Below are 144,179 nucleotides of genomic sequence, written 5' to 3'. Positions count from 1 at the left end.
TTTCTTTTACCTTTCCAATGTAAAGTCTCACTTCTTTTTGCTATTGTTAATTTCTGTGAACATGCTGATCAGAAGTACAGCCACGTTTCCAGTGGGAGGGCTATAAAAGTTCAAAATGCTCTTTCTAGATAGATGGGAACAGTGAAAGAAAGATAAAGAAACAAATCTTTTCCAAACTGAAAAATAATATTATTTATAACCCAATGCATTTAGCAAAAACTTTTAAGAAAATTTTTAAACAGTAAAACCTTTAAAGTTATAAATCATGGTTGTTTTTACTTACTTGTACTGTCTTCTGAAAAATAATAAAAAATATTGTGATTCGTTTAAGAAGATTAGTATTTCTTCTCTGTTTCACCTGGGACATACCTGAGGGGAAAACTTACTAGCAGCAATTTTCTTCTTTCACTCCATACTAAATGTATTGAGATTTTAAAGCTGTGTTATATGTCTTTCAATACTGAATATCTCAGCTATGATTTCTATGCGGTGAAGTAAAACTGACAGGCCTAAAATGCAATTAAAGGTTTATGAGCAAACAGCTCCAGAGACCTCTGCCTGCAACCTAAGCTATCTCATCTGTGGATTATACAGGTCCTCTTTAGCAAGCTATTGTTTTCTCCATGTTAGAGCAGAACAGTACATAAAATAAAGCTATAAAATAAAACAAAAGCATTGATCTAATATATTTTCAGAGCACTGCAGAAATAGTCTTTTCAAATACACCACTCTCCAGAAATAGTAATTTAGTGAGACTAGGTATTGCAGCTAAATCCTTCACATATCTCACATCTCACACATATTTACGTGTCACAAGTCAGCTTTCTGCATGCAATGCTCCAGCTGCAATCACTTGAGGCATTGAGAAAGATTTATGTCTGGTATACAGCACTGGTAAACAGGAGAGTGTCTGTCTGAAAGAGCTGAGACCATTCACTGCAGGATCTCTCCAAGTGATCAAAATCAGTTCAGCACATTTTATGCCCCCATGAACATAAAAAGTCTAATAATAAATAACCACATAGCACTCCACATAGGTATGAACATACTACTCTGTTTATCAGAAGCCTGACCTATTTAGGAAAAACACATCTACAAATACACTGAAGGAAAAAACTATGAAGCCTCCAGCTCCAGCATCTTAAGACAGCAGCTGAAGAAAAAAACACATTACTGATGGTACTGATGAGAAAAGGAGAGAACACATGATGGAGTGATTAACAAGTTTGGACTCCATCGTTAAGATAATTGTCTTTTTCTGGGAAACCGCTTGGGTATGATCACATGGGTACATTTTCACATACAGGTAATGATCCAGGTTGTATTTATGATTTATGCTTTACTGCACAAGGTAGAGACAAAACAACCTATTCAAGAACATCTTTAAAAAGTATGACTTAAATTTGTTCAGTGCTGTCCCTTTCCATTGCAAGGCACCTGCACTGCACCTGCCTGTTTCTCACCATAGCACAGCAGGCACAAAAGGATGAATGTTGTTTACCACATTACCTCAGCCTCCTAAAGGAGCACTTTTTTCTGCTAACTGTAAGCCACAGACCTTTTACAACCCTGAGCTCTTTATGCAAGGCTAGATTGAAAGGATACTTGCAGTCATTTTCCTTAAAAAAAATCCCTCAGAATTGCCCACTGAGGGTCATATCTTCTTTCCTGAATTTCCTTGGAAGTTAAGTAATGCCTTTTACTCCTCTCAGAGGGGTTCCCATTTTCCCCTTTTCCATTGCTGGATAAGCACTGCTGTAGCTCCTTGCTCTTGTCAAGGAATGCATAGAAGGGAGACCTGACCTGGGCATCATACCTCAACCCAAACATCTTGGAGCTCCTCAGCATCAGGCGGGAGATGCTCTCTTCTGCCTCGCTCTTTTGGGCAGGTGTGTAAACCCAGGGGATAATCTAGCCCAAAGAAATTAATTATCAGTAACCAAGTCATTGCAGTGTTGTGGTGATCCGCTCTGCTTGTGGTTTCTTTGTGTGTTGTGTTTTGTTGTTTTTTTTTTTCTTCCCCAACCAATCCCTTTGAATAGGCTGGGGAATGAAGGTGTGGGAACTGACTGAGGAATGGAGCTGTGTGGGTTGATCACACAGTATTATTATTTTTTAAAGTAGCATATCGGGTGAACAGCCAAATCATAAAATTTTAAGATGGAAAAAAAACATAATAGGTCCCACCTATTCTATCCATCTGCCAGTACCAGATTGTTATCTGCAGTTTATTTTCCAGCTTGACTTTTCATGGGATAGGTGATTGCTCGCTGCCTCTGAAAATCAGGCCCTACTGGTGTTCAGAGATGGGGCCTCAACCACTTCCCTTAGGAGACATGAGGTAATTGTTCTCAGATATTAGTATGCAAATGCTGCATCCAGAGTTCAAAAGGCCTAGACGCATCATGCTGCAATTTCAGTCATTACAGTTATAATGGTTGCTAATTCTGATCACACACTGTGAGTGAGTACGGTGCAGCCCTGCAGCCTGAGCACCTCCAGCCCCACAGCCAGCACTCAGCAGGGACTTGCTGCACAGCCCGGCAGTTACTCCCCAAATCCATCTTTCCAGTTCCTCCTTTTCTTAAGGACGTTCCCCCACTTACCACCCATCTCTTCGTCCTGCAGTATACAACCCCGCTCCATACTGTGCCTCAGAAGCTCTGGTCCCCTTGTGTCCCCGCTCCCCACAGGCTGTGCCTACCCTTGCACACAGCGAGCAGGGCCCTGTGACTCACGCGGCCTCCTGAGGTAACGCTCGCTGGTGGGAGGTTTCTTTCCCAAACTAACACCCTGCACTTGCAACTCCTCAACAAACTTGTCCTTGCAGCTTAGCCGAGGAGGTTTGCAATCATCCTGGATCCCCCTGGTTTGTGCCAGGTAGTGGGGCAGTTCCCTAGGTTTGCACCCCGATCTCATCACAGCTGCACTTTGCCAGGCACAGAAAAGCACTCCTAGAGCCATAGAAACACTGTGGTGGAAGCACAGTACATCACTTGATTACCATGAAGAATTTAGGGGAAGGTGTCAGTATGTTTATCAAAGCATAATACACCTGTTAGGTGCCCCTGCATGGCTCAGACATGTGTCCTCTGTCCTTGCCACGAAGCAGACGATCACTTCAGGTCTCACAACTGGCTCATGTCGATCTAACCTGAAGCAGCTCTTCAAGGGACAGGAAGTCACCTCCCTCTCCTGCTCCTCTAACCACAGATTCCAACCTTCTCCCTTAAGTTGGAGCCAACAAACCTGAAGCTTCAGGGTGCAGGGATCCAAAAAAAAAAAAAAAAAACCTTATCCATCTCTATTTCAGACTAATTTTTGGATCCATCAGCAAGTGGGGCCAGCCCAGTACAGCAGCAGGCACAGAACAGCAAAGCAAGGGAGTTAAAGCCACCCTTTCAGCAGCAGTCTCAGGTCAGTTTATACAGACTATGAGTAAATTAACCTGCAATCAGGCTCAAGGTATTTCACATGGAAGCTAGGTTGGGACATATGCTTCTGATAAGGCCCCACTTCCAGCCTTGTCTTTCTCCAAGCTGAGGGAAAGCCTGCTCCCCCCTTTCCAGGGCAGGGGGATCTGCTTAAAGCTTCACCTTTGCCTGCAGGTCCCTGTAACTTATAACCTTGATGTCCAACTGAAATATCAGCTTGTAATATTTCTCCCACAGTGTTGTTGGTTGTTACAGTGTGGCTTTTTCTTGACACGTAAAGAGGCTTTAAAAATGCTGATGGCCCTTGGGCGTAGCTGCATGGAGTTATTATCTTGTGAAACCATTTATTAAAGGTGACAGCAAAGCTTAATAGCTGGCTTTGTTCTTTACTTGACTATAAACAAATGGGTTATCCGTATGTAGTGAATTAAATTCTTTCTGCACACCAGAAGAAAGGGGTTTAAGCTTCAGCACAAAACTTTTCATTGTATATGTATTGAAAAATTACATCTGATGGAAACAGAGATGAAAGCAGGTCTCATTACCACTGCTGAGGGAGACCAAGCTTCATGGCAACACAGCATGACAGGGATGAGATGGTGCCTGCATGGATCCCAGGACACCCACAGTGGGTCTTTGTATTCTGCCCCCTTAAATTTGATAGCATCAGGTTGTTCCTCGCCTGTGTGAGCACACAGTCCAGCGTGAGTTACTTTCCTGCACTGAAGCCATGAGCTCAAGTTTCAGGGAGCCAAAGGGTGTTTCTTAGCCTCAAAATTTATTGCAGTCCTCCGGTCCTTTGAATTTTCAGCACTGTCAACCTCGATCTCAGTTTTTATAGCAAAATTAAAGGACAGCTCCATCTGCCATGCTGCCAATCCTCTGCAACTGCTGATGGTGGCAGACGTGACAGGGTCCGATGTGACAGGGTGGTTTCCCCCTTGGCTGGGCTAGCTTGAGCAGAGTTCTACAGAAGTGAATCCTTTTGTAGGGCCATTGGGTAGCCCCAGGATGGGAAAGGGGCTGGGAATATGCAAATATACCTTTTATTGTCTCCCTCTCCCCAGATCTATAGGAAAAGCGAAGAGTATCCATTAACTTTTCACGGTTGTGTGACAGCTGCTGAGCATGCCATGTGTCCCCACGCAGAGCAGCCTTCTCCACTATATGCCTTCTGGCATGCCAGTGATTTCAGCCTGAACATATCAAAATGTTTCACTGGTGCTCTGTAAAATACTGAAAAATATTGGTTTGGCATGAATAACTGGTGAATCATCAGCATTTGTAATTGTTTAGGGGTATGGAAGTAGTCTTAGCTTATTTGTATTCTGGTTTCACATGAGAACATTGATATGAAACAGCAGTAATTGAATCTGATAAGCACCAGTGAGCCTTTCCCGAGGAGAGGAGCTATGATTTAGAGAGAGATACAAGAGTACAGATAGAACTCTAGAAGAATGCATGGAGACTTGCATGTTGCCTCACATCGCTACTCATAGATTTTATAAGCTCCCAAAATGAGTGATCATCAGCTAAGGCAAAGCTAATTACCTCAAACATTATGATTATATCTGCCGTAAGAAGGATAAAATTTAAGGCGTTTCCCATCCCCCCTTTTTAATTAATTGTCTGTCTATTTAAGCTTTCTTTGAAAATATAGGGCTCTTAGAGAGCATAAGAGTGCAGTCTGCAAGTCTCCAGTGACAAATGCTGCTTCTCCTCCTGTCAGTGTTCAGATGCTGGGTTGGTGGGGTGGCTGTATCGAGGAGAAGTAGCATAGTCCACTGGAGATGGGACAGCAGCAGACCTCTGGTGGTGTCCTCCATTCTCTCCCAGCTGTGCTGACTGAGAGTAAGAGAGCCCCTGGAAGGAGACTTTGTTTGCACATTTGAATTTCCATGACTTGGCAAATTCAAAGCTTATAACTGTGTGAGCTAGAGCCAAAGGGCTAGTTTATTCTTAGCCTATGAAAGCCATCTCAGAAGACTGGTGAGCTGACAGCTTCCAGGGAAAGAACAGTTTTTGTGAGTATGGCTGGTGATTTTGTAACCACCCACCTGGAAAAAAAGGCTGGGAGAAGGGAGCAGAGGTAGGAGCTAACAAACAGTGAGAGAAACTGGCAAGACTTGAAGGAGATGGTTCAGTCCACTCCCCCAGAGCTCTTCATGTTCTCCACAAAGGGCTGTGTCTCAGCATCCTCAAGGCACCTTCACCTCCAGGATGTTCTGCAGTCCCATTCATCTCCTGATCTTTCTGCAGTACTCACTGTCATGGCATTCAGGGTGCTTACATCTGTGCAGCACATTGAAGAAATGCTGGATCCATGGCCCAGGAGGTGAGGGTGCAGAGCAGCACCATGCCCCTCTGTCCCTTGAATCCTGCAGTCTCCAGAGGCTGCAACCTGGACAAATGCAGCACTTCTCACCTGTAGGTAGCTATGGAGCTTTCTTCCAGCCTGCCTTAGAAAGCTGTGAAGCACAATAATCTCCTTGCCACACAATGCTGAAGGTCACGTTATTGCCCAAGGTTTTCAAGATGCAGAAGGGAACTTTGAAAAGTGGCATGTGAGGTGTTGTGGTCAGCCCCGAGTGCCCTCACTTCCACAAATGAGGCTTGTATAGGCTCTTTGGGCTTTAATGCTCTCTTCACCACTCCAAAGACAGGCAGAGAGAGGGAGGCTCCTCTGCAAAATGCACAAGATGTGTCACTGATACTGAAATCATTGCTTAAAAAGGCATTCAATCCTCTGCCCACAGCCTGAAATGAGGAAAGCCTAGTGCATATCATTCACTTATGCAGAAACCTGGGATCAGTCAAGAAGCATCTGCCAATGGAAATAGTGACTTTCATAATGAATGATAGTTGCAATAAATAGTCCACCTGTTAATCTCATTTTGCTATCAATTAATTTAAACAATAAATCACTTAAAGTAATTCACTGGAAGAAGAAACTATCTCAACATCTAGAGTGGTGTAAAACTGCAAACTCAGACACAAACAAAAAAACAAGTACAAGACATACATAAAATCTGTAACACCAGATGACAAATATTTATGAAGCCTTCCTAATTCCCTGGAGCCAAGAAGTGTTGCCTATGCAGCAACCTTGTTTGTAAAGGCAAAGGGCAAAAACATATTTTGTGTTACTCTTCAGCAGGCCTGGCAGGCCAACTTTAGGAAGAGAAACTGCATTTCTGGCCCATCCTGTCTCCCCAACCCTAGGCAAGATGTGAGAGGAAAAAAGAATTGCAATGCTGAAATTTTGGAGATTTGCATTCAGATTTTCTCACTTTTAATTTAGAATTCAAGGGAACACTTGGAACATCAAATACTCTGCATCAAATAGGTATTAAGCAGCGTGCGTCGGGGATGACAGTGAAAAGAGATGGCCTGTGGTAAAAAGGGTGGTAATCAAGGTAGCAGCAATGATCCATCAGGATGTAAAATTTGTGGGACAGATCCTTAATTAATTTAATTAGAATGAAAATATATACTTGTTTATGCCAGATCTGCTGTGAAGCTATGAACTATATTACTTTAAACAAAATGCAGTCGTGACTGCCAGCATACTGACTTTTACCCGGAAAGTTTCATTAATCGGATTCTCCTAGAAAAACCTCAGACCAGAACAAACTTTCCGGTGAGGGACGGCTGAATACAGAGCTCCTGATCCAGATGCTGCATGCAATTTTCATGCAGTCTTGAGTTCTGTGATTAAAGTTTCTCACAACTCTGATGTATGTTTATCTTTGGATCTTCCAAAAATGGGTGAATCACTGGATAAGTGCAAATGTTTCACTAGCTTTCACCGAAACTGTAACAGTTTCTTCATCTGCTTCATAGGATACAGAAAATACAAAATATTTTTTAAAGGATGACTCCATTCATTAAATCAGATTCAATTCTGAGGTAATGACTATTATGTAAAAGACAGAAACAAAATGTTAAAAGGAAAGGTATTACTTAACCTTTTCTTAAAAATGAAAAATAAAATTACCAAAAAAGAAAAATGATTCTCTCCTGATTTGTGTTGTTTTGTTTTCCTGGCATGTTGGAAATCTGTTTTTCAGTAACAAACTTTGCCAATCATAGCTTTTGAATATTAAAAATACTCTTGCATTATATATCTTGTTGTTAGGTTTTTCCCATGGAAAAAATACAAGGGTACATCAAAATGAAAACATCTGAGAATGTTCAAAATTTCTCACAGAAATAATCAGCACTTTTCAAATAAATTTATCTTCCAAGTTAACAGTCTCAAGAAAAAAAATATTGCCCAGTATAGTAACTGATAGGGGTAGATTCATCAGAGCTTCCCCGGAAAAAATAAAGTTCTTTAAACTTAAGAGTAATTTCATTTTTCCTTTTCATTTTATTGACATTTCATATTTACATAAAAATTTATCCCAAACCTCACACAAAGTACCCTTTTCCTAGGAACAGTAAGTATGCTGAATAACGAGCCAAATAGCTGAGGAAGAGGAAGCTATAATTTGCCTATTTGTTTTGCAATATGTGGTGCAGTATTACTTATCACCCCTCTCCCTCCTTATTGCCTGTGTTAAGACCAAATCTTATCATTGAAAATTCAAAAGGAGGTGAGAGCAAAAGAGAATATTATACAATTTTGAAGACTGAGGAGGAAAATTCTTCAGCGAAAAAAAAAAAAAAAAAAAAAAGAAAAACATGAAAAAATGTTTTCAGTTATTTCACTTTGATAATTAAACATTTTGTTTAGCTTTACAAGGTTATGTAGGCATATTGTTCTAATTTCTTGTTCCCCTTACAGTTACAGAGTTGTAAACACCAATTTGTATTTAATTTTTGCAACCAACTTCTGATGGGAAGCTGTAGGTTTCAGTCAGTCATGATAGTTTTTTCTGCCTTTGTATTTCCACATTTCCACAGTTTGGTGCAGTAAGACATGGCCATCCACTCAGCCTTTCTCTTACTTTTTTTTTTTTTTTTATAATCTTTCTGGCATTTTATCGAACATCTTCACATGTTGAAACAGTGCTGGGTGACTGAAGGAGCTGAATAACCGGGGAAAGGCAGCAAGAGTGCTTGTCGGAGGAAATTCCTGGCTGGCACAAAGCTGAGCAGAGCTATGTTCTTCCACAGCCACTCAGGACTTGGACCGCCTTGCGCAAAGCTCTGTCAGCAGGGGAGCAAGCACTGCAAACCCAGATAGATAATCCATCTCTAAAATTATTATAATTATCACATTGACACTGCTTGGAAGCCATTAGTATTGGTAACTTTTAATTGCACATCTGTCTGCAGTACCAGATTTCACTTACCTGAACCAATTCTCACTCACCCTTGATGCAGACATGCACGCAAATTTATCTCGTGTTTAGATGTAGCTTGGAAGAAAGTCTGTTTCCAGAGCTCCTTTTACTTACTCTCAATTTACATAGGACTTGCAAATTGAATTTTACCTTGAATGTTTATTTCATATGGCCTTAGAGTGTGGCTGAAAGCTGCAGTTTTGCTTGATTTTAAGTCACAAGCACAGAAGAGGGTCTTTTTTTGTTGTTTGTTTTTAAATAGGCATTTATTTGCATGTTTCCAGACAATATTCTCATTTGTCTTTGGCTCAAATATTGGCCTCAGCTTGCTTAAAACAAAAAGCCCAACCATTTACTGGAAAACCAGCTGTGTGATTATTTAAAATTCAGTCTGAACTTGCTTGATATCTGGTTCCAATTCTTTTTGAAAGCTGGCTCGGGACTCTTACGTTCTCAAACTATGACAGCCCTTTCAGGGAACTTGCTTGGTTCTGCATGCTAAACACAGTGGTTATGCCTGCGTTTAAAAATAAAACTTTTTCTCTGATATAGCCACAGTCTGCCACAGGGTGCAAATGCTGTTCGGGCCCACTGACTTTCTCTCAAATATAAGGTTGTCCACTTCTTTCTCAAACTGCAGACCAAAGAAGAGAGATGTTCTTTTGGTTTGTTGAATGTTCTTGTAGCCATCCCTTTAGTGAAAAATAGCACAAAGGAAAAGATTTTGTCATTTTAGCTGCTTTGATTCAGTGAAGGAAATGCTCAGTGTGAGTAATGCCAGCCTTAATCAGCCTAGCCCTTGTGCACGCTTCAAAATACCTTGAAGTTAAATCAGTGCTGAATTAAGAGCTTTGTGAAGTTCAGTGGCCGAACAAGAAAGGCAGTCTAGCTCTGCCGACATCACCAAGTGTTCCAGCAAGCCCCATGAGACGCGAAACAGGTTTGGAAATCCAGTGTCTCCACAACAGAAGGGCTATGTAGCAGATAAAGTAAATTTAATCTATTGGATTTTGTAGTAGTTACATCATTCCTTCCTCAAATACTTAAATATTCTCCAATATCAAAGCAATTCAATGTAGTCACAATTCCAATCTCAAGATGTAAAAAAGCAAAGATAAACATTCACCAGAAAATTTGTCGAGTTGTTTATTTGAATTTATATCATATCCACAAAAATAGAAACAGTCTTTAGAACCATTCTGTGATACATAGTCTCCAAGCTGAGATTTACAATGCCAATAGTGAAATATCTAACGCGTTTTTTTTTCTTTTCCACACATGTACATTGAGGATGCTGTGAGAAGCAAGCAGGAATTATGCAATTTGCTGCAGAAAGAAAGACGAAAATGTAACTAAACATTTTAATGTCTCTGTAGTTCACCAGCCTACATACAGTTTTTCAGGATGTTTTCAGAGTAAGTTGCTCTAACTTTGTGCAGAAAATATAGTTTGAGGGTGCTCATGCCAACACCTCTGACATCGTGATTTCAATGTAACTATATAAATATAATATACTTTCCTATCTAGAGCTTTATACATATGAAAAATTATGGTACAATAAAAATCTATACACATGGTGCTACCAGTTCAGCAGCTGCTAACTTAAAGGATACATCTAAAAATATGATTGCTCAGCTTCTGAAATACAAAATAAAAGAGCAATCAGAAATGCTTTTTGTTTAAATAGTAATTTACATAAACATTCATCTCTTCATTTTCTCCATTTGCTTAGACCTGGTAAAAAGATTCCCTTTGGTTGTTTTCATCTGTCCTTGGCAAGAACTGTAGATTTGAACAGTCCTTTGTGTTTGTCTTAGGCGATGGTTAATATATTTGTGAAACAGAGTAAATGTTGGCTGGTTTCTATTCCAACTTTTTGTGCTATTGTAATGCTGAATGACAAGTGCCTAGTCTGAAAAGTTCCGCAGAATGGGAATATAAACTTTCACGATTTCTACTTGCTGAAAGATATGACAGTGAAAGACTGGCATTTATAGTGCACCCCAGCGTAAATCGTTTTCTGGATTTATACAGTGGGCTTTTAAACTAAGCATTATATATTCAAAGCCTTTACAAGCAGGTTTAGCTGCTGCTCAGTAACAAAAGGGTGACATGTCTATATCACAAGTTCATTTTATTTCCCAGGAACTTTGTTGAGAGTTCTGGTATAAAGCAGTTTTATGAAGGTATTATAATCAGTTGCTGTAAGATGTGCATTAACCTAAGTCCAACAGTATTGCTACTGCCAACAACTACTTCTCTTTGCTTCCAGAGCAAGAAAGGGTAAAATCTGGGTGCCAATGGATTTGTGATGGTGCCACTGATTTCAGATTTTTCACCCAAGGTGTGGATTGGAGTGTGTGGGGGTGAAGTGCATGGAGCAAAGGGCTGCAAATAACTGCAGGATTGGGGGAAGGAATGGTCTTTGGAGCAAAGTGAAGGTGCTTCATCTGGTGGCCTGGTTCTTGTTATATGAACTACAAAAAGATAGTAAATGGAGTGGAATGTAGCCAATCAAGCTGAAAAAAAGGAAATTAGTGAGTTGCACAAAAGCAAGCAAAGCTAGCACAGTCAGTCCAAAAGAAAAGAAAAAAAAAAAAAAGGAGAGAGAGATACACTGAGAGAAAAAAAAAATGCTTTGAAGTACAGAGGTTTATTACTTGATTTGTAAATAAGACAAACCTCTCTCCACCCAGGTTATGAAAAGTAAAAATTGTCATGTACAGGTAATTGATGGTGACAGCTTTGGCATACACAGTGTAGGAGGTGGTGTTATTGTTTGACATGCCCTACATGTGTAGATAACAAGTTAGGCTCTCATGTTTGCCTACAAATTGTTGCTAAGCACACTTGATGCCCTTTATATTGATACTTCTCTTGTCTCTTGGTTTCATCTCTATTTGCTTTTAAGACAAACAAAAAATGGAATAGCCTACAACCTCCGGCTGCACCTTGCTACATTTCAAGCTAATTTGGATTCAAATCCAGGGGATGCCCGAGGAAATGGATATTGGGTGGATTTAATTTTTTTTTTCCTGGTCTTCTCAGCCCCCAAATTGACATTGCTTTCCAAATTCCCCATCCCTGAAAGAGAATTGGAATCAATCTTGGTTTCACCTCTGTTAACATCACCAAGAAAATCCTGTTTCTCAACTCCCACATCTCACGTACTCAGTGACCTGGTGAAGTGCTGCCTCCTCTAGTTTTTATTTCCCTGTGTTCTGCCTGTGCTTGGTGCCAGCAGGAAGCATTTGTGTCTTGGAGAAAGAAAAAGCTGCCAATGAATGTTGTCTCCGTATAGCACTGCTAGAGACGAGCCCAAAACACTGACCCAGATCTGAAGGTCTCAGTGTCTTTATGCTGGTGGGTTTTTCTGCAACTAAGAATTCCAAGCAAATCACACAAATACAAATGCAAAGAGTTAGACGTGAGAAAAGCAAAGAAAACTCATATTTTACATGCAATGGAGCTTCGCATTTTTCAAGTGTTTTTTGAAAATAAGTATCCAAATGAGACTTGACCTGCCAGGAGGACCATATGATTTGTAGGAATTGGGGAGACTTCTCCCTTGTGCCATGGGATTAATATATGTTCTGCTTGACCACCTCCTCACTGCTTTATGTGGCATGGATTTGATTGATTTAATTAGGAATATAAGGGGATGGGGGGAGGGGAATATTATTATTTCAGCTGAGAAACTGGTACCTTTTGGTAACTTTGCCCAGTCAGAAAACAATCTTCCTTTAATGGCTTTTGGTCCCTGAGATTGACTCTCTTCCTGCAGTTCACCTCAAAGATGTCGGTTAAAAACAAATAGCCCTTTTCCTGGAAGGAGCTGAATGCCCTTTGGAGGTTAGGGAGGATACTCAGTACCAGGCAAGGTCAGGTCCTAAACTTCTGCCTACAAAAGAAGGTCCCAGTGGTGGAGGTAGTATGGGTTCTTCAAATAGATGCTCACAGCCACCTTGCAGAGCCACTGCCCTCTGTGGCTGGGATAAGCTAGCTGAAAGGGAACCCACCGTCTGATTTAACAAAAGCAACTGGAAGCCAGCAAAGTATTAAAACACTCAGAAATTGGAGGAGGGAAGGAACAAGTGATAATGGCCAATGAAAGCTATAAACCAGCTGATTATGGAACAAGACTACTTGGCTCAGAGATGCTTTACTGTTTCCTCCACTTACAGTTGCCTTCCAAAGTGGATTTTCGTACTCCCTAAATGCCCTAGTATTTTGCTCCTTCCCTTTCTTTGCGTGACTCACAGCATTGTCATAAATCACATTATGCCTGTATGATTTAACAAAAAAAAAAAAAGAGAAAAACTTCACAAGAAGGGAAAAATAATCATAATTCTATAATGTTATCTTATATCACAGAAAACTGTGTACATTTTTTCCCCATACAGGACATACTTCAAATAAAATAATTTTAACACCAATAATGATAATGTTCCTTCTTCCCGACAGAAGTAGAATTGTTTTTTCACCCCCGTTTGGTACATAAATATAAGAAAATAGTCTTTGAATATTTACATCCAGGTGTTTCAAATGTTATTTCTTGACATATTTAATTCTCATTTTCTCTCCAGCCGCGGGCATTCTTTCCAAATTTATATACTAATCTGCGACCATCCACACGCTCCAAGATTTCTCTTTTATAATAATATCTGTTAAAAGAAAAGCATAAAAAAGATTTAAGACTAAATTCTTTTAAAGTTCCTGAAGACCACTGTCAAATTGGGAATTCCAAAGCTATCTGAAAAGTCTTTGTTTTCTTTTGATATAAATTACACCTATGATTAATCTCTCTGAAAGTTAGGGAAGAAAAAATCATTGTGCCTTCTTTTTATTATTTTTACTTTACATTATCTTATTAATTTGAATTTCACCTTTTTCAAAGTATAAAGTATTGCTGTATTTATTACACACTCTCATGAGATTTCTTTCTTTTTTTTTTTTTTTTTTAAATCTAAATAAACCAGCACCTGACAACAGACTAGGAAAGAATCTAAGCTTCCATTTTAAAATACATTTTGAACATCCATAGATTATGGGGAATTCTGAAAATGTTAAAGCAAAAGACAAAGAAAATCCTAACAGAGGATTTGTAAACCAATTTTAAGATAATAGGTAGGGGGATGCCTAAGTTATAAACTGCTGAAAACAAAAACAAGAACAAAAAAACAAGCTCTCTGCAATTTAAGCATTCCCAGTTCAGTCATATGTGAACTTCAGCTTACTATAGCCATATTTCCTTCCTATGGTCAACTACTTTTATTGGTTATTTGTGTGGACAGAAAAAGAAAATATATTTATAAAATATATTGTAAATATTATATATCTACTATAGTATACAGAAAAAGGAGGAAAAAGAGAAGACAAAGAAGAATGTAATGTTGTTACAAACTGTAAATTAGTGGGAGAGACTTGGTTGTTGCAAAAACAAATTACAATTCAATTTAAAAAGTCAAACAGCTTCTCCCTTCAGGTAGTTTCTTTACGTGCCCCAGCTTTCTGTGGCATCTTCTCAGCTCACCTCATAGCCCGGCTGAGTTTCTCATAAGTCATGCTGCTGTTGTTTTTCTTCTTCCCCCAGAGCTGAGCCACAGCTTCGGATTTTAAAAATCTGAAGACGCCTTCTGACCGGTCTTCCCACTTGATTAATCCTGGGTTTTTCTCAGGATTGAGAAGAATATCTCGAATAAATTCCCAGAGATGAGTTCCTCGAGGGTCTGAAAGAGGAAGGGGACAGGAGGAAGGATTTTAAGGAGCTCTTCAGGCTATGGTCTTCCTCATGCCATTTAATCACAGCATGTCATCTACAGACAATGACCACGCGGTGGGGACAGGCCATATCTCCTGGAGCACAGGATCACCACCTCAGAGATATACAGGTAGTAACGCTGACAGCCTTTACACTGAGGCTGGAGGTAAATGTCAGCTTTTGGCGGTCTGAGCCCCATGGCAGGCAGGAGGATGGAAGCCCCAGCAACCAGGGGAAGCAAAATACAAACCACCCACCGCTTCCTCCTGCCTTTGCACTGCTTATGCCCTGAAGAGAACACATTTAAGTCTTCCCCTCATCTTGCTTGCCCATTTTGCTGATATTCTTCTACAGCATGGCATGTAACCTGCTATTGTCACGCAGTACGTGAAAAGAGCCAGGATAACTGTAAAGTGGGCACTGAAGCTCCAGGCATTTAAAACAGACAGGGAGAAGGCAAAGGAAATTAAATGCTGTTCCACATCAACAAGTATTTGGTGTCAAGTATCTTACATAGACTTCAAGTAGTAAGAAAGTTTACAGTGGTTAGAGGGATAGTGACAAAACTAGCTAGCCAAAATTGTATGGGAAAACAGCATAATAAAGTTCGACTGCAATAGCAGAAAAGACAAAAAGATTTCCAAATTCAATACGTAGGCCTCCCAGGTTAAGCACAAATCTACCCCACAGTATTGTAGAGATGGCACTAGAAAGCCCACGTCAAAAAGAAGAATTAAATAAATCCAATTAGTGAGACATTGTAGTTTATGAATGAAGAATAACAAACACGGTGACTACATGGACCAGAAAAATAGCAGTCCTTTGGTCTGCCTTCAAACCCATGCAAAGGTTTAGACCAAATTTAGAAAGAGACAACCTCGTCAAAGATTTGACAGTAAACAGAAACTGGTTTACAGGCTAACATGGGTAGAGTTCAGTCAACTAATCCCGTGTTTTTCTTTGGAACGGTAATTGTTTTGTAGAACCAACAAAATGTGGTGGATCTAGTCTATCTGGACATCAACAATATACATGATAGATTGTGATATGAAGCACCACCGAAGAAACTGGAAATGTAGGGGATTAGCTCTACATGGCAAGGTGACCTTCTGTGCATGCCAAGGCTGTCAAGGGGTTCTTCTCAGGGCTGTCTTTGGAACAGTCCTATCTAATCCTTTCATTAGCAACCCTGATAAACAAACAAACGCACAAAACAAAAAGCCTGCATGCAGATAAAAGTTCAGGCGTTCTGAATGGGCAAAGTCACAGAGCAGGGTAAGAAGAGGAGTCACGAGGAGACAGAATCTGGAGACTGCACTGAAACAGAATGAAATTGAATACTGCAACACACAGCAGAGGACCAACATTAACGTGTTCTATTATAAATACAGAAAAACAGGATGCAAGAGACATACACAAGATATTTTCAGCATAAAAATCCCAGTAAAACGCATTAACAGAACTGTGTACAGAAATCACAACTATGTTAATCTGTCTTCAGATTGAGGTTGAATCAAAACTAGCATTAAAAGAGGATGAGGCGAATGGGAAGACTGCCATAACAGAAGAACAGGTGGCAGGAATTGTGGGAGGGGGCATGTGTTTGCTTGTGATGCTGTGCATGAGAAACTCTGGGAGGAGATGCTGAACGGGGTCTCTGGCACTGCTCCATATTTTTTTTACTCCTTTTCACCAGCCCAGCTCAACACAGTGCAGAGGAAACTGAACTCTGGTTGTTTCCCCGTAAGCCCTCACTGATAAAAACATTTTGAACACTGCAACATTACTGTGTCAAAAATAATGTAAGCAAACAGCACCAGCAACAGTCAGATCCTTGAAGGATTCAATCACAGTAACCATCTAACCAGTTCTGCTTTCAAAATGAACTCAGAATGCTTCCTTTTCCCTCCCAAAGGGGATTTACTCTTAATGTGTTTTTTTTCCTTCAATCAAACAACATTTATGACTATGGACATTATAACTATTATAACCATGGACTTACTGTGCTTCTTGGTGTGGGACTTTGGGGTATGATCTTGTGTTTTTTTCACATCTGAAGAATCTGCAGAGAAGGAAAATGAAGCCTATTTGTAAATTTGATTAAAGGTTTTCCATTGACTAGCAGGTTGAAAGAAATAAAACCACAAAAAAGAATGAATATCTCTTTTAAAGATAATCACTTTTCAGAAGGCAATCTAAGGGAGGAGGAAAGGGGGGGAGTGTTGTTTTCTGTACTGTATGGTAATCAGCACACTTCACAAAGAGACCATTGATGAATAAAGAATGAATGCAGAGGTAAACATTTGGCTTTTGAAACCTAAATTAGATTAACAAATACCTCACCCCATGCTATGTGTGAGAGAGAGAAAAATAAGAGGATCACGTCTATAAAAGGAATCCTGAATTGTCCCATTATGTCTCAGTCTTTGCAGAAGCATGTATCTTTGGGGGCTTATTTGTTTCTGACGAGATGATCTAATGCGAAATGTATGCGCCGGTACCAGTGCACAGAACACCCACCTGACTAAAGCATAATGACCTGGCAAAGCACGGGTGTCTGGGGGGGAGAAGGGGGGGAGCGGGTCTGCGCTGGTAGGAGGTTTTGGCAGCTGGACGTGCGTATATTGTTCCGTGGCTCCGAGCCACAGAAACAAGCCATTTCTCATCGATGGTACTTTATCACCTGCAGCCAGCCCGAGGAGGAATCAGATTTCTGGCACAAGTGTTTCTTCAGAAACGAAGAAAAAGAAAAGTTCCGCCTGTTCCTCGCTGTCATCCGCCTGGCACCCCGCACGTTCAACCCTCCCGGCCTTGATCTGCCACAGCCTGACTGCCGTCGCCGCTCACAAAGAGCTTTCACCTGATCCTGTGGGATCATCCCAAGAGGGAGCCCCTCCTGTGTTTGCTTTTCGGCGTGCTTCGTGCCCGAATTCCATAAAGCAAAGCTTAAGGTCCCACGCATGTTTTCCCAGCTTCTATGAATGCACGATTATCATACTTTTCATGGAAACCGGGCATTTGCATGTGCAAATGACTCACAGGAAATATTCATTTGCATAGAAACTTGTCGGATTTGCACAAGCAACTGCAATAACTGCATGTGAAAAGGTAGATGCAAAGCTATTCACACACTCGCTTTATTCATACATAACTGGATACATAAACTGAGCAGGTCAGAGAGGATAAGTCTAACCTCCGCTGTTCTGAGCCTGACATAATTACGGTCCTTGACCCCCTCGCAGCAAATGCGCTCTGAGTCATTTTGCCTTCCCACTCTCAAAGAGCAGGAACCAGCCTGAGCCTCACTCAGCTTGGGGGGAAAAAGTAAAATGAGGCTTATTTCACTGCCTTTCCTCAGATTACGATTCCCCCGATGTTATTAAAAGCCTGTGGGAACTCCCAGTGAGGACAGCAGGACCAGGCTCTTTATTTGCCCTCTTATTTAAATACTTCTCATTTTAAGATCCCACAGTTCACTCGCGAATGTTTGTTATGCTCTGTTTAGCCGGAGATTTATTCTTGGAAATTCAGCTGCCTTCTGCCTTGCTGGTGATTTATTCTGGATTTCAGCTGTGTAAATAGCCTCCTGCTCTGCCTCCGCTCTTACATGGAGACCGGTTTCAAACATGCCATGTTAGGAGGCCGAGGCCTGACAGATGAAAAGAGTTACGATGCAGTTTCAACAAAGCTGTCTTGCAAAACTTGTGACAAAAGGTTGCAGGGTATTTGCATATGATTCAGGAATGAGCCATTTCTTTACGGGATATACAAATTTAGTTTTTACAGGAGGCTGTGCCCTTGGCGTGCCACCCTAGCTTTAGGCTCAAGCAGTCAGCGGGTAAACACTCTGCGCCAGGAGCTTGACAGGTCCCCAGTCCCGCCAGAGAGCTCCGAAATCCTGGCAGCCATCTTATGAGAGTGGGTGGAGGCGATGGAGAAAACAAACAGAGTGGTTTTTTTGGGGGGGTTGATTTTTTTTTTCTTTTTTTCTTTGTAAGGCTTGGTGGTTTTCTTTTTCAGGTTAAGTTTTCTCTCTTTGGTTTTATTTATTGCCAAGTGCATTAGTTTAAACTGTATGTCCCCATGGCAGGCCTGGCTGTGCTGGGAGGCCAGGACACAGCGAACACACAGGCACAGGGGCTGCCCCTGCTGCCTGCATGCAGCCCGCGGTGCCTTGCAGAGGCAGTGCCTGCGAGGCTGCATCCTCAGCTGCACGCTCTCCCTCCTCACCGTCCTGTGATTTCCACTACTTTATCCTCCAGGACTATGTGCTCGAATGCCTCCTAAGAGGGACTTGCCTTTCCTCGCCCTGTTCTCACTCCCCCACGATCTCCGCTTCCCTCTTTTCCTACTGCCTCCCTCACTCACCTCCATCCCCACTGCCTGCCCCAGGACATCGCCTGCAGAGCACCCCGACGCGTGTGCCCTTCCCGCGCTTTCACCGGGCACTACATCAAATGGGTTTGCTCTTTCCCTTGCCCTTTAGCAGGCAGATTGTATCTCCGCTGTGGCCTCGTGGGAGCACTGTGGAGGGATGAAAACAGCACACGGTGTCTGCCCGGGGACAGGCACGAAGCTGTTCTCAGCAGAAACAGGTTGAGCTGGGAGCTATCGGGAAGCCCTTCTGCTGGTGCAGGTGGGTAGGCTGCTCTGTGCCTGCTCTGCTGTGCCCATGGGCTGCCCCTCAACCTGGCTCCGAACCTGGTCACCTACTCGACATGCATCCCCAGCTCCGTAGGCAACTGCAGCCACTCCCGGGGTGAATATGACTTGTATTTGCCCTTATTCAGCTACCCCACGGAAAAGCGTGACTGAGCTGGAACATCTTGTCTCTCTGATACTAACATCTTCCCCTTTGACTCAGTCACTTTAAAAGATATATGGAGGTTGAAGATTGTTTGATCTTCTTTGTCTTGAGAGAGGGAAGACAGAAGCACTTCTTTAAAGCAACTATTGTAATAATGATAGCTAAAAGAGTTGTCAGAATCAGTACTGCTTGGTATAAAATGACTGGAGGCTCAGATTCAATCCTGCAACAGAAGACCACGGAAACTATTATACGTCGGTAGCTCTGGGACAAGCGACAAACAACGATATAATTACAAGTTCCTTACCAGGAGGCTGGTGACTAGGTGTCGTCATGGAGATCTGAGCACGACAGAATGTTTTACTGTCCAATAGCTCTGGGAATTAAAAAGAAGACATTTAAAGTAATATCTTCTGACAACAGTAAAGTTGCCTCAGAAATGCATGAAGTACTGTGATGTTAGTTACCTACTGTGCTACCATAGCCACTGTCATACAGGTAATTCTCTTCTTTCCAGGACACCATTAACGATGGATCTGAAGGTAAAGGACAACAAGGAAAATCACATCTCTAAAAGAACGTCTTTCAGCGTAGGGGTAAATTTGAGCACTGACAGACAGAAGGGTGAAAAATGTAAGAGAAAAAAAAAAAAAAAGAATAGCGAAGGGAACTGAGAAGTGAAGGGGCTAAGTGGGAAATTGTTTCCTTTCACTCAAGTTATGGATAGGGTTTTGCATACTCAGGCAAATATACTTACACAAAGTGCTGACTTTTAATAATAATGCAGCAGGCTTTTCCTTTTCCTGGCTAAGATATCATTTATGCCTGCCCTTGAAGGAATTTTCCTATGCCAGATCAACTGTAATTCTACCCAATCCAGTCCTGAAGTCTCAGCCCCTGGTGATTATGACAGTGCTTTGGTGTCATGGAAATGAAAGTGCTCCCAAATATCTAGTAGAACAGGAGAATGCTTGTAATGACTATTTATTTCTATAATTGTAGAACTCGAAAGTCCCCTCTGAGACAGAGCTTCATGTGTAAGCACATAGTCAGAAACATCAAAGCATAATCCTAGATGTAGGGCCATTTTAATTCAGGCATGTCAAGTCCCCATCCTTAACCTAAAAGCCACCTTTATGATTAAAGAGGAATACTTTTTATTGACCTTCTGGTCAGATGGATCAATATAAACAGAACAGAAGTATTGTCTTTATAACCTGTATAGTGAGCAGGAAATTAGTATTTTTACAGTGCATTTTTGAGGTTAGAAACTTAAAAAAGTTCTTTTTCTTTTAAGTCCAGATTCAGAAAGGATGAAATGTAACGTTCAAATCTGGGGTTTACTTCTTCTTTTCATGTTCATATACATGAAATTAAAAAAAAAAAAAAAAAGAGTTATAGCTAAATCATCATGGTTGGCTGAGTTACCACTTATGACATAGGAATTTAGCAGGCATGCTAAGTAATAGCTGCATGTTTGGGCACCCAGAGCTTGTGTTCCTACAATAGCACACACCCTTTGCTTGTTTGGACACCTGATCTGCCCAATGTTGCCTCTGAAAACAGGCCTTAGCCAGCCGGAACATGGGCAAACAGCTTGTCTTCACGTTTCAGCCTTTTTTAGTACCCAAGTGGCAGGCTTCCCCTCTAAACTGCCAGCCCTGTCCACACCAGTCCACACTGCCCCACCACCAGGCACGGCAGACGGCACAACGAGTCAGTCCTGGGCTTTGACCTTTCCAGGACGTGCAGCAGAGGTACTTTGCTCAGCCCTGTATATCTCTAGTGTGAAGGGAGACTAACATTATACCAGGATCTCATAAATCAGGACTTAAAGGATTACTATATTTTTCTTATATGGAAAGCATCAAGGCTGCTGCATGCACGGCACCCGTACCACATGGGCATAGGCAGGGAGGGGGCTGCAGATTGCAGTGCTTGCTCGCTGCAAGGAGAAGGTGAAGTGTCCCTGACTGGAGAGGCTGGGCTCCTGTGGATTACCTAAATGTATTGGCTGGCAGTATTTGTTGGAGTCCTCACATGCTACAATCTGTATTTGTTCCCCCAGGAGGTATTAAAACACAGCTCATGAACACATCCACACACAATGAGGCTGGGACCAGTGGGACAGGAAGTGTTCAGATATGGACAGGGGTGTTCTCGGAAAGGAACTGGCAAAATAATTGTGCCCAAAGAGCACTGTGCCAAGCTGAAGCTCTTTTCTTGGTGAAGCAAAGTCCTGGCAGGAAACAGATCTATCTATGAACACACCGGAAAAGAGACTGCCATGTGAAAAATTGGTCAAAGACTTGGTCAAACTAAAATACTACCTGAATTTCAGTGTCACTGAAACTCGAAGAAATTGAAATGTAACATTTTTTTTACTCAGAATTGTTTGGTTTGGAAATTTCTTCATGTTTCAAAGCATTAACATCACAACAAATATTTTTTCTCTTTAAACAAACAAACAAACAAACACGACAATACTGTGATAAGAATTGTTTTGAAATCTGCTGAATGAAGCAAATAATGAAGTTATCTATACAGCTGTGTTTGCTGACTACTGCAAACCGTACTAACTCTGAACATTACTATAGACTGCTGATATCGTAGAAGTCTAGAAAAGTGGCCACATGCAAAGATATGGTGATACTATTGAAGCTTCAACAAGTGGACATTGACTGATATTTGTGTTACTTCTTTTATTCTGCATGAAACACTTTCCACTGCAATTAAACCTGTTTTGATTTTACTGAAATGGACAAGTTCCCCTTTTTGCCGCTATACAACAGCTACTCACCTGTTTGTTCTGTCTTGACAATGACATTATGTGGTTGGTACATGTCACTTCCACACTGACCTGCAAGAAAGCATACAGCAGATATGAAAGCTGTATGAGAGGGAGCACGGAAGAATCAAAGATACAGCTCCAAGCACGAACTGCTTCAGTTGAGCCAGAGAGCTAATTTTGGTGTGGGGTACATACCCTTTCCCCTGGTCCTTCTGCCTTATGTCACGTAAAAGTGATATAGTAATAGAGTCAACTAGGTATAAGCAGTATAGCAAACACAGCAAATGAGTTTTGCCAGGTAGGCTTCAGGATAACATAAGAGGCTTCTGAAGATCCCAGAATTCAGACAACTGTACGTGCATCTCTGTCCCCGTGTAGCCTAACATCTATTTACCATTCCATTTTAGGTGCTGAAGGTTGCTGTAGAGCAGCTGCCCTGCTGTCCCAGCTGCCTGAGTGAATTCCTGCAGACTCATGCTGCACAGATGTTCCCCGTTGATATCAAATTCTTGGAAGGGTATGCAGTTGGCATCCAGTTGGTTGGTATCAAGGAGATGCTGCAACCACTCCCAGACCTGAAACTTGGTCCAGTACTGCGGGTGTATTTCGTGCCACTGGGTTCCATAGAAACTGCTGGACACTGGAAAAGAAAACGGGTATTAAACATCTCTGTTAGCATCATGGGATTATGCTGAAGATGGGAAAGGTATACAACTAAATTTCATGCCCTGGAAGTCCATAGATTTAGATTCTTTTTTCAGTCCTTAACACTAGCTCAGTAGCTATTACTGGAAAAATTAATTAAATTTGTTTTTGGTCTCAGTTTTCCAATTTAAAGTGGGAATTATTACTTTACACCTCTCTTGAGAAGTTGAGTGAGTAGGAAAGAATTTAATAATGTTGGCTAAATACACCAGTATTTATTTCTTCAGTGTATGATACCTTGCAGAAGTACTGTCACAAAGGTGTGTTGATCTGTGTGTAGGAAAAGTGTTTTAGTGCATCAAAAAATGAAGAAAAAAACTTCTAAAATCTACATAAGGTACAGTGGAAATTTTGTTTGTACAAGGACTGAATATGAACTGTGTGTTTCAGCCAAAGAACAGTAAAATAACAAGGCACTCTTATATTGTTCCAAAGTACAAATCTATCAGTATGGCTTGCAGCTTCATGGCAGAGCCGGACTTCTAACAAATGCATGTTATCTTTGTAGTCGGGTAAGATGATTTCTGAATATAATTGCAAAACTCATTTTTAATTAAGGGAACAGCCTAATTTTCTTTTTAGGATGTCTGAATCTTTTCTTAGCCTATCTTTCAAACTGCTCAGTTGTATGTCGCTGCATGACAATAATTTATGTGTTCAAATGAAAGAAAAAGTATGTAGGGACAGGATAATTACATAAGATAAGATAAGATGTAAGATATACAAAGGCAGGACTGCCTTGATCTGGCCTCACAGAAGGGTTGGCAAAAGGAGTTCAGTGCAATTTATTCTTTGGGAAACGAGGACAGTAGAGTATGCCAGGCAGAGACAGCAGCATGATAAAATGCTCACAAGAGCAAGAAGGTGCATTTAAGGATGAGGGAATGACAAATTGCAGAGGTGGCTGAATTATGGGAAAAAGAAAGACTGCCGTGGCCTAGCTCTGCAGTAGCCCCACTCCAGGACATCTTCTCTTTGCGGCACTGATCTGTTCCTTCACAGTCTCCTCCAAGAAGATCACTCACATAGCTCTGAGAAATACCGACAACAGAGGGTATGGCTAGAAGACCACAAGCAACAGAACTGGCATGTTTTAGGAAATCACTTCACCTCAGGGAGACCTCGGGACTCTTCGGTTGAGATACAGTGAATAGTGCTAGCTCATGTGTGAACATAAAAACCCTCAGAGTTGCTTAGGTTCCAACATTGGCCAACAAGGTCTGCGTCAGTAGCTTAGAGAGAGTTTGCAAGACTGTTGCTCATCCTGCTGTTGAAGGATTTGGGAAATGAGTGCAGAAATGATTAAGACTCTGATATGTCAGAGAATAAAGATTTGAAGGAGCCAACAAATATTCCCTGAAAAGGAGGTTGATTTTATTCCCATCACTTTCAGAGGCCTCTAGACTCCTAATGTAAGTGGAGGGTCTTTAGTGAGAGGAAGAAGTAGCTTGGTAAAAGGACTGTACAGGCCGGTGTGTTCAGTTTCCTGTGACTCTAAAACACATGTCAATTCTGAGAATTCACTCGGGTCTGGGATTCACTACACACTGAGATCCCTGAACATGAACCCATCACCTTCACAAAATCCAGTGCAAACTGAAACTCAGGACTTTTTCTATGAACCTGTTACAGGCAGGCTGGTACATTTAATAAGCATACACTTACGTATTCCTGGGTATTTAGAAATTACACATTTAAAAAAAAAAAAAAACAACAAGTGTTTCACTGAATGGGAACTTTCATTGTAAGTTTTGTTGTAGCTTCCTGTGGTTCAGAAGGACAACTGCAGTATGTGTTTGCTTGGATTTTAAGGTTTACCTATCGATTGAAAAACACTATTTTGAATGATGAAAATAATTTAAAAATTATGTCAAATACTGTATATTGATCTATATGTCTATGTCTATATTTTCATACTGAGAATATATATCTGTATAGATATATTGAAAAAAAAACAGTAAAATAAATTTCACCCTGAGTCACACCTTGTAAGTTAATTTAGGTGCAAAAGTCATCACTAGCTGTTAGGCATTAGAAGGCATATATGGGATTAAAGAGATGGTTCTGTGCATAACAAAGAAGTTCTCAGATCACAAGCTATCTAGTGCCCTAATGCCAGTCTAATCAGATAGCTATCTAGTAATTTGAGCTGAAAAAGTAAATACTGTAAGGGAGCAAAAAGACTACTCCCCTGCAAAGCCGGAGGGATGATTAGTACTGAAAAGTAATGTTGGTTCAGAGAGGGCATGAGGGGTAAATATAAGAGAAAAAAATCTGGACTGAGGAGAGGGAACTTTTGGCACTTTCATCATCTCTACATTCATCTTTAAAAAAAGGAGCAGTAATGAAATGAACCATTAACTGGTCATATTCAGAAACTTCAGTGTTGCAGGTTCAGCTTTTACAAATAAAGTAACAAATATAAATTTTCCTACCAGAAGTGAAACTCCAGTAAATTAGTATCACTGAAAAATAATACTTGCGCATATTTAAAGGTATAGCAGTCTCTTCCACCCCGATCATCCTCCTGTCCCCTCTATCCTCCCTATCCTCCCCCCCCTAAAAAAAAAGGCATAGCTCAGAGCTGTTGAATTCCTCCTACCATTGCATGTGGAATATCCGTCTGTCCAGGAAGGCTGCTGGTGGAGTAGGTTGCTGCTGGAATTGATACTCATTCTGCCAGCTCCTTCCAAAATCATGATCTGTAAGTGAATCGAACAGCTTGCTTAGTGAGCAGTGTCTAGTCCAAAAGGTAAATGGCAAAAAAAAAATAATCCACTGAAGGTGAAGTGAGCAGGCCAATTCTATTTGTAGAAGATACAATTGAAATCAAGAACATGTTGCCACAACCCCTTTCCAGCTGCCACAAAATCTCCTTATGATAAACATTACCATGTTTGATTTGCATATGCAAGAAGCAAGTTTCTACAGCTGCCCATCCATAAATGAATAATCCGTAATCAGAAATGAAGCCGAATGAAAAGACAGGGCTCCTGACAGAGCAATACAGGAAAACTGCCAAGCTTTGAGAAGTGAAATACAAAGTTGTTTGACTATTTTTTTTTTCACTTAAAGAGAAATTTGGTTTAAATATGGTTTTCTTTTTTTCTTTTTATTTTCTTTTAGGAAATAGAAAAGAGTTTTCAATATTTTTTAATTTTGCAAATTAAACTATACAGTTGACAACAATTAATGTTTAGAAACTCCTTCACACAGAGGGACCAGTATGTCAATCCTACAAGGAGGTAACATTACAAGGAATATCTTCTTGACTGACCCGGTTTATTATCTGATCCATGTCAGCAGTGCCCCTAATCCATTCTCAATGACAGATGTCACATTTCACACATCTCAAACCACCAAAAAATTGTACCGTCAAAGATCTTGTAAAGGAGAAAAATTTGACAAAACCTTTCCTTTCTACTTATGTTGGCTTTAGTAACATGAGTAAAGCTGTCCTTAATTTTGGTTAGACATTTTTGTGCAAAACCATTTATATGGTATTTTAGAAAAATTTCACATTTATCGTACACTGAATCATTTCAGTGAATGTATACAAAATTCCCCAATTGCAGGTATTCTTGACATTTCTTATTAGCTTTCAATGGTTTAAAGTTGCCAAGTTTAAAAATATACATTATAACCATACAGTACCGACATTTTCCAAGAGTTTAGGAAACTAATTTGTTAAATATTATAAAGGTTTCGGATCATTACTTTTATATAAGTACACAGAAAACAAATCATTGTTCAAAAATCTTCTAAATCGAAAGCGACGGAGTCTGTAAAAATGAAACTTTAGACCTTAAGAGAGCGTTTGAATGCAGCTGGACTTAACTTTGGAATTAAAAAGAGGTTGAAATAAAAAATGGACTTGTGAAAGTCAAAGATGGTGGTCTTGGCCTTTTACCCATCAAGGCTGATTTGATCAAGGCTAATTAGAAAACTCCCATTGAGAGCACAGCCAGAACCACACAAGCTCATACCAACAACATTTTTGGTAGAAAAAAAAGAAGTCATTAGGAACAGTTACAGCCTTGGTTTTAAAGAACTGCCTGGAAAAGGTATGGGTTGGCATATTCCTCCATCATTTTCAGTACATTATGCAATTCTTTAAAGTTACAAATACACATTTTAAGGAGAGTCTTTCTCTTTCTCTTCCCCCCACCCCTCTACATATATATATATATATTTAGAAAGAGGGAGAGAGAGGTTGTTGAGAATTACTTAAAAATCCAAAGTCTTAGGAATTACGCCACAGGGAATGGTCCTTTATGGTATAACCTAGTTCAGTGCCTTTTTTATAGCTATACAGAATGGCAAAATCAAGCCGTGGATGTTTTAACAATCGCTTTTCACTCCAGCAAATCTGGAATTCAGTATCCATCAGCTGGGAGAATTTCATTTCTCATAGCAGATATATGGGGGTACAAAATGTCAGCAATGAAGTGATACCCATAGTCACTCTATGGCCAAATAAGTGACGATGGCAATATCAGTCAATCAGCTTATGCGAGTTAGAAGAGAAGATATTTTTTTAGCCCCATGTTAAAGCTACGTGACTTGATATTTTGAGGGAAAAAGTGCTAGGAAGCATTTCAGTTTCTTACACTGATTATAAAGATGATCAGGATAAAACAAGAATGTAGTTTATCTCATATAGTTGATATAGAAAAGCTCTTAAAAAGTAATGTGTGTTTGACAGTCAATATACACCTCTGAGCAGGCATAGTCTGAATGATATATCAAATTATTTCTTTCATTAACTTGTTTTTTAATTATTTAAGATGTAATGATGTTCATTAGATTCTGAGTGACTGAAGTATTAATGTTAAAAAAAAAAAACAACAACTTTATTACAGTATCAAATAGAGAAGAGGTAGAACAGCAGGTATTCTGGGAAAACTATAATACTTGAGGGTCAGCAAAACTCTCTTTGGAACGTAATTTGATAAGTTCTCTTGTTTGAAAAGGAAACTACAGTTGGTAATGAACACTGAATTTCAACCTGCTGATCTAAAGTCACATTTTCAGAAGAGAACACAGATTTACAGGTACTGTGTTATGTCATTTTTGTCCAGTTTCTGCAATTTATGGAATTCTACATAATTTTCATGCCTGATACTTGTGCAAATAAAAACATGTCTGGCAAAATGTATGCTTATGAACTGAAATAATTTCCATGATCAAGCTACTGTGTATCTTTGTTTTCAAAATTCAGTTCAGGTAAACTCTTGTTTTATTTTCTTCCTAATCAGATGAATTTCCAAAGCACAATATCGTATGACACTTCAGCTCAGTGACTAAATCTACGGACAGTTCAATATACCAAAAATTGAGTCTTGCAGTTTCTCCCCTCCATCAGTAACCAGAACCAATGCACTTTAGAGAGCTGAGTAGATACACTCTGAAAGCTTTTTCCCTAGATTCTGATTTCAGTTATGTTCTCTTTAAATCTTACTCCCCCCATCACAGTGTAGCAGGTAATTTCTCGTCACAGTATTCCTAAACAACACTAATAGTATTTTCAGACAATATGTGTGGAATTTGCTTTACAAATTAATCAATCAATAAAACCCTTTTTTGAAAGCTATACAAGTTACTTCAACCAGAATAATTTAATTATCTTCCCACATTACCTGGGGGAAAAATTATTCATGAAAGAAAGAATTCACGATATGATAGTAACCACTGGGACAGGATTCGATTCAGCTTTAACCCAAACTTTCCCAAAGTTATTGGTATTATTCAAGGTACTGGTTGTATTTTTTGTGATTTGAAAATTGTCGGGTCACCTCCCATACCTTAATGCAAGAGTGTTGCTTATTTGGAAATCACTTCTAGCACTTTGTTCAGGATGAATATAATGCCCCACTCATGTAACTTCCATGGCTTTGCTTGGAAGTGTGCATACCAAGCTCAAAAATGTTTTCCCCATGAAAATCAAATAGTGATTTTCTTCATTTCATCCTGTACGTGCCTTTCTTTGATACAAGTTCATGACAGATTTATGCTTATAGCAGTGTCTCATCCCATACTTGGAAAGATTTTGAGTCAGGATATTGGAAGGGGTGTGCTCTTCATTAGTTTAGGGCCAAATCCTCAAATCTCCCTTGTGTACAGACAAACCTGGTTAAAGGGTGTGAAGCCTCAAGGGGAAGGACACATAATATGTTCAGTTTTCTTTTAATCATATGCCATGTATCAAAGTGAACGGTGGAACTAATGAAGCCTGGTTTCCTATGAATGTGTATCTTGTGGTTGGATTCTCTAGTGTCTAGTAAGATGTGAGCACTGATTGAAGTTTTTCCCACGGTTGGGGCATTCATAATATCCCGTTCTCTCAAAGGAGCGAGCTCAAGCTTCACTCCTTCTTTCAGACGGAGTATTAATAGATTTTCCTCCTCTACTTGGCAGTCTGTTTTCATTAATCCTGTAAGAACTTCATATCTTTGAGACTTCTACCCCATATCAAATTTAATTAAAATTGGCGATGGGACTCGAAGATTGTTACAGGCCAAATGCAAAAGCCAACACGCAGACAGAATAACCACAAAAGCCTCATTTCCTCAGGAAACCATGCTAAACAGGGATTCTAGCTGAGATGAGATTTTAGAAAACAACATTTAGATCTTAGGATCTGTCTCTCTACTGACTAAGACGTGGTACATTAAAAATGAAAGCACATATGAAATACTGTGTGCGTATACACAAATACCTATTTATATACACATATTTACACACATACACCCTTGTGTGTATCTGCACACACATTTCCATTCTTTTCTACTGAAGAGGTGCCACCTTTGGCACCCCTTATGTCTTAAAACACTACCAGGAACACTGCACAGTTATGAGAGGAAGCACATAACACTTTACTCAATCAGCGAGGTTAAATATAGCTGTGTGCTGGTGTTCAGCAGCATTCTTTCCAGAGAGAGTCCTGCTAGAGGGCATGAGTACATCCAGAAGAAAAAAAAAAAAAAAAAAAAAAAAAAAAAAAAAAAGATCTTTCGCCTACATTCAATATATCAGATGGTATTCAAAGCCCAAACCCTGAAGGCCTCCCTTAGCTAAAGCTCTTGCTGGAGTCAGGAGGAGCTCTGACCGAGCCACAACCCAGTGACTTGGCAGTAACAGCAGCTCACTTGCTCTGTTCTTCTCGTCTGTCTTGACCGCCTGACCACTCTGAGTAAACGGCGGTAACGGAAAGAGCAAGGAGCCATGGCCTGGCAATGGAGCAAATCCAGAAAAGCATATTTACAAGTCCTTGAACCTTGAACACTGCATAGTGCACTCTATGCAAATTATTTTATTGCACTACAGGTGTGCTCTGAAGGTAAATTACTCTGATCCCCTTTTCCACATTCACCCCCAATGAATCTTAACATCCAGATAATGAATTTCTCCTTTCTTTGAACCCAAATCTTTCAAGAACAGCGTGTATTCAATGACAGGAAAATGCTCAACACTGCCTGAAAGGAGAATGAGCAGTGCAGAGAAAATGAGTGAATCCTAAAGTACTACAACCAGAGTGATTGCTATGACATTGATTTCTACAGTTGCTTACATTACAAGGCTGAACTGAACTAAGGGTCTCATTAATTACAAATATGAGGGGGTGTGGAGCCCATAGGGGAAGGAGGCATACAGCTTTCTGGTTTGTAAATCTACGTACTCTATGCAAAAGGGAAAAAAAAAAAAAGTCTAAGGCAAAACTGACTGAAACTATTAAACTATGACTCCACCCGTAAGCTATGCAAAGTCTAAGAGTGACTTCTAGCTGAGACAAGCTCAGTGCAGCTCCTCCTGGCGTGTCCAAAAGGGTGGATCTCTCTTGGCGCATTTACCTATGGGATCCTTCCCCATTTTTTCCCCTTTTACCATCATGGCTGAACTTCAAATGTAGATTTCACCTGGGCCTATTTGCTTTGAAGTATGTTATGTACACAGTGAAGACACAATCCCTGCTTTTCAGGGCTTGGAGTTTATGGAACAAGTATCTACAGAGTATGTTAAATATTTTAGATCATTACTGCACCTTGGATTACAGTCAAGCACTTAAACAGCAATCTAAAATAAATGATACCGGGTAATAACTGCAGCTGCAGAGGAACAGAATCTGGATTTTAATCTTTTTCTTGAAAACTCAAAAGGCGACAGTGGGCTGAGCTTTCAAGACATCGGAAACAAAGGAGATGCGCAATAAAGCAGGTGGACCTGCTTTGCACATACGGTTACTTCAGAAACACAACTGCATTGTACTTGTAATGTATAAGATCAATTAGCTGCTTTGCATGCCAACCACCTATTTTACATCTCCAGTAGTAGCAAGGGCAGGCACAAACTGAATACATGAATGTTGACAGCGTGTTTGCATGTTACTGTGAGCTTTGGGTCTCCTGTTTTTATCCTCTCCTTTACTGTGCACTACTACCAGGGTACCTGTGTTTAGTTCTGAGATGCTGTGCATATAAATACGGTTAGGGCCTACCCTAAGATTGCCCTGTGGTCTCTGTCTGTTTGCAAAGGTCTCATGTTCATCCTTGGTGTCTATGCCAGACTCCCAGATAAGATACATCTCTGCCAGAGCTCAGTTGCAGATGACCTTTTCTGCAGCTTTTTAGGATCTCTCCAGACCACACAGATTCACACACAAGCATCACATGCTTCCTTGTTTCCATCCCTTTGCTTTAGCACACAAAAGGCTGATTCCCAGCAGGGATCCACTTCACAACAAAAACTCAGCTGAGGACCACTTTGCTGTGATTTGCAAGGTGCCCTTCAGATGACAGCCTATGCAGCTTGTCCAAGCTGACAATAATCTCAAGACTCACCACTAATGTCAATGCAAACATACCCCATGAAAAAATTGTTTCCAAACTATTTGAAAGCTTTGAAGAAAACTCCAGTGAAGAACTACTATGATCACGCTCAGTATTTGTTGTATAACATACTCGGTGTTTGATGCATTTCATTTTCAGTCCATCACAGGCACCCTTAGGCCACAGTAACAAAATGTGTTTACTGAATCACATTGTGAGTGTAAAGTTCAAGGAATCGTTTTTATAAGAAAATTTTCTAGATAATCTCCGAAACTCTTTGTATTCCAGATTCTGGTTTAGGACTTTGGGGCCAAGTTTTTTTCCTTCCTACACCCCTCTGAACTATGCATTCCTACGCTTCTGTATTTCTGGTGTGTACAGCTGTGGTTTATATGCATAAAACCACCTTTGCATGTGCAAAATTGGCTCTTGGTGAGCTTTCAGAGAATACATTGAGACCTTGATCATTTGCTGTTGTGGGCTTTTGGAAAGGAAGAGTTGGGTTTATTCTTTTGTTTTCTTTGAACCTGGTATATTAAATGTATACATAAAGGTAAACTGAAAGACCAGAAAAAGGAAGATGAATAGAAGAGAAGCTTTTAGCATTTACCTATGTTACAGATAGAATCACGATAAACCAAATCAAATAAAGCTTGGTTGGAATCTTTTATTACTAAAGATCTGATTTTCATGATGCACTACAAGGCAACTTTTGTATGAGATATGTGGTGGTTGTTTTAACATGTTCATATGGATGCTTCAAAATCTTGCATATATATTTTAACTAAAGAGAAGGTTGAGTAGGAAAGCTAGGATCTAGATCTATATCTGAGCTACCCCTCCGCTCCGGGGTTTGGGTTTGGTTCTTATCTCTCTTTTACAATGTAATTTAAAGACAAAACCATAGTTCAGTTTCCTTTTTGAGCGAGAACAAAGTTCACTTTATGAATGCAAAAACAAAAATTTACTTGATTATATGCAAAGTCTCACAGGTTATTTTTTCTCTGTCCCCATTTTTTTTCATAATCCACAATCTTAATATGAACTGGCTTCAATTTTCAAGGTACTAGTTAGTATAATGAAAATAAAAGAGAGGATTTCAACACAGGTTTTGTTTGTTTGTTTGTTTTTCTAAATCAGAAGCAAACAGAAGGCCAACTGCAAGCAGAGTCCTCAAGGCACAGATGTGCCTTACACTGCTAACTGCCAAAGGTTGGCACTTTTGCAAATTTTACCCACAGTTATGTTACCTCAGCAGAGGAAAACAGTGAACCGGAACCTGCCTCTTAACAAGGATCCTGTGTTTGGGATCCATGCTTCCTTTTCACATCACAGGCTAGATGTGTCTCTTCATGCCATACCGCTAGTTTTCGAATGAGAAAGAAAATAGCATCATTTATTTTGCTGTCAAAAAGCTCATTCTCTCCTTGCAGAAGATCTGTGCACAGATCTGTACATTATTAGTGGAATTGTGGGTCACACAGCTAAATCAAAAGCAAGACAAGAAAAGGTTTTATTTCTTTCAATAAATGCTCATGTCATTTTTGCACGGACATATTCTTAGAATGCTGGAAACAGGTAATATGTTTGAAAACAACTACCAGAAAAAAAAAAAAGCAAAAAAAAAAAGCAAAAAAAAAAAAGCAGGCTTTTTTTTCTCTCTCTCTCTCTCTCTTTTTTTTTTTTTTTCCCTTTGGAGTTGGTGCTGCAAAACATGGCTTTGACCGGCATATGGCACTCCCTTTATTACTGTCTGCATCACTGCAGCAAGTTCATGATAATTTGGGTCAGCCATTTTCTCCTGAGTATTTAGAAGTCATTTGCAATAGATTCATCAGTCTTGCCTCAGGGATACAGAGTCTTGGAAAACACAATAATGGGAAAAACTGCCTTTGCTCTTTATTCTTCTTTCAGCACTTAATACCACACCTCATGGAACAACTCCACACCTCCTTTCATGTCCTTCCTATCTCTCTGGTACATCCTTCCTCGAACCAGGAGCCAGCTCATCTCCCTAATCTCCTTTTACTAAACACCTTTCTTTTGCTTACAATACACTAAATACACAAATGGCCAAAAAGCACTCTAGATGCCCCTGTAGCTTGACAAACTACCTGCCTATAATTAGGCAAGAACCTCATCAGCTAACAAAATACTACCATCGTGTTCTAACACCTTCTCCTTTTCCCTTGGCTCTGGCTCCCCAACCACTTCCCTCTACCTTCCACGACAGCTTCTCTTTGCGTTGCCTTAAAGACAAAGTGTGTACTGGGAGACCTGCTTTCTATACAGCTAAAATAGCCCGCGTGACTCTTCGGCTATTAGTGAATAATGACAATAATTGTGTTTGTATTCATGTTTGGCTCTCATTAGATGCTGAAATGTTTACAACGTAACAGCTACTCAGACACACAGAGTCTGACATACACTGCTGCAGCAGCCAGGATTTCGTGGAGAAGTACGTTTTAACCTCTATCACAACCATCACTTCTCTTTTGTTAAGGGAGTAGTCTGGTTTTCAGCAGTAACAACCACTAATTTGTCTATTTCTGAAATAAAAAGATCCTTTTTTTATGCATTTTTTTTTTTTTTTTAACGTGGTTGCATACATTGCATTTTTATAAAGAGCAACTGCTTGGAAACTGCAGGTTTCTTTTTTGGGTATGGTTTCTATGTGAGAACTGCACAGAATAAGGAACACGGGTTGGACACCACAAAAGGGAAGGTGCCCTGGGGGTCACTGTGAGCAGCTTCTGGTGTCTGGGAAGGAGGGGTAAGGCAGAGATTTTCCTGGTGGGGAGAGCAGCCCCACAGACACGGGCACAGGCGAGCTCTCGGCATGAGGACTGAGCCTTCATATCCCTAACATGCCAGTACGCTCAGGCCAGGACGCTCAGACAACCCAGCTGAGAGACTGCTACTCATCGGTGTGGTGCCAATCTTGTTCCTAGGACCTTACAGCTATGAACATCTCCTCAGTTAGTCCAGAAGCTGACTCAAAGTAAAGACAGACATCTGCTTTTTTTGTCTCCTGTACCACAAACTACTAGCAGGAGAGGTATCCAGCTGGAGTATTTGGAAATCTTCCCACTCTTGGGAAGAACAGAGATGAAAACTTGAATATAAATTTCATCCCTTTTAGATCTTCATACTTAAAATCTGCTTCTTTCTCATGATTAACACGTAAATTTTCCCGGTGGGCCTACTATTCTTTTACATTAATTGATTAATTTGATTAATGAATGAATAGTGTTTCTTCATTAAATACGTGAGGAGATAGCACAAATCAGCTAGGATTGGGGATATGGAAGTTGAGAGGTAAGTGTTTTATCCTAAACTAGGTCCAATCACAGCTTGCTGGGGGTCTAAGCCACTCAACAGCAGTGTATATACCTTATTGCAACCCACCTAACTGCGATCTGATCGCACTCTTTTGCTGGCATGAGAGCAGAAGGTTGTTTCAAGGAGTAGACATAGCAGAGGCAATACAAGGCTTGCGATGGGAAGGATTATTAGTTGCAGGAGTTAGGGAGGGTTTACGTCGCTGACTATTACCTCCTTTGGCTGGGTCAGGCGTGTTCCCTAGTGCCAAGCCGGGGAATACTGATCCCAGCAGCGTGACGGTATCTCCAGCCAGGATGCCAGCTCCTCTTCCACTCCCCTCCAGACTATGAAGTATCCCAAAGCGGGCAGGTGTTTGCGAAGGAATGTGTCTCCAAACAGGCAGCTATCACAGAAATAGTTCAACAGAGCTCACTGACCCTGTTGCTGAAACCTGCTGTCAGGCAGACCATTACATTGACTGCCATTCAGTCTTGCGTGTTTGTATGCGTTTAGTAAGTGCATTTATTTGCAGCCCAGCCGTGCCCATGTGGTTTCTTCATATGGTGTTTGTTGTGTAAAGAATAAGAGATTGCAAGACCACTGCCCTGGCATCCCACTCCACTGGCTGCACAGAGCTGCCTGCTTCGCCCCTGGATGTAGCCATGGGCTCACTCGCCCCACACAGCCAGGACTTCGAGGAAGCCCTGTGCCTCCTGTGCCTCCCAGAGCCACGTGGCACTGGGACAGTGGCTGACGCACTCATTTATGCTTCATGCCTTCATTAAAAGCAGCCAGAAAATGGGGGAGTGAAGTTTCCTTGCTCTTCAGCCATTTCCTAAAGGTAAAGCAAGGAGAAACAGTGGGAAACATCTCCCTGCTTTTGTAAAAGCCAAGAGCAGCTTTCCCCCCTCTCCTGCCTGTGGTTAGAGGAGCAACACTTTCATGGCGCCTCTCCTCCTCAGCTGGCACAGCGAGCTGCCCATCCCGTTCCCATTGATTTCTCCAGTGGTTGCATTAAACAATACAATGGAGTGTTTATGTGTCAGTGTTGGGAGCAGGTTGTTAAGTAAAACCCACCGTAAATAGAGCCGTTAATTCAGTTGCTGGCATGGCTCTCTGTTATCTTCTCAATACCTCCCAGAGGGTATTAGCCTTACCCTTTCGTTTGAGTTGGCAGCAGAGTTATTTTTTTGCACCTGCTGCTCTACTCCGATAACAACACAGGTCAGCTTTGATTTGTTGGAATATAAACAAAAGAGCAAAGCCAGGCATCTGCCTCAACAGCCTGGGCCGGTTTGACGATAGAGCTTTTCCCATTGGGTTTTGTACAAATGTACTCTTTCAATTCTTACGTGAACTCTCTCCTGCTTCATAAATAGAACTTTGCTACAGAACAGCCTGGTGTCAGGAGGACAGCTCAACACCGTACTTTTCCATCAACTGAAATCTCAACAGGGCAAAGTAATGCTCTTCTGAGGGTGAAGTCAGAACAGGTGTCCCATGAAACACGTAAAGAAAAATAAGCTGAGACACAGAGGTCTGAAAATCAGCAGGAAAAAGCAGCAAATTAGGTATAGATTTTACAAGCAAATTAAGCAGTAGATGACCCTTCTTGAGAGAGGAAGAAAATATGAAGCATTGTGAGGGTTTGCTTTCCCATGTTCACCTATGCACACTCCACCTCTTAACCTGCTCTTTACCAACAAATAAATAAGTAAACTCTACAAGAAGTAGGTTCTCAGCTGGAAAATGGGCCAGTTTTAAGGTCTTCTGAAAAATCAAGCCTACAGGGCTCATGTACTGTAAAAGCATTTATGTTGATGGCAGGAATACTGATAACCATAGAGCAGAAAAGGAAGAGTCCCCAGACAGTGAAAGCAGTAAATAGCACAAAGCACAGAAATGAAGGAAGGAACTAACTTTACCTCTTCATGACAAACAGGAAAATTGAGAAACAGAGCTGAAATGATTTGTTTAAGACACATAGTAAGTCAGTGGACAAGTCAGTCTAACTCATATCTCCAGTTCAAGCCCCATTGTTATCCATTGCATCACGTCTACAGAAAAAATTTCAACATGCAGATGAGTTAGGATGATCGTGGGGTATTTTGAGGGCAAAGAGAAGGTACTAAATAAGAGAAACAATTTTCTGTAAAACAGAGACCTGTTTAGACTGAAGCAAGACTCTTCTATGCATCATGGATATTATGTGCCTAGTAGAGATTTGAATGTTAACTTAGCCAAACAATTAAATCTACACTTGAAGCATTAAATCAAAAAGCTGCCCTTGACCTATGTATGATCCTGAAAAGGAGTTAGAAATTCCTAAGTAGAGCTGGCTGAAATTCAAAATTTCTGTTCTATGGAACTGTGGCTACTTCAATGCTTTTTTTTTTTTCCTTTTTTTTTTTTTTCTTTTTAATCACGGTGAAAGAAAGGAACTTTAAAGTTCCCTGGCAAAAGAGAGGGAGGATCCCCATCCCTATGAGCTGACATGTAAAAACCTATATTCAAGTTGTCCCAGTAACAAAAGTGCAACTCAGCCTGTTATGCAAAATTGTTTGTAGAAGGTAGAAAATGTCAAACACTGAACTGCAATAGTACTGCAGGCAGGCAGCATTGTCACCGGATCTGACGGTCTCAAACACTTGCTGGGATGTGAAGTTTATGATCCTATTTCTCCCCTTTCACCAATTGCTGCTATTCCTTCTCTTCCTCCTTATTTCTTTTATTTATTTTGTTTTCATTTCATTTACTTTCTTTTATTCTCTCTTTTGGTTTTGCCTTCTGTTTAATCAGACTGGCTGACTGGCCAAGGAAACTTGAATACCATCACGAGTCTGTAACCAGTAAGACAATAACAACATCTCCAATTATCTATCTGTGGCACAGGAGTTCCAGGTCTTACTGCAACTATGGGGTTTGTGTGCAGATCTCTAGGATGGAGGCTGGAGGAGTAGGAAACAGGGGAAAAAGCTCTGTTCCCTCTGCTCTTTTTGCTCCCCTCTGCAAGTATGTATCTCATTTAGTCCTCAAGGTAACTGGAACGGGTTCTGCCAACAAAACCAATAAAAATATTTCCGGACTATTTCAAGCAGCTATTTTTTTCAAAAGGAGATTTATTACCATCTGATTTATTCCAACTGTAATGTTTTTCTAGAAAGGGGGAGTTAGTAAAGATCTTTTTTTTTTTTTAAAAAAAAAAAAAAAAAAAAACTGTTTTCAGTGGGATTTTTTTTCTTCCTTTTTTTCATATTTTTAATGATTAAATCTTCGTAAGATTTTTAATATTGAAGATGTGCTATGCCATAAGGCAGGCTGATACCTTGGTTCTAAATTCCCCCAAACCTTGTTAACTTTTCACGTGTGTAGTACCATTGACTATGTTAACACCCTTGAATCTCTGCATCCCTCCAATACATTGATGTTGAATGTAGCAGAACATGTCTGCTGCTAAAGCTGCAGAACTGCTGCTGTGGGGCTCGGGGAAGGGCAACCCTGGGCACAGCAGCTCTCAGGCCATGCACATGCCTCCGCAAGAAAGCCGACTATGGCACAGGGCAAAAACAGCAGGCATGGAAGTCACAGACAGCTCACGCTTGGGCTCTAGGCATGAGGAGCACTTCGCTTGCTGCAGGACAACACACGTTGACCATTTATACCTGCTGACAAAATACACCGTAATACAACTAGCTGTGTATTTTCAAGGATTAAATGAAGTTTTTCAGATTATCACACAAAGTTGGTGGAATATGGGGTAAACATTCAAATTCCTATTTTAAAAAGTAAAGAAAGAAAGCCCACACAGGAGATAAGGGATGTGCATGTGCACGTACTTTGTTCAGTGTGGTTGTGTGACTGCATGCGTATCGGGAGTGGCTACAGACAGACTGAGAAAGATTTACTGGATTGACTATAATTTGACTATCTTCCAAAAACATTTAATCATTTGAGATTTTAAAGGAGGAAGAGAAGTTTCTACCTGTTCTCACAACGTATAACAGCTCCATCAAAAAAAGTCTTAGGGAGGGTAAAGATAACTACAAGTCACTAAATGAAGGAAAAACCTATATCTATTTCACTTTGTACCTCCTGCTTTTGATAAGTCTCTAAGGATATCTCACTTGTCTAATCACCTATTAATTCAGTCTTCTAAAACCTTTTTCATCTTTCTCTATCAGGGCAGCTGCCTGGGAACATTACAAGTGATGTCTGAGTTGTGTGGCAGATCCCACTGCAAAAGAGATGAGAACAGCACCCTTCAATGTGTCAGAATTGAACTCCCTGATAAAGCCCCTTCATAGCCATGCCAATCTATGAGACAGTTGCTTAACCAAGCATACTTTGAAAGTGCATCATCAAGATGCAAGCTTCGTCGCTGTTGTGCAATAATAATTATATGTTTCAGTAAAAATCATTAAGAAAGTAAGGGGGTAATCATTACATTGTGCATTTAGTTTCATTCCTGACCATTGCATCTTGGGCAGTTTTACACAGGATCGTTAATTATATAGCAATATGAATTAGTTACCTGTTCACTGCCAGATGAAAGAAAACCCAGAGTGGTTTTAAAAAACAGAAACATTTTTTTGATGATGGCATCAGTAATTTGGACGATAGAGTGTATTTTAACACATAGAAACTCAATCCTTATGGATCTGTAGGGGCTCAGGAAACTTTTCTGTCTACATCTGATAGTGAGCAGAGTAAATACTAAAGACATTATGTCTGTATCCTTCCTCCCTAATAAGAGGACTATTTTATCCTTTGTATTCACAGATCATGGATGTAGAATGGCTTTCTTTTCACCACTGCAGAGCAATCCTCTTTTATTGTTCTGTCTTCTTGGTCTATAACCAGCAAACAACCAACCCCAGCTAGCTGTTTTTTCTACTAGTTCTCATACTCTTTCCTGTGGAGCACATTTCATAAGATCAGCAAAAGTAGAGGTAATGATAACCATGTGCAATGTCAGCTTTTCGAAAGGGAGCCTTTGAGGGATCTTCCTCATAGAGAGAGACATGCAAAATGCCAAACGCAAGTTGGTTGCTCTACTGGCTACATGACTCCATGTTTACTCATTCTCACCCATCTATAGGCCAATGACCAACAAATGTCCCAAGCATTTTAGGCATTCAGCGACGGATTTGGTTCAAGCTACATCCCTAATAAAGCTCAAACGAACTCTCATACTAAGAAAGACTGGTAACTTCCATAGATAACAAGTTAATCCTTACTTTTCCATATGCTAGCTGTGTGAACAAACCCTTCTTAATTTACCCTTTCTGTTATTAGTGTTACTTACAAATTTCGCCCTTACCAAGTTTGTAATGTATCTTTTTCACAAAGGTTTAGTGAAAAAAGTCCATGGTTCATCTGCGGGCAAAATACGTGCAAGCTGCAGAGTGAGCTGAAGGCAGGGAAAGGAAGAAAGAACAACAGACATTTGTAGTTAGAGATCTTGCAGCATCCTCGAGGCTGGCTGAGCAGCTGAAGCCAGTGGACTTTGCTGAGATTGTGTTGGACTTCCTTGGTGCCCACAAGGCACATCGTACCATTAGGAAGAAAACTCCATGAGTTTATGCTTGAAAGTTTAGCAATAGCTAAGCTGTGAGACTGGAAAGAGACTTGACTTCTCTAAACATCGCCAACTATGCAAGCTACAGAAATTGTTAGCATTTCTGTTCATTTCCTCATGTACAGCAAAGCCTTTATATTCGATTCTACCACATCCTAACATCATGTGTCATTAGCAATGACAACAGACAATTACGTTTGTGACCCTTTTCTTTTTATGTGTTGCTTAAAGCAGGAACGCCTGCCTAGTCCTCGACAAGAAGGACCTAATTCGCAACCGTAAGAAGGCTGATGAGAAAGAGAACACTGCAAGACCATAGAAAATCCTTTAAAGGGTGGTCACGCTACCACCAGAACAAGAAGGGGTCGTTCATCTATCTGTTTCTTAGTCGCAGCACACTGACCAATTTTTAAGCCAGACAGGTCTGTCCCACTGTCTGGGTACCACAGGCTGTTGCTCCAGTTCACAGAGATGGCATTCGTTGTACTGGAGACAGCTCGGGCACTGGTGTGGGAACTGAAGCACACCAACGGCAATAGAAAGCATGTAACCGTGGACTCCGCAAAACAAATCTGGGTAATGCTGCAGTCAGTGGAAAGTTTGCATGGGAGAAGACTGAATGATTTGGTCGTTAGACTAAGCTAGACACATTTATAAAGAGCGTGGAAGGGATGAACAAAGAAGGGTAGATAAGGAACAATTCTGGAAAGGTGTCATGTCTCATGGACAGTTCTCTCAGCTCACAGAAACAATAAAATCTTTAATCCTCTTCTGTAAGAACTGACCGTAAATACTCACTTCAGCAGGTGTAGAAATTAATCCACCCAGGATTTTTTTGTGCAATTTACTGTGGGAGAGGCAGCAGGCTAACACAACAGTCCTGTCTCCACACAGACTCACTTACAGAAATCCTTCATTTTCCTCCCTAATCTCTCTTCATCTGTGTCTCCAGATGATTTTTCCTTTTTAGTTTGATCTCTCTCCATCACAATTTGTTACCTTGCACCTCCCAGACAGAACAAGTACTGATGTTAACAATAAAATTCACTAGGAATGAAAAAGAAAAAATTAAAAAAATGAAGGAAGTTCCGCGGGAGCCAAATGATTTAATTTTGTCTTTGTCCAGCTCTCCAATAGTCTGTTTTCACCACTGCCAAAAACTCAAGATACCCTGAGAATATCTGAAGTAATACAAAATTACTGTGGCAATACCACACCATATTCTCTCGGGTGACAAGAGAATAATAATTTTCCATGTTAAACAGACCACATTCTATTACCTGATCTCACCATGACTGGGATAATAAGAATTGTTGTCACCCTATAAACTGCTGTGAAGGGTTACCTAATTTCTGCTGGGGCAAACAAGCACTAGTCTGCTCTGATACAGGATTCTTTATTACTATGACTTGGGAAGAATATACTGATTTATTGGCCTCAAGGGCTTTACAAATACCAATAGGACTAGCAAAAAATGAAAAAAAAAAAAAAAAAAAAAAAGGAAAAAAAAGCAAGTGAACAACATCAGCACTATTAATGATAATAACATTGCCTCTGCGTGTAGGACCAATGCATGGAGGTGAGAAGGGGGTCTAGAGAATGATGACTCTTCGAAAGCCTCAAACATGCTTTATAAACTCCTGACCCAGAAATCCAGTATGGGGTAGGCATCACCTCTGAGAATAGGTATCACCTTTGGGGGCTGAAACACATATTGACTCACATTCCCTTTCTGGTTGACTTTGCTGTTCCTACAGCCTGTGTCCTATCCTGACACCCAGACTTGACCTTTGGTGTTAAAAAATTAGTGGGAACCACCAAAGGGATTAAAGGATGGAAAAGCTTACAGTGAAACTGGCACTAGTGTTTCCATGAGATGGAAAAGCCTATGGGGCTCTGACTACCATATTTATCAAAAACGAGGCTAAGGGAGAAGTTGTTCACAGCTACACACAGCTACCAACACAAGGAACAGAAAATTGTCACTTAGGGAAACTTCACGTTAGCCATCAAAAGATAACAAAATCAGGTGGCTGAATGCTAAAGCTAGACCACGTCAGACTGAAAATGAGACGAAATATTTTTAGAGGAATGAAATCCTCTAATCTAAGAATCTAAGCAGTTAATTAAAACATTCTGGTGAATTTCCCATCGTTGGACTTCTGGACTTTTTTTTTCAAGACTGGAAGTTTTCTAGAAGATAAACTCTACTTTAAGCCACCTAATTAAACTTGAAAATTCTGGGAAGTCCTATGTTGTTATCACCACAATCACTTCTGGTTTTAAAACCTGTAAGGGTCAGGAATTAAACTGTCATTAATTGTGATATTTGCTGGTGAAACAGCTTAATCCTGTTGTTTTTCTAGTTTTAATTGCAACTGTTTTCTTTGGTTTCCACATCTGCATTAAATATAAAGCCTCTCTGTTTTCCAGCTCTGGTATTTTCTGCAGTGCAAAATAAATGACAGCAAACTGCTTAAATTGCTACCCACAAATTTGCTATCAAAACAGAACTTAAAGGAGTGCATTTTTTTTATTACTCCACTCAAGTTTTCACAAATTACAGGAAATACTGGTATAAGAGGGTATGTTTAACACAGTTCCATGTGACACAGGTACAAATAAAATCATTAAGTGAAACTTTTACCTCAGTGTTAATTTCTATCATTAAGTGATTTCATTTCAAAAAGAATATGAAAAATGATAGTCGGATATACCTTAGAAACAAAGGTGACGTATTATACGTTTAGATGAAGTAATCTAAAATCTCATTACTGATAAAATTCAATAATTCTGTAACTACATACATACAAGAGCATTTGCCTAAAATCTCTCTTGGTGAAAAACAAATGTTTATCACTAAGCCCATCACATATGTTTTACACAATCAGTGTAGATTTTGAGCAACTTTTTCTTTACATGCACTTCTACCATTAAACAGAATTTGAGAAGTCTCTTTCTTGCTGTGTCTATACCTCAAGGGGCCAATTCTGGTTCTATTCAAATAAAATTACCATTGGAAGAGAAACAAATTAAACAAGCAAAGACACTGCAGGCCTCTGCTCACATTGTATTTACCTACTCAGTGCTTGAGCCGGCTTCTCTGGGGTGCTTACACTTAGAAGGGACTAAGAGCAACAGAACCCCACTTGCCACTGAGCTGCCACGAAATTGACTTGAGGTTAAATTGGGCCAAATTATAAATTTCCTTTAGGATTTTTCACTGTCAGTACAATCACCATCACCATCCTCATCACTAAAAGCAACAGAAACACCATCCTTGTAAAGTGTCTCCCTGTTCTGTGCCACCAGCACTCTCAGGGGTATCAAGAAGGTCCACTCCAGTCTCTCACCCCTCACCTTACTGATTAGATGACTTCTCTGGGGACAAAAGCAGCAGATTTGGGACCCAGAATATTGCCAGCTACATCAGAGACTTTGAGTAATTCTGATGAAGCCACTGGCTCAATTTGAGGTCATTGACATTCTGGGTGAGTAAAGGCAGCAGGTCTGGCCCCAATCAAACATAAACACAACAGGCTTATTTAAACATAAGTAAGATGCAAGTTCAAAATAGGAAAACTGAAGTCTTTATTGTAACGTTAAAAAGCGTTTTGATCAAATTAGTTTAGCTGCTGTTCCAAAGTGGGAAGGGAGGGGCTCGGTAGGGTGGGCATGAGTCCAGTAGACACTTCTCTCTTTTCTTTTTTCATGGGTGTTAATTTAAAGGAAGTATATTAAAAAATAATAATAATAATAATAACCCAAACACCTTACCTCATTTAGCTGCAGATTCTGGAGTGGAAATCCTTAACTGAAGCAATGGGAAGACTGTCTAAAGAACAGTAGGTTGGGTAAACACAGGTACCAGGTTATCTCTCCTAAAGACTCCCAGGAGTGAAGATAAATGGATGTGATATTAATTTTAAAACATTTTGCTGAACACTCAGGCAGCCAATAGGGGAATTCCTTAGGTCACTTCCTGTTCATTTGATTGGGTCTGCAACGACAACAACGAAGACGAGGTTGGGAGCATTTGCATAAGGCCAGCTCAGTCCTCAGTATTCAAAGAGAACAGGTCTAACCGGGTTACACGTGTGGCTCCAGAACAAAAGAGAAACCTGGTAATGGATGAGGGATTGATTTCTTTGTAGTTGTTTTTTTAAGACCATCCCTTTTTTTTTTTTTTTTTTTTTTAAATGGAGGTTATTTCAGGTAGATAGGGAGATTATAATTAGAATGAGGAGAAGTGAAGAGCAGGAATGTCCTAAATTAAAATTAGTCTGAAAATAACATGAGAAGATGCATGGTAAGTAATAGCCCTGTGCTGCCAGAGAGGTGGACTGGATGAGCCAATATCATGGGCTTGATTCTTTCTTTTTATACCTCCAGAGCCCTGTGAAATGAATGAGTTTGCACAAGAGGGAGTTCTAGGTCTTCCAGCTTCTCTGGGTATCTAAGAGAATGTAAAAGAAAATGGGGAAAAAATCTTCAGTGTAGGTGTACACAGGGACGAGTATGAAAGAACAGCTACAGGAAGATTAACATGGTAGAAAATCAGCAGATCAATGTTTAGCTTTACACTTCTCTGCTTTTAAACTTCTTAATTCTGATGGGGATTAGGACCAGCGGGGAAGAGCTAAAACCTTTCTTAAGGCATCTACTCCACAGCACATGGAAGTCAGGCAAAATATTTGTTTGCTCTTCCGAGCCACAAGCTGGGTGTTGGATGAGAGGCCTTTCACTATCCAGTCATCAGTTCAACTCCTGAGTTGGGTGAAAAGCACGGAAGCACTGTTTCCTCATGTAATATCTGTGCTTTATGGACAGTTCCTAGAATTGCGAGACCAAATATGTCCTTGACTATGTGCAAGTTACTTCTCCAGATTGCAACCAGGAACCTGAGCAGGAAATGAGGTGCCTAAATGAAAATATGAACTGTCATCTATCGTCAGGTAGCAACATATGAAACTTCTAGGGTTTCATTAATTTGTATGTATAAAGCACAAGAATTGCTGAGCGTTTTTATTCTGTGATTTTTCAGAGGTCTATGTGAAATTAATTTTCCAGTCTCTGTTCACTTTTGGTTCCAGGGCTCATCATAAATCTCCTTCCCGACAGATGTACTCTCAGTGCTAGGTTTACCAAGCACAGGGAATGAATTGTCCTTCAACATCTAGAGATACTATTAATCATTAATCAGGATCCATTGTCAGTTTAGAGGAAACATTACACACGTTATTTATGCTGAACCTGATTTCAAGATAAATTGTGGATCTCAGGCCCAAGGAATGTCACCTTTGTTCCTATCATCCACACTAACACCAACGATACTAAAACACAAGTTGTTTTTGTTCACACAGATCAGGTGTGCATGAGTACGCGTGGTTTGAGAAAATCCCATTGTTTTTCAGCTGGGATATAGTCAAGTTCCATGGCTGCTCACCTTGACTCTCACTTATCAAAGTTGTCCTTGTGGCATAAAGAGGCTGTAAATTTCCATCTTGGAGAGCAGTATCACACCAAGGGCTAAGGATGTCATTGAAAAGAGCTACGCAACTGTTCAGAGTTTTCACAAGTAGGTCAACTATCTGCAAGATTTCTCTACGCATTCATGTCACCGAGTCTGAGTATTTGCATACCAGTTCATCACTTGGGTGAGTATTTAGACGAAAGCTTTCATCATCAAAATAACGTCTTATCATCATATCAGCATGAATGATCAATCCAGAACAGGAGAACAGGAAAAAGCTAAGAACTGAGCAAAGAATGAGAAAGCAATAAAGAGCTCTTCCCTTCCCTGGAAGGACATCTTTAACAAGGAACCCACCTCTAACATCACTTCACTGAGCCAAATGTGGGAGATGAAAGAGTCACACTGAAATACATCTCATCCATATGCTGCAGAAGCACCACAGAAAGCTGTGACCTCAGGATCTCAACATTGCTAGGGACATTGGACTTTTCCTACTGCTGAGAAGGACACCAGCAAAAGTGGAAGAAATTTAGTTCAAATATGGTACTTATACTGGTGTGTCACTTTCTGTTTGTATGGCTGCAAGCCTTTTCTGTCTCAGCTCCCAAGGGCAGAGACAGCTCTGGTTGCTAAGGCCCAGAATACTTCCAGACAGACAAAAAAGCACATTGTACCAACAGGTCTGGGCAAGGTGAGGCTAACTTGGCCGGCATACCAGTATGCATTATTTAGTAGTGTGCTATTTTCAAAGGCAGGGTGCCACACAGGGTGGTGGCTCCTTAAATTTACTGCCCTGCCTGGCCAGCTATGCTGCCCCCATGCTCCCGATTATGCTTATTGACACTTACATGTGGTTCAGCACAGAGAGGATTACGGGTGGCTTTCGGAGACAGGCAGACCTTTCCCTCTGTGTATCCTTCTGCAGCACTACAGCCACAAAATTAGCATGATTTTGGTCCCCACACAATTCTAGGTGGCAGAGGAAACATGAAAATCTCTGTAATTAGGAACTAGGAGGCCATGTTCACAGTATGGCAAAAGTGTCAGTGCAGATTCCCAGAATTAATTTAATTATAACCATCAAGCATTGAGGAAATTATCTAAATCTGTCTAGATTCTTAAATTGGCGTCTGTTCCTGCAGTGTCTGACACCTGATGAAAACAGAGAACAAATGTATGATAATTTCTACTTTTCCATTAATATTAATCTCTGCTTCATTTGTTAAATTCCAGTAGAGTATCAAAAGGAGAGTGTAAGAAGCAGATATTGTAGGTTAGACATGTCAAGCAATCAGAGAATTCAGTGTATGATGTTCCTGTCTTCATTCTGTTGTAGCAAAATCAGAAGTGATTCATAAAGTTATCTGTAAAATAATACACTTTCTGTAAAACATCATTAGAGAATCCACAAGAAGCAAGACAGATGTTATTTTCCAACAGTGTTAGATATTATAGGCAAGAACCACCTTTTGCTAAGGTTGCCCATTACTTAGGCTTGCAAGACCCTGTAATTTTTTCTTCATAGTTTTCCAAATCCTATCTTAACCATTTGGATAAATTGAAAATTTCAATCATGAGGCATTTGCTTTGCAATGAAATTTTGGATAATTTTCATTCTTAATAGTGTACATTTTTCCAATAAATTAAAAAAAAAAAAAAAAAAAAAAAAGAAAGAGAAAAAATGATACCGTTATTTGTATTCATAGTAAAAACTGTTTCTGCTTTTTCTTTAGAACATTTGTGTTTGAACCAATGACTGATCAATTGGCCATTGGGTTAAGGATGTGCTATTTGCCACTACCAATAAAATACATCCAAATTCAGACAGTTTAAAGCTTGTTGTCAAACAGCAGTCCACATAATAGACTCCACAATGTGGACCTGCATTTCCTGCAGCTTTCTTGTGTATTGAGCATTCTCCATTTCTGAGGTTCACAGGGCTTTGCCAGCAGCTAACAAGGGCTATTCCAGTCTGTGTTCACCCTTCTGAAAAGACACATTTTCTGTGAGTCCCACATTAGGCCCAGCAGCTATTCTCAGTTCTGGGGAGCTAAAGGTTTCAGTCCTGTGCTTAGCCACAGGATACCCAATGCTGAGACACCTGCCTGCACTTCACCTTTAATAAATAAATAAATTGAAACCATACACAAGAAACAGAATTAGAAGAACATTATTAACACTGTGACAAGTTAAGCAGTACTGTACTTAAGACACAGACAAAATGGTATTCCTTCGAAGCGAAGCTAACCAATATTATGTATTCAGGGAGTGGCCCTGAGCTGTATTTGCTGCACATGAATCAAACTTGCTCTGAAAACTTGTATTCATTTCCTCATGAGTTTTCTTATAGTGTTCATCCTCATGGTATTTGAGGTATTATAGTAACACATTTATTTATAATGTAAATAAACATTTAATACATGTGCATTAGTGTATTGCATTATATTAATGCATTAGCACTAATATTACAGTATTAGCACCAAAACATTTATCTTTATGCTGCCCTAGCAAAGTGAGAAGGTAATAACTTACTATCCCTATTTTAATAGGGAATCCTAAAAAGACCAAGGTAAAGGTGTTTAATAATTCACAGTATCCATTCTGAGATGCCTAAGAACCATGTATTTATATCACTTAGCATTGTACAGCTATGTAAAGTACTGAAAGCACACTCCCATTCACTTCCATTTCAGATTTTAGCACTCAGCAGTTTTGTAAATCACATTCCCTTTCTCCAAGAAAATAAAGACTTCTTTTTTTTTCCATGAACAAACAGTGACATCAGTCTAGAAAACAGCTCAAGCATTTTGTCTGGATTTTTCCAAACATATTCAACCTACAGCAAAACTCATTACAGCTCCAGTGGTTACCATTTGAATAAATTATAAGTTAAGGCAGTAACAATGAGGAGCTAGGCAATGGTCACAACAGAGTATCAGCTTTGTGTAGGATTCTGTGAAGGTTCGATTTCTAAGCCTATATAGCTCTGTATGCTAATAGCTCTTCAGCTTCCTCACAATCCCCGAGCCATCAGACAGACCCCAACATGCTATAAACTGAAACTGAGGAACTGGAAGTAACTGAGTAACAAAGCTGTTTGGCTTTGGACGTCCTCCTGATGAGAAGTCCTGCAATTCCAAGCATGTCTCAAAAGGAGTATTGGACATTCTGATGAAAACAGGGGTAAAAATGAGGTCCCTCAAGTTCCTCCCCCAGCAAAGCCAGCTGCCAGCCAGGACCACACAAGCACCACTTTTCCAGCTCCTGGGGCAGAGACCCTGTCTTGACCCTTCAGTCTCCTTTCCAGTCAGGGCAGCTTGAGGCATGGACATTTTCTCAAAAACTCCACAGTGGTTTCTGTTATTTTGCCAGTCCAAAGGTAAAGAAGAGGCAAAACTGTGTATCTGTCACTTGAAGGACTTGCAGGAAAAACACACAAGAATTTTTGCAAGGATCACTGCAATTCTGTCCATGGTCTGAGAGAAGGATTCTGGGATGAAGAACACAGAACCTGAACTAAGCAACAGAATGGAGATGGTATAGAAACTAATAAATAAATAATTATAATTATATATATATATATATATATATATATATATATATATATATAAACAAATAACGTGTTAAGCTTTCCATGGAAAAGATAAGGGTAACAAAGAGCTAAAATGAACCAGCAGGGCAAATAGAATGGCTTACACAAACACTGAAGGAAAAATGCAAATCCTAGAGAGAATATAGTCTTATTATTAATTATGTGTTTGTTTCAGCCTCCTCAGTGTGCAGGTCAAACCAACTCAATGTAACAGCGCAGTGGCATCCAGCCACTCCTTTGTGCAACAGCTTCTATTGTTGCTCGCACTGGTGGGAGTAAACTGGTATGAGAAACGGGGAGAGAGACATTAAAATTAATAAATAATGTCTGTGGCAAATAAAGATGTACAGATCTGAGGAGCCCATTAAATCCAGCTCAGCATCTGTTTTGTTCTGCAACTCATTTGAAAGAACAAAGTGAACAATTTGTAAGGAGTCACCTGAACCAATTGATAAGAAACCATTTATAAGACTTAAAAGCCATGTTTTCCACCCATATGAACCAATGCAGACCTCTGTGAGATTTTGACAATATGTATCCAACAGCATTTGTAAATATAGTCCTGTTCATTGCCTGTTCAGGAGTCAATAATCATGTCTTCTCTGTTCATTCATATAAACAGTTTCATTTCTTCAGTGGTGTTTCCTCTTATAGGAAATTATGGACATAGGTAATCACTTATTTATAACAGATGGTTATATGCATCAAAGGGGATGAAGGACTACTGAAGGAGTGTTTTACCATTACAATTTCTAAGTCCAAATAGGGATTATTGTGAGGCTATACCAACTGTGGAATGCTTTGTCAGAGAAAAAGCTTCATAACTTTATGCAATAGTAGGTGTTAAGAAACAACAGGCAGGGCAAAATGACCTAATGGGTCTTTTGTATCTGTTGTGGTTTCAATCTCTTAGCAAACACCTTGATGCTGCTGGGAACAAAACAAATCAAAACCTTTGATTATAAGAACATAAAACTATCTTTCACTGAATGCAAGCACACAGTTATGCACAAAGGAGCACAAATACAGCAAAATAAACTTTTAGTAGGGCTCAAATACTTTTCGTGTTACATTCACAACCCAGACATGGTAAAGCCACAGGGACCAGGAGAGGCAAAGCCATTCTGACGTGTTGTACCTCACTTTTCCAAAGTGTGGTGAATATAGAAGGATGTTTGTGCTAGGATCATTTGTAAATACAAGTCACTGTGTAGTCCTGCAAGAGCCACTGATTTAAGAGAGATTGGAACTGGAGCACAATCAGAGAGCTCAGAAGAGCTCTTAAATTGTGTGGACACCTTGTCACTGAGCTACAGAGAAGAAAAAGGGGGTATAAGCACTGTAGGGTGGCTGGACAAATGTTCAAGTTCATTCCTGCACATAGATGACTGCATCACAGTATTTGACATAAGCGTTTTATATACAGCATTTAATGTCACACCTCTTAGGAAACTTACACACGGTAAGTGGGTCCCAGCTGCAGAATTCTGATTCTAACCCTATTTCTTTTCAGTAGAAAATTTTTTCCAATTTAAGAGCATTAGATTTCGTAAGAAGCTCACTGGGGGCTTTGCAAATCTATGAGAAATCTAGATGGTTTGAGTATTCCCAAACTTAAAAGCTGCTCAGAGGAGAGAATTTAATTTGAGATAACTTCCAGCAGAGATGTTCATGGAGCACGTGTGGTTTCTTTATGCTCTGTGAAAGCAGAAGATTAAACAGTAAGGACAACAGGCTGCCAAAAAAAAAAAAAAAAAAAAAAAAAAAAAAAGTTATGTGTCATAAGGACAGATTGAGGAGCCTATAAAATAATGAAAAGTGATAGCAGCAGTTATGTGAAAATTTAAATTGTTCACAGTGTAATCAGCTACTTTTCAAGGCACTCACCCTTGTAAGCCACATGGGTTGACAAAATGAAATAGTAATGAGGAGTCAAGGACATCCCTATACACAAACACCCATGTGCAGATTTAAAACCCAAGCAGTTCAAGGACAGGGCAGCACAACAAAGGTCCTAACCTGTGGGATGGGGGGGGGGGGGGGGGGGTTCGGGGTGCAGGGTGTCTGACTGTGAGATTATGGATTTGATTAGTTACAAGGAATTTATAGCACAAGTGCTGCTCCCTTGGATTGCTCAACTACGAATACACCCAGCAGAGACCCAGTGCAGCATGAATATGTGGGTGACCAAGTTCTTCAACACAAGCTTCTCACTCTTCATGACATTGAAGAGTAATAATATTCTGGATGAGTGCATTTTCATGCATGTCTGCATGCATGTGGTTGAGCATTACATGACTGAATGACTGAGGAGGGGATAAAGTAAGAATCTTATTATGCATGTGTCTGTCTTGGTGCATAAATGTGAGCTGAGTGCATTCAGATGGGTACATTCATGTATTTGGGAAGGGCTAGTAAAAAGGCCTCCAAGATTTCAACCTTTAGAGACAGGGAGTGTACGCATCTGCCGTAAGGCAAAGTTGGAATAGCTGAACAGAAGTGAATGAAGGGATCTAAGCCCTGCATAGGTACAAAGGACATCAAAAACCTAAGTCTTCATGGTTCAAGTTAGCCTTAGGAATCTTACCTGAACAGATCTTTTGGGGACATTTCAAAGCAGGCAGCTTACCTGCAAGATAACACGATGTGTGAATAGTTCATAAACTATCCTCTAATCTTTGTGATGATGACAGGATTTCCTTCGCCAGCATCAGTCAGGGAATGAGGGTTAAGCCTTGGACACAGCTATAGCAGGCAAACCTTTCCAAACCAGTTTATCCTAACTCCAGTATCTACACAATGCTCAGTGCCCATGAGATGCAAATATCAGGTTTATGATTAACTGTGCTAAAATTCCATGGAACTGCGAGTACTTTTATTTGTTTGTATAATGAAATTGAAACACTGCACCCTTTCCTTACTAAACTTCAACTTTGCTAACAGATAAAAAGAAATGTGAAACTTTCGGTAGATTTATGCGTCGTATCCTTATATGCCCCCAAGAGGTTCCTTCACCTCCCGTAGCTAGACGCACCAGTACGCTACCTGAAAGGGAATATTCATGTTCAATATATGCACAACAAGGGGAAATACTATTCTATTTGACATGGAGAATGGTCTGAGCAAATGTTTTACACCAACTTCAGATAAAATCAGCTGGTTCCCACTACAAAATTTGCCCATGTTAAACCACAGAGTAGATATTTATATATATATGTATGTATTTTTTTTTTTTTTTAATCAGGACATGCATAAGACTTGAGAGGCCTGAATTGTTCTTCTGGCTTCTGCCACAGCCTTTGAGCAATGTCACTCTGGGTCTATCTAGTCTATGCTGCTAAGGGGGTAACTCTTCAAGTGATAGAGGTCTATGAAGATAAACACATTCCTGTCTGTGGGACATTCCAAGGTAGAGGGAATATGCCTAGCGATGAAGACTCTGCAGAGGTGAGTAGGATCCCATACATGAAGGTCTTGCATATACCAGAACAAAGTACCAGTAGTAATTACACCGATTAAGCTTGAGATGCCCCAAAATTTAGCCTTTGTCCTCAGTTACGCTGCATTAGTCTTTGAGATGGGCTGCTCATGTGTGAAAGCTGTATTATTCAGACACCTTTTACTCCGCAAAGATCTCACTTTTCTAATCCTTGTATTTGGCAGGTTATGACATATGGCATGAACCCAGCTGAATGTACAAGTACATTCTTTTTGCCAGGGGAAGGGGCCAATTTTATTCAGGTATGTAGCTGTTTGATCCTCAAGCACTGAAGAGGTGCATTTGCCTTTTACCAACCAGGCTGTTAAATCCTGGAAAGTGACCATGTGAACAGTATCCCAGGCACTGCAGTGAGGCGCATTGGCATGAAGCTGGCACTTCATCATCCCTGTGCAGGGTTACTATGTTACTTTGCATTACTCAGAATTAATTACTTGATTTATTTAAAAGAAAAACCTTCTCCCAGGTTTCTCCCATGCCCTTTCTGAAATGGCTTTTAGCAGCTGGCATGGTGCATCTGTGGGAGGAAAGAATGAGAAAAATTGGAGTGACTTTAGTAGGACTCATTCTCATTCTGTGGCTTGCAAACTAGACTCAGTGACCCACAGCAACACAGCCCTGAATTTCAAAGGAGTGAGTCTCTCCCTGAGCTGCTCCCTGTTCTTCTAGTAAGCCAGCGAAAGCCTTGGAGCTGGAATTGTGATCTTTAGGAAACTCCATCACTGGTCTCATGCCCTGTGGCCAATCCTTCTACTTACATGCAGTTTCAACATGAGAACTCCACAAGATTATTTTGTGTGAAAATAATTCTGTGTAAGTGTAAGGACATACTGGCAGGCAGTGAGGCCTGCTGGAATCACCCTAGCAGTGGAAGTTGATCCCCCAAAGGAGTGAAGTGAGCCTACTGATGACTTAGCAGGCAGGTGGCCTCACCATGCACCCACCCACATGCACACATTGCAGAAATGCCTCTCAGAAGGATACCTGAAAGAAGTACCTATGGAGCAGCCACATCCAGAAGAATGGACCTAGTATTTATGGGGATTTCTGTATTAGGAGATTGCACTTTTGCAACTAAAATGAACCGTCTGTTCTGTCATTACAGCCAATGACATCATTTAACTATTGGCCTTGATGATCTATTCAAAATGGTGACTGACAACATGCTCACCTCTGAGTGCTCTTGGGTATGGCCAGAAAGCATACAACAAGTATGTTCTTGGATCACAATGCAGCTAGCACAGGAAATTTTGTTGATATCCCTAGAACTTGCAAAAGAAGAAGAGAGACAAGAGAGTGGAGAAGAAAGAGGGAAAAAGAAAGAAAACAAATGTATTTTCAACTTATGGACTGTATAGGAAGTGGAACAGTCACTTTCTGCATTTCTTTTTCTATCACAATACATTTGAGTGTATTTATTTCATAGGATAATTCTAGTTGGAAGGGACCTCATGAGGTCTCTAGTGCAAGCTCCTGATGAATACAGTGTCATCAGGACACAGACCAGGCTGATACAGGCTTTAGGACTATGTTTAGCCGTCTAAATGAGTTCCTTAATCAATCAGGTGTATTGCATGTATTGAAACTACTACTAAAACTACCATTGTAACTAGTCTATTATCTAGATTATTTTTAAGTGCCCTTATGGTGGTATTTGTACCGTTTCCTTTGCAAGGCTACTCAGTGGTTTATCAAAATCTGTCAAGAAGCTTATCCCAGACATTTCACTTTTGACCTGCTCATGTTCATCCATATGCTCCAGTTATAACCCACTGTCATACTCCTCTTGGCATGCTACCTTGAGCTACTTTCATCTCCTAAACTATACATAACATCCCTATTCCCATCTCCAGTAATGCTAGATGCAAAGGCACTGAGGCTTCTTGAAACAAACTGTATATAGGAGTGCAAGTTAGAAGAAAGCAGCTACCTGTTCATGGGCAGTTGTGTATAGATAGGTTAAAAAAAATAAAAAAATAAAAAAAAAAAAAAAGGAAGCAAATTCCCCCTGACAACACCAGTTAATGATGTGAATCAATCATTGCTAAATATCACCTTCAGTATTTTTCTCCATATAATACAGTTCCATAGAACCAGCTCCATTCCCAGCACCAGCACTCATCTCTGGAAGTAAAATGGCAGTCAAGGCAAGTCATCCATAACATTTTTGAATATGAAAATGTACAAAATATTTCATCACTCACTGAAAGACACAAGGAAAAAGAAACACTACTAGAACTCTCAGGCATGTCAGCAGTCTTACCGTTCCAAGCATTCATCATCTTAACACCATAACATGATTATAATGTTAGTTTCTAACAACTGTGAATTTCTAGGACTATTTCAGAACATAACTGATCAATGAGTATTTTGTTTACAAAAATAAGAAACACAGGACATATGTCTTAGTGTTGTAGCATAAAATATTTGGTCTGCAAGTTCTAAGTCGGGAACATCATTTTCATATTTGTTGATGTTACATTAATTGTTATGAAGAAAATAATGAAAAAGATGGAAAAAAGGAAGGGAGAGGCCTGCAGTCATCTATTAGGCCCCATTTAATATCTATTAACCTTTCTTTGAGATACAAGGTGAAAACCACAATCTGTGCAAAACAAAGAACACTTTAACAACACCATTCAGATCAGATTTCATTCATTTAGAAATACAAATGAATATAAATACATGAATATCACATATGTATTACTTTGACTGAAGTCTGAACAGAAGTGACTATTTGCAACATTTGGAAGTGAATCAAAACTACACAAGTTCTTTTGTAGAGATCCTAGAGCTGATAGGAAGATGTCAACTGAAGACTTTTCAATTGAAAGTTCTGTAAGAAGAGATGATTTGCTGTGCACTTCTGACACGGTACACTCTAACACCTAGGCTAACAGATCTGAGAGTTCAACTTCATTACTATTTCAAATGCCCTCTTAACCCAGAACCGTATTCACAGTCATGGGTTTCATGTCTTGATGTACTGGAAGCCAAGGAAGAAGTCAGAAGAGTACAGTAGTACTCTCATGATACTCAGTTCAGCCTTGTGGTGCATTTTCCTGTTTAAAATCAGCTCCTCCTAACTAACATCCAACGTTGTCACTGCAAATAGCTACATCACCTAGTATTTTCAAATTGTTTCAACTGAAAATTTTATAGACAGATGAGTCCCTTGGACAGAGCTGTGCAAATAACAAATCTCGTATAAGAAAGGACAATAAATCATGACTCTGGTGACTCACTGCCTGTATAGAGGATGGAAAATGAAAGGGTAAGTCCTTGAATAAGAACTGCCTGAGATCTGAGTGAGACCAGTTACTGAGATAATTAGCCGATGGATGTGAGATGAAAGCCAAAGTCTTTTCATTTATACATTAATGAACCAGAAGATCAAAGACCTTGGCTAGGCCTATAACCACGACTGCAACATTGGCTTGCTATGCAATAATGAACTCATTATTAGCTGCTTTCATAAATTACCTGTGGTAGACTGTTTTAGTTTTAATACTGTACATAAAGCACAAAAACAACTACAATGTTATTTTAGAATATTTTAATTGCTAAGCATGCACTTTCGTGTAATGAGAGCATTCATCCCTTCAGCTGATTCCTGCTACCAGCTCTGTTCTTCCCTTGGAAATTTCCTGACAGGTGACAAACCTATTTTGTGGAAGAAAGGGGAATGGAGTGACCAAAATACCAATGTGAACTTAAAGATGCATCAGTTAAGAAAAATCTGAAAATCTACCTCAGAGGGAGGAAAAACAGATCAATGCTAGGATTTCACAAGACCAAGAAAAGTAAATATTCTAATACTTAACTTCATGATATCATTTTGTGCCAGTATATTTCTGCCATTTATCGTATCAGGGAAAGATATGCCTGGACCCATGATTGCAGAGTTGATGTTTAGCTTGGATGATTGTGTATTTAAGGCTATGGGGTTTATCTTGGGAAATCTGGAGTGTATTTCTCTTTCCGCCATAGATTTTCTGCAAGACTATGGGCAGGTTATATGATACCTGCGTTTCAGGTCCAGACCTGTGAAACAGTATCATTTCATACAGATGCTGGGAGAATAAGTCTATGAATGTTTGCAATCTGTATTTGAGAAAAGCTTATAAATACACATCTGATTGAGACTTTCAGATAAAATCCCAGTAGTTCATGAAGGAAGTTGTGAATCAACAGTAAGACATGATATGGAGAACAGCTTTGTCACAAATGGGCAAGTTATTATTGTGGGCATGTTAGTATATGCCCTCTTTTAAAGGGCATAGAAAAGAAAGGTATTTTATCTGTCGGCAAAATTTCTGATGCAAAGAAGATACCATCAAATTTATTTATGACCTGCTCAGAAGATCTGACACTCCGGTGAGAAGTGTAAGCCCAAAAGATTGAGCCATCTGTTGCTACAGCAACACAAAGCAATTATTCACTGCTCTGGGACATAGGGTAAACCCAACATTGATTTTTTTTTTCCTCCCCTCTAAATTTTTTACTTAATGATTTACCTTCAAGAAGGTGACCCAATGATTCACCACTCAGGTGAAAATAAGGGTGGTTGAAGCCCCCACATTGAACAGTTTGTTCAAAAAAATTTTTTTTTTAACTTGGACATTATCCACAAGCTAACATTTTTCCCAGTGCTTCATTATTTTGAACTGGTCTGCAAACTTTGTCAACCCCCACGTTTCTCACCAACTATTCACCAAAGCTTTTGTTTCCAGCATGGCTATTCATAACGTCTTATTCATCCTGTGACCTCAGTAACATGTTATGGTTGTTTTTCTCCCTAACTGGATGACTGGAGAACCCACAAAGATCTCTCAAGATGGCTGCAGGAACACTTCCACTGAAAGTACTCGTGCGTGTCAGAGCATGTCATTGCAGAGGTGCAGCTGGATGGATGTTTATGGCTGTCCTTATTTCACAAACACTATAGTAAACAAAATGTCAAGCCAAACGCAAAGACCAGCAAGTACAGTCCAGGGGTGTTATTAAAACATACATTCTCAGAGCTCTTTGAATCGCTCTTCCAGGTTCCCTTGAGAAAGGCACAGAGAGAAACTCATCATTGCTTCACTAATATTCAGGACCGGTATGATACAGTTTTGTTGGCTCTTCTTATGCCCTAGAGAGAAAAAGGGATGTGGCTGAAAGACCTTCAACTGGATGCATTACCCCAGGAAATGCTCACAGCCTCTGAAAAGGGTGCATCAGCCACAGCAGTCTCAGGGTGCCAAGGGGCAGTGTCATTGCCAGTGCTGGCGTGGCAAAGTGCCCGAGACTCCTAACTCCACCCTTGAAAATCTTTCCTCAGGACTTTAGTGGTGGACGAAACCTTGGCCTAGACATTGAGTCCTTTTTGGTAATTAAATAGTGTTTACCATAGTGTCTATGGTTTTAAAAGAAGCACCCTCTAATACCCAGCACTCAAACCTAAATGCAGAGGACAAAGTCAGGAGGTACATGCTGTCATCCTGAAGAACAGCAGGTAGTGCTAACCTGGTGATCAATACTGTTCCAATCAGCACCTCGCAGCAGCAGTGCCCATCTAAGCCATGTAGCTGGAGGCTATCTGAAAGCTGCATTCTTGTTTTGTTGCTTTGGCTCTGATAAACTCTGAGTCACAGCAGTCCCTTGGTAACCTCTGGGAGGCAGAGTCCAGTCCTTGCTTTGAGGGTCCTGCTTCACCTCACGTGAGTGATAGCTTTTGCAGGTGAGGTAGAACTAGGACATTAGATCAACCTACCACTCCCTTCATCATGGCAAGACTATCTTCATTATATTAAGTGAGTTTATGAATCAGCAAAAGCAGTTTCTCTCAGTAGCTTTTGGCCCATTAATCACTTGTGCTGTTGCTAAAACTCAGAAGTCCAAATGGGCTGCACCAGACCGAACAACAAAAAAAATTAAAAAAAAAAGTACCACAGTACCTTGCTATCATTTTGTGTACCAGCATATCTGTATCCACTTGTAATTAAGACGTCTAAAGAAGGGCAGCACAGTTTCAAACTGTTGGCCTCTTGACAAGATAAAAAGCACTCTTTCCTGGATTAATTCTCCTGCACTTGTACTTTATTAGCAATTTGCATTTCTACATCATGAGCAAGCATTTCCCACAGTCCTGCTGTCCCATCCTCATCAGAATTCTGTTTCCAAATCAATTTTCACACTCTAGGGTAGTGGAGTTGGGTCACCTCCCAAACATCGTTCCCAGCCGAGGAGCTCTGAATGGGAAAAAGGAATCTATTTAGCTGCAAGTACTCTGAAGTCTTTCCTCTTGGCTAGGGGATCAGATGAGAGCTTAAATTCTTGCAACAATTTTCTTTCATCTCTAAATGCATCCTACCTTCAAGGTAGCTGGAGAGTGAAGGTAAGTCCACCTTTAGAGTTTGGTTCCAAAACAAAGGCAAATTTTAAGTAGGGAAAGACCAAACTGAAAGTGTCTTTTCAATCTGTACTAACAAGCAGATTTGGAGACACTGGTATAGTCATCATTTAACCTTGAAGTATTTGACACAAACATGCGATGGCTCTACCACCGTAGTTACAACTACGGGAGGATTTTTTTCTCTCTCTTTTTCCTTAACAGTGGATCCATACAAGAAGCTTATAGTATCTAGGCATTTGAATAACAGTATCTCAGAACAGATAAACTGATACATCTCTAAAGCACCAGGGGATATTAAGAAGGACAGCTCTCAAGATCCGTGCAGCCAGTCACCATTCGTGCACATGGTGAATCTGTATAACAGCTATTTATGGCACAATGGCTTCTCAGTGAGGAAAACAAACAGAAAAACCCATTGCAACTGAAATTTCTACAATGGCACAAAAATAATAAACAGGCTGCAAGAACTGTATCATCTTAAAAAGTGAAGATTGAAATCAAAATTATTTGATTTTTTTTTTTTTTTTTCCACTAAAAGGTTGAAAGAAAAGGAAGTAGAATGGAATTTTAGTTCATCCTTCCGGCAAAAGTCCTAACTGTTTTCCAGATGGCGCTTGATCTATAGATGAAAGGAACTATGTGAATTAGCAGCACTTGACAGGAGAAGAAAGGACTTAGTTACATGTATTTGGATTGATACAGTTGTTTGGTCTCACCATGATTTTCTTTAAGCATTTTTTTCCCCTTCTGAAGTTTAGTATTGTTACAGAACCCCAAAATAGCACTCTAAGGTCACAAGCTAAAGCCCAGGCATACCTGTTCAACATTGCTACTGACTCACCGTGTGCCTTGGGCAACTGCCTGTCTAATTTCACGAAGAGGTGAACGGGAGGGAGAGTGATAATTCTCAATCTTATTAAATACTTTAAGAAATTCTTATAGAAAAATAAAAATAAAAGCACTGCAACTATAATTTCTGACTTGCCTCCCTCCCAGCCTAGTAACATCAGCAGAGCAAAGCATAAATACGCTATAGAAAAGTAATTCCCCCTGCCCACCATCTATTTAAAGGAAATGTTTGAATCTACACCCACCCCTTCCTGACACTGGGTTAATCATTGAGCCACTTAGCAGGTGCATCTCCTTAACGTCTCCAATAACACATTATTAGAGGAGGCTGGAGACTGATATCAGTTAAACATATGGAGAGGGAGAAAGAAAAAGTGGACAAACCTTAGAGCAAAATACATGCTTTGCTATTTCCTGAGTTTTCTTAAAACAAGCTCCACAGAAAAGGAAGAAGTGAGGGCTATGGAGAGCTGTGGGCAGGCTGGGGGTGTTTGCAGTGGAAGATCAGGGCTGCAGCTGGCTCTGCAGCCCCTACCAAGCAGCCAGTGACTCTGGCACACTTGAGGGTTGTCAGGTTCGAGGGATCTGTCAGGTTCCTTGTGGATCAGTTGCTTTACTGTTTTGTGCAGTGTCACTCCATACATCTAAAGTGAGAGACCATGTCATGGGTCACTGTTAACTTTGTATAGCTTTTATAGCCTTTCTATGGAGATAGTGAAGCCTTTACAACTTCCTTTCCTGGCATTAGGTAAAATGGAAGCCATGAGAGCTCTCTGGCAAGCTGCTCAGGGTGAGCCATGGTGCCTCGTCTCTGGCCAAGGCAAGGTTGGAGTTTGCCCTCAGCAGGTGGTGGGGCGGGTGGTGGGGACAGCCCGGTGTCAAGGCGAGGGCAGCGAGTGCTCTGGAAATCGCGGGATGCAGACGCTGTAATATCAGCTTTGTTTCCTGTTTGACTCAGCCTTTGTTTTTAATTTGACATGTCATCCACTTGTTTACGGTGATACAGACCTGGTCTGGAGAAACCAATAAGCGATTTCCAAAGAGCTAACGCATTCCATCACGGGTCACAATCCCATGCCTGATTAATACATCGTGCCCTCTAACAGTCGTGCTGGTGTGTGGAAATGCACCTGGTTTCTTGGTTCGCTTGTCTCAGGCAGTGCCGTAAAGGTGAACACATATGGCGGTAACAAAGGATTGGGATGGATTGACGCAATGTGATTGGACTCGGTTGCAATATCACAGTTTTGCAATGAAGCATAAGGTTTTGAAAAAATGGCAGACTCCAAACATCCTGTAAGGCAGTCATACACAACTGCAGCATGCACAACTGGCCAAAGGCAGTCACCCAGTGTAATGCATGCAGGGTGACAGCAGTGTGGGCAGAAACGGAACAAGAGATGCAGAGGGGCTAATATGGCTAGGTGTTGAATGACAGATTGAACAAAAACCACCTCAGGACAAGGGAAAGAGCACCATCTTGTGGAGAACAAGCCTAAGTTGAAAGGAATGGTTCTGGTCTTTGTCACCTTCTTGCAAACAATGAAGGAGCTGCTGTAACCTCTAACTCACTTTGCACATCTCTGGGAACTCCTAACTTACTCCACAGAAAATCAGATCTGTCTCGCTTGGTGTACGTAATCTGTGCAACTCATCACATAAAAATCATACAGATAAAAATGAGTCTGTGAGTCAGGGAAACTCGGAGTTTAAGGACGGTTTTGATTTAAGTTCCCAAGCAGAATCAGATTCAGGTATGACAAAAACATTGGCTTTAAACAACATCAGGGTTTCACTTTAATTCTAAAAATGCAAATTGTCTGGACTCAACCTGTTGCAATTCTGTACCAGCCCACACACATTCACTGTTTGCTCTCAGAAATACATCCTTGAGTCTCTGTCTTTGTATGGGTTTTAGCATTCCTCCTTTCCCCGGTCAGAGAAGTCCCCTGTCTTCATTTGTTAAGGCAACCAATTTCTTGAAAAGGGGGAAGTCAGAAAGAGAGTCTTTATAAGCAGTAAGATCAAGAAATCCTGGTTGCCTATGGATCTGGGTTTCTGTCATAGTTCTCAAAAAATCTCAGAGATTCCCACAGCAGGGAATATAGATTTGTCTCAAGTGTATTCTCTCCTACCTAGTAGCTGTTGCAGCCCTTCCCGTGGGTTGTCTTTTACTGAGGGCACTGAAGGGTCTCCTGCCTTTCCTCACCTGACTACTTCTATACAACCTGCTGTGTTCCTGGCATGGCTACTCTTCAGTCAAATTCAGTTAAAACTGGCTAATAGCTTAAACAGGCATGAGGAGACATGGAAAGATGTACATGCATTTGCACATGCACAGGCTTTCTTAGGAAACAAGGCTGAAAAGAAATGCCAAATGTGCATTAGCTCATCTCATTGTTTTGCAATGAATGGATCTCAGTCCAGTGTTTGCAGAGTATTTCTGCAACAGCAACATAACAACAGAAAAATACCAAGCCTCTAAACCTATTTGCTACACAACTAATTCAATAGAATTAAGCATAATTAAGTGTAACATTCAGCAGAATGAATCTGATGAGTTACAGTTCAGGTCAAGAGTCAATTCCAGTAACCCTGTGATTTGGAATTGAAAAAAAAAATAAAAAAATAAAAACATAACAGTATTTTAAGACTTTGATATTGGGTCACCAAACATCATTTAATGTTGTTGTAGTAGAGAAGATCCAGTTTCTTTTCCTGAAAAGAAACTCAAAAATCAGCAGCTTTGGGAATTACATTAGAGGTAGACTGCACTGAGTCTTTAAGTTTTTTCATAAAATAGGGTCACAGGTTCTTTTCGCTCATCTGATTTGAACAGCATTTAGCCGTCTTGCACTAATAGAGCATATTAGAAGTCAAGTGGAGAATTGTGTAATTTAGTGGGAGATGACTGTCAAGTTTGTGTAAAATGGCTTCTTCCAAGCTACTTTATTTTTGCTCACCTTAAAGAAATGAGATACATGCTATCCAGGGGAGACACGATAACAGCAATGGATCCTATACCCTCGTACAGCAGTTGAAGGGAGAGGATTAATTCTCTTTCAGGAATAATTGAATGTCACATCAAAAATATATAAGCAACTACAGAGTTTATGATGCTTGTCTTTGATAAAATGACTGCTGCTGCTACCAGCTATTGAATGTGCTGATAAATGTTAAGGATATCCTACACTGGATATTTGATATCACATTTGTGTGTAAATGCAGTCACCAGAATTGCATCAACAGCCATGACAAATAAATATATGTTTGGCCAAGCTGTCTATTTCACTGTCTTGCCATGTTTACCATACTGGAAACCACTTGGTAGTGTTCAGAGTTCAGACAACAGACATCTGCATTCTTTTAAAATCTGCCCTCTGATCCATTGTAGGGATGTTTCTTTTGCACTTATGTATTCCTTCATTACCAAGTCAAGACCTCTGTGTTTTTTTTAAACTGACTACATATGAAAATCACTTCAGTGGATGGAATATTCTCCTAACTTGAGAGTCATCCAGGACATTGGTTGCTATAAGAAACTGTGTCTCCATCCTGGTATTGTCACATAGTTTTGAATGAAGTAGAGCTTCTCACTGTCTGATTTGATCAAGAATGTCATTTCCAGTAATATTCTAAGGCAATGTATTTTCAAAAAATATTTCAATTTTACAGAAGGGAAATTTCTGGTGGAAAAAAATGCTGCCCTGGCAGATTCCTCACCAGCATTGCATGCAAGTGCTTATCAGAAAATGCAATGACTAGTATCTAAAAAGAAGATCTCCTAACCTCTGCCTAGGCACTTGGATCTTGCTTCTCAACAAGGAGCCATAAAGAGGGGGTTTAGCCCATGAGCTACATTCCTCACTGACAGCTCCTACCTGCTTGGGAAAGCAGCATACACCTGCCCACGTAGCCTCCACTTCGTCCCCCAACCAGCAACTGCATATTCCAAGGAGAAATTTCCCAAAGGAGTAGTGAACTCAGCCCTGGACCTACTGCTAAGGGAAGCACAGACTCACAGTGACTGCATCTGTTGTATCAGTCCAGCCTGCTCCTTCTTGCAGCTTGGGACCCATGCCTACCCAAGCACCAGTACAGGCTATCTGTGCCTGATAGATATTCTGGACACAAACCACCCCATACCACTGATGAGTACTGACAAAAAGACGGGGTGAACTCAGCTGATGAACGATTCTCTGGCATGCACTCCACAACAGAGGAAGGAACAGTTACTCAAAGTTAAAATGACTGAGAGATACATTTAATGTACGTGTCTTGCTCTTTCACGCATCATTATGGATTCCAGACATAGACATATCCTTCAAGAGTCTTTCTATTATTCTTCTCCTGTATTTTGGTTGTTTTTAATGGAAGTAGACTTTAAATAAACAAACAACATTTTTCCACCCTGCAGTCACACAAAAAGACTTCATAAGTTAATGATCAACTGTGTCTTGGTTTAAAACTACAAAGACTGTGAGATTTGTATGCAACCATCTTATGGTCTATGGACTATTTCCTAATTGCATGCTTTATTGAAAATTTTCTGCTTGAAGTGAGTTTGAGGCTTCCCAGTGACCAAAGTCATATAATTCTTTCCTTGATCATGCTTTTATTCTTCTGTTTGTTCTTTGTCTTCTTGTTTTCTTAATGAGCTCTTAAGAGGGGTGACTGCAAAATGACTGTATAAGCCTTATGTAAGGCTACTGCAGGCAGTCAGTTGATGCTATTCGTAACCAAGTGATACAGATGTGTAACCAGTTTCAGACCAGAGTTCCATTTTGTGAAGTATTTACAAATACTTATATATATAAATCACAGGCAGAAATTTAATAGAAGCATACTCAAACTTTGAAAAATATACAGCTCTGCCTGGAATCTAGAACACTTCACAGGGGCCTGAATGAGCAGAAAAGAGTCTTTGTCATTGATAAGTCTCCTCCATCTTTATTCTTGTTTAGTAGGTGATTCTAAACAGGATTTGTTTAATCCATGGGGTCAAACTGTACTATCCAAACATGGTTTATGCTGAGGTCTTTCAACATTCTCCTCTAAAAAACATTGTATATGAGTGACTACTGTACTCACTTCAGGAATAATATTGCAATGACAGCTGAACCAGTTAGATGCTACCCATCTTCCTTTAATTAACCATATGTATATCTTAAAGGTTTTAATTTATCTTAATGGATATCATACTCTAAAATTTACCTCATCAGGTGACCTGGTGAATGAGGACTGCAGTCAGCTTAACATTAAAGACTTCTTCCAGGAAAAATAGGTGAACTAAAGGACTGCTCCTGTTTGAAAATTGAAAGGCCTATTAAAAATCCATATGATGCTGGAGATTCCTCCAAAGAAATATTGTTCACAGGTTTACATGAAAAACAAACAGCACAAATAATAGTGTGAACTACTGATTAAGCAAGAAGGTCCTTGTGGCTGTATAGCTTACATTATTGATCATTGCAAAAGTACTATCTGATATCAACTGTATCCTCATTCTGCAAGCTGTGTCTAACCTATAGGACCATTAATGCTGTTCTAACACAGACTCTGAGATGTCCCAAAGGGGAAACTGAAGTTTTGAAAACAGCATTGTAAACCGCCTACAGCAAAATTGAACAAAGATACTTTCCTCATTTTCTGTGCACAGACATAGGAGAGCAATTCCCCATTGTTCCCCGCATCTGCCCTTCCTGGGCACCTCTGCAGCTCCTCCCTTACAGAAATGTACAGAAACATATTACAAGCAAATGTTCTCAAAGCATGACAACTGATTACTATCTGACTTGGCCTTGGTACAGCCTGAGCGTGTTAAGACCCGACAGTATTTCAATATTGTAAATGGAGTTGGACATGAAGTGAGGACGTGCCTTCTAAACCTCTTCACTAGAAGTTGGCATGGGAGAGATCTGTAAGCCTACATAATGGAAAACTAATAGGAGCGGTAATAGGAGTTGCATACCATTCTTAGCTGAGGTCCATGTAAAAAGCAAAACAACAGTGGTTGCAGAAACTAACATGAGTTTTGTTAGCTCCCAGTTCAGCTCCCCAACTTCCTGGCTGACCTCTGACTGTCATTTGTCTATCAAGAAATGTAGAGGTGAATCAGTTAAGTGCGTGAAGTCAATGCGTATATGCTAAAGCATGTTAAAGTTTCAATTCAGTGCCCTTATGTAGCCCTAAATCAGTGTAACTTAATCCTGAAGATTCAGTAAGATAATGATGTTTAACTTTCCTTTTGGCAAGAACAATTTATCCTACCCTAGATTTCAGTTCATTATCCATCATATTTTTGCAGAGCTGTAGTCACATGAATTTGAATGCTGAACCCTTCAGATCTGTTAAACAAGTCCAGGTCAAATCTAATGACTAATTGGACATGAGATATCCAAAAGTGTGATTGCTGTTGGCAGTCAGTGGAACAGCCCTGCCCTAGTGCCAGGGCATAACAGAGGATGCTGCACTGCTCTTATTTGTCATGTGAATGTAAAACCTTTATCATTTGTAGTAGTTGAAGTTTGAACAAAGATTTTTACAGGACTGAAGGTGTTTGGGGTGTTCTGGCCACTTTCCAGCTGTCTGAAATAGTGTGGCAATGAACTGTTTGGGGAAGCTGAGGGACATTCTTTGCTGGTGCTTTTTAAGAAGAGGCTGAACAAAGAATTGTCAGGAGTTATCTTGATGTTGATTCTGCCTCAGAACAGAAGAATGGACTGGACTGGAGATTCCCGGGGTTTCTAGGCAGATCTTGCTGTGTCTTCTGTCACTTTTTCCTCTGCTTCCTCATTTCATATTGTTCCATTCCTGTTGTTCTCTACAGACTTGCTCCCTTGCTTGTTCTCGTTCTCTCCTCTTTGATCAGAAACATAGTTCCCAGGCACCATTTTTAATGCTGATGGGCCTAATTAGTGAGGAATGCTTCAGTGGCTGGGATCATTTGATTTTCTGAGTTCTTCCTCAGTTCTAAAATGCTTGATTATAAACCTTCGTTTCTTGTCCTAATCTTGTGTGTAGTTCTGTGTGCTAGTAAGCATATGCTCTATTTCACAGAGCATCTAAGTCTCAGCAAAGCAATCCCTTAAATACATCACTTTAAAACTGCAAGTATTTTAACAGAAGAAACTATAATAAGAGAAAAATACATTGTTCAATTCTTAAACAACTTCTTTGAAATAGTTTTACATGGAAAAAAATGGTAATGTATGTTCCTGTTTTAATGCTGTAGGATAAAGAGTAAGGGAATAAGCACTGCTGAGCTTCCAGTGAGTGTGGGATGCTTTATAAAAATATAAACTAATGGTTTTCTTGAAGAACAACTGAAATATGCTACTGAAAGAGAGATATTATTTTTTAAATCATGGATTTAATTGACATCAAAATTCATTGCCCAACACCTAAACTAAGGCAAGGACTGGCTCCACTGATGATTTTGCAAAATCCTGAGCAGCTCAACAGTGATAATCTTTCCAGGATGTTTCTCTGCTTGCAGAAATGGCTGAAAAGCCACTGACCTACCTGCTCATTATAAATCCGAGCACCTAAACGCAGCACATTAACACTTCCTCTGATCCCTTTCCTGTCACAGAAAACTTTGCAGCATGCCCACTGTTGAAGTTCCTCCATCACTCACTAACCTAACATTTACAGATTTTCCACCAAATTCCCTAAATTCAGATATGAACATAGACCTCTAATGATGAAAGGAAGCCCAAATGTCCCCTCCCCAAGTCCTCTTCACTGTCCACCCAGATAATGCACATACACTTTTGGGACGTGTGAAGGGTTAAAGATTATTCTTCATCCACAACAACGTGCCATTTATCCTCTAATCCTTCATGCTTAATTCCTGAAATGTCAAAAGCATTGTTTAAGCCAACAACACTGGCAGCATTAAGCTTTCTGTTCTGCCCAGAGTGCCTGAGAAACAACAGACAAAAGTTTTCATTTCTTTCTGGAAGCCGCCTAGTTAAGGGTTAGTTTCATCTGGCTGTGGCACTGACAGCTTACAAGGTCATCTGAAGGAGAAACTCAACATAGTGAAGCACTGAAACAGGCTCAAGTGGTTTATGCAAATACTGAGGGAAACACACTGCTCTTCTGTACAGCAGGACATACTGCTACTCCTATTTTCAGGATTAAACTGAAGCAAAAGTTCAAATGGTTGTATTTCTCCAAAGAAATACATGGCAAGACAAGAAGCCAAGCAGAGGTGTTCTTGTTGCTGGATGCTTTCTTTGGTCCCTGGGCTGAACTTCGAGCCCAAATTACCTCAGTAGCCTGCTGAGCTTCCAGGCCACGGTCTGAAAAGACTCTTGAAGCAATGCTTTCTTCTGAGGAACTAGTGAGCAATATGAGTGGTATAGCACTATTGAAAGAATAAACTCCCTTGATTAAAAGAGGCCTACCTATCTGTCCCACCATCTAGAAAAGATAATTTGGCCAGGAGTAACATTGCTCTGTTTCTGTACATAGAAGAGCCTTTGTACTTGTAAGAGCGAATTTGTCCTTCCCGTACACAGAAAAGTGTTCATTTAGCTGGAACTGTGAACAGCTCTTTGGCTGAGAGATGCCCATCTTTCTGGTTGCTAAAATACGTGTGCTGCCTTTGCAGGCAGTGGCAAAGGCATGCACAGGTGTGTAGCAATTAAGAGGTTACTTTACTGTGCTTTTCAGTTTCAAGGATTAAGAAACAGGCTCAAACACTTTTTGAAGTTTCATCTTTCATTGAATCCCTTAATCCCTCCAAGCTTGGCACCATTTCTCACTCATTTGTTTATATTTTAATCTAAAGTTTCTCACTTGAGAACTACATTGACCTTTTGTTTAAACCCAAGGCTGTGAGTGATGGTGCAGCTGGGAGTTTTGTTACAGCTTTTCCAGCTGCTTCTCACGACTTGGGGGGAGAACAGGGAGTCTGCACATGAGGACTGCATGAGGCTGGTCACATCCAGGGCTGCTGCTTTGCAAGGTGTGTCACTGGACCTGAACGCTCGTGAGCCAACAGCCAAAGTGGTCATAGAAAGTGAAGGGTCTGACATTGAAGGATCAATATGTGAACAAATGTCATCAATCCTTGTGGGTTAGATAACCCTTATGTTTTAAAAAGATACTAATTAGAACTATTAAAATATGTAAACACTTATACCGGGCTAGCAAAGGGCCAGATCTCATGTTTCACCCATTCCCATGCAACAAGACCTTGTCTTTTTGGTTCACTACAGGCATGAGAAAGAAAACAGACTTGCACAAACAGCAAGCATGGGGAGGAGACAGCTCAAACACCCCTCTGATCCACAGGCAAATGGCGCTCTCAGACCAACCTAAACTGTGAGTTACTGAGGTCTTGCCTCATTGGCTTCTAAGGGAGCAGCAAAAGTGTCTCTGGCCCTCTGTCACCACCACCATGCACCACCCCACCCTGAGCAGCACAGTGAAGTTGGTGGCTGGCTGTGTCCCACTGTGTATTTGCTGGGAATGACAGAAAGTCCCATGCCCATCCCACCAGAGGCTCTGATGTCCTGGAGTCTGCAGCATGAACCAGAGGCTACGTGTGGAGCACGATGTGCCCTGGCAGCCTGCTGCTGGGATGGAAGCCCACTGCCATGCTGCATCCTCAGCAAGGCTGTGTCAGTGTCTGCTCAGGCCTGGCTTAAAACGTTTAATTTGGTACAAAATGGTACATAAAGAAACAAAACATTTCATTGGTACATGAAATGTTCATTGGTGCTTAATGTACATTTCATTTGGTACAAAATTCTTAGAGACTGTTCCTCTTATGACTTAGGTGAGGAGTAATGCAAAAGTAGACTGAAAATACACAGGGGAGGAAAAGGTTCAGCCTCCTTGCTGCTACTTTAGTAGGATATTGCATTCTTCGAGATGTGTCTTAAGAATGAGGATGACCAACAGTGATCCCTAAAAGGGAACATGTTCTACTGCAGGGCTGGCTGTGGAATTTGCTGCTGCAGGAGGTTATCATGGGGCAAACGGGGCAGCTGGGCTTCAGCAACTGCAGCAGTGGGAGTAACCACGGCAGTTATGCAAAGAAGGGCAGCAGTAAATGTTTTTGAACCTCATGGCTCATAGCATCAGCTGATGACTTGTGAGAGACAAGAGGGGAATTTTTTTTCCCAACTCTCAGAATTGGCTGGGTGCTTTCTGCAGGGCTTCCCCTTCCCAAGATATATTTACTGCCCTTCCCTCTGCTTTGTTCTGGCTTGGTAGATTCAGGATAAGAGATGTGATCTCTTCCAGGCTCTGCTTTGTGCCAGGGTAGTTAGCATACAACATTTCCCTGTACTTTCCTGTAGAGACTAATAGTAATTTGACCATATAGCACCTTTCACTCAGAAGTTTCACAAAGTGACTACCACAAAATCCCACAGTTGTCACATTACCCAAAACAGAACACAGACTCATTGATTTTTCTCAAAAGATATCCAAAATCTTCATTTCTTACAGCTGTATTTTTCAGCCACAAAATGCCAGGTTCTAAGCTCAGTCCTTACCCTCACTAGGACCCACAAGGTCACCCTTCCTCACCCACCGTTCTGCAGGCACCCAAACCCACCAACATCTCCAGAATTTGCCTATCAGCCAAGCTGACCTCAGGGCAAACTGCCTTTCAGTCCTGTGGTGCTGGGACTAGGACACAAGAATCAGGATCTGACATTGAAATTCTGTCTCTGCCTAAGGACCCTATGTTTGTTTACTGCTTATGAGACAGCCATGCTGTAGCTCACTGTTCTTTTAATCAGTCTAATTGAGAGGATTTCAAACTTCATGGACTAATTCATTAGGCTGCAATTATTCCCTGGGCCAAAGCATGAGGAGGATTGCTTTACAGCCCTACAATTAAGGCACTGACCTTAAAGAAAGAAAGGGGACAAGTCAAGCTTATAAAGCTACAAATTGTACAAGATGTGAAGACATGTACAACATTTTACACTTACCTAAAGCACCACTTTAATGAATGAGGCCCTTCGAGTCTCTGTCAGTAGGAAAGGAAAATTATCCCTATCTTAAAAATTACTAAATATGTTGTCTGAGGACACAGATTTGTTAAAACAAGGAATCTACTGACTATGTGCATGCCTTCACAACAACCTTCCTTAGTGTCCCACAGTTTTCAGTCAGAGAGGTGAATATTTTTTTTCAGGGGACACCAAATGAGGAATGTATATACGTGACTCTTTCCATATCAGAATAAATTTAAGATCCTGAGGTAGGATGGCTTTCAGATAAGTCTAGATATCTCCCATGTAGACCTCTACGTGAACATTGGCCACCTAGACCTCTGAGAGAAATAGGCACTTTTATTTCACCTTGTAGAGGTTTTATGGACCTTGTTAACAAATGAAAGGTATTTAAAAAGGATGATCATTTTTATAGCACTGAATTGAGCTCTACTACTGTTTTCCAACCCCTAAGCTGTCTCAGACTGATCTATACCATTGTTCCCTAACCCCTCCAAGTCTGTAGGGGAATTCCCATCATATTTTAAAGGTCAAAGACACAACCTTGATTTTTCTTCCCTTTAAAAAACAGCTGAAGGTTGTGTAAGTGTGTGACCCTCAATTCTGTGGACATGAGAAAAATGGCTCTCACTCTACCTGACATTCCTTAGCAGGGATTCTGTTGTTAGATGGAGCAGTTGCCCACTTACAGCATCTAAAACTGGGAGGTGGCTAATGTATTTAGAATGGGGGCTAAAAGGAGAAGTGTTTCATCATCCTGGTGAGCTGAGATCAGTCCATGGTCCTGCTTCCTTTCTGTCAAGCAAGAGAGGCCAACAAGCAGAAGAGAAAGCAACAACTTCTCCCATGGTGTGGAAAATCCCATTTCTTGAGTTACAAAGTGCACAAAGACATTTCTTCACTAAAGTGAATCTAGCACAGCAGCCATTGCTACAGAGAAGTCAAAATCATGCTGCTGAACTGCCTGGAAAACCACTGTTTCTGTTCTGGCCTGTCTTCAGCTATGGACCTGTCACCAGCTCTGAACTCAAAAGGCCCAGTTGCTGCTTAGTCTGCACCACCAAGTCTCTAGTCTCTTTCCCCCTGTACTGAGCTCTGGTGAGGCCGCACCTCGAGTACTGTGTTCAGTTTTGGGCCCCTCGCTACAAGAAGGACATCGAGGTGCTTGAGCGGGTGCAGAGAAGGGCGACGAAGCTGGTGAGGGGCCTGGAGAACAAGTCCTACGAGGAGCGGCTGAGGGAGCTGGGCTTGTTCAGCCTGGAGAAAAGGAGGCTCAGGGGCGACCTTATCGCTCTTTTTAGGTACCTCAAGGGAGGCTGTAGCGAGGTGGGGGTTGGTCTGTTCTCCCACGTGCCTGGTGACAGGACGAGGGGGAATGGGCTTAAGTTGAGCCAGGGGAGTTTTAGGTTAGATGTTAGGAAGAACTTCTTCACTGAAAGGGTTGTGAGGCATTGGAACAGGCTGCCCAGGGAAGTGGTGGAGTCACCATCCCTGGAAGTCTTCAAAAGACGTTTAGATGTAGAGCTTAGGGATATGGTTTAGTGGGGACTGCTAGCGTTAGGTCAGAGGTTGGACTCGATGATCTTGAGGTCTCTTCCAACCTAGAAATTCTGTGATTCTGTAGTCAGGCTTTGTTTTTCTCAATATTTATTTATGCCACCAGTTTTGATTTTAATGTTGAAAATATTCAACCATGGCTTCTCACAAAAAATCTTCTAGAGCAGAAAATGTGCAGAATGTGAATTTTTAACATACAGCAATCATCTCAGCTAATGCTGAGGAGATTGTTAGAGCTTCCATCGTTCTCCAACCCCACCCTGTTTGGTGGAGAAGATCTCTAGGATACAAGGGAATGGTATGTCAGAGGAAATGCTGGGAACTTGAGGTGTTCTGCAGCTTTGTTTAAAGATGTTATTAATAATCATCACTAACAGACTCATTTGTCTCTAGTCAGTAGTATTGGCTCTGGGATTACATAAACAAGAACATGGAAAATTGGTACCTTTTTAGGAGACTGAAAACTTGCTGGAGACCAGCATATACTATAAAACCCACCAAAACCTGGATAACTAACTGTTCATGCCTCTGGTCAATGCTGAGAACCAAGGTGTTAAAAGAAATGAGATAGTCTGGGCATATCTACCTATGATCTGATCACATTTTGGTTGTAGTGCTGCAAAAGGTAAACACACTGAATCACTGTCAGGAATCAGCAGATCATGGCAGGAATACAATGATGCTTGGAGTAGGTTTAGAAACACAGGAATGTGAAAAAAAAAAAATCTAAAATTCTGTTTGTTTGCTGGTTTTTTTTTTGGTAGTGTTGTTGCTGTGTTTTTTTTTTTTTTTTTTTTTTCCCCATCTATTGATCTGATCATCAGGCTCCAGCTCTTTAGGGAGCTGCACATTGAGCCAGTGCAAGTTAGTCTCTTTTGCACGTGACTGTGCACATCATCAGTGGCTGGTTCGTGCTCTGAATTGCCATCCCCATTGGTGGCCATGGAACAAATTCACAGAGAGTTATGTCAACTGTGTGAACACCACATCTGTGCCAGCCTAGGTGCCTAAGAAATTCAATGCACAATCACATCACAGCAATATCCCAGTAACATTAAAGTCTACTTAAATTCTTTGAACATTGTTACTTACCCTCACTGCAAATGTCAGGGCGGGATCCCTGACGGCGGCTCACGGTGGGGTTGCACACTTGAAGAGGCAGTGATGCAATATTTATTTAATGTATTTCATGCATGTTGCTAAACCTCCAGATGTTTGTTTCTCTTACAGTTCTTCAGAAGTATGTCAGGATCTGTGAGGGCATCTCTGTGAGAGAGAAAAAGCTTTAATTAATACAGTCAGTCTGTCTCCTGGTTAAGTAGGATGTCTTTTTTCAGTAAATGTATTTCCAGATAGATGTCTCAGAAACTTCTACATATTCTGGGAAAATTGGCATGATTCTTGTTTGGAGGATCTACACATGTAGGGTTAAAGATGTGATACAGTGTGTTCAGCACATCCTCTGCTATGACCAGCAGCTGACATTGACTTGTTTGGTGTTGGTCAGTTCTGAATGGAGGAAACAAAGTTAATCATAGGGTTTTTTTTTTTTGCTATTGTAGCTGGAAGAAAAAAAAAATATTTTCATGTACTTTAAGTATTATCCCTTTAAAAGATCCCTCCAAGCTGTTCCAAGAAATCTCATCCATTTTGTTAACAGTAAATGTGCTTTTAATGCCTATCTTTCATTTTAGAGACTGGTTGTGAAATTTACTGTACTCTCTGTTATATTGTCACTTACCCTTAATGTTGCCTCTCTTTTAAAAATGCTGATAGAAGCTTTTTCTCTTACCTTGCCCATTTTGATGTCTGCTATGGAAAAAGACACTCAGATTAGTTTTATATCAGGATGAAAGAAACCATGAAGTCATTATGGTCTCAGATATGCTGAGGAGAGCTGATAAGGGCCTTTTCACTGATATTTGGTATCTCATTGGTACTTGATTGTTTCCGTTGACATTTTGACTGGTAGTCTGAAGGAAAAACTGATGGAGGGAAAGTTTGCTTTGCCGCTACAGGCAATGCAGACCTCACTGGGATGGGCCATGGTGCCTGGTTGATGTATGGCCCAAGGTGCACACAGTTAGACCATGCTAATGTAGAGGTGTGTTCATTACGGCAGGGCAGCTGGTCCTGTGTTGTTTGGTGTTCATTATTTCAGAGTGGAAGAAACAGTTATTCAAGGTTATGCTGCCATAGCTGAAAGAAAAAAAAACGAGGTTAGTATTTACGGTAAGCATTATCATTCTTGTTTCACCCGCACACTCTCCAGACCATCTAATATAAGCCAAAGTCTCTGTGGAGTCACTCAGTTGATTGCAAGAGATAAAAAATAATAATGGGCCATAAAGTGAGGGAATATCAGGCGAACCCAGCTTAATAGACTGTGAACAAAGTTCATTGTAGCCAGTGGAAATCTGAGCTACATTTGGATCAGAAACATCTCACTGTGGAAATCTGTAGTGTCCATTTGCACTTGTCAGCAATACTTCCCTGATCAGTCTGCAAAGCTCTGTGAGTGGCACTTTTATTAAAAATTGTGAAAGATGGTGTCACGGGCTAATCCAATAATAACTTCTTCCTGCTACTCTCAGGAGCCCAGTCAATCTTATTTAAACCTGCAAAGTCTTTGTTCATGTGCTCAGTGCCCAGGCTCAGGCAGTTCAGTGCAAGACAAAGCACACAGCACGGACCAGTGCTGCCTTGAGACTTCAGCAGCGCAGAGACTTCTTCAGAACAGCATCAAGAGAGAAGTCTTTTTCTACACCCTCGCAAACTGAGTTGGTTTTAATTATTTTATTTTTGTTGGAGGGAAAGAGAAGGAAAAATCATCTTTTCTTGTGGCTCTTTTCTTTGGGATATACCAATCATACTGTGTTTACACAGCCTTGCAGATCTCTTTGTTATTTGACATAGTAACTATTACTCCTTATTTATACAGTTAATGATGTTTATAAGGTTAGCAAGCATTTCCTGTCAGGATGATCTCACAGTCTGTATCCTGCTGTATCAATGCAAAAGTCACACTGCAGGAACCCAGGACCATTGCTCTGGACAAACTGATTAGCTACAGCACAACCTAATTTATTTGGCCTTACACACATGGTAGGCTGGGTTTCTGAAAAGATCTGCTTGCAATGAAGCTGTCACAGTACACAGACATCTTCCCTGTTGGAAGAAGCAAACTCTAGCATTTGGCTGTTTTTAAAGGAATGTGAGGAAAGATGGAAGAACGGTGAGAAGGAAATAGGAAAGAAACAATGAGGAAAGACAGGTAACCTAGTCAGTTAATAAATAAATAAAGTCAGGAAAATAAAATAAGCAAGAAAAAAGAACGGGACCCCACGGGAGCACTCAGACCAAGCCCCAGTGATGTTCCTGGGTAGCTGAAGGCAAATGTGCCGGTACATCGTGCTGCCCTGACCCGGCTGGCCAGGACACCGCCCCTGGGTGGCTGCCACCAGCCCCATCAGCAGTGTGTCCTGGCATGCTGTGCCTCTCTGCGCTGGGGACATGCATCGTGAAGCTCCCACGTCCCTCTGAGTCACTTCTGCCCTCCTTCACACACACAACAGCACTGCCTTGCAGCAGGGCCACCTCTCTGTAGGGCCACAGTGTGCAGCTCCCTCACAGCGAGGCATGTGCAGGAGCAGCAGCATGAAGCTGGGAAGGCTCCCTGACACCACAGTAATGGGGCAAATAAGTGCCTCTGCTTGGAGCAGGAGCATAAAAGGCAAGCAGAAGACTAAGCCAAAGGGATCCTGGGAGCTAATGCCACAGTATTTGTCTCAATTAATGTCTCCCCCTCTCCTCCCCGAATGACAATTCCAGCTGAGGAGTTTCTGAAGACAGGAAAACCTCAGTCAAAAGCCCACCTAAAACATAAAAGACGAGGTATTTTCAGTATTAGAAATAGCACCTCTCAGGAGAACTGAGGTGTCATACTTGCCTAAACCTTTAACTCAAGCTGTTTACGCAGGCATCCTCAAGAGACTACTAATTAACGTGGAGCTCTGGGGCACAAAAATATTTTGATCTAGGCTGACCAAAGCTCTTCCTCATTTATATTTAAAAGAAGTGCCCTTTTATATTAGATATGCTCATTTTATTTTCCAATTCATTCTCTCCACTGTCAGTGTCTCTGATCTGTTGCTTCTAATAACGCCAAGCATCCTCCTCATGAAAATTCAAATCAGTTTGCAGTCATTTAAGACCTAAAGGCAGCTGCATCTGGGCTAGAGCCCAGTAGGTTTTCGTGGATCTCAGAAGCACTGTGAGATGTACCAGGCAGAGATGTTGCTTGGCATCAGGTGAACAATGTCCTTCCTCTAACACTGTCAGTGGTTTGCTCCATGATTTTAAGCCAGCCACTTTACTGCATCCTGGTCCTTGTCAGAAGCAAATGGTGAGGATGCCACTTCCCCGGGCTTTGAGATCTCTAAGCATAATGCAATAGTCCTTCCTACGTGCTAAGGATGTAAAAGAAAGAGTGAAAGAGTCTCCCCAGTTCAAGTACTTACACACACCAGGTTTGCTTAAGGTGGTCCAAGAGTCAGGCTTACATAAATCAACACTTTAGAGGAGCAGAAAAAAACAATACAGAATGAAGGTAAACTTTCTGCACTTCAGAATGTTTCTCCCCCATTCTCTGGGCTGTGTTATACTATATATTATCACTGTCATCAGAAGGGGTGTGTATAAGAACTTGAAAAACCAAACAAACCTGTCTGTAAGGTGTTCCGTATATCACAGTCCTGCAGGTGGCTTTATTTCCAAAGTGCCGGGCTGTGCTGCTGTTAAAGCCTCCTGCTCCCCCTTGCTCCCAAGACCTTCTGGATTTAGCTGCTGCTTCAGGAGTAAGCGTCTGCCTACAAGTAAGCTCCATTTCTTTATTGAAGTCTCTATTTTCTAAAGGGCTGTCAGCTGCCCTTTTGCTGTGATGATTTATCAGGCACCCAACTGATGTACTGCCTGCCATTCCTATTTGTGCATCACCTGTTTTCTCAATGATAAACAATTGACTTTGGTTTAATGAATTAATAGAGGAGACATGCATGAACCCCAACAAATGCTTTTTAATAAATTAACGAACCAAACCTGTCTCATTAAATCAAAAAAGAATGTTTGTAATGTGACAGCTAATTAATTGCTTCTTCCAACCAGGCACCAGCTGGAGCAAAACCAATATTGTAAAGCCCTCCTGTTGTTTAAACAGACTGCCTCTTCCCCTTTCTGTGTCCCAAGAGTGTATTTAAGCAGATATGTGTGTGTGTACATAGGCAGTGAAATACTATTTGATGTGACCCAAACCAATATCCTGTTTGCATAAATATTTAAAAGAGATTACCTTTGCTAATGATATTAAGAATTAACATTATTTTCTGGAACACGCATAGCTCTATATATGAGTAACAGCATAAACTGCACATGGGTAAAACAGGATTTTTCCTTCCTAAATGGCTTTTGCTGCCTGTCACAGCATGTGGTCAAACCTGTTGCTGGGACGTGGGGCTGGCAGCTTTGCCCCACACCTGTGAGTCCAGGTCCAGTCCTCAGCAGGGACTGAGGCTTCCTGTCCACTTCACAAAATTAGTTTTCCAGTTTGGACAAACAGGTTTTCCTCACAGTAAAGTATGAAACCAAGCATGTGCTGAGTTCTGAACTTTCCCAGATCCAGTGGCTTTGGCTCTGTTTCAGATTCCCCTTCTCTTGCAATAGTTCATCCATCTTCCCAAGTATCATTTACCCTGTGCAAATTGACTTTCCACCTCGGAAAAAAATCGCCATGAAAATTCAGAAGCAAGGCACTAAATCTACTAAACTGTCGTTACCATTCAGACAGCAATAATGCAAATACTAATAACTTCATCCTTTTCTAGCTAAATCTTACCCAGATGGAGAAATGATTATAGCCTTGCAATGTAACATATTATTTTATCTAAGCCATCACTATTTCCAACTAATTTTTCTTTCCACTAAAAGCAATAGCCTAAAAAAGTCAAAGTCAAATGAGAAATGATTTGTACTGCAGAGAATGTGTTGAATTCACCTTCCTCTCACATTTTTTCAATTGAATTTCAAGCAAAAGTAACTCTTAAATTTGTGAAACTGTCAGAAAGAAATTATTTTCTGCTGAGAAGCAGTAGAAATAAACAGGGAAATTCTGTCCTTGAAGAATTTGAGGGGAAAATTGTCTTGAGTAGGACTGGGATTTCACTCCAGACATTTCTCTGTGTGAAACCTTATTTGCGGGTAGGCAGGTATGGAGAGTTGTGGAGATGCTTTGAACAGGTTATCTTAGCAATCATTTCTAAAACACGTCTCACCAATTATCTGCAGAGATATTCTATTCACTTCTCCAAAATTGCAGTTGGCTTTCGGGGAGTTATTTCTGCCTACTCAGTTGGTGGTGGGGTATATTCACAGCCGGCTGCTCGTTGTGCTGCCTGGGGGGTGACAGTTGCAGGGAAATGGGGTATGCTGGCTGCCGAGGGCATGGTTGGGAAGATCATTGTCTCTACACGTGTCCTGGAGGTCTCTACCTTTTTCAGCAGTGCCAGACTGGGATCACTGGCTGCACAGATGTAGGTACATCTCTGGCAACATCCAGCATTACAGAAGTGGGCTATCAGCGACCTGTAGTTCTCCCTCCCTTCTTCACTGTTTCTATCCAGCTCTTCTGCGTGTGTCTGTCCTGCCACCCCTTGGTGAGGAATGAGAGGTGAAACTCTTCCGTTGAAGTTTGTGGAAAAAAAAATTGCATTGATTTCAAGAGAGACAGAATTGATTTTCTGCTGTGTCAAACACTCATTTCCTTTTGCACAGGTAGTAAACATGAATAGGTGTCAAATCCCTTGTTTTACAGAGACACTTGTGTCAATACACTGGCACCACAGTACAGAATGCTTGGCTTCTTTCTACCAGACACTGTGAATTTCAGAATTCTGGGTATCATTAGCCAGCATCATCTCATGCCAGCAATCGAATTAAACATAAACACAATTGAAGAAAAAAGTTAAATAAGCATTATGTGCTTCTTTTCATTTGGATTATATTCTGCAGCAATTCAGTGCCACTGTTTTGACTTTCTAAATTATCTGTGAACAGATATGACATTGGGAAACTTTTTCTGTGTGGGCCAGTAACTCAAAGGAATAAAAAAAATCACATCCTAAACTCTAATATTATATTCTGGCAATCCTGCTGTATCTGAGACGGGACATGGTAGACTTATATGGATCACTTTGCATTAATTCAGTAAAATTCTTTATTGCTCACTGAATATATGGGGTTCATCCAAAAGCACAATTATATTTACATGTATATACCCACATATATATACATATATATATACATTTATATATGTGTGTGTATATATATACACGCGGGAACTATTCCACACTAAATCTTTTGGCAGAGATGCACAGAGGAGAGACTCTTTGGATACATTCACTAAAATGATTAATGGTTTAAATCCTCATATGTTCTATTCATAATGACATGATTAAGTGGAAATGTGATGTTTTTGAAATACTGCTTTGCCCTACATCTAAATTCCTGTATATCAAAAGATTGCAGAAGACTCCCAAATGTTTCCATATTCAATATCTCATCAGTACATCACCTACACTAAGATAGGACTTATCTTTCAATTCTGTAATTTATCTGTGAAAACTTTTGAATCCTTCACATTTTCTCACTATATGCAGCTACTTGGACAACTTTTGATTTGGGGTTGATCTCTAAGACTATATTATCCTATTAACTAGCTCAGATGTCTTGCTGCTAGAAATTACCCAAGCTGGAATTAGTTATGAAAGGCAGAAGCAGCTTAGGTCTGAAGAAAAGAGCCAAACTGGCTTGAGCAGTTTTGTCTGAACTCTGAAAGGCAAGAGCCAAAATCAGGTCCATTTATGTATTCACAGCAGCTAGTCCACGGAACAATTCCTGTCTCTCCCAGAAAAGAAACTAGGACATAAAGAGCTGTGGGTTTAAATTCCACTTAATTCTTTCCTTCACATCTCCTAAACAATCACCATTTCACCATTTCTACTAAGCTGCATATGAGGTGGTCCAGGGTCTTGGGTATCAGGAGTCTCAGCCACGAAGAACAGCGAAATGCATGTGTGCGTACTTGCACGTACATATGTGATACATGCATAAAGAAGGGGGGTGGACCACAAATTCTCTTTTTCTGTCCCAGCTTTAGTTCATGTCATAGATATGCATTTTTTTCATCTTCTTCACTGAAATATAACCAGTTGTCTCTCTTTTGGTGCAAGAATCATCTTCCCTAAAGCGTACAACCTCTGAAATAGTTTCCCAATTTTCCACATAAATTTTCACTTTCTAATCTTCTTTGAAAGTGCATTTCTTTCTCAGACCTTCTTAATCTCCTCACACTCTAGACTGGCTAAGATTTGTGGCTGTGTCTTATGGACACAAGGAGCATCCTTATGGCCAGAATGATGTTTTTCATCATGGGGACTGTATAGGGACTTGCTCAAATATTTTTTAACACCAATCTCATTAAATCATAATGTTAATTATAATGTTATTTTTATGGTTTATCCTTTACTCCCTAGGAATGTGTGATTCCAATCATCTTTACTGTAAAACTACCTATGGTATGTTTGTCAGCTACATTGCTCTTAAATTTCTTAGCTCCTTCAACTGCAGGTTTCAGAAGGTAATCATTAGCTTTGGTCGAAGTTTAGGTGATGGTGGCCAATGGGACATCACAGATTTATATATCCACAACAAGGAAATAATGCCTGTCACCTTATAAAGTAGGTTCTTAATATTATCTTTTCATCTTCAACTAATGTATTAATATCTCAAGGTGATGCTGGATTCAGTAACCCACAGCACATTTCTGTCAAACACAATGGTTTGTGATCCCCTGATGTCTTGGACAGAGTTATTTGGGACAACTGAAGATGGCTATCCCACCTGCGATCATCAGACAGGTATGTAGACAGACTCCAATTGAAAAGAATGTACAATATCAAAAACTTATGGCTGGTTTGAATTTAATTTACTTCAGTTCTGATCATGTAGGAAACAGGCTGAGCCCACTATTATAGCCTTTCTTTTTTCTAGTCTGACTAACCTAAAACCTATAACTAGCCATGCAAGATAAAGGAATAATATTAACTAGTAGTGGCTTTAGTTCTACAGTGCTATGTGTTTCAGTGATGTTTTCCCCTCGTGTGGCAAGGTGATACACATCATGCAAGCAGGAGCTCCCAAAGGACGGTGTGGTTCATTAACTGGGGCAGGGAGCTATGGGCTATGCATGGGGAACTGTGCAATTCTCTACCTCTGCATTTAGAAGCCCCGTTCTGCTCCAGGCCACGCATCTCACACGGGCATCCCAGCTGTCCAAAGGAACTCATTCCAAATCTTCTCCCTTTGAAACAGTTGCTTTAAACTCCTAAACAGTGCTGATACTCTTCTCTGCACTCAGGCTAAATCGTTCAACTGGCTCTGGAAAGAAAGGTAGCACAACCCAGTCAGGTTACTGAGCCAAACTTGTGGCTGAGGAAGATTTATGGTTTTATGCAGTATTTTTCTCTTACAAAGCTATTTTTGTCCTTTTAAATGAGAACACTGTTGGTCTTAAGGAAAAGTCCTTTCCTGCCAAGGCACAGTTGGAGTAATAAAGAAAAAAACTTTCCACATGGCTTCTCCTGGTGCTAATCCCTGACCATTGAGGACTTAGTGTTTTGCTTCAATATTGCTGAATTTGTCCATTCAATGTTTGCATGACATATGAGGTAGACCATAAATCTTCTTGCTTCAACTAAATGCTTGTCTTCAAAGCCCTGCAGAAATTGATTTTTATTCAAATATATAGAGAGATAGAGAGTTTTAATATTAGTTTTCATTCCAATTTAGAATGAAATTCTAAAGTACATTTGAAATGACAAAAGTCATAGAAAGTATTCTCGTTTAGAATTTAAATTGCATTTCAAAATACCTCATGCAATTCAATTTACTTTTGGATCAGTCACAATAATTCTTATTTTGCATTGATTTTTACTTAATCACAGAATCACAGAATCACAGAATTTCTAGGTTGGAAGAGACCTCGAGATCATCGAGTCCAACCTCTGATCTAACGCTAACAGTCCCCACTAAACCATATCCCTAAGCTCTACTTAAGATTTGCCTGCTATTGCATCCTCTTTTTTTTTTTTTTTTTTTTTTTTTTTTTTTCAACATCAAAACAAACAAACAAAAACACCTGAAATTGAAATAATCCCAAGGGGAGTTCTGATACCAGCAGATCAGCATTTTCCAAGGGCTTTGCCCTTCAGAATCATTCAGAGTCATCCCTTCAGAGTCATTTTGACAATTTCTAGTGTTCCTGCTGTGTGATCCCTGTTATCAGTGCAAGCTCTGTGACTCAGCAGCTGCTCAGCCCTGCATTCAGGCAGGTGAAGAGCAGTGCAGCGTGTGTACCCCGCAGTTGTGTTAAAGCAAGCTCCACCTGGAGCTACGCGCAAAGCTTCCTCAGCTCAAAGACGCAGGGTGCTGTGCAGCAATCAGGTCAGAATCCCTCTTGCTAAGCACAGCTGAGCTGGGGAGATAATTAGCCTTTGCTGACTATGGTAAAAGCTACATTTCCTTTTCCACATGTTTTCTATGGCTCATTTTTTGATGCTTTTAGGCTTTCTATACTCTCTTGATGCTTACAATAATTTCTTTCCTGTATTACATTTAATCCAACCTTGTAGAACCTGTGAGTCCTCTTATCATTTCCTTCCTTTCTTCCACAGCAGCCAGGGAGCACACTGAACATGTCTAATACACACAAATAAAACCACTCCCGCAGTGCCACCAACTTTGCCCAGGCAGTCCTAGGGCAGCCAGAGAAGAACGTAGGTCAGCACAACACTCAGCCTACACTGCCTACACTGTCACAGTACCAGGCTGAAGGACTGGGATCCATGCGACTCTTGAAAACCTGCTTTGTACTCACTAGAAGCAAAGTATAAGGTCAAGTTTAAACATATTCCACATGGAAATATGTTATTCAAGTACAGAACTATGTATAAAACCTATATATTTGGATGAAAGTGATGGCAAGTCTGCCTCAAGAGTCAGATGAAGATCACTGATTTACAGCCCATAGCTGGGCTCAGCTCCTGTGCTAAACAGGACACCAGTATTTTTATGTACAAGCCTAAATTAATATTTGTACAAGTCCAAGTAAAATATTTTCTCTGAAAATGTGAAAATGTTCCTGCAAACGCAAGCAGAGAGAGAACCCTGGCTTAGTGGGACCTTCAGTCTGAGGCAGCCATCCTGGCTTTCCCAGGAGGAGAACTGCAGGGTCAGTCACCCCTTACACATCCCACATTGGTTGTTTTAGTGTATTTATTTTCTGGCAAGCAGAACATATCAGGATTTGTATTTTAGGGGGCATCCTTTTTGTTTTATACAAAGTGGAAGAAGCTAAACTCCGTGACACAAAAATATTGTGTCATTTTCATTTCTTTTCTTCATTTTTTACAGCACTTGAGTGCTTGAAAATAATACAGAAATATCAATGTAGGGAAAATAATATGTAAAAATGTACATTTATCCCCAATAAATGGCAGGAGGCTCATTTTTGGGGTGCAGTTTTAGTGGTAGACATGAATAAAGCCCACGGACTGAAACAACAGGTGCAGCCTAGGGAGGTGATGTCTGCAAATGCCGTTCCCCAGCAGCTGGTACTGGCCAGCACAATAGGGTTCCAATATTCAGGTTTAAGGAGAACCGCGGTAAAATAGCCAATGCAATGGAACAGGCAGTGGAAATCACCTCAACATGGTGGGAAGGGCCAGGTGTGAATCCCAGGCTCTCTTCTTCACCATTCTCCTTCCAGGTACCTTCCTTTAGGCAGGCTCCTGGCAGGCCCCTGCCACCGAGGGAGCTACCTGTCCCCTCCTCTCCTGCTGGAGGGCTTTCCCCTTGCACTTTAGCACTTTGCTATGAAATTCTACCTGTCCCTTTCTTTTTCACTAAAAGAAAACCTGAAAATCCCTCAGAGGCTTTGTCTTTGGCCGACCTTTTCTTCCAGCAGGGTGTTGGAAGTGGCACGGTACCTTGGTCACGTCCATTGCCGAGCAGGGGAAGCTGCCCTGAATGCATAGCTCAGATGTAAGAACCAAAAGGCAAGAGCACATGCAAATAGGACGGCTTGGTGTCAGCACGTTTTGAATGCTCACCATATACATTAGTGCTTCATAGAGCCCTGGAATATTCCAAAAAAAAAATATCTGAGCCTTCCCAAAGCCAAAGCAAACAAGGAAATGAGACCAGATGAGTGCTGCTCCATGCAAGAAACATGCTGTGGCATTTATATTGCCAGCAAAGCTGATGTTTATCACAGTCAAGTCAAAGTTTCAAGACCACTGGCCAAAATATTTCAAGATTATTCAGTCTACCTGTGGAATAGCACAACAAACAGTCGTGCTTTTCTTTCATGACATGATTCTATGAAAACAAGAGCCATCAAACGCTCTTGCAGACAGACAGACAGTGCCATCACCTTGTCATTCGGCTGCATATTGCAGACAAATGCAGCAAAAGGGTCTGGGATCGCTTGCTGCTGCAGCTCACAGCACAGCCTGGGACTGGATTCACGCCTGGTCGCACAGCGAGGCCCCTCCGCAGTCCGTCTGTCTAGCTGGGGACCTGGTGGTGCTCCAGGTTTCCTAGGGGAGATGGAGGCTGCTGGCACAGGATTAAAAAAAATAAAAATAAAAAAGTCTGCCCGGTCCAGAAAGGGATCAATTCAGCCTTCTGCTTTTCTTGAGCAGCCTCTACAGTTGGGATTCCTGCAGAGCTCAAGCCTGATTTTGAAGTGATTTTTTTTTTTTTTTTGCTGGCAGAAGCCCTGTGAGCCTGGTGTTTCCAGCACTCCCATTCTCCCCCAAGGAAGCCTCTGACACAGCCAGGTGTGTGCACTCCGCAGGGCTCGGAGGAGCTGATCCAATGTCAAGCTCACCAGATTTCCCTTTTAAATAAGGAGCTGAATAAAATCTCAGCTTCAAATATCCTCGAGCAATGGGGCCCAAAAGCCAGACCCAGATCTTCTGCCCACCTCTTTGCTTTACCGGGATGTCACAGTAGCATCTCAGAGCTTAAAACACAGCACTCAGGATTACATTAATTCTGTATGTGCATACAGATGAAGATATTTATAGCATGGGAATGATTCATGAAAGCAACCACAAATTCCCCTGTAAACTTTTAGGACTTATAATTAGAAGTATTAATTATTTTACAGAAGCCCACGTAGGATGCAAGATCCATATTTCAGGTATTCTGTCACAATTTCAAACCCTTTGAATTAATTTCACTGTGGAAACTCATCCAGCCAATTTGCATCACTTTGCACTCTGAACTGGTTGTCTAGACAAAGGACAGGTACAATCCACCTTGCTTGCAGTGCGATCATAATCTAATTTGAATGACGATGTCATACAAGCAGTGCCTAAAATCAAAAGTTCAGGATTCATTTGAAAATGAAGTAATGAAAAAAGGGTGGCTGGACTAAAAAATCATTAAATAGAAGTCCAGAATAAGATGCTGTGAGAGGTAAAAATAAACTAAACTATTTCTGCTTCTATTGTACTACTTTAATTCACACGATATTTGATTGCTCTCCTGATGTTATTAAGAGTAAAAGAAATAATACAGATCATATATTCTAAATCAATTTAGAGCCCCTAAATTGATAGGCTCTGAAATCAATAATCTCTCAAGGCTGGTGTTCCTGCAACTATTGAGAATATCACCTGAGAGAAATTGCGACCCTGTGTTTTGTTTCTAGAGAAAAAAGTGTGAGTCACAGATTGTGCTTGCTAGCTGCAGTGTACAGGTTCATCACACCAGACCAAGATTTTACATCAGGAATATTTAAAATAGGTTCTTATAGGAAAAAAAAAAAAAAAAAAAAAAAAAAAAAAAAAAGTAAATACATACATATTTCTACATGTTCGCTTGGTACCTGCATTGCTGAGGAGAGCTGCCTGCTAATTTATTTGGCAAAGTAGCTGCAGGTTTCAGTTCCCTGGCCATTTTACTCAGGAGCTCTTTCATGCTTCCCCTTACCTGTCAGAAATGTTTCTCCAGTGGAAGGCGTGTTAAGAGTAATGCGTTTTTCAATTTCTAACCTAACAAAAAGCATTCCCTACCGCGACATTAATAACATCATTTTAGATTAAAGGAGTGAAGGAACTTGCTGGAATTATGATAAAAGCAAGCAACAAATGAGTGGCATTTACCCATCTGCCAAGGAGCGCAGTCAGGTGTCATCAAGGAGTGCTTCAACGCCTGAGCCCAAAGGTTATCTCAGTCTAGGAATGCATCACTCATTTTTATCACACACCACCAAGTTCTCACAAATTCTGTACTCTGACCTTTTCATATTTTTTAATTGCTTTTTTAAAAGGTGTGTTATCTTTCTTTGTACGTGCAAGCAGTTTCTCTCAATATGCCTGAGAATTAATAAGAGTGTGTGACACTTTTGTGTGACAAAAGGAGACGGTAAAATGCTCAAGGCAGGGCCTGATGTTTTCTTAAGGAATAGGGAAGGAAGTTTGCAGTCAGAAGAGAAGAAGGAAGAGGGATCAGTTTTGCTTAAAACATGCTTACTAAAATGAAGTGCACAATGAGCTTTGCATTGCAATGTTCCCCTTTCTTGCCAAATATGTTGCAGATTCTGATTCTTTCTGGACATCCATCCACCCGGAGTATTGGAGTAAGCACAACGTCTGTGAGTGGTTGCAGTTTTGCTGTGACCAGTACAAACTAGATGCCAACTGCATTTCCTTTTCCCATTTTAATATCAACGGCTTACAGCTGTGCAACATGACGCAGGAAGAGTTCCTGGATGCTGCAGGCATTTGTGGCGAATACTTGTATTTCATCTTACAGAATATCAGGACGCACGGTTAGTGTCCCAGAAACCAAATGCAAAAGCAAAAGCATTGTGTTTTTGTGTGAGTTTCATGCTAGCAGAAAATGTGGGATTCACAGCCTCCAGAACTGCAGGATGGCAAAACAAAGGGCTGCTTAGGTGCCACGCTGTGCTTATCCTGCACTGTCCTGGGAGGGGTTACATCCACGCTGCATATAGAAAGACACAGTGCATATTTATTCCTGCAACCCAAAATACTGAAGGTTGCTCTGCTTCTCAGAAAGTAAGCAAGTTTTGGCTTCATGGGGTTATTTGGCCCAGAGAAGTTGTGGATCCCTGGAAATGTTCAAGGCCAGGCTGGATGGGGCTTTGAGCAACCTGGTCCAGTGGTCCAGTGGGAGATATCCCCGCCCATGCAGGGGGGTGGAACCAGCCCAAACCATTCTAGGATTTTATGCCCTGCAAATCCACCTAGTAGGCTCCATGATGGTCTTGAATACAAATATTTTTGCTGTTTTCAACCTTGTCTTGAAAGATTTATCACTGCTTAAATGAATTTAACTTCAAAAACTGTCTAAGCTATTGATGGTTTTGTCTAAGCAAAATAGGATTAAAACCTCTTCTGCAGGTACCCTTTCTCTACATCCATTACTTTCCACAGATTAATCAGTGGATGTGCCATGCCAGGGTACTTCTACCAGCGTTCAAGGAAGGAAATTCAGGAAGGAAATCCGCCCTGGCAGATGAGGCATTGAGGGGCATTTGGGCAGCTTGGAGCCCTCTGGGGCTCAAGCCTGAGGCCAGGCAGAAGAAGATTATTAAATGCAGGAGATAAGGATGTCATTAGGGGAATTAAAGAATACAGAGCTGGGAGGAAAAGCTCATTAAGAAAATCAACATTTTGTATTCAGTGCTGAGATTGAACAGTTGAGTGTAAATGAAGTACAACAGACCTACACCTGCACAAGCAGGCTTAGTTCTAACCTGATTCTATCAGACAAAGATGCGATGCAAATTGCATGGAAAAAAAATAAAAAATAAAAAAAAATAAAAAAAAAAAAGGATAAAAATAGACATAGGAAGAGCAGTGGGAAAGACAAATCATTTTAGCAGCAGAGAAACTGAAAAATTATTTCATGGTTTTATAGTCTGCACTTTCTACAATTTTACTCTGAGCTCTAATCACAAGCAATGGTGCAACTTGGCTTTAAATTTCACTTCAGTCATTGCTCTTCTGCAGAAAAGAACTCAACACTGGATTATGTTTTTCCCTCACAGGCATATCCTTTTTCACTGATGTAGAAGAAACAAAGCCAACCAACAAGGACTGTAAGTAAACTTGCTTGTACACACTAAGCTCCATTCAACAGGAAACATGCAGGGTATTCAAAGATTAGCAATATTCAACAGTTCAAGAGATTTCTAAAACCAAGAAAATCCAGGCCATTTATTCCTACTCTAATGCCCTTCCTGAAACACCTGCAGCATGCGGAGAAGGAAATGCTAACAGATCCCAACATTTCTGAACTGCTGTTTTGAAGGGAAGTAGGATCCCAGGAGCTTTTGTAATTTCACTGAGGCTGCAAGCCATGCACCGTGCAGAGCAAAGCTGTTCTTTCATGCACAGATTCCCAAAGGCAGAAGCAAGGCTCCATTCACATGAGAACACTGTGAATTTCTGAGGGAGGTGGCACAGTTGGCACAGTAACACACAGACACAATTAGAGATCCCGCTGGATCCTAACCACAGCCGAGCTGGCTGCTCATCTTCTGAGAAGGCAAACAGGTATGCTAGTAAGAAAATCAGGTGTCTGACTACCTCTAAGCACAGTCAGAATATTTTGTAATCACTCAGTTCTGACCATGACCTACTTTAATAACTCCCCGTCAGCTCTGGGGAATTAGTGTTTCTGGCTGGATTTACTCGTGTTTCCCACTAGGATTTGGGCAACGTTGGATGCTCCATCAGCAAAACCCTTGAGCCAGTAAAAGAATACTGAGCACGCTCACTGACATGAAAGACTCCAGTGAAAAGCAGCAGTCAGAAAAAATATATTCCAGGAAAACTTCTTACAAATTCTAGCTGATGGTTTTTTGGGTCACCAGCAGATTCTGCATAAGCTATGAAACCTTCATAGCTAAAAGCATAACTCTTTCAGCTTCAGATAGTCTCGCATGTATTTAGATGGTTTGCTTCCACCTTTCAGTGCATGTTACTGTTGGACGTGCAGCAAAATAGACTCAGGTAGACAGCTTTTAGAAACGCAACAAGATAATAACAACATAAAACTGTGTTTCTTCTTCACAAAAGTTCCCCTATTTTGCTACTTTTAGCCCACTACTATTTATCCAGTGAAATAAATCTGTGAACTTTCATAGGGTTTCACTGATCACCCTTCTCTCCAGATATGTACTCAATAGACAGATATTTTTACAGCCACAGTCTGCATATTGCTGTTCTTAGCAGACTTTGATAATCCTTCCAGTTTGGGTCAATCAATATCCTCTTCTAGTTGTTCTCTCATCACTACGGTGTTGAGACAGACACTTCTGAAGTGTTGATTCAAGTGCTGACCACCTGTGCAAGTATATTGGCAAATATCATAATCCTCTCCGAAGTGGTTTTGACCTCTCAGAACCATCACATGGCACGAAGCCATGAAACCTTCAGACTGCACATCACAGGGAACAGCCTTCATCCGTGCACGCCAGGCACCCAATTCCATAAGCCTACAGAATCCAAGCATTTTGAATATAGCATTGACAAAAACGTCATGTGTGTTGTTGTGCTGCAAGCCATCCAGTTGCATTAATTATTCACCTGGGTTTACCTTTGTGCTAGAGCTTTATTAAAGAGATAAAGTCAGTAGCTCCCATACCCACTTTGACTTAATGTTGCATGACATTTGAATAGGTGACCTTTTGACCAAGTTGCCACCAGACTCAGGAGTTCCTTCTTCACTTCTCACGTTATTCTGCAGTTCAGTCCCAGCGCGTGATAAGGCATGCGTGAGGGCAGGTGGCATCAACGGCCAGGAATGTCACAGTCATGGTAGAACAAGTAAGTGCATATCAGAAACTCGAAACAGGAGTTAAGATTGCACAGGCCACATGGGTCTAAATCTCCAGCTCCATGTGGTTATCAAAAGAGACTTTAACGATACCACAAATAAATAGAATTTCACTGAGGGAAATGTCTCATGATTTTATCATGAGACTTGAGGTACTTGGCGTTTTTCTTAAAGCCACATCTCTTTTTCTGTTTGTATTTCTAGCCATCTCAGTTGCAGAATGATTGGAGAGCATAAACTGAAAATAACCTAAAGGTTCTAAACACAGAAAACCAAGTATGAGACCTCAGATATTATTATAACTTCCATTATTCTTCTATTGCTCCCTGGTCTTTGGAGGGGCAGACTCATGATTTTTAAATGCTCGGGGTCTGTGTTGGGATTTGGCATTCATTTAATTCCTGGTACCTTGATTAGCTACTATCCAACCAATCTGAAGTTAAGGCAATAGCTATGCCTACTGACTTAGTAGAGTCCCTCTACTTATGGCACATCTGATGCCCAAAGAAGCCTCTGAATCGAGTTGAAGCAATAGAGAGGAATCCATCAATGCTAGGAAATGCTGCAACTCCTCATTCTATCATCTCATTTTTAGTCAACCCAATATTTTTTACAATCTTTCACTCCAAATACTTTACATGAACTTGAAAAATGCTTTAAAAGCATCAAGTTAATACTATGTGGAAGCTGTCAATGATGAGTGGAACAGAACCAATGAATGACAACTTAAACTGTGCAAGACAATAAAATTCCTGGAGTAGAGACAGATTCTAACACAACAGGCATTTGAAAAGCCCTGATTTATTTTTTCCTGGAGCAAGTAATGTGAATCCACTGACAGAGTGGATGCACTAAAATTTCGAAAGTTATAGCCTGGTAAATGCAACCAGACAGTGAGATTGACTACCTGCTGACAGAGTGTACTGTAAATACAATTCTGTCTTGGTACTTTGGCATGAATAAGAAAAAAATCTACTAAATAGCTGTCTTCTTCCTGTTCCAGACCTGCAGAGTTCTCATTTGTGGGAATTTGTAAGAGACCTTCTCCTTTCTCCTGAAGAAAATGGAGGCATTCTGGAATGGGAGGACAGGGGACAAGGCATTTTTCGGGTTGTTAAATCAGAAGCTCTGGCAAAGATGTGGGGACAAAGGAAGAAAAATGATAGAATGACATACGAAAAACTGAGCAGAGCTCTCCGGTGAGTTAACAGGTGGAAGGGCCCCTCACTGCAGTTGACTTCTACCTCGGCATCCACTTCTCATAATTATCCTGAAAACTCAGATTGGGCAGATGGGGGTTACTTTCTTTCTTCCTGGTTATTCTATATGTCAGAGATAGCACCCAGTTCCCTTTATTTCTAAATAAGATCACAGGGCTAAATTTAAACTAGTACAGAGTTTTAACTCTATCGATAGCAGTGAAGCTATCACACTTTAACCCAGCTGAGAATTTAGATTACATTTGCAAAATGACCCATCTTGCTCTAGCAGTAACATTGGCAGTTTCTTCTGAACTGTGGTAATCGTAGGTAAAAATACAGCCAACCAACCAAAGAAAACACTTCTTTGTATTCCTTCTATTTTTCAAACAGTGGAAGGTATAATCCAAAGCACTTGGGAAAGCTATTGCCCTCTAAAGTCACAAAATAGCCATTTAACAGAAATAAAGACTGGAAAGAACACATTGACTCCTGTGCTGTTCTCTGACCATGGAGCCCACATAAAGAGCTCCTGTAATCAGAGTTCTACTACTTTCTCCATTGTTTTTGTTTGCTTGTTTTTCCCCTGCAGATACTATTATAAAACAGGCATTTTGGAACGAGTGGACAGAAGGCTGGTATACAAATTTGGGAAGAATGCCCATGGATGGCAGGAAAACAAGATATGAACTGCCCTGTGCTTCCACCTCGGCACAAAAGACACCACAGCCTGAATAGTCCAGCTGCAATGGACACCTGAGAGAGAAGTTGTCCTCTCCCTCTCTCCCCTCTGCCCGTCTGGACAAATTCATTGCAGTCCGCTTCAAGAGACAGGCTACAGCAACAAAAAGAGCACTTGAATTTTGGAGTCAACTTCCCCTCCGTGCTTTCTGCCAAGCACTGTCTCCTAGTAAGCCTTTAGGAATATCTTTACTGCTGCTCAGGTGACCTGCCTGTCTCCCTGTCTCAACCAGTATGATCACTGACCAGTATGAAATTCCTCACCATTCTGCTGCCATTTAAAGGAGATTCTTTATGGATATCTCCCAGTTAGGTTACTATATTTCTGAAGAATACAAAAAAGTTTATTTTTCATTTGATAAAAATACTCTTCTGATCCATTCCACTCTGAACCACTGCATTTCTCAGATATGCTAGAAATCAATGTGTTGTCCAAAATGAACAATTCAATCCCTTCTACATGCCTGGATTTAATATGCCCAGTCAACCCAGTTAGCAAAGAAATACAACTCAAATCTGAAATATTTATCAAGCAGTTACCTGCTTTAGCTACTAACTCCAGCTATGCAAAGATATATAATTCATATATACTTGGTGTATTTCTTTTTAATTTAAGAGTTCACTTTTAAAAAAGAGTTCACTGCAGTTATTTATCGTTGTTCTATATTGGTGAGTTGCAACTGATCACAGTATCAGTTCTGCTATTTGGCAGAACGTGATTTTCATAATAAAGAATGCTGAAGGCAAATACTCACTCCTGTATAATACAAGTTCACTATCTACAAACTCTCATGCAGGGAAGCTTGAATTTTCCTGCTATTAACCTTCACGAAGGTGAATTCACTGCTGTATTTGGAAGAAGCAGTTCTGGAAAGGGTACAAGCAGGTTAGTTTTGAAATGCAAATGAATATTTGTGGAAAGGTTTCTATGGAGCTTTTGCCCACATCTGTACAGAAATAGGATGAATTCTTCAAAGCATCCCATGACATACAGTTGTACATACACCAACAAAATTAATGTGCGGTGCGTGCCCTCAGCTGCTCCATAGATCAACCCTACAATAAGTAAATTGGTTAGAAAGAAAGGCGGTAGGTATATGAGAATTCAATTGCAGTTTTTGAACATATCATAACTATTCAGTAGTTTTACAGGGATTGTTTCTTCCACATAATAAATATAAGCAGCAACTGTAAATCTATCAACCATTCTAGGCTTACTGCAAGGGGTGTTCAAGGAATTTCAATGGGGCTTTGGCCTTGCTTTCCAATGGACAGCTCTGTAGCACATTACTTTGCATAATCGCTGTTCACTGTTGAGCTCCTTTGTTGATTAACCCTAAGAGTCTTTTTCTTGCAACTCAGAAAACTATGTTATTGTTTGCAATACGAATTAGGTTTTGTGGCAAGTGTTTAAGGACTCAGATTATCAAATTAAGCACTGCTACTGCAACCTCATTTTAGGTTTGTACCACACTACACAGGATTAGTGGGCAACAGTTGGGATAGAGAATGGTAATTAATGACTTTAGAACCTAGATCGTGTCCTGGCTACATCTCTACCCATCAAAGACTGCAAAATTCAGATTAGAGATGTCTATCACTGAAGTTTCTTCCAGAAGTTATCTGTTTGGAAAGACCTCTCTTCAGTTTTCCAGCCATTTGTTTATTTTTCTCTCTGTAACAGCAACAGACACTCATGTTGGGAAATAACCCCCTTAGGGATACAAACATGGTTTCAAGGGCATACTGTGAAAAATGCTCAAAGTTTATTGCAGCTTCCTATTTTGTAATATGGAAGATTGACTTTGCTGAAAGAAAAGTCATCAGTCACAAAGAAAACAAAGGCACAAAACCCCACATAGAAATATTCCTCAGTCTATGACAAGGGAGAACTGGGAGATGCACACTTTTAAATATATTTTACTACCTAAATTATACCCTTGTTAGATAGAGAAAAAAAACATTCAGTTTAGGCTGCTAAAAAAAAAGTCAAATATTCAGATTTTTGAAAACCATCAGGAATTACCCGCTGTTTCCTAGTTCTATGATGTTCTGCCACCATCACTGACAAAAACCAGCCACGTGGCCCTCATTTTTACCACACCTGTGCCACATCAAAAGGGACATCAGCAAACCACAAGGCCCCAACACAGTTATGCGGATTTACCGAAAACATGTTCTTAAAATGTGAATGACTGTAAAATACCTACTTCTGGATTTGTATAGCTTTCTGCCAACTGCAATTTGTTAACAATGTGAATGAAATATTTAATATGCAAGACCCATGGCTTTCTTCCATTTGTGTTTCCCTAACTCATATCAGGGATACCCAGAACACCCTTGGATGTTTAAAAACAAGTATTTATGAGCCATTAACAGAAACACTTCTACAGTCCTTCCTTTGATGCATTTGTTTCAAGTAACTGCTCGATTCTTTAAAGAGAAAAGCCGCACTCACAGGTGATGTGATTCACAACCTGTGCAGGCTCTGAAGCATATGCACAAAACAGCCTCTTCTCACCACATGGCTGGAGGCTAACACACACCTCTGGGTTAACAGTACTATAAGCCTACAAGAAGGATGCCAGAGGGAAACAAAGTCTACCTTTAAGCCAGGACACAGCATGGCTCAGGGCTGAGGTCTCCAGCAGCTCCCCATGGCGACAGAGCCTGGCAGCCTAGGCCTGTCCCACCTCTCCCACCTGTCTGGGTCAGGCATCTCCCTGGGGCCGGGCCAAGGGTTAGACACAGCCCCAGATATCTGGGCATTGCTATCTGGGCATTGCAATGGGGACAGGGACCGTCAAGACCGGGCTATCACTGAGGCCCCGGGCACTGTCTGCCCGCAGCCACCACACAGACATGGCCAACATCATAAGCTATTTCAGATACTGTTAGCCATAAGGCTGAGCACACAGCCTATAACTCCTTTTTATTATGTATTAAATTGTAAAAGAGAAAAAAAAAAAATAGAAAAAAAAAAAGCCAGTCCCTGTGGCCTGTTTAAGCATGGTTCAGAAAGAATGTGTTAAAAAAGTCTGAAAGTCTTAAAAAGACTATCTTAAAAAGACTACTGCAAATTGCCAGTGTTGTGACTCTGATGGTGCTGACATAATTTATTCTAACTATGTCTGTGTGCAATTTCAGCCAGGAACAAAAGTTGTTCAGCTGTTCCCCCACGCTCATGAATGTAGTGTATAATCAAACACCAAAGCAACTTAATACTCGTCCTGAAGCAGATAAAGCACTTATTTCTAAGACTAAAGTAGGGTAAAAAAGATACAACTTTATTTCTCATATGCTGCCTTCTTGTGCCACTGAAGTGTCTATGCATGACAGAATAAAGATCTTAAATGTCTCTAAGAGTGGAAACTGTTCAGCTATTGTCATTAAAGTGCCAATTCAAGTGTCATTTTTTTAAAATCTCAAAACAGATTTCAAAACCTATTTTATTCATAAAGAAAAAGCTGTTGATGTAGCCTACCTAGACTTCAGCAAGGCCTTTGACACAGTCTCCCACAGTATCCTGGAGAAGCTGGCAGCCCATGGCCTGGACAGGCACACTCTGCTGGGTTAAAAACTGGCTGGATGGCCAAGCCCAGAGTGGTGGTGAATGGAGTGAAATCCAGCTGGCAACCGGTCACAAGTGGTGTTCCCCAGGTGTCAGCATTAGGGCCCATCCTCTTTAATATATTTATTGATGGTTTGGACAAGAGAACTGAGGGCACCCTCAGTAAGTTCGCAGATGACACCAAGTTGGAGGGAAGCGTCAGTCTACTGGAGGATAGGAAGTCCTTGCAGAGGGACCTAGACAGGATGGGTCAACGGGCAGAGGCCAGTGGGATGAGGTTCAACATGGCTAAGTGCTGGGTCCTGCACTTTGGCCACAACAACCCCATAAAGTGCTACAAGCCTGGGGGAGAGTGGCACAAAAGCTGCACAGAGAATCTGGTGGTGCTGACTGATGATCACCTGAACATGAGCTGACAGTGTGCCCATGTGGTCAAGAAAGCCAACAGCATCCTGGCTTGTATCAGGAGCAGTGTACCCAGGAGAACCAGGAAGGTGATCATCCCCCTGTACTCTGCACCGGTGAGGCCACACCTCGAGTGCTCTGTTCAGCTTTGGGCCCCTCAGTACAAGAAGGACGTTAAGGCCATGCAGCATGCCCAGAGAAGGGCTACAAAGCTGTTGAAGGGCCTGGAGCACAAGTCCTGCCAGGAGCACCTGAGGGAACTGGGGGTGTTGAGTCTGGAGAAGGGGAGGCTCAGGGGTAACCTTGCTGCTCTCTACAAGGACCTGAAAGGAAGTTGTGGGGAGCTGGGGGTCAGCCTCTTCTCACAGATCACTAGCAATAGGACTAGAGGGAATGGCCTCAAATTGCTCCAGGAGAGGTTCATGTTGGAAATTAAGAGACACTTCTTCTCAGAAGGAGTAGTCTGACATTGGAAGGGGGTGCCTGAGAAATTGATGAAGTCACCGTCCATGGGGGTGTTCAAGGAATGGTTCGACTTAGAGCTTAGGGACATTGGTAGTAGGGTGATGGTTGGACCAGATGATATTGAAGGTCTTTTCCAACCTTAATGATTCTATGATCATTATTAAGGCTCTCAGCCAAAAATACACTAACTTTTACTTCCTGCTTCTCACCTAGTACTATCCTAAGCTGACAGAGAGCACAGAGATCTGCAAGGGAGGCACAAGCACTGCACAGGATTATGGTGTCTTCAGAAGCATGCAATTCTGCAGCAGTGTCTTTGCCATTTGGGATTCTCTCTTGCAAAGCATCATCTAAGCCGAATCACAGCTTTTCAAGAAAAATTCCACATAACACCACTCTTAGTGACATCTGGGTTCAACCTGCATTTTGCCGAGTTGAAGCAAAAATTGAACCCATACGTCGGCCCTTCCACATGCCAGAAAAGTGCCTTAGCCTATTTCAGCAATAATTGATAAATGTTTTACTAATTGAAGCAAGGATTTCAAGCTGATTATGCCTCTACACAACACTTAAATAAGAATGCAGTTCTATCATTCAGGCATGATGATCCCCATCACTACTTGCCTCTAACACAGTGGAAATAAGGAAGCCAAGGACTTTGTTATGAACTGCAGCACCAACCAGAACTAGTTGGAAGAACCTCAGCTCTCACAGTCGGTTCTGTAAAAGCCTGTCAAGTCTTGAAAAAAAGAGACCTGTTTCTTACTCAGCAACTTTCTGTCACAAATGGAAATACATACATTGCATATTACTGCTTCAAGCTTGAAAAAGAATTAGACTACTGCTCCATATAGTAATGTCTTTGAAGATTCACTCTATAAGCTCAGCATACAGCAAGTTTGAGCAGCCTGATCTTGAACAACATTCTTTGAAATGTTTAACCTTTCTCCTGGAGGCACAAGGTGCAAAACGTGCAGATGCGCTAATTGCATCACAAGATCCAGAGAAATCCTTTACAAACTGAGCTACAGAAGAGTTAGAAAGGATTTTGTAGAATATTTCTTTATACATTTTCTACATTACACAAGTTCTCATTAAATACAAAGTAAAAATCTAACTATAACATTATTCCCTTTCTTTTGATCTAGTTTTAGTAAGCGGTCATATAACCTAATTACAGTATTCTGCATATGTGCTGTCACTTCCCAGAATATAAAACTGGGAAAAATCCTTTTTTATTTTTTTTTTTTAACCAAGATTTAATTTGGACTGAATATCAAAGTTGGAGTGACATTCTCACACTGACAATTTGCCAAATACTACATTCTTCTTATTTAAAGAAAACATTAAAATCACTAAAAGAAAAAGTCTCAGAACAAAGTAGGTTGTTTATCCAGTGAAAATCCTGTAAGGAAGAATTTTCCTTCACCCTGAGTTGACCTTTTCACCACTATTTATACCAAAGAGCTTGCATACAGGTGCTGTCGCCAGGCAAATATTAGAAGAACTTTTATCTGAAATGGTAAGATGAATTAGTAGAGGAACAGACAGGAATTTATCAGCTCCAGACACACACTTGATTGTTCTCACATCGCAAACCCTCCAAGCTATACAATAGATTCAATGAAGGAGAGGGGTGATGAGCTTCATGCTGGTACAGCTAAACAGATTATCAGACCAAAAGTAGATTCAAGCTTTGACTTTGTGTGTCTCTGAACCAAGATAAGTTGTCATTTGCACAAACATTTGCATGGCAAGGAGAAGGAGAAAATTAAGATCTGCCAATGTTTTTTCTCAGCAGTGCTCTCCCACTGAGCTTCATATTGCTGACCTTATATGTCTCCAGGACTAAATTCACTCATCCCTCCCCATTACCCTCTCTGTACAGATAACCCATGTCTGCTGTTGAAATGGCACTAGTAATCACAGCTTCCATGCTCTTCACCCTGGTGGGCTTTTTGTAGGACGTTGTTTGTACAGGGTCCTAAAGTGCAGCCAGTTATTCTCTCATCCACGGGAAAACAGGAACACAAAACAAGAGCAGCAAGTCTTAGTAGTACAGAAGAACATCCACATCTTGTCTTCAAACATGGATCATCTACAGATTCCTTTGGAGGTCTCCAGGACATTCAATGCATATCCAGATATGTGAAGAAGCTATTTCCATCTATACACATTTTAAACAAAACAAAAAAAAAGTCACCGAGTGTTTACCTCTATTACATTCTACAGCACAAAGTGCAGCTCTTGGGTTACATGCATGAGCAAGGCACAATGTAGCAGCCATCATGACATCAGAAATGAAGAACTCTTTACATAAATCATTCTGAGGCTCTGTAAGACTGAAACTGTGCAATACAACCATATTCTGAGTTGCTTTGCATCACAATGAAGATTCCTTACATTAGAAGGATACATAAATCCATCTTATTTTCAGTTTATTCATAGCCGACTTGCAATACCGGGATATTCCAGCAGAGGCCACAATTGAGCTAAAACAGCCGTGTGCTAGGCAAAACTTGGGTCTCAACCAGAACTCCGGTATCTTGAACACTCGTAAATTTTTCGCACGTGTTCCTACTGTTTAGCTTGGAATTATTTCTTCCTTCAGTTTGAAAGATGGTTACGTGTTATGAATAAAATATAATAAATGGAAACATTAAAATAATTCTTGTTAAATTTTACCATTAGGAAAACTTTGTGTCACCTCTCAGAACATTTTTTTTCCTTATAAATAAAGCTTCACAAGTTATTTACCGTGTTTTGCATTTACTCCAAAGCTCTTCTGAACGACTGTAAATTGCAGGAGCACTGGATGGATTTTTTTTTTTTTTTTTTTTTTTACAGCAGTTGCACTTTTTACCCATAACACAAGAGAGTACTCTCCACACCAGCTTCGTAAAGACAACTTATATGCAACTGATGCTTACACAATAGCTGTACCAGCACATAAAAAATGCCCTGTAATGCCTGTCACAACCAGGTCCAAGTCCATGGTAACTTGGATTTCACCTTCTCTATAGCTGTAACATCAACAAGGAAAAATTATAACTAAGGTGAAGACGTGTTTGTATTTTATAGGTTCAAAAAACTTAATGACTAGCAGTAGGCCTTACATTGCTGTTTATCCTTTAATCACCTGGACACCTTTGTGAAAAGTCTACCACTGTTGATATCTTGAAGAAAGCAGGTAAAAGTGCAAAGTTACAGAGTTGTTTGTGCAAGTTTGGTTTGCAGGAATAACAGTCACGTGAGGCTGAGCTCTTGCTCCAGAATACAGCCTAGCTACTTTTTGATTTGGATTCAAACAAGGTTGAGGCAGCTATTTGGTCTCAATACTGAACATGTGGAGTGCAAGAGGGCAGGATCCAAACTCAAGGTTTTAAGTGAGCAACAGACTTGCCTGTCAACATCAAGCCTAAGGCACCTTTGAGAGTGCAATAGTAAACTATTGCCTGAGCAGATATGGATTGTGGCTCTACCAGTCAGGAGGTGAAGGCAGAGAAGGAGACTAATCTAGGTACTTTGAGTCCACTCTTGAGAGGAGCCAGTGTCTTCTCAGGAGTCAATAAGAGAGCATGTCCATTGCAAGTACATCTTCAGACCCTGAAATAAAAGGCATACTTTTGGAAGAGGGACCTTGTGAATGAAATATTCATTTGAATATTGGCTGTTAATACCACTTGCTTGCAACAATGTAATTTGAGAGGTTAATAAAGGAAAATCTCACCTGGTAAAAAGATACAAGAATACAAGAAAGCCTCTGATTAGATAATGAATGGACTTTGTACTGTTTGTATAATGATTGCCTGAATTATATACTTCAGACTAAGCAATATTCAGCACTGACTTTTACTTGAAAACCTTCAACCCGCTACAGTCAGCCAGAACCTAAGAGATTTGTTATTAATTAAACTATTTTCTGTCCTGGAAAGTGTGCAATCATGTTTAGAGGTTAACAGCACAAAGTGCAATTCCAGGACCATGGAAGTAAAAGTAATTTCTGAAAACTAGGAAGAAAAAGAGTGAAACAGGACTCAAAATGCCACCACTTCTCTATCATTCACAAACCATTATTCATAGAAACACACCTTAAGAAGATACAGTTAGTAGTCCTCTATAAGTCACCACCATTGTTTTGAATAGCCTTTTAAAATTACTGGAAGTAATCTTTTAAAATATCTTCTTTAGGTAGATAAGAACGTCTGATTTTGTAGAATGACATTTGGTTTTGTACCCTGCAACAGTGCTTGGTTCTAGTGCAATTAACAGTCAGCAGTCCAGTAAAGTTACAATAGGAAAAATGAGCTGCAAGTGCTTCCATTAGGTGAAAACCATTTGCACAGAACAGTACGCAAGGTTGAGCAAGACTGGCATGGAGGGTTGTGGATAAGCATGGAATAAAGCCTAAGCAGTATGGATCAGTGCCAGAGCAAACACGAGGAGCTGCCAAACTTTTCTGCAGCTATCTTTTATCAATCTTATCGGTACTTTTAAATAGCATATAACATAGGTTTGGATGAAAGGCTGTCTGTATTACCTCAGCAAAATATTTAATAGCTTGGTGAGATTTTACACAAGATAATCACTGTGAAGGCCAAAGAAGGAAAGTGTACAAATTACAGTTATGCAACCCAACAGAAAAGCATAAAAATGACTCTTAAGTAAAAAAAAGTTATAGCATGTGAAAAAACAGAATGGAAGTGAAATCAGCACCACCTAGACTATCTCCTCTAAATGTCTGAAGAACAATGGAAATACAGTGTAGTCAATGGACATCCTAAAATATAACTTTTATTCCAGTTACTTTGAAATTCAAGTTTTATTGTTTTCCAGTAATCATATCTTGAAATAGGAAGTCCAGGACAGAATTCCCACTGGAAATTATACTGAAAATTTGAATTTAAAGTGAAGTATTTTTTTCCTATATGTTTTCTCTGAAAAATCATGTTTTAAGAAATGCCAGTGTTGGTGACAAACTTCACTTTATATTTAGCACCTCAGATCAATAGCTAGAAATTAGTGAAGTAAGTAAATCCAGTGTCTTTTGTTATAACACTGAATAGTAAATAATAAGCATTAACCTGAGAGCAAAAAGCTGCACCTATTAAAATACTGACAGATCTCAGCCAAAAAGTTAAGGAAATTTCAACACTTGTGTGATAATACTTTCATCCCACATTCTTTATAAACTTGAGCATATACACCAGTCAGATGTATAACCACTAAAAATAGCTTATAATTTATTTTAGACCTCAAGAAAGAAAGAAGCATTTAAGAAGAAAAAGAAAACATTGTCAAAAGCACCTTTGACCACACAATAACATGCAATAAGTAAAGCAGGGGAAATGGCTATGCATTTCTTCATTCTCTTTTCCAACTTCCCTCCACAAAGTTTGGAACATTGACAAAAACCTGTATACCGTGTGAGAGCTATGATTAGGTAGAGCTACGTGGCTATGTGGTTTAAGTTTAATACGTGCCAATTTTGATTTTTCCTTCAGCTCAGGCTACATAAATAGGAACACCAGACTTACCACCTTATTTAACTGTGTTTAACAAAGATCACAAGAAAAAATGCAAGTAAGGCAAAATACGTTAGACTTCTGTTAAAGGTTACACCTTTAGGCAGAGCAACAATTGTGCAATTTAGAGCAGCACTGGTTTGGCCAGCTCACTTGCTGGATTCTAGCACCTGCTACTTCAGCAGAGCCAGTAAGGGAACAGGTCATACCGACCTCTGCCCAGACAGAGGGTTAGTCATGCTGCATTTGGGCAAACATCCACTAAAGCAGTCAAAAGATGTTTGATCAAACAGCCAATTACTGTGCTTCGTTTCCTTTGATCTGTTATGTAAAGGCAGTGTTAAGGTGAAGGAACAAAACATTTGAGTTTTTACTTTACTAAGGAACCAAGGCTGGATACGATCTAGGAGGATGAAGGAACTCTGTGGACTGAATAAAACAAGCTGAGGGGAAGTGAGAGACTAGCATTTGGGTTCAATTCTTCTGGTGGTTTGTCCTTTAGACACCCTCACACAGTCTTGCACAACAGTACAGTCCAAATAAATACAAGGTTATGTCAGCTTCCACAAGAACTCAGTCTCATTCACGCATTTTCAGTGGCCATTCTTGACAGCCACTACTCTATCAGAACCTGCAGCTGAGACACAGATAGACATCAACATCAAGCTGAGAACATGCACAGCTCCCACCCCTAGCACAGAGCCAGGGAAATGCCTTAAGGCACATTACCTTCCCATTCTATTTGGTAGTGTTGCAACTTAGCCTGTAAACACTGCCTTCCATCACTCTTATTCCTCAGTGACTCTCACAATATACATCATGCACGAGGTCAAACAGAGTCTTGAGACCTACATGCAGAAAACAGAAAAGGAACAATTCTTCCCCAGCCATTTGTTTGTAGAAGAGCATATCCACCTGTGTCGATACTGTTGACTCAGAATTGTCTTAACAATGAGATTGTTACTGTCAAGGTTTATTGCACTAAAAATCAAAAGAATTCCCAGTATGGGAAAAATCTGTTTGAAATTTCAGATGTTAACATCTGAGAGGTTCCATTATAGTCTTACAGTATTTGAATTGAAACCTTAGATCCAATTTTGACTACAGTAATTAGGTAAGATACATTTCATAATCTTATAATGATTTAAATGAGATGGAATAAGATTAAAGTGAACATTTCAGGGTTTAAGAAATCATAAAAATACTGTTTGCAAGTTCCTCTGAGAGAAGTGTGAAGTATGTGAAGTAACCTGTGCCTAATGTTTTGTGACACAGTAATGCAGTCACTTAAAACAAGTCAGGCTGTAAGTTCTAGGCTAAAATACAGCTATTTTGCTCTGGCAAGCAAGATGTAAGAGAATACTGAGCTGTATTTTTTCCACAGGGAGAAAAAAAAAAAACATTTACCAAGCCTCTGTAGATGACTGAAAATAAGCTTCACCACAGCTCCTGAAGGCCTGTTTACTCTCAGAACACCACAGAGCTAGGATTTCCAACTGTACTAGAGTTGACTAGAGTTGAAGCTCGACTGGGTGGAACTTCACCATGACAAAGTTCAAGCTTTTATCTTACTAAGTCACATGGGCTCTACACAGCAAGCCAGGCTGTAAAAGTGTCATCGCCAGTGAGTTAAGTATCAAGCTTCTTTACTTGCTATTTTGACACCACTGCTTCATAGTCTGAAAGCTAACCAAAGCTAAAGAATGCAAACATACAATTCTTTGCGCACACAGGGCTTTTTTTTTTTTTTTTTTTTAAAGTAATCTTTAGTCTACACAGAATCAATACATGATCTACCCCTACAGCTGAAATCATCCTGAGCTGAGCAAGAGGAGGACATCAGAACTTCACATACGAGAAGTTCTCAGAGGAAATGTACATTGGTATGTACTACTTTCATCCTAATCAGACAAAATAGAAAGAGAATGTGACACGTGTTTTGGCAGTACATTTAGCCACTATTTGTAAGGTCATGGTAAAGCAGATTATAAAAGGTCTACCTCTGATTCCTGATCAAAGAGTTAAGTGGGAATCTACCAATTACTGAGACAAACCACGTATTTGGCAAAGTTGCTTTAGTTTTGTTTATCGTCATTAAAATGGAGCTCTGCATCTTTTCCCAGTTCTGTCCAAAATGGCTGTAAGCAATCACTTAAGTTACATCCTCCGTGCCAGTTGAGTCAAGCTATGCTCGAGTACAGCTTTGTGTGTCATGACCTGTCTCATCACCACACAACTGTGAGCTCAAAACTCAGTTCCAGCTGGATTCTGGAACACTGCCAATGAAGAAAGGTCAAGCTTTACCATAGACTGCATGACTTCATGTAGTCTAGCATTAACAAGTGATAAGAACACACAGCGTATCACTACTGATCCACTTCTGCAGTGTTGGTTTGACATCCGCAACCCTACAGCAAACAAAACTCTAAGTGCAGAAAGTTTTGAGTTGAGGTAAGGGTAGAAGTGCTTTTAAAACTTCAAGAATTAAGGTACAATAAGGCTTAAATATGAGTTTTCATTACTTGCACTGGTGTTCTGTGACACAGACCATATAGTACACATGCATCCAAGTCAGCCCAGCCTCCTTGAGTAGCTAGAACTGGGAAATACAGTCACCAGGCACACATTTGTCTTCTCCCCAAACACAAGCCAGCCCACAAACAGAATGAAGACCAAATAATTAGGAGAAGTGAGGGAAGTTCGAGTGAAAATCTTTTGCATATCGAATGTTTATTACAATAAAACATTGAGAATATTGCTTTTCTTTTTCACTATGGTGGTTACTGTTGATAATTCAGTTAAAAGCTTATTATCAGTGGAAAAAAAAAAAAAATCTATGGCACCTTCCCCCTTCCCAACCATCCAAGTAAAGTATGTTATAAAGGCCTGGTTGTAACACAATGAATGCATTTTTCATGACTAAGTGTTCATTGTCTGAAATTCATATCTGTGATTTTAAAAAAGTACCTCTTAACACACCTGAAAATACATCTTGTAAGAATGCCAAGCTGCTACTGAATTCCCGAGCTATGTGCATCTTTGAAGTTCTCCTCACAGCAAACTTCCAAATTAAGCTATTTAAGGTCTCAAAACTAGTATTATTACAACCTCGTACTTTGAAACAATGCAAACTGTAGAACAGTTTAGTACCTGGAGATTCACCTCTACTATAGATCTATTACACTGTTTGCAGTCAAAATATTTTTTTGACATCACGAACTAAGGCCCATAATTTGTAAGGGGTAGATGTTCCTTTACATTCCTTCTCAGCCAGCAATTACTTACAGATAAAAATAAAACAGTTTAAAAAGAAAGATTAATTAGTGGAACCGAAACTCACAATATACTCAGGCACTCACAGGTGAATTGTGGGTTCAAGTATTCAAACAGCCTTTTTCTCCAAGATGAGTATACATATAGCATTATTTGGCAATTCAGCACGACTGATTTTATGGATGCTAAGTCATGGTTACCTACACACTGCTTAGTAGACAGTTACCATGACTGGCTTTCACCAGACATGGAGCTAGCTGGTTCAAGAAAGGAATTCAGGTCTTAATTTTTGCAGTGTACTTGAGGCAATAACTATCTGATCCAAACCTACCTTACACTTTTCCCCAGAGAAGATGTAGTAATTCCGTATACTCACTCATCTCTTGCTACAGCCTACTTCAACAAACACACTGCAATAATGGAATCTGCTATGTTCTTTGACAAGTCCTAACACTTCAGAAAACAGTCTAGGAATAAAGGGAAATGAGAAGACATACTCCTGAAGAAGCTTTAGTTTTCAAAACACACATTTCAAATTCTTTGTACTATTACAGATACACATCTAAAAAAATAATTGGAAGAGGTTGAGCAATTCTCTAACACGTAACCGTAAATTTTATTGCAACAACCTACTGAACAAGTATTTGATTTTACTAGAGCAGAACAGTCAAAACATAAGTGAGATTGTGTCAAGTCACGTAACACTCTTAATTCTCATAATACATAGCCATAACTGGATTTTATTACTTTGCTTGAAAAACAGCATCTTATCCTTCCAGTGTTGCCTATACCCCCCTTTAAAAACAAGATTTTACTTTGTAATAACTGTCACGATCAGCTTATAAGCACAAAGTGGTCAACCTTAAGTGCAACCACACCATTTGAATTAAAACAAAAGACAGCCGCAGAAGGTACATACTAACTGACTAACCCATTCTACATCATTTCATTATTACTGTGGAAGATGTTTCCTCATTCTTCTTCACCTGGAGTTTAGTGTTACTCTGACTTAACAGCATTCAAGTTTCTTCAGCCTAGCCTCTACCCTAAACTAGTACAATTTACAGTAGAATTAGTGATATTGTCCAGATAAAGGTTATCTGCCCATATCAGTAAAATTAAAAATAGTGTTTGTGTTAAACATTCTATTAAAACCTCCACAAATCCTGTGTCACAATGCCCTTTCTACAACATCGTCAGTATGTGTCATTAGCCATTATTTTGTAAATATTACTTTACAACATGCAATGAGGCATGAGGCACACTGTTCCTTGCCTGTAAAGCAAAAAGTAGAGCTGGGGGGGGAGGGTGAGGCAAGCAACTGCAATAAACTGAACTTCTGGGTAATATAACTTATTTGGGTACTATATGAACTACAAATAACTCTCCTTCAATAGAATTTTTGAACAGTGAAAAACTGGATGAACTTCTGACAATTCTGCAAATTGCAACTGAAGATTTTAAATGAAAATAACAGAAAATTGGTTAGCAACTAGAAGCTTAAGAACATTAAGAAACGTTATCATGAACAAAACTCACATTGTAGTAGGAAAGCAGCTTTTTCCCATTCATATGGTACATGGTCCCAGGCACTGCTGTATCAGAGATTTGAGCAGCACTCTTCTGAAGACTCCGCAAGTTTTAAATGAAGTTCTGAACAGGAGTTTTGCCATGCTAAAGCTGAACAGAAAAACTTAAGACACTGCCACTCCCTCTCCTCCCCCATTAATTCCCAGTGTCAGCCTTGAGACCAAGGCCTTTGTATGCCATCAGTGTCTGTGCAGTCTAAATAGCTTGTGTTCTGAAATAAACACCAGTTCCCCAAAAACTTCAACAGCTTCTGCACAAGGAAACCACACAAATGAAGGCATGAACTTGCTAGATCAAAATAAATTGAAGACATGCTCACAAAAAAAGACAACATGTAGCCCAGAGTTGTTTAAATTGTTTTATTTCAGAAATAAGAGAAAGACAGTATTATCCATTCAGCAGAGACCACCAAAATTAAAGATTAAGTCTTGCTTACTCTTTTCCGAGACTCATTAGGATTCCATCTGCCAGAGAAATACTCCCACCAATCCACACAGCTCTTCCAGCTCCCACCAGCCTGATCAGGCAAATAGGGTAAAATAAACTGATATTTTATTTTATTTTACTGCATCACAGATGGCTTTTCACAACAGATCAGTAGACAGCATTCTAACAGCTTTCTATGTTTCTATTTAGTGAAAGCATTAACAACTTTTTAATAAAAATCTGCTATCAGTTCTCATAACGTGAACCCATACTTGAAAGTTGAATCAAGAAGTATACCTATTCAAAATACAACTCAAGATAGATCCTCAGAAGAATCAAATTTTGATTTTATGAATTGAAGTTGACATACTTGCTTAAGATCTATTAGCTGGGCTCTGAAATCCTTTGTATCATCATGCTTCTTCCAATGTGAATGCTAGTAAAGCAACATTAGCAGACAAACAAGGAAAGGAAAAGGAAGTAATGCTGTATAACTAGAATCTGGACCAGTTACACATGTGCACTGATCTTTCTCTTTGGCAAAGGAAGAGGGAAAATTAACAGGCAAAGTAGTTATTAAAACTTGCCAGGATTTTAGATGCATGGCAGATTGCCTGATCCTACTGAGCACAGTTCAGAAACATTTCTTGGACTGTTAGGACTAACTTCAACATGTAATGGGTAGGACGGATTTTTGTTCTAAACTGCAATAGTTAGCTTGAACACTAGTTATCCCATAACTCGGAAACACTTTCCAAATAATTGAGGAAAAAACTCGGTGGGATTTCAACCCTTATAAAACAATAGCTTAAGCCTTGGCTTTGTTTTATGCACATATGGTAAAGCATTCAGATGCCGACAGCGTACTTCCTTAGGCTAACACCATACATATTCAAGTGAGATAAGACCAGAAATTACATAATTATCATTTAACTGCACTCTGAACTTTAAATTCTAATATAAACATTAATTTTTCATTGGTTCATAAGACATTATTAAAGATTATACTCCAAGATTGTAGACAAAAAGTATCTCTAAGCTAAAGAAACACCTTTGGATCCAAGAGTGATTACTTTATAGTTCAAAGGTTTCCAATTTTTTTTTTTGTACCAATTAATTAGTTTACAAGCAGTAGACAAAATTCTGACATCTAAAATCAGGTTTTATACCTATATCTATCCATAGATACATGCACATTTAAACAAACATACAATTGCAGTTAATGCTTAATTCTGAAAAACAACCCTGGGGTTTGACAAATAGCAACATCAGATTATACTAGTAACAATTTCAAAAGCTATTGGGAATAGTTTTTATTAGATTAGTCTCTCTATTTAAATTCCTGTAAACTAGGAAGGACACTTCCGCATCCCCTCCACCCCAAGGACTTGTAAGATGTAAATCAGTTTTGTTGTAAAACATATACAATTAGAAAAATATCTACCTCAAATGATCCAAGGGAGATGGTGATCTCTGACCCAGCACTAATATGCATGGATTTATTACCTTAAAGTATTATTAGGAATAAAACTTACATATGTTGAGATTAACTTCAGTTAGGATCAACTTCCTATTCAGCTTCATTTTTATTTTATTTTTTTTTTTTATAATGAATGAGAAAGAACCAGTTTTAGTAGAATTACTGCATATGTACTTTCCTTCTGGAAGGCAAAAATTAAACTCAAAGTGTCTACAAATACCTACAGGTAACTATTTTATTAGCAATACTAAGCAGTATCAGCTTTTTAATGTGAACAAGTTCATCCACAAGGATAATCACAGTATCATTAGACAAGTTCCGTTGTGCGATTTAGCTAGAGTAGTTATAAAATAAAGAAACACTTTGATTAAACTTATGTTTCCTTCTAGAAAAACTTCTTAATAAGTTTCCTTGAAGACACTTTATATTGTTAGCAAGCAGTAAAGCACTAGTGTTGAAAGGCACTAGGATTGTTAGCTAGTGTAACTTACTGTTTTCAGTACAGATACAGGCACTTGAAAGCTTAATAAATCAAGCCTGTAAAATACTGCTGTATTTGTGCAGAAGTCTGCTACATTCATTAACATGTTCAACAAGTTGTCCTGCAGTCATGTGGAAACAAGATTCATAGGGTAAATCTCTGTAGCACACTTTACAAGTTGGATCTTTCTTTGGCAGACATGCGAGAAGTGGCTTGTGTGTACGTCTTAATTACATCCTAAAAATGATAAGAGAAATATTCAGAACAAGTTCCACAGAAAGTAGTCATAAGTCACTTCAGAAAGAATTGCGTACTTATAGCAGCAATTTTGTTATTCTATGTAGCAAGCACAGCATCTAGGCGAGTCTCAAATAAGTGTGTGTATATATATATATATATATATATATTTTTTTTAAGAGTACAGAAAATAGATGATTTGGTCTAAGGATCAACCTGAACAGCCTGCATTGCACTTACAGTTATCTTCCAGTACCTTTAAGAAACAACTAAAACAAGATTATCTTATATCACTGGTTAAGATATGTTTAATGTAGTTAGGAGTGATGCTTCCACATTTTTTAGATACCACATGCATTAATTCCTCCGATTTAAATCAAATGTAGATCAAAACTGATCTCTCACTTCGGTGGAGTTATGGAAGAAATGAAAAAATCCAACCCATGAAAATTCAACTACGCAAGTCATTAACATACCTTTTTCCCACTTTCAGCATTGTATTTGTCCAGTAATGATTGAATACGGGCACCATAGTCAGGATGAACATCAGTGAAGTTTTTCACCTTAACAGGAAAAAAAAAAACAAGACAAGAACTTGATTTCTCTCCATGAGATACCCTTCAATTTTTTTTTTATTTTTTTTTTTCATATTCCATGGTCTATACCAGGACATACAAGGAACAGGAGGAGGAAAACACTTTTCCAAAAAAAAAAAAAAAAAAAAAAAAAAAAAAAAAAAAAAAAAAAACATTTGAATCTGACCAGCCAGAAAGGAGCAATGAGTACAATGACTCACTGTTTCTATAATGCCAAATTTAGAGGTCTTTCCCAGTGGAATTTTGTTTTAAATCAGGAAAGTTCCAGTTCCTCCCTGACACTGGCTCTCTTCCTTCTCCGTAGACAAACATCACAGAATCATCTAGCTTGGAAGAGACTTCCAAGATCATCTAGTCCAACCTTTGGCCTAACACTACTGGCAGTCATCTGATTTTTAAAGTACTAAGGTAAACATATAATGACATCCCCGATGTTCAGCAATCTCATTATTTCCAGCAGCAAAGTCATTTTAACATGTTCTACATTTATTCCTGTAACTATGCACACATGTAAGTGTTCTGTATTCATAACTCCTGCACAAGAAAATCTAGAATTCCTGACCTTCTCCATGAGCATATTGATATTTTGATGAAAAGTTGCTACACTGCATGGAAGTCTGGAAAGAAGAGCAAAGAAAAAATATCTAGGCTACTTACAGCTCTCTTCTGAATGAAGAGTTGAGCATCTTTAAGATGATCAGCAATATTTTTACACAGCCTTTGACGTTCATCCTCCTTCAGCACTTTGATATAGAAATCTCGCACCTTATAAATAGAAACAGTTTTATCTTGAAAATTGAACACTAAGCCATTCTGTCCATAGTACTTGGACTTAAAATTCATTATTACTGAAAAAATAGCTTTCACTTACTAGTCAGGCAACACTTAAATACAACTCCAAAGGCAGCCAATTGGCAAGTTGTTTTTTTGTTTTTTTTCCTCTCCAAGCAAACCTGCTAGCAACTCATTTCAAGTTTGAAATCACTCATTATCTAACTAGTGAAAACAAATATGCTGTTGGGCTCCAATTCACGAATTGATGATCATGATATTACATGTAAATTCTAGTTTTAGTATCTGCATACACCAGTTGCAGGAAAACTGAAAATCACTACCTCTAAATATCAACGCTCAAACATAGACGGCAGAGAGGTCGGTAAGAGTTGATTAACTGCCCTGTCAGCAAAAGGACAGTTTTTCATCATTATTAAAATATACAGAGATCTTTCAAAGTTCTATGGTATCTGAACTTCAGGTTAGACCAAATGCTTCAGCAAAAAGATCCGTGATGGAATGTTCCTTGTTAGTATTCTTTAGACAGCCCATACACTCATCTTCTATAATAAGCAGCATAAAAGCCTCATACATCATACCTGAGACACATTATCTTCATTTGCACTATTGAAACGCTGCACATCTCCTGAAATACACATGCGGCTCTCCTTCACAACAGGCTGATCTTCTGGACCAGTAAAACTGTTTGGATAATAGTTTGGGGCACCACCTGAGAAGTGAATACAAACAGGGATGGAAGGGGGAAAAAAGAAATCAGATGAAAAGAAATCAGATCTCAGGTTAATTTAGAAGAGAAAGTGTACTTCGCCTAAAAGAACCTAAAAAAAAATCAATTAAAATTTACTTTATTAAAAACAGTTCTCAATTATATGTCGACCAAAGCTCAAGATCAGCTATCTTTCAGACAGTGCTTAAAAAAGCACTTACTACAAGCAGGATTTACATAAGTCTTTGGGTAAAAAACAGGCTTTGTTTCAGAAATAAGGAGGTCTGGCCATTTTCAAAACACCATTGCTCAGAATTTTAATGAAGTTGTGGAGGTCATTCAAGTTTTAGTCCAAAGGCAATATAAAAATATACTTCCAACTGCTTATTTGAAATAGGGTTACATTGAACTATGTAAGGGTCTGTATTTTAAACACAATTAACTTACAAGGCTTCTTAAATTATTTTTTTTTTGAATCTGCTCTTGGATCGGAGTAATCGTTTTCAAGTTCCTGTTTTTTAAAGTATTTCCGCCTCCTCCTTCAAGAAGCGTTAGGACCCATAGCCCGGAGGAATACATGTTTGCAGCATGAGGCATAGCTTAAGCGTATACTGGCTTACGCTTAGGTATAAATCAGACACTATTGGACAAACACTGACAGAACATATCATGTAATAGAGGTAAAGTTAAAATTCCAGTCTTGACATTTATACTCCTGGCTTTCAGTTTCTTGGAAGTCAGAAAGCAAAGCACTTCAACTTTTTAATGAGTCTGTATTTGCCTTCTCAACAGATTTAGTCTCTTCTATTTGTTAGAACAGATTTTTGCCTATACATAAAAACAAAATAGCAATTAAGTTCCATGAAACCAGTTGTCAGGCATATTTCTGAATTTCAAACAATTAGTATTTCAGCACTTTCGAAATAAGTCCCTTTTAACAAGTATGTTCCCAGACATACTTAAATGAACAAGCTAGAGACATAATTGAATTCATTTGACTTGGGGTATTCTGCAAGTGCCCTGATGATGACCTATCAGTAAGTTTTCAAAAACATATCTTAAGCTTCACTTTGTTTAAAACTAAGTAAAACTCCATTCTTACAGGAGTTTTTTTGTGTGGAGTTTACTCCACACAAATATCTAAACTCTGCTTTTCTGAAGTAATACAAGAGATAGAGCCATTATATATTTACATAATTGGTGTATGTATACATATATGTATATATACACAAATTGCAAATGAGTATTTATCACAAGTGACAGTTATATATATATCAAATTGAAAACCCAGATAGGAACTATCAATTATTTGATACAAGGCAGAAGTAAGAATAAAGAATGCATTCTGTAGTCTATATATATATATATATATATATGCTTATGTAATGTTCCTCACCATGTAAAAATTTTTGGCTATTAATATTTATTTAGCAAACATTTTATATCCCCTTATGAACAGAAGAAACAGTACAAGTATCATCATATTTAAAAGGATTTTCATTAATACCTTGGTTGTCAGTCACGCACATTGGTCCATCCCTCTGATAATTGGCTACACGAGCTCTGAAGGGGCAATTCACAGGAATTTGTAGGTAGTTAGGTCCCAGACGATGTCTATGTGTATCAGCATACGCAAAAAGACGACCCTTAAAAAATGCATAACATTAATAGATCTCTTTCAACCTTAGACTTAAAAATTTATTACATCTGAAATATGGTCTAGTGCAAAGTGTCCTTGCCCATGACAGTTTGGATGTGCACAAAGCAAGTGACACTGCCCTGCATGACATCCTTGTCTGTAAGTGGGAGAGATACGAATTTAACATATAGACCACTCAGTAGATAAGGAACATCACAAACAGTTGCAGTAAACAGCTCAACGTTCAAGTGGAGACCAGTGACAAGTGGTATTTCTCAGGGACTGATATTGGGACTGGTGCTGTTTAACATCTTTGCCAGTAACACAGAGAGTGGAATTGAGTGCACCCCCAGGAAATTTGCCAATGACGCCACACCAAGTTGTGTGATGCAGTCAACACACTGCAGGGAAGGGATGCCATCCAGAGGGACCTGAAACAGGCTTGGTAAGTGGGCTCGTGTAAGCATCGTGAAGTTCAACAAGACCAAGTGCAAGGTTGTGCACCTGAATCAGGGCAATCTCAAGAACAAATACAGGCTGGGCCGAGAATGGATTAAGAGCAGCCCTAAGGAGAAGGGCTTATCGAAGGGTGTTGATTGATGCTGGCTCACGTTGGGCTTCTCAATGTGTGCTTACAGCCCGGAAAGCCAGCCATATACTGGGCTGCATCAAAAGAAGAATGGCCAGCAGTTTGAGGGAGGTGATTCTCCCCTTCCACTCTACTCTCATGAGACCCCACCTGGAGTACTGCAGCCTGCACTTAGGTCCTCAACACAAGAAAGTCACGGACCCACTGGAGTGATTCCAGAGGAGGGCCACAACACTGGAAGAGAGTGCTGGAGCACCTCTTCTAAGAAGAAAGGCTGAGGGAGTTGGGGTTGCTCAGCCTGGAGAAAAGAAGGCTGCAGGGACACCTTATAGTGGCCTTCCAGTACCTAAAAGTGTCTACAAGAAAGCTGGAGAGGAACTTTTTACAAGGGTAAGCAGCAAGAGGACAAGGGGTAATGGCTTTATAAGAGTGATGAGGCACTGGAAGAGGTTGCCCAGAGAGGTTGTGGATGCCCCATCCCTGGAAGCATTTAAGGCCAGGTTGGATGAGGCTTTGAGCAACCTGGTCTAGTGGAAGGTGTCCCTGCCCATGGCAAGGGGACTGTAATGAGATGGTCTTTAAGGTCCCTTCCAACCCAAACCATTCTATGATTCTACAAAACAGTGATAGCAATACTTCCATAAACAAGGAAATACGAGATTCTGACCATAGTTTACCTGCAGCATCTTATCAGGGCTAGGTTCAATACCAGGTGGCATGTTGTTTGGATCATATGCCATCTGTTCTACCTCTGCAAAGTAATTGACAGGATTCCTGTTCAAAACAAGCTTTCCCACAGGAATGAGAGGGTAGTCACCATGTGGCCAGATCTATAAGACATTAAACACATGCATTAAAATAAATGTTGTATTATGTAGCTTAAATAATAAAACAGGCAAGAGCTACCTAATAGTCTCAATTGAGAGAATACATTACTGAAGTCATTTCTATTTTGCTAATAAATGTTGAGGAACGTCCAAGTCTTTTGCAATTCAGAGTATTCATGCAACTTATTTCATCACAGCATAATCTCAGCACTTGACTACTTAAATAAAATACCCACAGGCACTTGAAGAGATGCCTAGGAATGCAATATTGTAGGTGGAACTGGTAGCATGATTGTTTTCGGCTACTACAAAATATAACCAGCTTAACTAGCCTTTTCTTTCTCCTCTTGGCCTAAACTTTCAAGGTCAAAATTATTTGGCCATTTCAGGGGAGCAATATTTGAGGAAAAAAATACAAGTCTGTTAGTCTTTCAGCATGCCATTCTTTGGAATAGCAAATAGAAATCTGACAAAAGATGAGACCAAGATCAGAAACTACATGATCAACAACATTCAAAACTAGCTAGCTCAGGGTGTGACTATGATCTGAGATCAGACTTTTGAAATGCAGTACAGTTGTAATCTACAAGCCCAAATCAAGCCCTAAACATATTTCTCCAAGGAAGAACAACATCAGATTTTACACTATACCACAGGAATTTGATCTGATTTCCAGCTTTCTGGATTAAATACCCAGCACTCAAAATTCAGTAACTGGACATATTCCCCCCCATCCCACACCCCAATATGTTTTACAGGTATATGATTTCATCTCTGGAATTTCTGACTCATCCTGACCATGTAATAAACAGCACACTTAAAAAAAAAAAAAATGAAGTGATAGGAATAAAAGGGACAGACCAACTGTAGTCATAAGAACTGGACCCTAAACAGTGCTACTCTGTGGAACCTGTTTGCTTTATTTATGGATAAGCTTGTTTCCGGCATTTCCTAAGTTTTCATCTCATGACCTCTTAAACAAGCTGAAATAAAATATTCACAGTTGTAGCAGATATACCTTAGTTAAATCAAAAGGATTAAATGGAAACTTCTCTGCTTCTTCAAATGTCATAACTTGAATGTAGAAAGACCAGGATGGGTAGTTGCCATGGGCTATGGCATTGTAAAGATCACGTATTCCATAATCAGGATCAGTAGAAGCCAGCCTTCCTGCTTCCTCAACAGAAAGATTTTTGATGCCCTGATCAGTCTAAAAGCAATGAGAGAAATAGAACCAGTTATAAATGCAGAAATTACAAAAAAAAAAAAAAAAAAAAAAAAAAAAAACCACACAAAAACATGTTTTTAACAAGACTCAAGATTTAAGAGCATGATTGTCCATCTCCTAATCCCCAGCAATTTAGGTTCAGAGTACATTCAGTAGTACACATTACATTCAACAGCTGCTTTCCAAATAAAAGTTAGTTCTATGATAAAGCGCAAATTAGAACAAGTCCAGATGAGGGCCACAAAGATGATCAAACGGCTGGAACCCCTCTGTTACAAGGACAGACAGAGTTGGGGTTGTTCAGCCTGGAAAAGAGAAGGCTGCAGGGAGATCATATAGTGGCCTCTTAGTATCTAAACAAGAGCCCACAAGAAAGCTGGGGAGATAAACTAAAAAAGGGTAGATTTAATTTCGATAAGAAAAATTCTTTAGCATGAAAGGTGATAAAGGCACTGGAACAGGTTGCCCAGGTAAGTTGAATGTGTTTAAGGCCAGGTTGGATGGGGCTTTGAGCAACCTGGTCTAGTTGAAGGTGTCCCTGTCCATGGTGGAAGGGGGAAGAGGGGATTGGAGTTCAGTGATCTTTAAGGTCCCTTCCAACCCAAACCATTCTGATTCTGTGAAATAAATGTAATACTATACTACAGAACAAAAATATGATACAGCACATCAAATAGAGATGTTTCCCTTTACAGACAGAGTATTCCTTTACTATCTTACCATCCCATCCCTTCCTATAGACCACATGCCAACACAAACTGATAAAAGGGTGGCCACCTTCAATGCTGAACATCCTACATGATCTATAATTTTTAAACTTTTTTCTCCTTCCCCTTAATTTCTGACACTTTTAGCACTGAAGTCTCATTTTTATAAGCTTCTGACACCTCAAAAGGTAAAAGCTGCTATGCAATCCTTCTTGGTTTAACATAATGGTTTCTCAAGTCTTGCTCCAAAGGTGTGTCCAGCCTCTACTAACATCTAACAAAGTAAGAATCTGTGTTGTCTTTAAAACTGATGGGAAGTTGTTTCCAAGCAAGATGTACTACCAAGTACGTTCTGACAAAGTCATAAAAGTTCTGTAAGTTTCAGCCACAGAGCTCTTAGGAAGTGAGGATTATATTGCTTGACTCACATACAACTTGGAAATACTGTATCAGTGTGACTCATATACAGAATGCTAACAGGAACAATAACCAGAGCCAGACAGAGAATTTTTACCTGAAGAAACAGCTGTTGAATCTGAACTACGCTGTAGCCATGAACATATCACATACATTAAAACATTCCTAAACAGGAACATCCTTCATTCATTAGATGTATGCAACTGATGAAAAACATACACCATTTACATTTGGTCTATGCATGAATAAATGTTTTCTGAACTAAAAATTAACTACAGAACATTCAGACAACCTTCGTTATTTTTTTAAATTCAGTATGACATATCTTTCCAAGACATAACTGGAGAAGAACATACCTTCACATGAAACTTGCAATAAACTGCTTTCCCACTAGCATTAATCAGTTTAAAAGTATGTGATCCATATCCATTCATATGGCGATATCCATCAGGAATACCACGGTCACTAAACAAGAAAGACACCTAAAGAGAAGAACCCAACAACATTTGCTCGTTCAACAGTACAAATAAAGGACCACTTGAGTCAAAGGTCACTTAAATTCATCTGCATCACTGGAAGTCATCTTAACGAGAGAAAATATTCTAGGATGTTATAGTTTAAGGTTCTAAGACTTAAACTAAGACTGCTTAGACTTTCCACATACAAGGATGTGAATTGAACTTGTGTGAAGAAGTATGGCCACATGAAATATTCGTTATCTTTAGGTTAATATTGCACATTAATGTTATCATTCTCCCTATAAGCACAGGGCAGATAAGCATGGATAATTTAAATATACAATTTTCAACAGGTTTTAAAAAACATCTGAAATGCGAAGTCCTGAATAACTGATTTCTCAAGCAATAAACATACCACCATTCAAAGCTATTCCAAATGCAGCTTCCTTTAGGCTTATTACCACAAACAATACTTGTGATACCACTTCCCAAGCAGTAGTAACTGAAAGGCTCTCAGATTAATCCATTTTCTTTTTCAAAAGGATACATATACTGAATTTTGTATTTGCTTCTTTTGGTATAACATTCTTCTCTATACATAATGTTAATATACAGTTTGCTGACGATCGATATTCTCACTACTTTAATACTAAGAAAGTCCACTAACTTCCCCTTTACCTCTATGTAAAATATGATTATGGAAACAAAAATCCTGTCTATTTCATAGTCTATAAAAGAAAAGGCAAAACTAGAAAAACATAAAAACATGTCAAGATTAAAAGCATTAAAGCTATAGTAGGCCTCTGACCTTTAGAGTTCTTAAAAGATTACATTGGATCCAGATAAAGCAGTTTCAGTTAAAAACTTATGTTGCCATGATATTCAAGAGAACCTTACCTGATGCAAAGACTCAGGGCGAAGACTCCAAAAGTCCCATACCATATCTGCGTCCTTCAAATGAGTCTGAGGGTTCCTCTTTTGGCTATGGATGAAGGATGGAAACTAATTTGTCAGGGGGAGGGGAGGGAAAAAAAGTTTAACTTCATTTTGCAAGTCATACAGGATATGCTAAGCAACTTCTGGTACTGAATAAGATGTACAGGGTTTTTTTCCTAATACATTTTTATCTACAAAAGGAACAAGACAGTGAAAGATGAGAAAGTTTTTCAATTACCATAACTTCACTGATTTGACTCTAAAAGCAAAATATTTACAATTATGATAAACAGGATGCTCAGAGCCAGACAATGCTTTCAACTTCTGCCTAATAAAATAAGGCAAGTACTCAGATTTCATATAAACTATTGGATATTTAACTCCAAAATGAATACAGAGATATAAAATATAATATTATAAAATATCAATTTAAGTCATACAGAACAACTCTATTCTTAGGAAAGTCCCCTCTTCTTACAAAGTACAGTTAAACTTACACAAATAATCAGATTTAATACAAAAGAATTTATAAGAAGCTTTTCAGCTTTCCTTCGAATAGCCTTGAAATTTAAGACATCTACAGAGTAAATAGCTATTTCTAACACCAGTGAAGCTGAAATGACTTGAGGGTTAAAATCACAATTATTTACCTGATGGCTATTATGCAGGGACATGTGCAAAAGCAAACAGCTAAGCACGTGTGGTATCAAAGTACCAACATAAGTAATCAAGCTTTATCTCTTATTGAAGTTTTTTTTTTAAATACCACCTTATCAAATCAAAAACTATTGGAACATCCAATGGATAGAGTAAGCATGTCAAAACATGGAATTTTGCTTCTCAGTGAAGCAAGAATAAGATGTGAACAAGCCTTTGGACTCTTTCACGAAGTACCATTGTCTTTGGTACATACTTACCAACATTGCATCCCGAATAAAGAAGATAGGAGTATTGTTTCCCACAAGATCCCAGTTACCCTCTTCTGTATAGAATTTCATTGCAAAGCCTCGAGGGTCACGAACTGTATCAGCTGACCCAGATTCTCCAGCTTGAAGAAACATAAGAATGTATACAAGTGTTACAGTATGAAACCAATTCTAAGCATAAAACTATGGAACTTTAGAATATGCCATAAGATCCTGAGAGTGTTTGGCTTTGATTTTTTTTTTTTTTTAAATTAAAGTCTCTTCTTTACTATGGAATTTGTTATATTTACCATAATACTTCAGACAGTGCCTGAAGCTTCCAAAGTGTAAATAGACACCCACCCAAGCATGCAGGCCATAGTTGATGCAAATTCTAGTCTTTATTGGTTTGAGTGGATGTACTTGTTTGCTTTATCACTAACAGACATCAGATAAGGCTGAATTGGCAAAAAGTATATTAGCTTGTGTATTAAATCCCATTGTGAAAGCTCTCGTTTGGAAGGTAGCAATCTAAGTAGTGTATGCAACTCATAGAAGAGTTGCAATGCTTCTAATTACCCCCCAGCTTTACCCAAAACAATCCTTTCAGTGGGTAGATTACACCACAGCAAAAGCATCCACCACGATACCTGATCAAAAGCATTCTAGATGTATTCAGAAACAGTTAATGCTAGTCAGCATGTTGAAATAATTAAGACACTCAATCTCTCTTGGAAAATCATTGTTTACTATGAAATAACTAGGAAGAAACATGTTTAAACATAGCAGGGAAAGGAAAGGTAACAGTGCAACATACCTCTTTAGCACAGTTTGCTCATCAAGCTCAGCTGTGTGCTTTTTACCCCAACCCCCAGAGGACATTCCATGAGCACCTGAGTTTTGGTGACAGTAAAGGCTAGTAGGCCAAAAACAGCAGCTACTTGAGCTTTGTCCTCTTCCTCCCCTTCCCTTTTCTCCAAGACAATTTTCCAGAACTAAATTCTCATTAGATTTTTTTTAAACATAAAATAGTAACATACCTTTTTAAAGGTCATTTTTCTATCAGGTATAAGGTATTTCTTATAATGCACGTTTTACCTAATATCATTTAAGATTGTAAATTCATTCATTCAGCTCTTTAGAAAAAGAAAGAAGATTTTGTTTAGAGAAGATTATTATTTGCCTAGAGTTTATTTTCCACACCACTCATCTCAAAGTCATTAATACAGCAGAAGATTTCAAGCCTTCAAATTTCAAGTGTAGAACTGCAGTATGCAAGTTCGTTTTTATGATCCATCCAGAAACAAAGTAAGCTTTCCATCACAACCAAAAATAGCAGACTACCATTTCTTTCTTCCACATTGTAAGGGAGAAAGTACCAACAGAAGTACCTACAGTGGGTTCTTGCCAGAAGGCACAGACCCTGCTTATCATTAAGGTCTTAAAAATTAAATGAAATTGACAGAAGAGGAATTAGGTGCCATAATATTTCAAAATATCTGAAGTTCAATTTCAGTGCTCTGTAATGCAAACATATCAATATCAGTGTTAACTATTAGTACCCATGTAAGAAGATACACAATAACTTCAGAGCCTTACCAACAGTTGAGAACCGTATAGCAATTGGTGTTCTTTTTCCAATGTGTTCAAACACTTTTGCCTTACAATACTTCGTAATATCATGAGTTACTTCAAAATAGCCAAAAGCACCTGAAAAAAAGCATTTAGAAATATCAGATTATCAGGATACTTTCCTGTCACTCGCAAAGCACATTATTCAGTGCTGCCTGCTTGAACATCATAAAACCAAAAGAAATCATGGAAATACACCAGTTTAAATCTATGCACTAAATCACCCGAGAACAAAGTTTATATCACACACTACATACTGCTTGCACAGCATTTCCCCCTCCCCATCCTGAACACATCGTTAACAGTTCCTGGCAGCAATACAGGCCTTACTTCTGCTCTACAAAATAAACAGTAACTCTGAGTGCTTTTCTGCCAAGAGTTTACATATTTATCTCTGAGCAAGACATGTATTTCTTCAATCCTGGCATGCGTTGCAGCACTGTCAGTCCATCTTTAAACCAGATGAAGCAACACAGTTACTTTTACTCCCACAGAGGAATTTTTCTGTATACACTCACATTACAATAAGATTCAGTCCATAGTTTATAAGCTATATGTAACAAAACAGATGCCAGTTCCACAACTATGAAGGTACAGGCAGATGTTAAAACTGAATTATAAAAAAAAAAAAAATAAAATGTAAAAAGTCACTTTAAGCTTCACATACTTGATCCATCTACCTTCAGGTCAAAGATACTACAAGTGGTTCTAAACTAGGCTTTAATTCCTGTTCTTACTGTTATTAGTATAACTAGATCATAGATTATATTGTAATGCGACGCATCTATAACAATTGGTTATCTCAAAGATTTTTAAAGCCTAGTGCTGCATGAAGAAAAACACAAATAAGTATTAATGAAACATACCTGCTCCTTTTGCATGCACAACTCTTTCAGGAATTCTCTCTCTGTCAAAATGAGCCATCTCATCAGTGAAAACAACATCTTGAACCAGAAGAGGACCACGGGGCCCTACTGTCATAAGATTAAGCTTATCCCCAATTGGGTTCCCAGCTCCAGTGGTCAAGACATCTGGCCTCTGAAAGAGGAAGTCAGTATCAACACCAGAAGCCAAAAATCCTCTAAGCCACATAACACCCATACCTGGTCAACAGTTGTATCACATATGAAAGTACATTAGAAAACAGCATAAGATTCTGGAAATTGTTACAGAAATTAGAGGCACAGCTGCATCAGCACAGTCCTACGTCTGAGGCTACTTAAGAACAGCAGTTAATGTCATAGATAACCACGAAATGTTTTCAATGGTTCAGAAATTTTGTTAAGACTTTACCTTGCTTCAAGAAAATATGAAGTCACAGCAATGACTAGAAGGCACACATTACTACCATCATTAGTCTGAAAGAGTTGTGATAATGACATAAGCAGGAACACCCAGGGAATCACTCCAGATTCAAACCTGGAGTGATTGAAGGAAGAGGATTATCAGAAGCCCTACTGTAAGTTATCTGTCAAAAGGACAGGAAACCAGAACTGTCTTTTTAAAGGAATTGCCTGAAATAGCCCATATTCAATGTTTGCCCCACCCTTCCATACCACATCTAAGTTAACCATTCTTGTAGGCTCCTTCCAAGTGCAGCATCTTTGTGCAGTGGGAGTGACCCTGTACCCAAAGATGAGAGACACCCCAAGATCACTTCACTGCTAGAATTCTGTAGCGTTATTTAACTAGTGTCCTCCCACTTCCCTTAAAAAAAAAAAAAAAATCCAGCAGAGAAGAATTTATCTGCATCACATCTACATTCATACTCCCCTACAAGGTGACAGATCCATTTTGCTGAGTACTGCATAAAACATAGCAAGCAAAAGTCCATCAGCTCCAGAGACCTGATGGTGGCAGACATCAGGTTTGTCCCTGGGGCACATCTATTAACTGTTGGGAGCAGGGGCAGCGTTGATCAAGGATATTGAACAGAATTCAAGTTGGCAAGAAAAGAATAAGCAAAGAACTTGCAACAGATATTTGAGCTCAAATATTTGAGTCAGACCATGGCTATTTAACACCAAATCCACATTTATACATTGCACTAAACTGGCATGTATCCACATAGGATACCAGTATCGTCCCACCCTTTTCTGCCAGAAGCATCCACGTAACTGAACCATGGGAAATGCACCAGGACAAACCCACTCATCCCCTCCCTTTTACAGTTTCGTTAATGAAAAGGGATGGGATGAACAAAGTAACCCTTGATGAGGCATTTACTACTATCAGTGAGTTCATGGGTTCCAACTTTATCCTGACAATCCACATTTTTCCTGAAGTGTTTTAATCCTATCACTGAACAGGCAAAATTCCAGCCTGTAACTCATGGAAGAGTATGCTGCACCCAACTAGCCTCCAGATACTTCCCAAGAGACAGCTCAGAGACAGGGGCAGAACAATTACTCGCATCTACACCCAGAGCTCTGGGTGAGGTGAAGCACGCAGGAGGAGTCATTTGCCTTTGTTTAGCACTGGTACATGAATAACCACATAAAAGACGTTTGACAGGATAACTGCATTTCCAACGTGTTCTTACTAATATGCAGCATGTGCTAACTGACTTGAAATCACAAAATAACCAGGTTCTTTATTCTTCATTCACTAATTCATTAGCTATAAGCATATATTCAATTCCTAGACTACTTCAGGACATTTGAAATGCTAACCTACATTGCAGTTGATACAAACTTTAAAGAATGTTACAAACATTCAAACAGTTACAAACAGGAACATTACAGATGTTCGGAAACTTACAAAGTTGCCATTTAAGCTTTATTTAGAGTACTCTCAAGTTAAAGAAACTTTTACTTCAATGAAAATATTATCTAGAGTTTGTCAATGGAAATAAAGAGAAGTGGAAGCTGTTCTCAATACTCTTTCCCCTGCTTCTCTTCTGCCTGCCTTATATTATGTTCAGTTTTAAATGGGCCAAAGAAAATGATTTCACTGCTCACTTTGAGCAGTCACCAGGGCAGATGGAACTGAAAGTTCTCATTCTTAGTTATGCTAAAGGCTTAACATCTCAAAATAGTATTCTAATAAACACATGTCCACAGGTGAGACCAAAAATTTGTCACGGTATAAGAGGATTATACACTCAACTTTTAAAACTTGTTTTTTAAATTCAACTTTTTAGTCAAGAAAGTTTTTTTTGCTTAGGTAAACACTTTTTAAAAATCCAATTCCTGCACTTTTTCTTTGATTTTCATCATTTTTGCTGATTAAAGTTTTCACATTTCTAAAAGCTAAAAAACAATATTCATTTATTTTACCAAGCATAAATTCTTTTTTTTTTTTTTTTATATATGAGTATGACAGTCATCAATACAAGACGAGCAAGCTCTTTGTAATGTGAGAAAAAAAAAAGATCCCACCGATGGCATCCTAAGCTTCTGTATCTGTCTCTCCACATTTCTTGTACTCCCATTCATTAGACATGTCCATCCTTCCTACATGTTCCACACATACAGAGACTTCCACTGCATCCTCACTCCACAGCAGCCTGTGGCACTGCAACATACAAACCCTGTGCACAGCTCAAACACCATTTGTAAATTCTGCATACTACAATTCAAAAAGAAGCAAACTTGGTGATTGGATTGTGGATTTCTAACACAACACATCTCCTCTGCAGTCCCTGTTACACCCCCCTGCAGCCCACAGAGTGGGATTCTAAAGTCACTGATATTTATGTCCTTGTGGAGCAGCTACCTAGCTCCACCCAGTCCACTGAGGCACAGAGAAGTCATGGAGAGCTACCCTGCTCATCTGGAATTGTTTACAGATTCTGAGAAGCCCAGTAGGTTTAACCATACAGGGGTAGGACTATAACACATAAACCTACTCCCGTGACCTGCTGCTCAGCAAAGCCCTCAAAAGCCCTTGGTAAGGGACAGACAGCAGGAAAAACCCACCATGTATCCTTAGTTTTAAAGAGGAGTTTTTGATTTGCCCATAAAACCTTTTGAAGGTTTTATAATACCTTCAGCATAAGTACCTGAAGGAAAAAAACGCTGCATGTTAGTTAAAAACTATATATGCAACAAAGTACAAAGGCTGGTAAATGCAGCCTTTTTCAAATGAACAAGCTACATTGTTGCCCAAAAACCTATTTCTTCCACAACATTAGCATATAAGACTGCTAGAAACAATATCTAAAAATACATCTTTCTGAAACAAAGCATATCAAAAACATTTTAGTGAAGAGTTTTGTAGCTGTAAAGTCTCTTGTATAGGAAAACTTTCTAAGATGTTCTTTCCAATGTTGGCATGAGAAGTACGAACACTTTTTCAACCAGTATGATATATTCCCCTTAGTTTCAGGATAATGGCATGCAGGGCACACAAAACAAGTCCATCCACGTGAGGAAGGAGGAGGAAACATGTTAGTTTCAACAAGAACCCTCAGACTACTCCTGGCTTTGAGTTTGATGCCTGTATTTTCATATGGTTGGGAACTGCACACAGCCAAAACCTGAAGAGATGAACATGCAGATTCAAAGCCACTGTCACAGGAATCGAAGCCAGGAGAATTTTAGTCACAGCTGTTGTAAACACCATACATCAAAGTGCATACTTCCAGGCATTACTGATACTTTGCACCTTATATAAGTCACTTTAAAATTCTAATAAGCCTTCCCTACTCTCTATCTGAAGGTCTCATGACTCCTTATGCAACACAGGCTCTGTGCTACCTCCCAGTCTCCAAATTAACCTTGGCCTATATTTAAATATTGTTTCACTACAGAAAAGCTAAGCTGCCATCTATATAAATAATATCATCAACAGTCCAAGAGTGAACTGTGAAATATGGCAGAATATGGCATATCTCACCACTGAAATAGTCTTCATACAGTACTTTTTTGGTGAAAACAAGAAAAGAAAAACGACTACAAACAGGGGGGACTGTTCTTTTAAGAAGTAACCCTTCAGAAAACCCTTCAGTGAAGCAGCCCATAGTGTTTTATGAGACGGCTGGCCAGCATGAGCAGCACAAAGGGTATTTAATGCCCCAAACGCGTTCCTGTCAACACACCTAGTGGAACCTGACACGGCGGCTCTGAAGAGCCACGACACCAGGCATCGCAGCGCTTACACGCTTAAACAAGCATTTCTGTGGGCATTTACTTGTGCAGGAGGGCTCTGCAGCCCACTACCCATCCCCACGCCTTGCACCAACCTCCCGCCCCGGTCCTACCCGCAACCACCCCCCGCTGCCATCACCCCTGGTCACCAGCCCCCCTCAGGGCGCCCCCTCTCCCCTCATGGCGCCCCGCGACCGTTACGGCCCCGCCGCCGCGCACCTGCGAGCCCCGCTGGCTCTGCCACTGCTTCAGCTGCTCCGCGGCGACGTCGCGGCCGTCAGCCATCTTGCGAGCTGCGGAGCCCCCCGAGAGAAAAACCGAGAGACCGAGCGGGCGGGCAGGAGGCAGGGAGGGAGGGAATGGCGGGCGGTGGGGCGGGGCCGGGCTCGCTCCCAGGCAGGAGGCAGCAGCGAGGTGACCCCGCAGCGCCTGCGAGTAGCGGCAGCCACCGCGCCTACGCCACCCACTCCCCTCCACGGAGCTGCGCCCACCCACCCCCGCCGCCCCGACCAATAGCCCCGCGCCCTGCTGGCAGAGCCAGCTCTGAGTGGCTCAGAGGGGTGTCAATCACAGAAGCGAGACCCCCCCCCCCCTCCCCCCTTCCCTTGCTCCCCCTCCCCTGACGGGGCGGGAGCGCGAGGCGGTGACCGTTGGTGCTCTGAGGGGAGGCTGGAGGCTGCTGAGGGCTCGCTCCTCGGTCAGCCTCTAACGCGTGTCATTAATCGCATCGCGGCGCGTAAGCTCGATTTTTGTCACGCGTTTTTGAGGTGTCAGAGCTGTCCAAGGCTGCCAGCTGGGCAGAAGCTGCTCAGCAGCGAAGAAAGTTGCAGGATAAGGGCACGGAAAAGCAGTGCACTCGGGGAGTTTGTGAGGCAAGGATTGCAGCGGGAGAAAGGCTTGCGTTGCACAATCCAAGTGCCCAGGTGCATAGTTAAATGTTCATTCTTGCATCTGTACTTCAAAGGAGGTGTAGGTGATAGTTAACATTACTCATAACTCACGTGTGCCCAATTGTAAACAGTATTTCTTCGGACGCCTCAAGTTGTAACCTAAAAAAAAAAAAAAAACACTTTCACCGCTGTTACAAACAAGAAAACACCCTGGGTTATATTTATAAATGAGGTAAATACAGCCCTCCTCTCAGGCACTTGCAGTTCTGCTCCTACAGCCCTTGCGTGCTGAGCTTTCTAAACCACAGCACGCAGTTGTGTCCCTTGTACTGCAACAGTAATAGCACAGGGCTCTGCCTTCGTGCCTTACGGATGAGCTACAGAGGGTAAAAGTGGTTAGCAGGGGGGTATTTTTCCTATTTGTGAGGTAAATCCTTTCAGCAAGAGGAATAATCTGTCTTCAACAACTATATTACATGACATTGCGCACTCAGAAGGTAGATGAAGATCTCTATCCAGCAATTGTTCTGTGGCCTTGCTCTTTGTGGTGCATAGTTCTGGATGGGGCTTCTAGACCTGAACACGTGGAAGAGACTATTTAGGCACTCTAGAATCCTAAAATGTGTCTGTACCTTTACTCTTATTAGCCCTTCTCTGATGGCAATGACTGAGGGTAATCATAGTAGATAGAAGAGTTGCCTAAACAAACAGAAATTACACAACTGGGTTTGCAGGAGTACTGGTTTATAAAAGCATCCAAGTCAGCAAGATTTTAGTGTTTTGGTTGTTGTTTTCTTCTCCCCCACCATTCTTGGTAAGAATGCTGGTACAGCTCTTTTCAGAATACATATTGCAACAATGAAGCAGAGCTGCGTTGTTTACTCACAGCCTGTCAGAAAGAAATGAAATGAGGAAAACGCTTATTTGCAAGATTATTTCTGTATTTTGTCTCCTACAAGAGACATAAAAATAGTCTAGTTCATTATTTCAACCAGACAATTCTTTATCTAGTATCTGCAGTTGTATGTAAGTACAGAGGGAATATCACTAATGGTACTTTTTCTTAGTGGTAAGCTCAGCAAACTACCTGTTTCCTTCTTCAGCCTCACTTGGGATTTTTTTGTTTGTTTGTTTGCTGTGGTGTTTTTTTTTTTGTTTGTTTGTTTGTTTCTGTCTCTGAATCTTGCTATCTTTTCTTCTTTGACACAATACCCAATATCATAAAGAGCAAGAAAGGTTACCAATGTTTCTACTACTTTTATACTAAATATACATCAAACTACTGCATCTTCTGTGTAACTACTGATGAACTCTGTGTATCAGATTTTCACTGTATTCAGAAGATTTTTGGTAAAGCTAAACCAGGAGTAAATCTACAAAGTTTTAAGAAGTCTTGGTACAGTGCAGGTACATCCCCTATAATATCAGCTAGAGTTAAACAACAACAACAAAGTAGCCAAGCTTCATAACAACATCTTATAGAAAACTTTATTTTCAATGCGGTTGGTCCCATTCTGCAAGTAAGTTTGTAGGCCTCAGCATCAGACATTTCTGAGAACATTTAATGACCGTTTCAGATATTCATTCAGACTTAAATGGTGCTTTGCCATACAGTTTTTACATTTTTAAAATTACTTTTATATAAAAAGTTTTTTTCATAAGGACTTGATATTATGTGTTAAAATCAGGCAGTTGATATATGAGTTTGCTTATCCAGCAAAATGAGGGAAATGTGAACATACATGAAATTTTTCTCTTTACTTTTCCTTTAAAGTTTAACATCGCCTGTCAACAAATCTGCGTAGATAAAGTTGTTTGATACAAACCTAGTTCAAAATAAGAGTAACTTAGAGAAAGTGCTTTTCTTTCATTCCCCATAACCCTTGTTTTTTAACTGTAATGCTAGAGTAATATATGTACGTCTATATACATACATGTGTGTGTATAAACAAGAAGAGTTAACTTTATTAAAACACCTTAGATTTATTAAAACTGAAAAACTGCATTTGATATGAAAAGCCACATCCAAGGCTAACTTAAGTGTGGAAAATGCACAACATTTTTCTCTCATTTCATCTTATAAAAAAAAAATAATCCTCTGCCTTTTCAGTAAAGCAGCGAATATTGGTTTAAATTCCACTGGTAGCTTACTGTGGGTATGTTAATTGGTTTCCCCAACCACTGCCACCATCTATTTTGATATTTGATTCCTGAGGCATTTTATTTGCCTGAGTAAGCCTCCTGTTATATATGCATTAAGTAAACAAACTTCAAACAATTTCAAATTAATCATCTCTATTTACCTGGGGAGACTGGTTCTCTGTAGCTGCGTGTCTTTCTGAGGCATAATCCAAACCACACTTCACCCTTAATTAAGATTTTGTGAGATTAAAATTCATAATACTTAGCATTTGTGTTTTGTTTTCTGTATTTAAAGTGAGTTTAAACACAAACTACAAGGTCAGTTTCACACAGGTGCACACACGCAATCGTACTGTACACAAATTTCACTCCTATTTCAGTCCTTTACACCGAAGGGAATGATCTAGAGTTAGTTGAGTAAAAGGTCAGTAGCATCTGTTGATTTGCTAATTAAGTTACATAAGCACCTAAACCTTTCATATGACAAATATCAGCCATCTTGGATGACTGACTTGGTGCCTACCTCCTGCTTATGATTAAGGCAGACTCAAAAATGTTCCCATGTTCTCTACATCTGTTGAGTAGGTATACTTGGAGTACCTCTGCTACACAGCCAGAGCATTTACCTTCAACACAGAGCATGGAAACCACTCTGACTTTTACTTTAAAGGATTAGAAAAGAGTAGCACAAAGATTGTTCTTTTTAATACTAATTTTTAATGAAACAGATTAATGTCTAGAATGCTTATCGCAGGATTTGGAGACTTAATTAAGTTCTTCCTGCTTCTACTAATGATATTCAAACTTATATCTTTCAGAGTATCCAAACCATCTATCTAGAGACAAGGCCTGGATATGCTCTTCACCTGTGCCATAAAGAACAAGGTCAGAAAAAAATAAATAAAGACTGTGTTTTAGGTTTACATAATAAAAATATAGTTGATATTCTGAATGTATTTTCAGTCATGAAACAAATTAATGCAGTGCATATACTCCAGTTGTGAGGTAAACTATTTTAGACTCTTTAGAGTCTACCTATTTAAACTATTTGATTTTATTATTTATACTCCAATTGTGAAGTGTTAAATTATTTTTGACACTTGAAATAATAATGGGCCCTGTTCTAGATAGACAGCCTAGGGATATTTATAGTACCTTGGGAACACCTACAAATAAGTTTTCCACCTATCCTTTTTTTGTCATAACTGAGGTAAGCATCAGGGCATGGAAAGAGCAGTAAAAGAAGAGCATATGCTGTAAACAAACAAACTGTTCACTTGCAGTACAGTGGATTGGGGAGTAGATATGGTGTATACCATTACTGAAGAAAATGACTACTATTATATTTTAGAAAACAGAGGAAATTTAGTAAAAATAACTGATCGATGTCCACCAATACAGCAGACAGAACGCATGAGATAATGTTGTCAGTCTTGATTACAAAGTCACAATGCACACCCAAAACAATTTTACATGTCAGACTTGCAATTAGATAGACATGAAGTCCATGCTATTAAAGGCCAACCAATATCTGGGTGACAGGTGCTAAGATATTAGACATAGTATAAGGAGAGAAGTAGAGTTGGAATATGAGACAGTGAATAGTAAACTGTCAATTTGTGTATATGCTTTTGAAGTTATGTCTGAAAACATTTTACTACTTAAACTATCATGATGATAAGTTTATCATTCAGTACCTTGCATTGTAAGCTGCCTTTTTTAGTTCATATTTTCAGCCATCCAATCTACTGGAAAACACTAAAGTGATCACTCACTGTGAAAGATGTAATGTCTTTAGTAGAGGTGTACTTCAAGGAATGACCAAGAGAACAATATCAGTGCAAAAAGTACGCATCTAGGAAGTAGAAGCTAACCTTTATGGGAAACACATGTATTGGGCTGTCAGTTGACAGACTGAGATGCTGAGGTGCATAGTGGAGAGAAAATGTGGACCTCTAGGAAAAGAAGAGAGACAGGAAAAGGAAAACAGGACCCCCCTTTTTTCATTTATTTGTAATTTTCAGCCATAAAGTCTTCATTTAAACCACTAGAGAAAGAGACTAACCTCAGAGATAGAAAAGTGTGTTAGATTAGTAATAGTTTATAAGTTCAAACTACAGGGTTTTCTTTTTTGAAATTTCTTAATTCGCATAAGCCGTATTCCTGACCATCATTATCAAGAAGCTGTGTTTTGTATTTAGTACTGAAACAGAAGTTGCAATATGTTTATAACTGAATAAATAACTGAATGAAATAAAATAAAATAACTGAAATAAAGACAATTATAGAATAAGAAATGCAGCCTTTTTCACATGGTGAGATACTCAAACACATATTTCACATTTTGGATATCTCAGTTTTATATTTTTACTCCTAAAGGCCACATTAATTAAATTATTTCACATCATATGACTACAGTTTTATTTTGTTAATGTATTTTTTATTTGATTTTCTTTCAAGTTAGAGCACCAATAAGTAAGCTTATGAATGTTTTCCTGAAGTTGTTCTCTGTAATGTTAGCAGCACTGTATGAAGCATTTACCTAACAGTAGTTATTAAAATATATATTTTGAAACTTGATTTTGCCCATTAATGCTTCATTCCAAATAAGAAGAGACTTAAAGCTAGATAATGTAATGTTTTTTTTCTGTTGGTAAAATCAGAAGCCCTTAAGCTTTAAAATGGGTCACCCATCCAGTGTGACAGTCACATGTATTTTGAATTAGTCAAGTACTTAATTGGCTTGCTGGATGTTTGCATCTACAATACAGAGTCTTGATCTAAAAGATACCTTGATATAATAGATATAATATTATTTGATGTTCTAATTCTGTAGAAATAAGATGATTTTTCATACAATGAACAATACTATACCTGTTGGTAAGAGAGAATAAAAGAGTAGGCCAAAAATCCAAGCATGTCACCATTTTACATCAAGAATAAAATCAATGATGTCATGGAAGTTTTAAGAAACTCTAGTAGTTGGATATATTTACCAATAGGCCTTATAAAATTGAATTATTCTGGTTAAGATACTAAAATTGAAATATTGTTGTATGAGTATAGTTATTTACTACAGAAAATAGTTATAATATTCTATAAGCCTTAGTTGCCTACCTTTATTATACATCTGAGAGTATTGCCGTGCTAAAATACATTTACATGTATGCTATTGTTTAATTAAATTAATCATATTAGTTATTTAACTAGTGAGCTCTCCTGAGTTCATGATAATGTTATACCATTCAGCCAACTATAGTTAGTAGTTACCAACAAATAAGTTCTAGATGAGCTAATAACATATAATTTAAATTCACAAAACAGTATTGAGACCATGTAAGTGGCACCATCCAAATCTTGGCTTCAGGAGATAAAACTGAAATATTATCATTTCAATTATCATTATCCATAAAATTGAAATATTATCATTAAATTCCACAGGACAATATTACCAATTGGCATGTGAAGATATACAACTACTATCATACAGTTAGTACACCATACCTTTTTTTCAAAGCTACGTATCATTTTCAAACCCCTGGATTAACATTGCATTACAAAATCGTGGTGATATTAGGCTAAGATTTTGAAGACAGAAGGAAAAGAAAGGAGTGATTGTCTGTTTAAGAGACTGGACTAACAATGAAGAACTTATGTTCAGATTTCTGTATATAATTCTGCAGGTTAGCTCAATGTTGTTTGTACTAATCTGAGAACCGACGATGATCCAGTGATGTTTAATAGAACATCAAAAGTGGTCTGTACAATGACTGCAAAAAACAACGTAACAAAACACACTTTTATGTATATATAAGTAAGCAAATAACATGGAGGAAGTCAAAGTGGACATTGAATCTTTGGCCTCATTTGGTTGCTACATTGCATAAAATAGTCTGATGTGCTTTTTCCTGCCTAAATTGTGTTTCCTTGTGAAAGAAAGGTTCAGAAAATGTGGGTTAATTTTTCTGTACCTATATTTGTCATTTTCTTGTTTTTCTTGTTGGTTTCAACCCTAAGACCTTCAGGATAGGTGCCAACTAATAAGGTGTACTTAAAGATCATGGTTCCATAAAAAGTTGATCAGTTGATACACCTAGGTGTATCTAGTGGTAGTCAACTTGGAGCTCCTGGGCCTTGTGCTGCTCCTAAATTTTAGAAACTTACAATCTGCATTGCTATAATACAAAAAGACTGTATTTTAGAATCCTAAATGAACTTTTTTTTCAAACCAATTGCATTTTCAGGAACTTAAAAGCAATTTAAAATGTTGGTTGCTGAGCTGCACTCAAAAATCAGACTATTTCAGTGTCAGTGAAAATTAGACACATGGTTTTGAAAATATTGGTTATATGTCCATAGCTAAATGCATCAGTATGTCTCTAGACTGGTATACAGAGATTATTTGTACAATTCATTACTGTGCCAACAACAACAAACCACCAACAGTAACACCACCAACAAAAAACAAATTGAAGCTGCTACTTGGATGTATGAACAGAGTTTTTATGCCATTATATGTTACATTCTATGATGCACAAGCAGAAGATAGAACAGTTGGATGCTGGGTTGAAAAATATCAGTGTAATATTTCAGATTAAATATTAGAATTGCATGCTGCAAGTGGGAAGGTGTACTTGATAAATGCTTTGTTAAAGGCCTACGGAATGCGTACTGAATGAAAGAGGCTGCATATAAGCCTCGTACTCTCAACACTGCTTTATCATCTGAGCACTCAAATTTCAAAAAAAAAAAAAAATCCACATTAGTGGCATTTTGAGTGCATGACTGACATTTAGGTTGTGAGGTAAACAACACCAGTAATGATGGCTGTAGGTGTAGTTCATACCTCAACTTTCAGTTAATTTGGGTACTAAAACAATTTTAAGATGTGCTATCTGGTCACATATAATTCTTGATAGTGATGATTTCTGAATTTTCCTCTGAATATAGTATCATGGCTATCACTGGAACAGACAACGATATGATCACGTGAAGCTTATGGGGGAAAAAAGTAACCAAACCAGACAGTGGAATGGCAACAAGAAAGTCAGATTTGCTGTGATCGTGTGGACACTGGAAAACAAGGAAGGATGAAGAGGAAGGTATGTAGCATTTATAAAATGTGAAGTGAGAAAATGTGGCTGTCTTTGAAACCAAGAAGCAAGTAGTAAGAAATTCTCTATACATGATCTAGTCACCAAGCCAAACATTTTTAAACCTGAGGGACTTATGTTAGACATCTGAATAACATTTAATTGTTTGAATAGAAGCTGGACTGGTTTCTTTTTTGTTTAAGTAAATTGTGAAAATGTGAGTCTGTATAAGCAAAGATATATCAAAAGACTTACCTTGCATGTGACAAATGTACATGAACGTACATGTGATTTTTTTTTTTTTTTTTTTTTTTTTTTTTTTTTTGCCAGGGTATCAGTAAGCATTTTACATATGTAATAATCTGCTGTGCTGACTTGATGGGTCAGTCTCCCATGGAATCACCTGGAGGTAATTGTTGCAAATTTGTAGTGCAGAGACTGCCTGTCAGGACTCCATTACAGATAATAATATTTTCCAAGTTTAATATTTATATAGTCCACTTGTACTTTAATATGTTTTCTCTTTCTTTTTTTTTTTTTTTGACCTAAAAATACAAATACACTTTAGCATATTTCATGGAAGCTAGCTGGTCACTGTTTCATTTTCATTGCCTTTAACCTAGCTCAGATGCTGAGTATAACTCAGATTTTTAAAGATAATTTTAATGAATTGGGGAAGAAATGTAGTTTTAAAAATATGTTTTATTATAGGAAAATAAGTGCGTCTGTCTCTTTAGGTGCCCTATTTAAGAGGTATAACAGCAATATATGTAAGATATGAGGTTTGCCCCTTGAGATGGTTGCAAGTAAGAATGAAGGGAGTAATTAAGCCTAAGGTAGTAACGTGCTAATTAGTATTGTTTGAATTGATAGGAGTTGTAGGCTTTCAGTTCCTTTGAAAATCTGCTTTTATTTTGCTGTGAATATTTTAACCTTTTTTTTTTTTCCATTTTAAGTGGCTGTCATTCTCAGTATATTTTGCATCATAATAAGAGGAAGCTAAAGGTGGAATACTAAGAACAAGTCTGTATACCATCTGCTTACATATCTTAATTTTGACAATAAGAAAGAACACAAAAAATTGCACAGTTCTTATGAGATTCATTGAAGCAAGGGGCACGGTCAGAGTGAAATGCAGCAGTGTTAGTAGCATATTAAAAAAAAATAGCTCTTCTAGCCTAGAATAATTGGTCCATCACAGTGTCTGCCATATGGCCAGCAGCTTGCTGATACCCTTTGCTCCAGCTGTCTTGTGTAATGGCGACATTTGAGTCATTCTGATAAAAGCAGCTTTTCACATTGACTAGTTATTTATCATTATGGGTTGCAAAATTGGCCATTTTTGTTGTTGTTGTTGCTGCTGTTGTTTAAGATTTAAACAATTGCAAGGGACTACTTTCTGCTGAAGTAGAATAAAAGGCTTTGGACAAGTCCTAGACTGTTGTGATTACAGATAGATAGATGAAAAATAAAGAGGGGGGTTGGTTTTGTTTGTTTGTTTTTTCCTCTGCGTTTAGTTCTCTTAAGTAAAATTTACCTGTTTTCTGAGGTTTTCTACAGTTTTCTGTAAAGAAAGTGCATTGCCTTAAATATTTAAGTTTAAATTATGGAAGCATCTAATACACTAAAAAAGCAAAATACTTTCATAACTGTAGTAGTCTTTAGAGCATTCGTTTAGACATTGGCATCAAGTTTTTGCATCCTAAAAATTTCCAGCTTTTGAAAGGTATGGAGAGTTATGTTTTTAAAATGTATTCTATAAAAATAGAAGTTGCTAAAAGGGATAATAATTATTTTGACTTATCAGTACAGAGCTGGGTTGTTTCATGACATATAAGAAGTGGTGAAAGGTGTCTTGAAATTGTAATAGATTATTAGGGTATTCTTTCTGTTTGTTTGTTGTTGTTGTTGTTTCCTTGGAGGTTGGCTCTGAGTTACCAGCTTAATTATATTGGTATGTTTCTTTCTAGCTACTAATTCTCCCTTGTACCCTGGCTAGCCATGTAGAAGATATTTATAAGAGGTTTGCAAGACATTTGCATTGCCAGGAAACTTACCATGTAGGGAAAATAAATAAATAAATATATATATTAATTGTTGTTACAAGCTGTTTTGTCACAAAAATGACTAAGGAAAGATTTTGGCTTAAAAAGGCTGAAATAGAACCTTAGATAATGTTACTTAAATTATTTTTTATATTCAAAGGAAGGTATCATAATAAACAGCAGATCTTCAGCTCAGCTAAGTAAGTTTATATCTAGTTATAGCAAAAGGGATAGATTATCTTCAAAATAAACACTCAACAATTAAAAACATAACAACCTTGGGAATGCACATGCAATGTCTATTCAGTGCTTTGTATGTTTTATAGTAGTCATTATATGTATATTATTATACATGCATGTTATATTCATATGTATATGTACACATACATTATGTATGTTTTGCCGTCATTATTAATTTCCTGGTCACATCTCTTTCTCCTGTTATACTGAAAACTTGGGAGAGAAATCCTCCCCCTCTCAGTTCTGATGTCTGTTGCTGGAGCAGAGTCTGCTGGTGAAGTTGCAAGTGAAACTCTGTTTACCTATAACATTCCTCAGATTATATATATTCTGATGAGCCATTCTTTCATTACTGAATTTCCCCAGTATTGGATTCTAGACCCAACCTGAAAACCAAGAGATTTCTTGGGAACTTGTTTCAAGGAAGACAAAAGGAGCAGTAATAAATATACTTTGCTATAAGGATTAACTACTTAGTATAGCAAATGAATTACAGTAATGTAGCACAAAAAATAAAAATGTATATGCAATATCCTATTTATGATTTTAACAGAAAGACGGATATCTTAGTACTGTGAATGGGTAAGATCTAAAATAACCAACACCGATGGATGACTAGCACACTCATAATATATCTCACCCCAATTTCAGATTACAAATTGTAAAGGAACTGCTATTTTCTGTCACTAAGGGCAGTGGCATGATGTCATGAACATTAGTACAGTGTCAGAGAAATACAACATCAGGGAAGATCCCTTTGTTACCTAATTTATAATGTTAGATGTATTGATAGTATTATAACAAATGGAGGTAGATAATTCTCCATACTGTCTCTGGACAGCTTACATTTAATTTTTACTCTAACTTTCTTGTACTATATTTTGTGAACCTTATTGGTGTTCTGTCTGTGACTGGTGAATGTCACCATTTCTACAGAATTATAGCTATTACTACCTCTTTTTTTTTTTTTTCTCCTCTTGACATTTCCTTAAGGTTAAACATAATTTCCTTAAGCTAAACATAACTTACAAGCCGCCAAATTTATAAACACCCTAAAACCATCTAAAAAGACCTGCAGTGATCTACCAGAATTTCTACCTACCTACCCATTTCCTATTTATGTTTAGGTCAAGAGCAGTTTTTATTTTGTTTGTACAACACAATGGAATACACATTTTCACAGAATACGTTGCCTTCATTTATTTCAAGATTTATAATCTAAAAGTGAAGAAAACAAACAACAAAAAAAAGCAGTTGAAAGATATGATAGCAACTGTGTAAATTAAGCCAAGTTTTCACCACCAACTACTTCTGATTCACTAACTGTGAAAACAACTATTTTTCAATAGTCCTCTAATTATCATGTTATGTGGCTGAAGAGGTTAACATTTTTTTCATTTGTTGATAATTTGATATGGAATGGGGATTCTGGTTGGTTGGTTGGTTGTTTTTACTGTGTGTTAATATCTCTTCTGCTTGGTATTGCTTCTCATACATTTTTCTGAAAACTGGAAATAGGTTTCAAGATAAAGATGGTTGATATATCTTAGTTTTCTGTCAGCACAGCAGATTCTAGAGGCTTTTTACCATCTCCTTCTATATTGATTTTGTGCTCTTTTTTCTGCTTACCTGTCACAGGGATTCTAACCAATATATTGTAGTTGTAAAAGGCTATATTCTACCTGAGAGTTAAGTGCAAAACTAATTCCTAAGGATAGGAAATAGACTTGTGTTTATCCCCCTGTATTTTAATAAATTTGAACAAGGAGGTTTTTGTTGTGATCCAATTCTAATGGCTTATCCTATGACATCCACCCTCTATTCATCATTCAATTTCATTGTTTTGTCAAGATCTGATACATCTCTGATTCATCCTTTCATTGAGTGCTGATGGATCCCATACTTCATAATCCTGGCAGCAGCCCCACTCTTACTGAATCATGCAGACTATTCTCCTGTGTTGTTTTTTTTTTTCAGGAGCAGTTATTGAGATGTGCTATGCATATAGACATTATGCAGCACTGTGATACTTCCATTACAGATGATGTGTCACAGGTATGCCCTCCCAGTGACGCAGGTGGAAAAAAAGGGAGTTGGTAATTATCTACCCATTGCCTACACTGCATGTTTCATCCTGAGTGGCAATAACAAATTGGCTTGTGTCAGTGGTCTCCTTGCTGGAAAAATATTCCTGGGTTATATGATAATAAACCACCCTGTGTCATAACTGGAACTAGGTATATAAGGAGTTGGCCAGTGTTGTTTATGAAGGCGTTGTGTTGACGAGGCAGTTCTTGAACCAATGGTGCCAATTAGCAACTAAGTTACATGTGCATGTACTATATGGACAGTGGGTTTTGGAACTCTATTACGTGGTTGTTTCCCTACTGTTTTTTTCACATGATTTTATGTTTTGGATTGGAAGTACGCATAATCTTCTGAATCAAAACCACAGTTGTGTACACATTCAGCATAATCACAGCTATAGTAACGAGATTGTAAAATATTGTCCATTCACACAGAAACTAGGAAACAGCATACTGAAAAAGTATGAATTATGCCTTATGTAAAGTACTTTGGCATATAAATTCAGAACGTTTTCATTAGTACATTCACTAGAGCAAAAATTGTCAAAAGACAAATACCTCCTTTGATATACAGACATTAAATCTTCTAATTGAAGATGGTTTCTTAATGATAATAGCTGGCAGTTACAAATTGGTGATGATTTTTCACAAAATACTGGTTACTGTGCTATTGTGAAGTTATTAATCACAGAATCACAGAATCACAGAATTTTCTAGGTTGGAAGAGACCTCAAGGTCATCGAGTCCAACCTCCAACCTAACGCTAACAGCCCTCCACTAAACCATATCCCTAAGCTCTACATCTAAACGTCTTTTGAAGACTTCCAAGGATGGTGACTCCACCACTTCCCTGGGCAGCCTGTTCCAATGCCTCACAACCCTTTCAGTGAAGAAGTTCTTCCTAACATCTAGCCTAAAACTCCCCTGGCTCAACTTAAACCCATTCCCCCTCGTCCTGTCACCAGGCACGTGGGAGAACAGGCCAACCCCCACCTCGCTACAGCCTCCCTTGAGGTACCTAAAAAGAGCGATAAGGTCGCCCCTGAGCCTCCTCTTCTCCAGGCTGAACAAGCCCAGCTCCCTCAGCCGCTCCTCGTAGGACTTGTTCTCCAGGCCCCTCACCAGCTTCGTCGCCCTTCTCTGCACCCGCTCAAGCACCTCGATGTCCTTCTTGTAGCGAGGGGCCCAAAACTGAACACAGTACTCGAGGTGCGGCCTCACCAGAGCTGAGTACAGGGGGACGATCACCTCCCTAGCCCTGCTGGTCACGCTGTTCCTAATACAAGCCAGGATGCCGTTGGCCTTCTTGGCCACCTGAGCACACTGCTGGCTCATATTCAGCCGACTGTCCACCATCACAATGTAAGAAGATTTTTTGAAACTGTTACAGAATCTTTAAGAGAGGAACGTGAAGATGTTACCTCTGACACTTTCATGTTTCAATGGTTTACTAAAGTCATGATGTCTTGTTTTCTGTCTTATTTTTCATAAAAATGCCATTCTCAATGATTATGCTAGGTGAGTTGCATTTTCACATGTGCCTTATAGATTTTAGATACAATTTTACTCACATTTTGGCTTAACTTTGGATAATCAGTCATTTATGTCCTAAATAGGCATTATGTGATATTCTCTCTGGAGTGCTTAAGTTATATGAAGACTAAAACTGAAGAATTTACAAGACTGTTCTAGATTTATGTGCATGTAGGCAAGATTTTCTACTGAATACTGGAAATGGCTATCATCTGAGTTTATCAGAGAAAAGAAAATTAAGGATCACAAAGGAAAAAGAGGAAGTTCTTAGCAAGGAGAGAATTCTGTAAATGAAGATTGTTGTTGTTTTTTCCTAATTCTATCATGCTAGACATTCTTAAGGTAATTATTTTGGAAATGCTGACTATGTACTACTGATAACTATTTAGTAATTATATTGAAATTTAGATTTTTTTTTTTTTCCAGAAACATGTTTGAACTTTTCTCTCCTATCTTTCAGATGATTAATATAGTGACAGTACTACAACTACAAGTCAGTCTCTGGCTTGCCCTTTGCTGCTATGCTAGCACAATGTGTTATTGACTTACTGCCAAACCAGAACAGTAAATAGTTGATGGCTAGAAGAGTTCCATGGAATATGGGAGAAATCAAGTTCAAATGCAAGATTTAGACAACACTTAAACTGAGTCATGTGCCAGATGACTACCTTGCCTACTAGGTCCTTTGTGATACAGAGGATTTCCTGGATACATCTGCACTGTCCCTTTGCATAGCTCTCTCTCACTGCTTGTCTGGGTTTCCATGGTCTAAGCTGTACAGTTCACTCCTGAGGTCTCTTTGGACTCGAGGTCTCCCTGGACTTGAGTCCTCTCTGGACTAGGTCCCTTGCTGACAATGCCCTGATATGCCTGATAGAATAGTTCAGAGACAATCACATAGACAATGTGGAGGGCACTGCACAAAGAGTGCACCTTTGCCTGACTACCCTCCAATGCCATCCCAGAAGACATCATACTTTTGTATGCCTCATACCCTGCCTTACTCCCTGCTAAAGAGTACACCACACCTAGCCTAAGTAATATGGCTCAGTTAGCAAATCTAGCTCGGAAGGGTTGCCAAGCCACCTTCTCAATTACAGCAGACGTGCTTGACTTCATGGGAAGACTCAGGCATAGCTCTGGTATGCCTGGAGATGGTCTAGAATGGGGGTATTCCTTCCAGCACCACCAGGCTAATAATCTGTTCACAGGCTGTAAAGAAGCTGACACTTCTGATTGCTGTCAGTCGTGGTAAGCAGTGCCATTTTAAATTTAAGAAAGTGAAAGCAGCGTATATGTGAATTTCTGCAACATGAGTTAAAGAGCTTGTGTGATTTAGTATATATGAGTACTACATGCCCTCTTCTCAAGATCATCAGTTGCAAGGTGGCTGCACAGCACCTCATGAACTGGCATTGGAGGGCTGGACAACTATATTCTCTTTTCCTGGTTAGCTTGGAATAGGCAGAAAAAAAGATAATTTGTGGGAAGAAATGTAATGAAGGAAATTTGTCAGCTTCTCTTCCTCACAACCATTTGAGAAGATCCTAGAAGATGCTGACCACTCTTTCATGCTCAGGTTAGCTAGTCTTGGGGCCTAGGCAGTGTAACAGTAAGGTGGCTGATACCAAAGAGGAGACAAGAACCACAGAAAGGAATGAGAGATCTAAACTTTACAGCTTCCTGGGCTGTGTTTAGTGACATTACAGTTTTGATCACTGCAAGCTAAAAGGAGAGAATGTGATTACACTAGACACAGTAGTATGCACCTTCTGGCAAGAAGTGGCTTTGAGAAGTGCACATACGTTTCCATGCATGCATATGCCTGCTTGGAAACTTTTCTGTACAGATCAGAAAACACAGTGCTCCCTGGGTACAACCCCCATTCCACCCACATACAGCCTACGAAACCAATGTCAGCAACATGCTGGAATGCAATTTATATAAATTACATGTATGTAGCAAATCTTTGTGGTGAAGTGATAATCATTGCTCCTTCTCTCTGTTCCCACTGATGCTTTCACATGTGTTTCCTATCCACCCCTGTTTCCAAGCTTTCTAATTGCAGAAGACAACTTTTCATGGTCCTGTCACTCTGACAGCCTCCCTAGGCCACACACGGCATGTTAGCAAGGGGGGGAGAGATAAAACTCCAGGCATTGGAGAGTGTCTGGTGTAAGACAGGGTAGGCGCTATTGACCATTTAGTGTAGGGCAACCTCAAAACATGGACAGAAACAGAGCGACTTGACTTAAATGTATCTCCTCTCATTACCCTTCAGCCTTTTCCTTTCTGTTTCTGACTGGAATACTATGATCTGTAAATGATCTATAAGTAAGTTTTAAATCTCCTATTTTCATTCAAAATCACAGGCATTCTCTTTGTGAAACAGATGTCTGCAGAAAGATGGGCAACAGTGAACCATGCTGTGTCTGTTTTGTCACTGTATTGTGAACAGAAAGAGGTGCTAGGGATAGGGAAAGAAACAAGATCTGTTTCTAGTTTTATAAATAGAAAGTCAGAGGCTTCAGTACCATGCAATTCAGATGTTATGCTGGGCAATCCTGCAACTATTCTAAGCAGTTGCATACGCAAGGCATTGCACACTTGTTGACTACTCCGTGCGGCAAGGCATCTTGTGCTTCTAGTGCCATATCACAGGACTTGATCTGTTTGAAACTGTGCCACAGGCAGTGCCTCATCAGTGTTCACGTGCACCCCCATTATATGGGATGTGCCAAACAGCAGTTGTTCACGGAGCAATGGGAAACCTGGTATTCATCTTTTCCTTAAGCATTCTTCTTTTTGCAATGAACTGAATTTATAGACATTTGATAGACATCCTGGAGCAGTTTAAGTACAACACTGTGGTATTTCCATACAACCAGCCTCAAGTTGGGGCAAGTGGGTTACTCTGACACAATAAAGCCTTCTGATCCCCTATAGTTGTCTGACTGACAAGGATTCTGACAAATACAATCTTTAACTCTATCTATACGGCTTTTCTTTCTATTGTTACGGTGATCGTAGTGATAGGCTCTTGATAAATGTTATTGTCAATACTATATTACTGACTAGTAAAAGAGAGTTGAAAATGTGAACAACATTTCAGTGCACATGTGCCAGGAAGTGTGACACACATCCGTTACCATCTTTATATGATTTGTTCTATCAGGTGTCTAATTAGACATTCATATTACAGCCAGTGAATGGCTAAAGTAATTACTGTAATTCTAACATCCAAAGTTCATCCAAATATGTGAGTACTCTGCCATGTGGAGCCATAGCAACCTTCTACCTATATAGGATGTGGTAGTGGAAACATGATACATGACCCCATGGCCAGGTAACTGAGATTATTGCAAG

At 39.6% G+C, this 144,179-nt stretch overlaps 3 protein-coding genes across 5 annotated transcripts; 1 reads left to right on the top strand and 2 right to left on the bottom strand.

The window, feature by feature from the left end:
* Positions 1–13,289: 13,289 nt before the first annotated feature.
* On the bottom strand, positions 13,290–25,488 carry EHF (ETS homologous factor). 2 transcript variants are annotated; one of them, XM_032189285.1, is made up of 8 exons: positions 25,392–25,488; positions 22,479–22,724; positions 22,094–22,153; positions 19,761–19,829; positions 19,601–19,669; positions 16,489–16,548; positions 14,259–14,454; positions 13,290–13,389 (listed from the first exon to the last, which is right to left on the bottom strand). In XM_032189285.1, exons 1-8 carry the CDS (start codon positions 25,486–25,488, stop codon positions 13,290–13,292), a joined length of 897 nt encoding a protein of 298 aa, XP_032045176.1. The 2 variants fall into 2 exon arrangements, with proteins under 2 accessions (XP_032045176.1, XP_032045178.1); XM_032189287.1 differs by lacking the exon at positions 19,601–19,669.
* Positions 25,489–81,719: 56,231 nt separating this feature from the next.
* ELF5 (E74 like ETS transcription factor 5) lies at positions 81,720–92,753 on the top strand. Of its 2 annotated transcripts, XM_032189003.1 has the most exons (6): positions 81,720–81,843; positions 87,594–87,827; positions 89,073–89,123; positions 90,787–90,855; positions 91,869–92,064; positions 92,657–92,753. In XM_032189003.1, the coding sequence occupies exons 1-6, from the start codon at positions 81,720–81,722 to the stop codon at positions 92,751–92,753; spliced, it is 771 nt and encodes a 256-aa protein (XP_032044894.1). The 2 variants fall into 2 exon arrangements, with proteins under 2 accessions (XP_032044894.1, XP_032044895.1); XM_032189004.1 differs by lacking the exons at positions 87,594–87,827; positions 89,073–89,123.
* A 16,901-nt stretch (positions 92,754–109,654) lies between these two features.
* Positions 109,655–127,149, bottom strand: CAT (catalase). The gene is made up of 13 exons (XM_032188339.1): positions 127,003–127,149; positions 122,560–122,731; positions 121,661–121,771; positions 120,074–120,204; positions 119,118–119,222; positions 118,119–118,244; positions 116,429–116,620; positions 115,261–115,413; positions 113,863–114,001; positions 112,228–112,358; positions 111,512–111,619; positions 110,735–110,821; positions 109,655–110,258 (listed from the first exon to the last, which is right to left on the bottom strand). The coding sequence occupies exons 1-13, from the start codon at positions 127,066–127,068 to the stop codon at positions 110,193–110,195; spliced, it is 1,587 nt and encodes a 528-aa protein (XP_032044230.1). The 5' UTR covers positions 127,069–127,149; the 3' UTR covers positions 109,655–110,192.
* Positions 127,150–144,179: the final 17,030 nt, after the last annotated feature.

Source organism: Aythya fuligula, chromosome 5, assembly GCF_009819795.1.
Source record: "Aythya fuligula isolate bAytFul2 chromosome 5, bAytFul2.pri, whole genome shotgun sequence".
Classification (NCBI taxonomy): Eukaryota; Metazoa; Chordata; class Aves; order Anseriformes; family Anatidae; genus Aythya; species Aythya fuligula.
The sequence above is the reverse complement of the archived record's forward strand: the minus strand, read 5'-3'. Positions and strand labels throughout refer to the sequence as shown.

Bases quoted from the DNA above. Each gene is read 5' to 3' on its own strand.
- ELF5 (XM_032189003.1), top strand. From the start codon at position 81,720: ATGCTGGATTCAGTAACCCACAGCACATTTCTGTCAAACACAATGGTT. The intron at 89,124-90,786 runs GTAAGTAAACTT...GTTCAGTCCCAG, and splicing joins AAAGCCAACCAACAAGGACT to CGCGTGATAAGGCATGCGTG. The intron at 90,856-91,868 runs GTAAGTGCATAT...TTCCTGTTCCAG, and splicing joins TCACAGTCATGGTAGAACAA to ACCTGCAGAGTTCTCATTTG.
- EHF (XM_032189285.1), bottom strand. From the start codon at position 25,488: ATGATTTTGGAAGGAGCTGGCAGAATGAGTATCAATTCCAGCAGCAAC. The intron at 22,725-25,391 runs GTAGGAGGAATT...TTTCTTTTCCAG, and splicing joins CGGATATTCCACATGCAATG to TGTCCAGCAGTTTCTATGGA. The intron at 19,670-19,760 runs GTAACTAACATC...TTTAATTCCCAG, and splicing joins TGGCTATGGTAGCACAGTAG to AGCTATTGGACAGTAAAACA.
- CAT (XM_032188339.1), bottom strand. From the start codon at position 127,068: ATGGCTGACGGCCGCGACGTCGCCGCGGAGCAGCTGAAGCAGTGGCAG. The intron at 122,732-127,002 runs GTGCGCGGCGGC...TTCCTCTTTCAG, and splicing joins AGAGCCAGCGGGGCTCGCAG to AGGCCAGATGTCTTGACCAC. The intron at 110,822-111,511 runs GTAAGTAGCCTA...TTTCCTGTTAAG, and splicing joins TCTTCATTCAGAAGAGAGCT to GTGAAAAACTTCACTGATGT.